Genomic DNA, 119,400 nt, shown 5'->3' with positions numbered 1-119,400 from the left:
GCCAAGAGCGTCGGGCGAGGCCTGCAAGGCGCCGGCGGGGTCCTCACACGCTCGGCCCTAGGTAGCCCAGACGACCGCTTTCCCTGAACTGAGCTGACGGGCTGAGTTCTCCGGAGCAACCGGAGCAAACACCGCGCCAGGATCCGCCAAGCTAGATTCCCGCCTCCCAGCCGGTTTGAGCCAGTTCAGGACCAGTCTTTCCCAAGCCAGGGACCTGACGTCAGCGAATGCACAAGGCCACGCCCCCACCCCGGGATGTCTGCGCCTGCGCGCCCCAGATAACCGGCGAGTTACAATTTTAGCTCCACCCTTTGGCCCCGGAAGTAATACCGAAGCCACACACCCCCCACCTCTTCGGCCGGCAGGGGCGCAGCCATTTTAATTCATATCTGAGTGGGCGGTGGCGATTCCTGCTGGCGGACTGGCTCCTCGGGGCCCGGGGTAACTTTACTGGTTTGGGGGTGGTTTTTAGTACAAGTTTTCCTTTGTAGCTTCGTGTCGCTGCCTGATTCCTGCGTCTTCGTCAGCTGAGGCCATGTCTGGTGACGCCGCCGCGGAACAGGTGAGGAAGGAGAGCGGTGGGGCCTCGTGGCGACCGCTTCTCTCCACGTCCGGGGGTCCAAGCGCCCCAGCTCTGCTCGGCCGAGGCAGGGAAGCGGGGCAGCGCCTCGTGAAGCCGGGGTACGCGGGCCAGGAGGCCAGCGGGCATGTGGAGCAGCATCTGACGGAGCCTGTTGAGCTGTGGTTCTGAGGCGTTAGCACGAAGCAGCGTTTGGTGCAGACAATAGCCGAGAGGTTGTCTCGTCCTGCTTAGACGTACAGGGACACGCGGGATGGGTCGCTTGCCTTCGAGACCGTTTTGCTATTTGGGGACTTAGTAGGGATGGATGATTTAAACGTGTTTGTGTCGTTTCCGAAACACTGGACGTTCCCAGCGCCACCCTGTAGCCAGTTACGGAGAGCTAGTTTGAGAAGGAATTAGGAGACCAAACTAAAGTGCAGAAATAGAGGCTTTGGGGAGCGCAGGACGCCGCTGGCGATGCCTGGGGTCTGGGGCATTGGGAGGCTGCCTCGCCGCCTGCCCCCTCTCGCCTCTAGCCACGTTTCCTTCAGCTACAAGTAAAAGGAAAACAAGACGCCTGTTTCGGTCACCGTGTACAGAAGCATCTGTTTCTACTAATAGAGAGGAGTGACGTTTCAGGCTTCTAGGAGAATGTCACGTTTCTGTTGTCTTTTGTTTCTGATCGAAACAGCAAACATTTTGTGGGAGAAGTCATTAAATTTGATTTTCGATCTACGTCCTGGTACGCTTAGATAAATACACTTTTAAAATGGAGGCTCGCTGGCCTGCAGGGTCTCCTACTGCCATAGCAACGAACGCACTTGGAGGTTTGTTTCTCAGTGTCTTGGAACACGGAAGCCGTTGTTGGAGGTCAGCAGAGATGAGGCAGAAGAGGAGCCTTCCCGGCGGATGGCTTGGCTGTGACCGAGCTGCAGGATGGAGAGAGCATTTGGCTTGGCTTGTGTTGGCTTCAGGGCTCATGTCAGGAAGTGTTGATAGTGTTTACAAGGGACAGGAATGCAAACAATATTATATCCAAACTGTATTTTAGTCAACATTTTCACGAGCCAGTACTTTGTCATCTGAACATGGAATGGTAGTGTTCAAAGGATCCAGTAAAATAAATGTTGCCATGATCTTGTGATTTTTAAAAAAGAAAAGATTTGTTTTTATTGAAAAGGCAGATTTTACAGAGGGAGAGCTCTTCTGTCCGCTGGTTCACTCCCCAAGTGGCTGTAATGAAGGTCTCCCATGTGGGTGCAGGCTCCCAAGGCTTTGGGCCGTCCTCCTCTGCTCTCCCAGGCCACCAGGTGGGAAGTGGAGCAGCCAGGACAGGAACCTGTGCCCAAATGGACTGCTGGGACTAGCAAGCGGAGGATTTGCTTGCTATGCCACTGTGTTGGTCCCTTGAATATTTTACAAGTGTAGTGCTTTTGAGGGGCAGGGATTATTTTATTTTATTTGAAAGGCAGAGTGAACACAGGAAAAGAGGAGAAGTCTTCTCTGCTGATAGGTGATAGCAGCAGCCAGGGCTCTGTCAGGTGGAAGTCAAGAGCTCCTGGTCATCCACTTGGGTGCAGTGAGTCACCCAACCATCCTGTGCTGCCTCCCCAGGTGGATTAGCAGGGTGCTGGATCAGCAGCCCACAGTGGCTTACCTGCTGCAGCAGGCTGGCCCTAGCCTGTTATCTCCACTCAGGTTTATTGGAAAGTAAATTGGAATTTCAATTCTTAAGTATTCCTAAATCTCGCTCATTCATATTCAGATTGCCCCAGTTGTCCCAAGAATAGAATCTAGGTTCACAAATTAAATCATTTGATTGTTGCTTGTTGAGTAGCCCCATTTCCTCTGCTTCTCCTGGGATAACATCTGCTTAAGAGTCTAGGACAGTTGTCTTGTAGAATTTATCATTTCTAGATGTCTTTTTCTTTGGCTTTTTTTTTTTTTTTTTTGGTGGTGGTGGTGTATGTCATTTAGCTTTTCTTCATTCATAGGTTCATAGAGCTTTGAAGGTTATTTAATATTTTCAGACAGAATACCTTCCTTGTTGTAGCAAAAGGCACTTCTGGAGTGATGGTTCAGTTTTCCCTTGATGAGGGTGAGGACTGCTGGGTCTCCTCATTGTGTAGTCTTTCCTCTTTGTGGTTGGTAATCTGTTAATGGATATCTTGCTCTTTCATATTTTCACCTGGTTACTTTACTATCAATTGAGAATCCTTTTCTTAAGTTGTTTATTATAGTAGAGTTGGCAAATTGTGTTTTTTTGAAAAAACTCTAGGGCCAGAATGGTGAGCATTGGTGTCCCATACAGGCAACAACTCGTGTCCTGGCTGCTGCATTTCCAGTTCAGCTCCCTGGGAAAGTAGGCCTGCACCCGCCTGGGGGTCAATAGAAAGCTCCTGGCTGCAGATTCACTCGGCTCTGGCTGTGGCATCCCTCTTGGGAGTGAAATTCTCTCCTTCCTCCCTCCTTCCATTTTCTCCCTCTGTAAGTCTGCCTTTCATATAAAAAAAAAACCTTAAAAATCTGTTCTATCCTTATGACTTATACTTTATAAAGGAAGATCATTTTATTTCAACCTTTGTAAAAAATTTTTATTTCTGTTTGAAAACAGAATTACAGAAAGAAGGAGAGAGAGATGTTACATCTGTTGGTTCACTCCCCAGGTGGCTCACTGGCCTGGGCTGGGCCAAACTGAACCCAGGAGTCGGGGGGTTTCTCCTAGGTCTCCCTTACCTTTTTTTTTCCTTCAATTTAAAAGACAGTTCAAATGATTGGCAGTTTCTCTTTTATTCTTTTAGTGGGTAGGCTTTATATGTATGTGTATATATTAAGTTTACTTATTTTCTCTGAAACATAAAGCCGAAGGCTGTTCTCTCATCTGCTGATTATTTTGGAAGTGACTGCTGCCGCCGAGGCTGGGGCAGTTGCTCAGAACCTCATCCAGGGCTCCCACGTGGGTGGCAGAGACACAAGGTGACCCAACTTTTGCAACCTTCCTAGGCACATTAGCAGGGAGCTGGATTGGAAGTGGAACATCCTGGATTTGAACTGTTACCCATATGTGATGCCAACATTATAGGCTGTGACTTAATCTGATAAGCCACAGTGTCAGCCCCCATAATTATTTTAAGTTATTGGCTTTTTTAAAAAATTAAGGTTTTATTTATGTAAAAAGCAGTTATACAGAGAAGGAGAAATAGTGATCTATGCGGGGGTTCACTCTTCTTCTCCAGGTTGAATCCAGGAACCTGGAACTGCATCCCAGTCTGTCACATGGATGGTAAGGATGCAGCCTTGCTAAGCACAGTAGCAGGGATCTGGACCAGGAGTAGAGCAGACCTTTGTGTCTAATACGGCATGTGGCTTTCCGGGGCGCAGCTTCACGTGCTGTGCTCTCACACTAGCTTCTGAGAGACATTTTACAAAACAAAGATTTATTTATTATTTTATTCATTTGAAAAAGAGAGACAGAGATTTGATCAGTGTGTGCCTCATGGGTGCAGGAGCCCAAGGAATCAGACCACCCTCCACCACTTTCCCAGGTGCATTAATGGGGAGCTGGACTGGAAGTAGAACAGCTGGGACTTGAACTGGTATCTGTAATGCCAGTGACACAAACTACATCTGCCTGCTACTCCACTGTGCTGTCCACAGAAGACATCTTTTGATATCAAACTACAGACAAGGAGTCCTTTCCATAACTTTTTAGTGATGCTTTTCAAACATGCAAGAAAAAGAGAATGATATAAGTATGTTGTAGATCTTCAGTTTATGGTCAGTGTTTTTTCCCTCAGGTCTTCACTTGCGAAGTGAAGCTGATCCAGAACATTGTATAACTCAAGTGAAGCAATGATTAAATGAAACCTTGAAGAGTGACATTTAAAATATGCACTTATTTTGCTTGATGTATAAAACACGTCAGTGAACATTTGGAGGAAAAGAGTGCTTGAGGTGGTTAGAAGTGATGAGAAAAAGATGAAAAACTACAGGCTAATCACAAAATGGAAAGTGCCCTGAGTCAGGATTTACTTTGGAGTGATGCCAAGGGCTGGGGTAGAGCAAATCCTGCAGCATACTAAGTGTAGGTCGCTTTAGCACAAAGCTCTCACAGGTAGGATAAACCTGATGATGTATTAGATTTGTTACCAAACAATGGATGGCCGTTTTTCTCTTAGTACTGTAGTCTTCTGAAAGAAGAAAGTGGTTGTAAACAAGAAAAATAACTGCTAAAACATTTTCATTCTCACGCACACATATACACACACATACACATAAGGAAGTTCAGTGTGCACTGAGCGTTGTTGGAAGTGTTTGATTAGGATTCAGGGATGTTGACACTCCTTGTTTAGTGCTTATGTTAATTTAATGGTGATGAGACTGCTAATATTTTCCCACCCACAGCAAACACATCTCTTTTTTTTTGTAGAATTATGGCTCTGGGCCCGATGCAGTAGCCTAATGGTTAAAGTCCTCACTTTGCATCTGCCAGGATCCCATGTTGGGCACTGGTTTGTATCCTGGCTCCTCTGCTTCCCTTCCAGCTCCCTGCTTATGGTCCCAAACCCTTGGGATCCTGTACCTGTGTGGGAGACCTGGAAGAGGCTCCTGGCTTCAGATCAGCTCAGCTCTGGCCATTGTGGCCACTTGGGGAGTGAATCATCAGACAAGGATATTTATGTTTCCTCTGTAGATTGGCCTTTTCAATAAAAAGAAAATTAAAAAAAAAATATGGCGATGCTGTGTGTGTTACGGCAGAAGCAAAGAGAAGAGAGACAAAGATTTGAGGAAAGGAGACAGAGAAAGATCTTTCATCTGCTGGTTCACTCCCCAGGTAGCCAAATTGGCTGGAGTGTAGTAGATGGAAAGCCAGAAGACAGGATCCCCCTCAGACCTCCCATGCGGGTGCAGGGTTCCAAGGCTTTGGGCCGTCCACCACTGCCAGAGCAGGAAGCCGACTGCGACCTGGAGGACCCAGGAGGTTGATAGGGGATGCAGGTGCCCGCAGGTGGAGGATTAGCCAGGTGAACCCCTGCGCAGGCCCCTGGCTGTGTTTTTATTTTGTATATATAGCTGTGCTGCCTGGTTCAGCCTTTGATCTTATTCTTTGTTCATCCCATTTCCCCTTCTGCCCTACCCCAGCAGTATTCCTCCATTAGGTTTTGAACTGCTTGCTTGGAAGAAATTGCTTTATTCAGCTTTGTGCCTTAAAAACCCAGAAACCACTATTTTGACACTACTGATATTTGGAGAATGAATGGATTAAGGTGGCATGTAGGCTACATGTAGTATAAGTTCTTTAAAAACATACACCAGGTACATAAGTAATTAACACTGTTGAATGTTTTCTGGGTAAGAGAAATATGATGTAAACCTTTATGCTCCTGAAATTTCATTTAATATACCGTTTTGTAATATTTCACTCATATAGAGAATATATAGCTTGTTCTAGAATTGGGAATGCTTAAAATATCAGAATAGCGATTTTCATTCTGAGTCCGGCATGGTAGCCTATGATCCTTGCACACGTCGGATGCCATATGGGTGTCAGTTCTAGTCCCAGTGGCCCTGCTTGTGGCCTGGGACAGCATTCAAGGACAGTCCTAAGCTTTGGGACCCTGCGCCCATGTGGGAGACCCAGAAGAAGCTCCTGGATTCTGGCTTCGGATTGGTTCGGCTCTGGCCATTGCGGTTACATGGAGAGAAAGTTATTTTCATTCTGAAAACCAAAATGAGTTCATAAAATCCAAAGAAGAGCAACTAGAGGCCCATGCTGTGGCATAGTAAGTTAAGCCTCCATCTGCAGTGCTTTTTCCCCATACGGACACCACTTTGAGTCACGACTGCTCCACTTGCAGTCCAGCTCTGTACTAGTGTGCCTGGAGAAGCAGCAGAGGTTGGCCCAAGTTCTTGTGCTTTTGTGTTCCCATGGGAGACATAGAAGAAGCTCCTGGCTTCAGACTGGCTGACCTTTGGGGCTGTTTGGGGAGTGAGCAGATGGAAGATCTCTGTTTGTTTTTCTCTGTGTAATTCTGCCTTTGAAATAAAAATAATTTTTTAGAAGTAAGAAATTTCAGTAGTTCTTAGCAAAAAGTGAAGCTCAGGGCTGTGAATCTGTTTTCTTTAAGCGAAAATGGATTTGGAAAGATAAAGTATGAAAAATATATATTCTATATTTGTCAGTGTTGGGTGCTGGGAGCAGGACAGCTCCAGACTGGCAGAGCCGGAGGGGACCACCCGTGGTGTTGGCCCTTGGGTGATTTGGTTGGGTAACTGCCAGTGAGTACAAGCGGTTCAGAGGTGACCACATTGCCACGCTTGCAGTCAGGGGGACGTGTGGAGGACTTGGCAAGGGAAGGAGACTCAGAAATAATACTATTTTCATTGGACAGGGAATTCCTTAATTCCAGTTATTTTATCTCTTTTTTAGCAAAATTGTTTTGTTAACCTTTCCTTCCCGTCCCTCATATTGCATTTTTTAGAAATTTATTTTTATTTGAAAGGCAGAGAGATCTTCCATCTGCTGGTTCACTCCCCAGGTGGCTGCAGTGGCTAGAGTTGGGCCAGACTGAAGTCAGGAGCCTGGAGTGGCTTTTGGGTTTCCCACATGGCTATGGGGTTCAAGGACTTGGGCCTCTTCTGCTTTTCCAGGCAGTTGGCAGGGAGCTGGCTTGGAAGTGGAGCAGCTGGGACTAGAACCAGTTCCCTGCATGGGATTACTGTTCCTTGGAACCAGCCACAATTTATTCTTTCTTTTTAATTTATTTCTCATTTTCCATTTTCATTTGCAGGCATAGGGCTTCCTCCATCCCTGATTTATTCTTAAGTTACTTCATTTATTTTATTTGGAAAGCAGAGATGATGTTGGTTCACTCCTCAGTTGCCCCTTTAGCCAGGGTTAGGCTGGGTACAAGCCAAAGCTTAGTCTGTGTTTCACGTGTTGTGACAAGGACTCAACTCCTCGAGCTGCTGCTGCTACCTCCAAAGGTAGCAGAATTGGAGTAGAGATCAAAGCCAGGACTTCCAATAAGAGATGTGTGAACTGATGTACCAAATTGTTTATCTCCCCCTCCCCTGTTTTTTTTAAGATTTATTTATTTTTATTGCAAAGTCATATATAGAGAGAGAAAGAGAGGAGGAGGAAACAGAGGGGAAGATCTTCCAACTGATGGTTCACTCCCCAAGTGACCACACTGGCCAGAGTTGTACCAGTCCTAAGCCAGGAGCTAGGCGCTTCTTCCAGGTTTCCCATGCGGGTGCAGAGTCCCAAGGCTTTTTGGGCCATCCTCGACTGCTCTGCCAGGCCACAAGCAGGGAGCTGGATGGGAAGCAGGTTGCCGGGATCAGAACTGGAACCCATATGGGATCCTGGTGCGTTCAAGGCGAGGACTTTAGCTGCTAGGCCAGTGCACCAGACCCTGACTTGATCTTTATTATTATTATTATTAAAGATATATTTGTTTTTTATTACAAAGTCAGATATACAGAGAGGAGGAGAGACAGAGAGGAAGATCTTCTGTCCACTGATTCACTCCCCAGGCAGCTGCAATGGCTGTTGCTGAGTTGATCCAAAGCAGGAACCAGGACCTTCTGGGTCTCCCACATGGTTGCAGGGTCCCAAGGCTTTGGGCTGTCCTTGACTGCTTTCCCATGCCACAAGCAGGGAGCTAGGATACGAATTAATGCCCATATGGGATTCTGGCACAAGCAAGGTAAGGACTTTAGGCAATAGTCTACCAGGCTGGGTCCTAGTATATCCTTTTTTTAATAAGAGATTTGTTTGAGGGCCCAGAGCAGTAGCCTAGTGGCTAATTCCTCACCTTGCACATCCCCATATGGTGCCAGTTCACATCTTGACTGCCCCACTTCCCTTCCCACTCCCTGCTTACAGCGTGGGAAAGCAGCAAAGGATGACCCAAAGCCTTAGGACCCTGCAGATGGTTTGGAATACCTGGAGGAAAAAGTACCTGCATGAGAGAGAGGTATTGATTTGGAAGGCAAACTGATAAAAGGAGAAACGAAGATCTTCATCTGTTGATTCAGTCGCCAACTGACCTCCGTGGATAGGGCTGGGCTTGAGCCAGGCCCAGCCAAGTACTTGAGCCATCTTCTCCTTTTCCAGACATATGAGCAGGGAGTGCCCAGAAGCCTGGGACTTAGTATGGGATACTTAATGTTGGAACTGCCAGCTTGTAATGTAGTACATGCCAGCCTCTGATTGTTTCTTGACCATAATGTGTTGAAATATACTGGAGTGAGACAGCTGTTCTTTTGCTTTGTCCAAAGAGAATCATAGTCTCAGGCCATTGCAGGTGGCCACTGCATGTTTGCACATAATATTATTTTTATAAAGTATCAGTGTTAATTGTAGTAACTTTATATTTTATTTACTTATTTGTTTGAAAGAGCTAGAGAGAAGATGAGGCAGAGAGATCTTCTGTCTGCTGGTCTGCACTCTAAATGCTACAACACCGGGGCTGGGACAAACCAGAGCCAGGAGCTTTTTCCAGATCTCCCATGTGGGAGACAGTGGCTCCAAATACTTAGACCATCTTCTGCTGCCATTCCCGGCTGTTAACTGGGGGGGGGGTTGGGTTGGAAGTGAAACATCAAGTACTCAAACTGGATCCAATATGGGGATTTGGCATTGCAGGGCAGGCCAGCACCATTTGGGCCAGTGTCATGGTGTAGTGGGTTGAGCTGCTACTCGTGGCCCCCAGTATCCCATGCTGTGTAGGTTCCAGTGCAGGTTGCTCCACTTCCAATCCCGCTCTCTGCTACTGTGCCTTAGAAAGCAGTGAAAGATCACCTAAGTGCTTGGGTCCCTTCCAGCCACATTGGGCACCCACATAGAATTCCAGGCTCCTGGCTGCTTTGCCTGTCTCTGCTTTTGCTGTTGGGTCCCCTGAGGAGTGAACCAGATGATGCAAGATATTGCTGTGTGCTCTGTGTCTGTCTTTGTGACATTTGGTTAATTTTTTTAAAAAATAAGTTTATTTTCATTTTATTTGAAAGGTAGAGAGAGATGGAGAGGTCTTCTGCTGGTTTGCTCCATAATTGCTTTCAAAAGCCAGAATTGGGCCAGACTGAACTCCACCCATCTGGGTGCTCCTGTCCCACTTGAATGACTGGAGACCAAGTACTTCAACTATCATGCTTGTTTCCAGGGTGTACATTAGTAGGAACCTGGGCCAGGCAATTGAACCAGCCTTCTCGCATAGGATTTGGGTGTCCCCATTGCTGTGCTGAATTCCTGCCCTACAGAGGTCCTTTCTTAAAGATGTCTCTCTTTATTTGAAAGGCCGAGTGAGTGTTTTCCATCTTTTGTTTCACTCTTCAGATGCAGTAGGCTAGGTTAGGCCAGCCTGAAACCAGGTCCCAGTGACTCCTTCTAGGGCACACAAGTGGTAGCAATCAAGGTAGTGAGGGAAAAAATCCTCTGTTTTTTTCATGTTATCTTTCCCTGGAGCCACATTATCAGGGAACTGGGTCAAAAGGGCAGTGTAGGGCCTGATGCGATAGTGCAGTGGTTAAGGTCCTCGCCTTGCACGCCCCAGGATCACATATGGTCGCTATTTCTAATCCTGGTGGCCCCGCTTCTCATGCAGCTTGCTGCTTGTGGCCTGGGAATGCAGTTGAGGACGACCCAAAGCTTAGGGCCCTGCACCCATGTGGGAGACCCAGAAGAGCTCCTGGCTCCTGACTTTAGATTGACTCAGCTCTGGCCATTGCAATCACTGGGGGAGTGAACCATCAGATGGAAGATCTCTCTGTCTCTCCTCCTTTCTGTATATCTTCCTTTCCAATAAAAATAATGAATAAGTCTTTTTTTTAAAAAGTGGGTCAGTGTAACCCAGACATTGGCCAGGCACTTAGAGTATCGGGGGTGGAAGGATTCAAGCAGCAGCTTAATGCACTGTGCCACGATGCCCACTCTCCAAAATTTTCTTACAATGACCTATGTTTCCTCTGTCAATAAGCTTAGGAAACAACAGCTCCACTTCTTAAGAGCTCCCAGTCTCTCTTGTGGATACTAGGAAATTCCATTTTGCCCCATAGCACTTTGATAACAGGTCAGAGACTAAAAAGCTGCACTCTTTGCCTTGGCTACCAAAGTGTTTCATAGCTTTGGTGATAGAAGGCTTATCAAGGAACCCATGTGGCTATAACTATCAGGGTATTCTCAGTAAGTTGATGGTTTTCATTGTTAATGTATCGGTTGAGAACTGCCTGTAAATATTGCTTTATAGTACTTCTAGTGCTATAAGTACCACTTTGCCCCTGGACAATATTTACATGTATTGCTGATAGTTTTGATGATGCCCCTTGTATATGTATGTGGGCTTTTGAGTTTTCATATTGGATAGAGGAAGAATAGTTCAATCCAACTGTGACTGAACTTTTTTTTATTACTGATGTCTAGTAACTGCAGTAGTAGTATTAACAAGCAGCAGCTGTGACTTTGACGTCAATGTTCAGAATATTGTTAATACTGCTGAATTGACTGCTAGAACTTGTTGTTTGATAAGTATGTATCTCCATAAAATGTTTTTGGAAATACTTTGATAATGCTATTTAGTAAAATTACATTTCTTTGGAATCTGTTTATCCTGTATATATTAATACATTATTTTGAGGAAGGACTTCCTTAGCAGAAGGTTTCTGTGGCACCAGAAAGAGCTTGCAATACTGACAGGCACAGTTGTTCCCAGCCTTCCAGGTTTAGTCGAAGTAAAGTGAAGCTTTGCGTGACCTCTGCTCCCAGGTTAGTGTTCTGCTGCACTGCCAGGGTTGAGAAGCAGTAAAGACACGTGGGATGACCTGTTTACTAAAGAGGCATTTTATCTGTTTGGCTGTGATTTTGCTTGGTCAGATCTTCTCAATTTTCCTGTTATTCTACACATAATTTGGTAAGCATTACCTAATCTGACAGATGCATTTTTAACAAGTAGGTCTTGAGTTCCAGAAGATACCCTTGACTTTGCAAAGCAGAATTATTTATTTTGAGAGACAGAGCCTTCCCATCTTCTGATCCACTACCCATATGTTCATAGCTCAGGCAGGTAGGGAGAACTGAAGCCCAGTGCTGAGAAACCAGTCTGCCTCAAGAGTTGGGGGACCCAGTTACTTGAGCCGTCTCTGCCCCGGCGGTGTCTGCCTTGGTGGGAAGCTGGAATTTAACTTAGGCATGCCAGTGTGGAATGCAGGTGTTGGAACTACTAGGCTAAGTATCTTCTCTATTCTTTAGTCCTCGCGTCAGTTTTAGTTCTTTTGGAAAGGCAGGTCAGATTTACTGAGTTAAGGAGAGACAGACCTTCCATTGCTGGTTCACTCCAAATGACTGCAGCAGGAGCTGAGCTGATCTGAAGCTAGGAGTCAGGACCTTCTTCCTGGTCTCCCACACCAGGTGCAGGGTCCCAAGGCTTTGGGACGTCCTCTACTGCTTTCCCAGGCCACAAGCAGGGAGCTGGAAGGAAAGTGGAGCAGTCAGGACATGAATCAGCAACCATATGGGATCTTTGTGTTTGCAATGTGAGAATTTAGCATTGAGCCATTGTGCCAGGGCCCAGTTTTACTGCCTTTTTTTTTTTTTTTAAGATTTATTTATTTATTGGAAAGTCAGATATACAGAGAGGAAGATCTTCTACCCGATGATTCCCTCCCTAAGTGAGCGCAACGGGCTGATGCTATGCCAATCTGAAGCCAGGAGCCAGGAACTTCTTCCAGGTCTCCCACGCGAGTGCAGGATCACAGGGCTTTGGGCCTTTCTCGACTGCTGCTTTCCCAGGCCACAAGCAGGGAGCTGGATGGGAAGTGGAGCTGCCGGGATTAGAACCGGTGCCCATATGGGATCCCAGGTCATCCAAGGCGAGGACTTTAGCCATTAGGCCACACCGCCTGGCCCAGTTTTACTTCTTAAATTGGCATTATTTTATAATTGGTATTTTCAGAATCTGAAGCTGTAGTTTACCTTAAAACTTTTTTTTCCCCCAAATATGCCCTTTGATGCTGGGTGTCATGTAGTGAACTAAGCTATCCCTTGAAATACCAAATCGTGTATTGGAAAAATGCTTCACATCCTGTTACCTCGCTTCTGACTCAGCTCCCTGTTTTTGTGCCTTGGGAACAGCACATTGGCAGCATACTCCAGCCCTGCCTCAGGTGGGAGACCAGGAAGGAGGTCCTGGCCCTTGGTTTGGGCATGACTGAGCCTCAGCTATTGCATACATTTAGGGAGTGAACCAAACAACAGACTTTTACCTATTTTTCTTTGTGTGTCTGCCTTCCAAATAAATACCTAAGTAGATTTTAAAAAAATACATGGGAATAAAAAGCCCTTTGAGTCAAGTTTTATCTTATAATAGTACAGGAACCCTTTAACAGTATCTGGTACATTGTAAACATTAAACAAATATTAAAAATTAAAACATTAGGTGAGTATACAGTGTAAAGTGAGTTGGTGGTTTGTGTGTCTCCTTCACTTTTTATATTTTTTTTAAAGATTTATTTATTTTTCTTTGAAAGACACACTTAGAAACAGGAGAGACAGATCGCCCATCCCTAGACTCACTCCCTGAAAGGCTACAGTGGTGAGAGCTGGCTGCTCTAAGGCAGGAGCCACTAGCTTCTTCTGGACCTGCCCTGTAGGTGGTGAGGCCCCGGGACTTGGGCAGTCTTGTGCTGCTTTCCAAGCACATTAACAGGGAGCTGCGTCAGAAGAGGAGCAGCCAGCACTAGGCAGGGGCTTAATGTGCTATGCCACGCAACTGGCCCCACCTTTACTTTTGTAACCTAAGATTAATGGAGTTTGTACCGTGTTGCTTCCTGTACTGCCTTATTTTTCTTGACTACAAATTCCATAATATGTGTAATTGTTCCTTTTATATGGCATTGTGGTGCAGCGGGGTAAGCTGCTAGTCCTGATCAGTGTGGTTGTCCCACTTGCTATCTAACCTCCCATCTAATGCCCCTAGGAAAACAACAGGTGATGGCAGAACTAGTTGGTCCCTGCTGTACTCCTGGGAGACCAGCTGTGGTCTTTCAAATCAATCAATAAATAAATCTTTAGAAAAGGTTTTCCAGTCTTGGAGCTGCAGTCTGGCTCCTTTCAGTTCATATCTTTGATCTCATGTGTAGGTTTTTTTTTTAAAGATTTATTTATTTTATTGGAAAGGCAGATTACAGAGAGGAGGAGGACAGAGAAGATGATCTTCCGTTCAATGATTCACTCCCCAAGTGGCCGCAACAGCTGGAGCTGTGCCGATCCGAAGCCAGGAGCCAGGAACTTCTTTCTGGGTCTCCCATGTGAGTGCAGGGTCCCAAGGCCTTGGGCCGTCTCAGCTGCCTTCCCAGGCCACAGGCAGGGAGCTGGAAGGGAAGTGGAGCTGCTGGGATTGGGATCAGAACTGGTGTGCTCAAGGCGAGGACTTTAACCATTACGCTACCATGCCGGACCCTTGTGTATTAAGTTTTGGTGGGTGCTACTGCTTACACCGAGCAACAGTTGAATACCAACCAACATACTCTTGTCAGTGCAATGTTGCAAACATTTCATCTCTATTTTACAGTTTATACTTTGTAAAGATTTATTTTTATTATTCAATTTGAAAGGCAGAGTTACAGAGAAAAAAGGACAGATCTTCTGTCAGCTAGTTCCCTCCCTCGTTGAGTTCAGCACCTGGAGCTGGGCTTGTCTGCTGCCAGGAGCAGGAGCTTCTTCCTGGTCTCCCACATGGGTGTAGGGGCCCAGACATTTGGGTAATCTTTTGCTTCCAGGTCATTAACAGGGAACTGGATCCAGAGTGGGACAACCAAGAATCAAACGGGCCTCCAGCAGTGGCATAACTTGCTATTTCTGCACTAGTGCCTGTGCACTTCTTTTCTTCTTCTTGTTTGTTTATTTTTTTTTTTTAATTTATTTTTGGGCCCAGTACACTAACCTAGTGGCTAAATCCTCACCTTGCATGCGCCAGGATCCCATATGGGTGCCAGTTCTTGACTTGGCTGCTCCACTTAACATCCAGCTCCCTCCTTGTGGCCTGGGAAAGCAGCAGAAGACGACCCAAAGCTGTGGGCGCCTAACACTAGTGTGGGAGACCTGGAGGAAGCTCCTGGCTTCAGCTCAGCTCAGCTCAGCTCAGCTCTGGCCGTTGCGGCTACTTGGGAAGTGAACCAGCAGATGGAAGATCTTTCTGTCTCTTTCTCTTTGTAAATCTGCCTTTCCAATGAAAGTTTAAAATTAATCTTTCCAAAAAAAGAGATTTCTTTCTTTTACTTCAAAGAGTCATAGAGAGAGGGTATGCCAGTGCTGCAGTTGGGAAAGGTTAGCCAGCTGTGCCACCATGCTAGCCCTACACTGTCCTTTGACTTTGATTTTCTCGTGTATTAATGTAAACTTACCTGTTTTTAAAGTTTACTCTTAAGACTTCTTTAATGTTTTTAGCATGTAAAGGCATTACATATTTTCCTCTAGTTCTTGTGTTTTTGTTTTTAATGTTTAAGTCTAATCTAAAATTTCTTTTGATAGAGTAAAATGGAAATTTCGTATCTTTGATAATGTTCAATTTTATAGTTACTCTAATATCCTTTGCACGGTCCACCGTGTTCTCATGTGCTATTAGTTGCTGGTTTTCTACATATCTGTATATTCAAGCCCTGTGAGTCTGATGATTGGTTTGCTACCTTTATCAAACCAGTTCTGTTGTAATATGTACTTAGAGCCAGTAGTCCTGTATAAACCTCTTTTCCCTTTGACATGATGCTCTTGTGTGTTAGTAAAATGGCATAATTTGGATTCAGATTACAGTTTTTGAATACTTTTACTTACTTGAAAGTGACACAGGGAGTTTCCTGTCTGGTTGTTCACTCCCCAGATGCCCACCATAGCTAGGAATGAGCCAGCTTGAAGCAGGGAGGCCTGAACTCTGGGCTCTGACGTGATGGCAAATACTTACCCCATCATTTGCTGAGCAATACCAGGAACTAAACAGGATGGGGGGACCCAGTGCTGCAGAGGATATGAGAGTCCCAACTAGCTGCATACCCACTGTACTGCAGCACTAGCCCCTATTGTAGTCTTAAGGCGTGTTTTTCCAACTCATAAGTATACATAAGTATACATATTCTTGGATACATATCAGTGGCCCAAGCTAATTTATTGTAAGGGAAAGAGTTTATTTCTTCTGGATAGTTTTGCTTCTCTTAGAAGACTTAAAATTCTTTTTATTCAAGATTACAGAGTGAAGGAGATAAAGAGCTTCCATCTCTCTCCAAATGGCTGCAACATCCAAAACTGAGCCTGTCTGAAGTCAGCAACCTGTAACTTCTGGATTTTCCACACAGGTGCAGGGGCCCAATGACTTAGATCATTTTTTGCTGCTATCACAGGCCATAAGCAGAACATTAAAAGAAGAAGTTAAAATAAAGAGCAATATTCCCTTCTCTGCCTCTGTGTCCTTGAATCTCATTAGTTCGTAAATTACACATAGATTACAAAGAGCTCTGAATGAATAGCAAAGCAAAACTATAAATTAACGCATATCTTTCTTACATGTTCATTACTTTCTTTTTGTGGTATAGCAAAGTATTCTGAACAAGTTTAGAAATAATACTTTTGCTTGTGGCTGAGGTACTAGCTACTGTTTTACACTTTTTTTTTTTTCAATTAAAGATGTGTTTATTGTAAAGTCAGATATACAGTGAAGAGGAGGGTCAGAAAGATCTTCTGTCTGCTGATTCACTCTCCAGTTGGCCATAATAACCAGAGCTGAGCCAATCTGAAGCCAGGAGCCTGGAGCTTCTTCTGGATTCTCTTGAGGGTACAGGGTCCCAAGGCTTTGGGTCATCCTCGACTGCTTTTCCAGACCACAAGCAGGGAGCTGAATGGGAAACGGGGCTTCTGGGATACGAGCCATCGCCCATGTGGGATCCTGGCACATGCATGGCTAGGACTGCTAAAGGCTTTTAGGCTGCCACACCAGGCCCCCACCACCTCACCCCTTTTAAGATTTATTTTTTATTGGGAAGGCGTATTTACTGAGAGAAACACCTTCCTTCCACTGGGTCATTCCCCATGTAGCTGCAATGGCTGTAGCTGAGCCAGTAGCTTCTGCGCCTCCTATTTTGGCACAGAATCCTGGTGGATTTAGGCCATCCTCTACAGCTTTCCCAGTCCACAGCAGGAAGGTGGATGGGAAGTAAAGCAGCTAGGACACAAGCCGACATCCATATGGGATCCTGGCAGTTGCAAGGCAAAGATTTAGCCACTAGGCTATTGTGCCAGGTCACTTTGCCCATTTTTTTTTAAATTTTTTCATTTTTTTAAGATCAAATTTGTACAATAAATAACACTGCTGTTTTACTACATAATTGAAAATACTGAAAGAGTGATCACTTTCACTTTCATTACTCATCACTAAAATGACCACTCTGACCATTTAAGTGTTTAAATCTCTTATTGCAGATTATATTTTCTACATATACAACTACTTGTGAATTATGGCTTAGAAATTTTTACATTAAAATGAATTTTATGCTTTTGTTTCTTATTTTTCTGGCTCACAGTCAGTGTGCTAACAGTAGCCTTCCTCAGAGTTAGTCCAGGATCCCTACGGATGTCTAGACTTAAAGGATTTTTGAGTTCACACATTGCATAATAAATGTTGTGTTTTTTGTGGTTTTTGCTTTTTAAAGATTATCTGGAAGGCAAAGTTACAAAGATTAAGAAAGATCTAGCTTCCATCTTTAGGTTCAGATGGCTGCAATGGAGCCAGAAGCTTCCTCCAGTCTCCTATGTGGGTGCAGGGACCCAAACACCTGGGCCTTCCTCTTCTGCTTTCCGAAGCAGGGAGTTGGGTCAGAAGGGAAGCTGCCGCAACTGGAACTGGCACCCATATGGGATTTTGATGTTGATAGGCGGTGAGGTAACCGTTTTGCCACAGCACCAGCTCTCCTTCTTTTTACTCGAGTTTATTCTCATGGATGTACAGAGTGATTTTTAGTATTTATTTTAAGATATTTTCAAGCAAATTGAATGCAAAAGTAGTTAGGAAAACCCAGCTGTTTTTAAGTTAGCTATTAATGTTGCAAAAAATGTAAAATAAAGTTGTCTTCACTTGGTTTGTATTTTATTTATTTTCATTGGGCATTTAGATTTACAGACAGACTGGTTCACTCTCCAAATGACTCAATTGGCTGTAATACCTGGAACTGAGCTGATGCTGAGCCAGGAGCCAAGAATTTCTTCCAGGTCTCCTACACATGTGCAGGTTCCCAAGACTTTTGTCAGTCCTCTACTGCTTCCCCAGGCCACAAGCAGGGAACTGGATGGGAAGTGAAGCAACTGGGACACTGTTGCCCATGTGGGATGTCTGCACTTGGTGGTGGAGGTTTAGCCATTTGAGCCATTATATCACCTCCTAAATTTTTGTCATAGTTAGAGAGAGAGAGGGAGAATGATCTTCCATCTCCTGGTTCACTCCCCGGATGGCTGCAATGGCCTGAGCTGAGGCAGGCCAAAGCTAGTCCCAAGAGCTTCTCCCAAGTTTCCAACATGGGTAAAGCGGCCCAAGCGTTTGAATTGCCCTGTGCTGCTTTCACAAGTGCATAGGCAGGGAGGTAATGGGAAGTGGAGCAGGCACTGAGTTAACCTGCTTTGCAACAGTGTTGACCCTTCTAACTGAATCTTTAATCTCATAAAAACTATTATTTGTGTTGATGTATAAAAAAGGCAATAGCAAACATTTGAGAACTGCTGGTAATTGTACGTATTTAGAAAAATTTTATATGAATGAAAATGTGGTAACATGGTTTTGCTTTTATAACAAGTGGCATCTGATGACAGCATTCATACTTAAAGGACATGTTCTATGTATTATGACATTGTATCCAGTTCCAATAGTTCTGCTCTTGAATTAATTTTTTAATCAGTGACTTCATTTTGTTGTTATTATTTTTTTTCTCTCTCCAGGCAGCTGAGTATGTCCCCGAGAAGGTGAAGAAAGCTGAAAAGAAATTAGAAGAGAATCCATATGACCTTGATGCTTGGAGCATTCTCATTCGAGAGGCACAGGTTTAGTGACATAGGATTACATTTCCTTCTCTATGGGTCCAATCACACTACTTGCTTCTACAGTCAGTAATATTTTTATAATCCTAACATTGTAAATGCTGTTTATTGGTTTTCAATTTTAGAATCAACCTATAGACAAAGCACGGAAGACTTATGAACGCCTTGTTGCCCAGTTCCCCAGTTCTGGCAGATTCTGGAAACTGTACATTGAAGCAGAGGTTAATATTTTATTTTATTTTTTCTTACATAGAATCTGATGGGAATTACAGCATACACTATAGTACTAGAAACCAATTTAGGAACATAGTACAAATAAGACAAGGAGGATTTAAATGTCTTGCCTTTATTTTTGTAAAATAGGTATGAAGGAATAATTAAAATGCATTTTTGAAATTTGGGTCTTTTAAAAGTTGATGATTGTTGCATTTTGCAGTTGCAACAACATTAAAACGGTTTCAATGGTATTGGAGTGCTTTAGCCTTTTATTTACTTGTCATGTGTCAATTTATTGCCTCCTGTGTCATTTATTTAGAACTAATTTTTCTTTTTGTTCCTACTTGCAAACTAATGTGAATGGGAGTATATGAAAATACAGAAATATTTCCTTAGTCTCATAGGGTAGTTTTTGAGTGTGGTGAAATGAAACTTTTTAAAGAGAATTATTTAAAAATTTTTAATTTGAAAATGTAAGGTTTGTCAATGTAAGCACTTCAGTAATTTAAAGATTTTTTTGTACGATAAGGTTTATACTATAGAGGAATAATGTTGTAAACCTGTTATAATTTACACAGTGGTTTTTTTTTTCTCTATATTTGTCTTTAATCTTAAAGTCAGGTAAGAACTCATGATTATATTTGGGATTTTTTTAAGACTGGAATTTTCAGGCAAAATGACAATAAATCTTTACTATGTCATTAACAGTTTGTACCACATGATCATTTTCAGGTTATAAATTTATGGGACGGAACAGGTGAGATAGAAATAATTGATATTCCATTACGAGAAAAGTATCAGCATTTTGTACCTTATAATACATGGTATACTCATTGTTAATGTTGATTTATAATATAGATTCTCAACATTATTAAGTACACTGCAGCTTCAACATAACATTTCCCTGTAGAGCTAAAATTTCATACTGTGGCTGGTTTTTGAATATGTTCAGAGGGTTTTAGTCACCAGCAGTACTAAAAAGAGCAGTGTACGACAGTGGACATCTGTGTGATTCTCCTGCCCAACAGCAGAGTGGGCTGGAGGCTACGGGGTACTCTATGTGTTTGTGTGATAGTTCCAGTTGTCTTCCTGTGTGGGGAGGAAGAGTACTTGCAGTAGGTCAGTAGGGACATGTGTGTTTTGTGCGTATGTGTGATTGTGCATATGGTCTGTGTGCTTGTGTGAGAGTTTGTGCCTTGTGTGGAGTCCAGTGGTTTAGCACATGACTGTGCCCTTCAGGTTTCACTGCCTGTCCTCTGAAACTGCGTCTCCTTCATACGCTTAAGTCCTCAGGGTAGCTTGGCACGGCGTTGGCAGGTGAGCCTGTCAGAAGTATGCTGACGCCAGTGCTGCTTCCTGTTACTCACTAAACCAAGGAGCCAGGAGCACCTGCATCTGATCTGCATTCTAGTTTGACTAAATGGACATAATAGTTGTTACATCACCAAATAGTATTTTCCAAGTTGTAAAACTTTCTGTTTCAAAATTTCAATATTTTCCGTGCATTTTAAGTTAAATAAATTTTCAGGTACTCATTAATTATAGATATGGTGAGCTCCAACTTCTTAGCTGTAAGATACAAACTGTTCTGAAAAGAATTCTGAGAAGGAACATATTTTTCCATGGAGCGGAAGGTTGTCTAAATAACAGGCTCATTTTGTACAGTGTTTCAGATCTGCTAGCATTTACCTGGTTTATTTAGCTGGTAATGTTTGCATGCATTTCTCCCACACATACACACAAATATCCACGCATACTCAACACATGCAAATACACATGTATGTGTAAAACAGCTTTGGAGAAAACGATGAAAGAACATGCATGTCTATAACATTTTATACTTTAAGAATTAAGATATTAAATTGAATGCTGCTGTCAGAAACACCTGAACTGTGTTTTTCTCTTTCTTGATTTGCTCTTTTCTCATTTTATGCTTCTTGTAGAATATGCAGGCTCAAGCTTTCTTTGATCATATCATTCAGTGTGGCCTCTAATATTTTTCAAGAAGATATATAACCTACTTAATACCTCTTAAGAATCTGAAGTGATGATAAGAATGTCTACATTGAAAATAACACTAACAATGTTTACATAACATCTTGTATGCACTCTCAAAATAAAGTTTTCTTAATATATTTGTTGTAACTCAGTACTTGATGGTGGGAAAATCGAAATGCTTCGTTTGTTTATATTCAGCAAAATCATTTTGTATGAATTAGATTTCTTTAATAGGAAACATTGTTAACGGCTGAGAGACTTCATATAAATCCTACTTCAGTACAAAGTTGTAAAAGAATAAAGTGGCTTTTAGAATTTTTTTGCTTTTTACTTTGGCATCAGAAAAAAGTCCTTTGAAACGAGAGCATATTAGAAATAAACACTTCAGAAATTTTGTGGAAAAATGGAATAAAATTGGTTAACTTTGCAAAGCTGATGCATGTGGTTTTTTTTAAAATTATACATATTTTCCATGAATTTTTTGAAGCTTTTGCATAATTATTTCAGAAATAAGTTAATAATACGATTTATGAATTCAGGACACATTAGTAGGGGTGTATTTTAGGAGATCTCGTTTTGCCTCAAAAGTTCCTGAACTGATTTGTTTTACTCTTGGATTGTAAAACCAGTGTTCACATAATCATCATAAGAATAAGCTTCTTGAAAGTGACCTAAATTTCAAGTTGCTAAACTTAAATACAGAGTTTAAGTTACAGGTTTTCAAACACTTTAAGGTGATTACCCCCACCAGAGCCTCAGCAGTTTTTTTTTGTTTTGTTTTGTTTTTTGGTTTTTTTGTTTTGTTTTGTTTTTGAGAAACACTCTTTAAATCTAATGTTGTATGACTGAATTGAGAAACACATTTCCCCAAATTCTTGTGTGGGAAATTTCCCCTTTTTTTCTGTGGTTTGATCAATGTAACAACATCATCAGCTACATTGTCTTACTGTTAGATGTGACTTAATATTTAATTAGTCCACACTCAGAAGATTTTGCACTAAATGATGTTCCTATTTATTAGTAGCTGAAGGAGAACTGACGTAAGCCTGATAATAGCAACAATGTGTCATGCTGTTTGTGAAAGTTGTGATTCTTTAATAAAGTATACAGTGAACCGATTGCTTTTATTTAAAAGTGCTTTTTCTTATACTTGTTTTACCTTTTCCTTATCCATAATAAGTTGTAAAGTTTACATTTCAGTTTTTCAAAACTATCTTGGGGGGAAAAAGTTTTTTAAAAAAGTTTCTTTTTGGGAAATGGAAGTGAGTTTTCATAATGAACATGAGTGACCTAAATTGGAATAAACTTCACTGCTGTTGATACTGTTTTAATGCCTCTATTTAGTAGTTAAATGACTGTTATAATGTCGTGTATATTGAGCAATGTGATTTTATTATACACATAAAATTACTGCATTATAGCTTATGATTTCTATACTTCAGCTTGAGCCTTAAAAGCAATCTGTACTCTTCCCTTATTGATCTGCACTCTTCCTGTTTGTAATAAATGTTGGTCCATGTCTGTGTGATTATTCAGATTTTTCTCTAGATTTCAGTATGCTTTTTAAAATCTTCTTGAATGCATATGTAAATGTAGAGCAGGATTGTGAAAGAAAATTGGAAGAACTTTCAGACACAACTGAGTGGTCACATATAAAAGTAATTCAAATAATTAAACTACTGTTTGATTACCAAAGGAAATATTTATGTGTTCAAGTATACTTTGTCAAGTATCTTATTCTGATTTTTTTCTTCTGTCCCTGTTTGTAGCAGGGATGCCTAAGTATTGTCACTTGTACTAACAATCTGTGTGTTTTCTCTCTGGTCAGTGCCTTTTCTCTTCACTGTAGGAATTTTTTACTGAAATTATTTGGAAGGGATGTAATCATTTAAATAACAATTTCTTTATATAAAATCTTGTTTCTTAATAACTATATCTTTTAGGTGGTTGTGAAATGTAGCCACAAAAATCAATCTAATTGCTTTGATACTCCTCTGTTTTTAGAGAGTAAAATTACAGGCTCTGCAGGTATCGGGAAACATTTTGAAAAAAAATCACTATTTTCTCCAAACACTTTTTAACCTGATTTATATTTTGTTCTTTGTGTAATGAAACCCAGGATCCATTCTGAAAATGCATTCTGGGAAGGGTCATCTTTAGTTAGGTACATGACATTAAAAATTGCGTTCTGTAATTGTGAAATTGAAAGGACTGTTGGAACAAACGTAGTCACCTCACTGTGTTGGAACATTAACACAATACTTCGGACTGTTTTGGTTCATGTTCTCTTACCTCTGTCTCATTATACGCAAACTCTTCCTAGCCCTGGTAATCACTATTCTAAATTCAGGTGACCTTTTTTCAAAAAAGGAAAGTTTAATTAATACTTAGTTTGAAAGAGAAATAATGGGCATTGTAGTCGGGAAGATCCATCATTGTTTGGAGGTATTAGCATTCATGAATGAACTCAAATTGGAATACCTGAACCCTTTGTCATATATAGAAATAGAAGCATCCATAAAGGTTTTTTGGGATGTATGGAAGTTTGGGTTCTAACTTGATCTTGGGGGAACCCACTGGCAGTTGATCTATCTGCACTTAAGGAAAAATAAAAAGGCAAAACCTCAAATGTTTGCTAATTACCTTAATTATTTTCAATTTGGTGTGTTGACTTAGAAATAGCCCTTCAGTGTGACTCTTGTTCAAGGCAATGCCAGGAAATGAAGGGGTCTTAAAATGTTACAGTGCTAGTTGTAAAAGTGACTGATAGATAAACTAGCGTTGAAAGAAACTCCTGTGAATTTTTAAACTTTATTATTATTACCAAACTTGCTCTTAGCAGTTTAATAGCAGGAAAGAAAAGTGTTGGTGGGTTGAAGTTTACGTGTTTTCCCTTTCAAGTACCTGAATTCCTAGCAGGTATTTGAGTAGAAGTTGTGAATATTTGCTTGAATACAACTTGAGAAATATCCTCTGCTTTTTTAATGTTCAGGCATAATAATGTGGGTAAGTTTTACCATTTTGTATGCCAAAGAGACTTCTAGAAAACATTTATTTGAAAATACTAATCCATTAAATCACAAAGTTCTCAATTCTGCAAATACTTCAACAACTTGTATTTATTTCAGAGTCACCATAAATTTTTTTCTCATGATAATGGGGCATAGTGGGTGTAATGAAAATACAAATATTAAATAAAAAGTTGGAATATAGTTTGAAAATAATACTTTGAAATGCCAGATTCATAGATCAAGATCTGACCTTTTCACTCTTGAAACAATGCAAAGTCCAGCGATGGGACATATGCAGTCACAACCCTTTAATTAAGTGAATTTCACATCTAATGTCAGTGACATTGGATTTTCCATTGCATAGGGAAATAGTCTTAAGGGTGCTAATGTCCACAGGTTTTCAGTGTTGATCAGTGACTGGAGTTGAGCAGATCTGAATCCAGGAGCCAGGAACTTCTCTTTGGGTCTCTCATATGGGTGCAGGGAGCCAAGGACTTGAACCATCTTTGACTGCTGTGAGCTGTAAGTAGAGCTGGACTGTTCCCCATATGGGATGCTGGCACTTACAGGTGTAGGTAGCTTGCTGTGTCACTGCACCAACTATTATTTCTTGTCTGACAATAGTATTTAACACTTGCCTGAATGATCTGTCAGTCTTTTAGCTTGTTCTTTGTAGGTAATCAAAATAATAATCATGAAGGTATTGGCTGTGTGATTGGCATATTGTGCTATTTCTTTGATCCATAGTTAGGATTAGGGTTGTCATATTCCTGAGTTTGAAACCAGATTTTCTTGTTCCATAATCTTTGAAAAAGAACAATCATATATAAATTAAACATTAAGGGTCAGGTGCGTCTCTGTAGAGTGTTAATGAGAGTGTCATAAGTAGGAGAACATGATTTTAATTAATTGCAGCTTGTTTTAGTGATTTTGCACCACCTTAAGAATGTAAACTATCATAATCTTAATGTTGAAAGTTTTTATTTTGGAGAGGAATGTTGTGGAGTGAGTACAAAGAACTAGATAATTTTTTTTAGAACTAGATAATTATAATGTGAATTAGATGTTAATCCATTTTAAGATTTGTCATTAAGTGTTTCTAAAAGCTTTTAAGTAAGACATGATAGCTAAAGATAGAGTATATCTTTAATGATGGCCTTGCCAGATACAGCTGATCCTGAGCAGTAGATGTTTTAAAAGTTTTGGGGGAGTGTTTTTGTTTCTTAGTCAAATCCTGCTGCAAGAATACAAGAAAGTACAGTGTCAGGAAATCAAAGTATTTTGGGGAAAAATCAGCAGAATAACACTATGTTGTACCATTTATTTCTCTCAATGGTAATTTTGTTTGAAGTTTTGGTTATTGTGTAGTTTTAGAAATTTTACAAGATGTGCTTTTCAATTGGGATATAGTAGGTGAGAAAATCTTTTGAATAATTATTTACATTTATAGGTAAATATGAAAACTCTAGGATAATTTTTTTTTAATTTTTTAAGTACTTATTTTGTTTGAAAGGCAGATTTACAGAGAAGGGAAGAGACAGAAAGTACTTCATCCACCTTTTCACACACCAAATGGCTACAACAGCTGAGCTCATCAAGAGCCATGAGCCTTTTGCGGGTCTCCCGCATGGTCACAGGGTCCAAATCACCTTGGCCATCCTCTTTTGCTTTCCCGTGCCACAGGCCCGAGGACCATGGGAAGAGAAACAGCTGGGAGGGACATTGTAGGAGATGCTGGCACCATTGGGTGGATGATTAGCTTGTTGAACTTTGGTACCACAGCCTTTATTTATTAAGATTTAGTTTATTTGGAAAGGCAGATTTACTCAAAAGGAGACACAGAAAGGTTAACCGTCTCCCTAAATGGCCTCAACGGCCAGAGCTGAGCTGTTCAGGAGCCAGGGGCTTCTTCCAAGTCTCCCACATAGGTGCAGAATTGCAAGGGGTTGTCAGGGTCTCAAGGCTTGGGGTCATCCTGCACTGCTTTTCCCAGGCCACAAGCAGGGAGCTGGTGGGAAGTGGAGCATCCAGGACATGAACTGGCACCCATACGGAACATGGAAGGTGAGGACTTTATTACGCTGGGCCCTAAACCCCATTTTGAACTGCCAGTTAATGTGCTGAAATACATTAAAGAACTCTTTTTTTTTTTTTGTATGGTATGGATCTGTTTTAACACTTTAGATACATGCTTTCCTAGTCTTTCTATGAGAGACTGGGTTGCATTCATCATGAGCTTTACATTGATGTAGTTGATATTTTTACATATAAAAGCACATTTAGAAAACCAATACTGATAGCATACTTTGCCTGCAGCCTTGTTTGTTTGGTTTGGTTTACTTTTTATTTATTTGCAGCTTTGTTTCTACTTTCATTATGATAATTTCTTTTACAGCCAATTCTACCTAATCAGTGATCCTTAGTATTATTCTTTGTTCCTTTAATGTAGAACAGTTGCTGAGACTTTAAATTGTTTGCTACCTCCTTGTTAGGTTTATATTATGTATTTTGGCCAAGAAGCTCCAGAAGTGGTTCAGTATTATTAGTTCCCTTCATGTAGGGACACATTGACACTCATTTCCCTTATAGAGGTAAAATTAATTTAGATGACTAGTTTATGGACTGGTTTCTCTAATATAAAAAGGTTTTTTGTTTTTTTAATTAGGAAAAAGTGGTGAGGAGACAGTTTTACATTTGAATTTATCAAGCCACTGCCTGTCCTGTTAATTATTACCTAAATCAGTTATGTTTTGGTATCAGGTTAATGCTTTTATTTGTTTACAGGTTCATGTAAATAGGTGCTTTGATAAGTTTGTTACTTTAGCTTGGAAAGTAGATTTGTCCCTTCCCACATTTTTCCTTGATAGCTGTTGTTTTAAAGTTACTACTGAGTGCAGCTAAAGATACTTCTGGATTTTAGTGGGTTTTGGTTGCAACAATTTCATCAAAACTATCATTCAGTCTGAGTAATGTGCCAATGTGTGAAAAATCGTAAAGAGAACTTCCTTTTGCATCAGAAGTGATAGAATTTTAAAGGAATTCCTGTGATTACAGGGAATAAATTATCTCCTAGATTAGTTTATGAAATGGAAAATTATTTCATAGAATTTACATGTCTTTTTAAAATTAGTGGTATTTTGACCTTAAAAATCAGAATGGAAATGAAGAAGGCTTAGCCACCTAGGATTCATGTTCTGCTCTTAACACTATGGATTATCTGATTAAATATAACTTACTGTTTTATGTGTGTGACCTCTCTCTCTCTTTTTTTTTTTTTTTTGCATGGTTTTTCTGATATTTAGTGGATTTAGCTTTCCCAAGATTACCCAAATTAAGTATAAACTACTGGGAGGTAACAGAAAGCCGAGAATTTAAGCCTGTTCGTTCTAGTTCTTTAATCTGGGCTTAGATCACCAGCCACTTAAAAGACACCAAACCTGTGGTTGTAGAAATAGTCGTTTCCAAGTTTATGACTGAATCCTAGCATTCCATGTCACTTTTGAATCTATCAGATTTCTGGCATGCACTGGAATAAATCATGTAGCTATTCACAACTACATAATTTGCTTTAGTGGGTTTTTCAACATAACTTTTTAGAATATGGTATGGTACAATAACTTACCATGCAATCTTTTTTTGCTTTTTAAATTGATGATGTTTATATAATTGATTAGGGTGGGAAGGTTTAAAGGGAACTGGGTGAGACCTTTATTTCCAAGTTTTCTTCCTGTATCTGGGGGAACAGGGGAGATAAGGAGAGAAGCCATGCAATCTGAAATTATGTATACATTCTTTAAAATTACTGTTGCTATTCTGTGTACTTTCACCTTTCACAATTTTTTCAAGTTTTGAACCGTTCTGTAAATAACAGCAAGTCTTTATGCTTTAAGAAATTTATATCTTATTTATTGTTAGTGCCAGAGCAGCTTTACCATTTATTTCTAGTTTTGTTTTTTTGGGTGGGGGAGCAGATTTCTTATTTGAGAGGCAGATTTATAGAGAAGGAGACTCAAGTCTTCCATCTGCTGGTTTGCTCCCCTGTGGCCAGAATGGTCAAAGCTGGGTTCATCTGAAGCCAAGAGCCTAGAAATTCTTTCAGGTTTTCCAAATGGGAGCAGAGATGCAAGCACTTGGGCCATTCTTTCACTGCTTTCGCAGGCCACATCAGCCTCGAGCTGGGTTGAAAGGGTAGTAGCTGGGGCCCAGCATGGTGGCCTAGAAGCTAAAGTCCTCGCCTTGAACGTGCTGGGATCCAATATGGGCACCGGTTCTAATCCCGGCAGCTGCACTTCCCATCCAGCTCCCTGCTTATGGTCTGGGAAAGCAGTTGAGGACGGCCCAAAGCTTTGGGACCTTGTACACACATGGGAGACCTGGAAGAAGTTCCTGGCTCCTGGCTCCTGGCTCTGGATTGGCATTGGCACAGCATCAGCTGTTGCACTCACTTGGGGAGTGAATCATCAGACGGAAGATCTTCCTCTCTGTATATCTGACTTTGCTATAAAAAGTAAATAAATCATTTAAAAAAAAGTGTAGTAGCTGGAAATTGCACTGGTGTTCATATGGGATGTTTGCACCAAAGATGCAGGCTTAACTTCTCATGCCGCAACACTGACCCTTCTAGTTTTTTTCTTAAGGCCAAAGTTGACAATCTGTATGCCTGTGTATCAGATTGGTGTCTTCATACATTTCTATGTAAAGTATAGAAATTTTAGAATGGGATGATCTATTAATTGTGATAGGATTTTCAGAATGAAGATGTACAAAATAATTGAAATTTTGGAAACACTACAGGAAAATGAAAAGTTGAAGTTCAGGGGACAGAACATCTAGTTCTTTTGAAATATGAAAGAATACCTTGACTGTTGTTAATGAGAAAATCTTATTTATTGAACCTGAACTAGCATTTCCAGGTACTTGTAATTTACTGCTTATCCGTTTTATTCAGCATAAACTTTGAATTCATCCCCGTATTTAACAGTAAAAAGTGGAAAATCATGCAACTGCTTGAGACTACCCAATTCTGAGTAAACAATATTTGCTCAAAAGTTGTATTGTATACCTATAAAATGTGCCACTTTAAATTTTCCCACACTTAAAAAACCATTGAATTTTACTTTAATGCTTAGTTATACTCAGTTTGAGTTAAGGGACATAAGTATACTCGAGTTTTTTACTTTCTGCAAGTTAAAAATAGATGACCATGAATCATTGTGTGTGTCACTAATAACTTTATTTTTGAGACTAGTGCTTAGCAGCTGCCTGAAATGATAGCTTGTGATAGAATGCATCTCCAAAGGATTGTTGGATTTGCTTCAGTGTGTTCACATAAAATGCCAAAAAAGGTCACATGGTGCCATTCATGCCAATGACCATGTCACGAGAGCAGGTTATTACTCTGTGTGTCAGTGGTGTGTTTTTTTGAAGATTTATTTTTATTATTTTTGTTTATTGGAAAGGCGGATATACAGAGAGGAGAGAGACAGAGAGGAAGATCTTCTGTCCGATGATTCACGCCCCAAGCAGCCGCAACGGCCGATGCTATGCCGATCCGAAGCCAGGGGCCTCTTCCGGGTCTCCCATGCGGGTGCAGGGTCCCAAAGCTTTGGACCGTCCTCGACTGCCTTCCCGGGCCACAGGCAGGGAGCTGGAAGGGAAGCGAGGCTGCCGGGATTAGAGCCGGCGCCCATCTGGGATCCCGGGCGTGCAAGGTGAGGACCCTAACCACTTGTGCCACCGTGCCGTGCCCAAATTTCACTGCTTTTCTAAGCGAACCAGCAAGGTTCTGGTTTGGAAGTGGGGCAGCTAAAACTCAACCTGGCTCCCACATGGACTTGGGCAAACAAGGTGGGGTTTCACCCGTGGCTGGCTCCTGGGGAGTAGGGTTTTTGATAGGGGAAAACATTGTCAAAAAGAAGCTGTGAAGATGGAAAAATTAAGTAACTTAACTAAGGTCTAAAGTAGATGTTGGAGACTTCTGGGGGTGGTGGGGGATGAGAACTCATGATTGATTTTATTTTGATAGTTTTAAGTTCAATTAACTGGATTTTGTTTCCAGTAGTTATTAGTATTTAAGCAGATGACTTAAGACTAAAATTTTAACTTAGAAAGCTACATTAGTCTAATGGTTAGTGATTAAGTTTAGAGCTGTAGCCAAGTTACAGTGAATAAAATTGCTGTAAAACCATGAACTTCTTCATTTTAGAGTAACTAAAATGAATGCAGTTTTGTTCTAAGAAAACCGATTGAAATTATAATGCAAAACATTTGTGTAATTGTGTGCCATTATGTCGTTCAGTTGCATGTGAAAGCTTGTTAAGTTACCTAGAATTTATATTTACTGATTTGAAAGGAAAAGAGCTTGCCTGCCAGTTAATAACCTAGTGCCCAAAACATTCAGCAATTGGTCATTCCAGAAACTGGGAACTGAATCCAGGTCTCCCATGAGAGTGGCAGAGCTTAAAACTGGAATCTGGAATCAAAGGCAGAGCCAGAAGGTGATTTCTGGCTCTTTGAGTGGGGATGCGAATATCCCAAGTGGTGTCTTAATGGCTGTGCCCCAAGTTTCATTTTAGTTTACTTTCGATCTTAATCTTAAGAAACAAATAGAGTCAAAATGTAAAACCAGGTTTCTTTTAGTGCTGTTCAGTCTCAGGTTAATGGTGTAATAATAGATAGAACTTGAATTTGTTTTAAAGATTTATTTATTTATTTTTATTGGAAAGTCAGATATGCAGAGGAGAGACAGGAAGATCCTCTGTCTGACGATTCACTCCACAAGTGGCTGCAACGGCCGGAACTGAGCCGATCCGAAGCCAGGAACTTCTTACGGGTCTCCTGTGGTTTAGGGGTCCCAAGGCTTTGGGCCATTCTTGACTGCTTTCCCATGTCACAAGCAGGCTGGATGAGAAGCAGGGCTACCAGGACCAAAACCTGCGTCCAGATGGGATCCCAACACGTTCAAGGCTAGGACTTTAGCTGCTAGGCTACCACACTGGGCCCAGAATTTGAATTTTTGAAAACAGTAAGAGAAGCCTTTACTAGGGAAGGAAAAAAAAACTTTTAACAGTTCACTCAAGCAGTAATTGCTGAGGTTTTTTTTGTTTCTTTTGTTGTTATTAATTTTTTAGTTTTATTTAACAGGCATAGTGATAGAGAGACAGATCTTCCATCTGCTGGCTGGAGGTATAATAACCCAAGAGCTCCTTTTGGTCTTCCACATGGGTGCACGAACCCAAAACTTTGACAAAACTTTGACCCATTATCCTCTGTGCTTTCACAGACCTTAGCAAGGAGCTGGATCAGGAATGGAAAGGCCTGGATATGAATCGGTTGCCATATGGAATAATGGCACTTGCAGGCGGAGCATTAGTCAAATGAGCCATCATGTGGCCCCGATATAGCAGGGATTATCTACTGTGGGCAACACGCTGGGAGGAAGGAAATACATCAGTGATCATGTAGGCTGATACTAAGAGAATGTTAATGTAATGAGTCAATCTGGCAAATAATCTGCACAATAGGTCCCTTGTCCAGTCCCTAAACACTTTGGTGTTCCTTTGACTCGCTCCAGGCACCCTCTCACCTGAAGGCTTTGCTTCACATTAGTTGTTTATCCGCTCTGTGCTTAACGGTCAGATGTTTACAGAAGTGGCCTCTACCATAACTGCCATCCTTACGCTCGGTACGCCAGAATCACGCATCTTGTGCTGTGTTGTCGTTTTCATGAAACTAAGCCCCATCTAATAATACACTAAACTTCCTATTATGCTCACAGCTTCTCTCCTTTATTGATACATCCATGCAACCTGGATCAGTACTTGGCACAAAACAACAGCACGAAGACTGGTTGGGGAAAATCCACATTGAAAATACTGTTTTTGACTTGATTTTTCACAATTAAATCTTTACAGCTAGCAGTTTTTAAAAGTATGTTTAAAGTTTTCCTTAATGTTTCCTAAATGTTGAAGTCTAAGTGTTAGTTTCTTTGGCATTTAGAATCACACTGATATACATGTGAGAGAAAGTTTTATTTCTTAAAAGATGACGCAGTTAAGGGGTACTGCTGATGTTTTGTTAAGATTTATTATTGGAAAGGAAGATAGAAAGATCTTCCGTCCACTGGTTGCTCCCCAAATGGCCACAACAGCTGGAGCTGAACTGACCTGAAGCCAGAAGCATCTTCCTGGTCTCCCACACAGGGAGACCAGGGTCCTAAGACTTTGGACCTGCTTCCCAGGCCATAGACAGGGAGCTGGACGAGAAGTGAATACGAACCAGTGCCCAGGCAAGGTGAGGATTCAGCAGCTGAACCATCACATTGAGCCTGGCTTATTGCTGATTTACCCAGCAATTTAAAATATCATTTTAGCAAGAATTAATTGCCTTTGGTCCTGAAACGCTTTCAGGTGGATTAACCTGGCAACACAACATGAATTGCTGGCTACATGTAATGAAATTTCACACATTTGCACTGGAGTAAAATTTCTGAAATATTTTTAAATTTACAAATGTGATAAGTTTTATAAATTGTTAAATTTCACAACTTCATTAGTAAAATGTGCACTTTGACAAATTTGAATACTATGTTTTTGTACATTTCTAACAAGTGGGAAGCTAGTAAAAATATAAATGCCTGGTTTAATAACCCAGAAGTTAGTCTCATCTTTAAAAATAATCCTGAGTTGACTATTATCAATCTACGTCTTTACCATCCTTGGGGTTTACTTTATCCAAACCTTTTAGTTACTTGGACAAAGCAAATATTAAAAGTAAATTCAAATTTGTGGGTATAGTGTAGTGATAGCGATAGCGTAGTGGTTAAAGTCTTCGCCTTGCACGCCCCAGGATCCAGGGCCGCAGGTTCTACTCCCGGCCGCCCTGCTTCCCATCCAGCTACCATCTAGCTCCGTGCTTGTGGCCTGGAAAAGCAGTTAAGGACGGCCCAAAGCCTCGGGACCCTGCCTCTGTGTCGGCAGAGCTCCTGGCTCCTGGCTTTGGATTGGCTCAGTTCCGGCTATTGCAGCTGCTTTGGGAGTGAACTATCGGATGAAATCTCTTCCCCTCTCTCTCCTCTTTGTATATCCGCCTTTCCAATTAGAAAAAAAAAAAAAACTGTTTGCAAATTCTCTTTAAAAATATTGGGTTATTTATATAACTTGAAAGATTGATTTGTTTTTGTTGGAAAGGCAGATTTACAAAACAAGGAGGAGAGACAGAAATGTCCTCCTTTACTGACTCACTCCCCAGAGCGCCACAATGGCCAGAGCTTAGTTGATCCAAAGGCAGGAGCCAGGAACATCTTGTGGGTCTCCCACACATGAACAGGGTCCCGGGACTAAGGGCCATCCTCTACTACTTACTGCTTTCCCAGGGTGTAACGGGCTTACAGCAGCTGAGATAAGAACTGGTACCATTTAGGATCCTGGTGCTTGCAATGGGAAATTTACCAATCATGCTGTCGTGCTGGGCCCTGATTACTCGTACTTTATTTTAAGTTTTCTAGAATTCAGTGTATGTTGAATTTTTAGTTTTTCGTTGCTGTTCAAGATAATTTGCATCCTTTTTTTTTCCATATTTCTGTGTCTCCATGTGAGCCTGTGAGCTTAATGGTAATAAAGTATGTTGATGGAGACCACTGAGCAATGGGATGAGCTAGGTTACTCAGGTGTGCTGTCTCGGGAACAGTTCAGGCAACTAGGCAAAATTATGACGTCTCCCAGGTGTGATGAACTGTCAGCGCTGTGAGGAATTATCAGTCAAAGCTGCATTGGGAGGCAAAGAAAGAAACTCTGAACATTAGAACTTGTTTTCACCATGAGGTGTTTTCCTAACTGGAAGAACATGAGCAGTTTTTGGAGTTTATATAGCTGAAGTCCACAATGGCATGGCCAGTGGATCATTTTTTTTGCGGTAAAATTGCATGCCCATGAAGCTACAGTGAAACAGAATGAACCAGCTGGAAGTAAATATGTACATCATCTGCCCTCTGTTTTGGCATCAAAGCTGGTTTTGTCTGAGTGAAATGATGAAGATCATGAGATGTTAGAACAACGTTCCTTGCATGGATCTGGGCTTAGGTATCACTTGAGTTGTTCAGAAGGCCTCACTCAGGCTGCAATTGACTTTGAAGTTGGCACCCTGAGTTACCCTGCAGGTGCCTTGTTATAGCCTAGTCATACCATTTCTCTGGAAAGCACTCCTACATAGCAAATCTGCACAAGTAGTGTTGCAAGAAAAGCCAGCTCAGTTGTTAACAGCTGAGGCATATTCAGACGGTACATAGCAAAAATAGCCCTGCAAAGACTTCAAAACAATATAATGAATTCTAGGGCATGTTACATTGTTGGCGAAGGAAAGAACTGGAAAATTGAACCAACTCACACTGGAGTATAAATTGAATGTGAAATTAAAAATAACACTGAAGATTTAGTGGAAAGATGTGTGATGGAAATTTTGGAAGTGGAGCTGTGATGATGAGAAGCAGAATTTGAAGAAAGAAAATATTTTCCAGATTGCAGAGTTGCTCTTTGAATCTTATGAATGATTTAATGAAATGATCTACACTTATGGGAATGAACTTGCTGATTTTTTTTTTAAAAAAAGCTGAATAAACAGAGGAATGGCTCTGGAAGGAAGGACACTCTGCAGCTCCTCAGGAACACCAAGGAAGGCTGGAAGATGGTGAATTTTTGGCCTCTTTATTTCTCCAAAGGAAAATAGCCTTTAACCTGAAGTTCCGTGCACAGGAGCAAAATGAAGGCACGCGGGCGATATTATGGAAATGCCGTTATAACTAATGAGCTCTTGAGGCTAAATTTAATGATCTTAAAGTAAGCTTGTTTCCTCATTCTGTTCCAGCAAAGGGTCTTGTGACTCATTTTACTGAAATTGTATTTTTTGTTTATTTTCTCATGGTAAGATGATTGTATTGTTGATTTACTTGTAAGTGAGCATATAGATCTTACTAGGTTAATCTGTACCAGAAATTTTTTCTGGCTTATTCATTTGAAAAGCACAAGGACAGAGAGAAGGAGGTGTAGAAAGCTTGTCCATCTGCTGGTGCACTCATGGCAGCTTACCGCAGGCCTTAGCTAGCTTGAAGTCAGCATAAAGCTGCATTCCTGTCACCCACAAACATAGCCAGGGGACAGAGACTTCCTGGCAGGGCATTTCTCCTAGGTGTTTACATACTTGGGAAGTAATACTTTACTTTAAAATCTGTTTTCAAAAAAAAAGTTTTCAAATAGTTCCACAATATTACACACATGATTTCTGTATAAAAAAATGCATATCAGTTTTATACATTGTTGGGAGCCTTGGGAAATTTGATCTGAGAATTGGGAGTGTAAAAACTTAGATATGTTTCAATATAAAGAAAAATCAGCTAAAAAGGATATATACACATAAGTTACAAAAGGGACCTGGACCCTATAGTGATGTCACCTACTATGTCTTTGAGGTACCAGTTTGCCAGTGATGATGTTCGTTTTCTTAAAATCTAGCAACACTTCATACATTTTATATTAAATACATCTGTATTTTACTCTGCTTTTACATTAATAAATGATGGCTATATTTTGTTTTGTACCTATTATTGATTTGCTTAACACTTAAAAATTTGGGACAAAAAAATTTCTCCTAAGTGCTTGACAGTTTCACGTTTCCTTTACCCACTTCCTGGACTGTTATGTCCTTTCCTGCACATCTGTGTTACAGATGTTACTGCAACGAGTGGTTGTGTGCATGTGGTCTCATTTGTGTGAAGGTGTCTATAAGTTGTATTTCTATAAGAATTTCTTTCAAAAGGGCTATGTGAGGTTTCTTTGAATTTCCTATTTCCAAATCACAGAGTTTGTTATAATTTTGAGTCCCATCAGGAATTCTTTGCATTTTCCCATATTCTGTCTACAGAATTTATTAACATAATTTTTAGTTGCTCACTATGGATCTTCATTCATCTTACCATATTGAGTGTAATTACCTACTTAAGAGACTTAGGTTTCTTTTCTCCAAACTTTTTAGTCCAATTTCCTCATTGTGTTTCTTTGGAGGCACACAGTAGGAATGGTAAGAAAAACAACTTGAGCATGATTTACTACTTAGAAGTCAAAGCCATTTTGATAGCATTTTAATAGTGTTTTATGGTCTTAATTGTGCTTGTTTGCTCAATGTCTTTGGAAAGAATGACAAGTATGTTTGACATGAAAGGCTAATATTTTCCTTTCTCTTGGTGTTCTGATTGACGTGCTTAAATATTTTTCATCCATTATGTGTTTTATGCTTAGGACATTAGACTTTTTCTGAAGATTTTTTTAATTTCTCTTTTTATGATAAGTTTAGTTTTTGGGTTTTGTTTTTTTTTTTTTACAATCTTTACATAGTTAATTAGGGTAAAAAGGTTCAAGGGCTACAGGAAAGTGGGTAATACTATTATTTTTTCCATATTGTTTCCTTCATGTTTAAAGGGGGGTATTAAGGGAGAAGGCCCACCCAATTGCCCACCCTCCCCAGGTCCCGGATGTAGGGTATGCTCTGAGGTTTTTGCTCAAGTGGTTTTGATATTTCAACAGTTATGAATCGCTGTCAGTCTTGCCACTCCAAGTACTATGAGGTCCTTGAAGAATTCACTGATTGACATAGTCCATCATAGAGTCTCCATTTGCCCTGTATTTCCCTGCCCAGATAGAGCTGAGATGGTTGGTTGACCTGTTCTGTCTTCTCTGTTTTCTTGGTTAGGGTTCTGAGTCCAGCATTTTGATTGGGAGATCTCCAAAGAAACTTTGTCTGAGGTGTGCTCAAACCAGATTCTTGTATGTGCTAGCAAGAACAGGGCCCAGCACAGTCCATTGCCCCGATCAGCTGGTGGTTGCAACTGCTGGGTTGGTTCTGTTTTCACTCCCTACTACCACTGGAACCAATGGGTGTTGCAGTCCAGCCTGGTGCTGCCCAGCACATACTCGGCCCCCGAAGGGAGCAGCCCCCGGAGCCCAGGCAAGCCCCCTGGGGACAGCTCACCACGTGCACATGGTGGCTGTTGTCTGGGATCAGATTTATTTATTTTACTTGAAAGAGTTACAGAGAGGGAGACATTAAAAAGAAAAGATCTCTGCCCAATGGTTCAAGCAGTCACAATGGCCAAGCTGGGAACAGGGGCCTCTTCTGTGTCTCCCATGTGGGTACAGGCCTTTAAAGCCTTGGACCATCCTCTGCTTTTTTCCCAAGCAAATAGCAGGGAGCTGGATTTGAAGTGGATCAGCTGGGACTCTGGCACTATCATGTGATGCTGGTACTACAGAGAATTAGCTCACTGTGCTAATGGCCCCATCGTGATGGCCCCAGTTGGTCAGACTGAATTTTTCACTTAAATTACCTCTCTGAAAATTTTTTTTCTTTTACCTTCTAAGGTTTCTATACTGTATTCCTCCAATTCAGTTTTGGATACAAGAAGGAACAGATATACTTATGTACTGAAAATACCTTTCAGATAGGTTGCTACTTGTAATTTTCACTTCAAATTGATTTGTCTAAGAATACTTGAAAAGTCTTTGTTCATACCACATTTTATTGAATTTTTCAATAAAGTCATTTTAGAGACAAAAATATACATCTGAATCGTGTTTCACAAATCAAAAATACTTTTGAAGTGTTCTTAATGTATAAGAATTATATTCTATTTATGTAACTTTAAACGATTTTTAAAGATTTATTTATTTTAGAAAGGCAGAGTTACATAGAGAAGGAGAGTCAGAGAGAAAGATCTTCTATCCATTAGCTCACTCATCCTGTGGCCACCACAGCCGGAGTTGAGCCTAGCCGGAGCCAGGAGCTTCTTCATCCTTGTACCTTTCCAGGCAATAAACAGGAGCTGGATTGGAAGAGGAGCAGCCGGATATGGGATGCCATCGCTTGGATGTGGAGGATTAGCTTGTTGAACCACTGTGCTGGCCCCAACTTTAAGCATTTTCTAAACAGTTTTGCCCTTGGTGAAATAATTTCATAGATTCTGATTTTCCAATGTGAAACTGCTCTCATTGCGTGTATTGCAGGGAAATAATGAATGTAAGGAAAGGAAAAGAGTAAGCAGTCTGCCTGCCCCTGTCTATGCCCAGAATTAAGTTGTAATTAGGAAAGGGATGCTAGGATCTCGGCTACCTCAAGAAACAGCACCAGGCTCTTAGTTTCCTCTGCTGTTTAATGAGTCATGGCTGTGGAGAATCTGATAGTTCCACTGTGTACCAACTGCAGTTACATTTTAGTGACATACTGATGGCATTCTTTATACGACAGGACTTCCAGCAGAATCTTTGTATTGTTGTATAGTAAAGCTTACTTGCCAGTGTTAATGAAATTCAAGTTCAGTGCTTTGCGTTTGATGACATCATTAAGGAAAATGGCATCACAAACACTGGATAAGGTAAAATATGAAATATGTTCCTTGGAAAACAGGATGATTTTGCTAAGACTTAAAAATCGGCCCTGTTTGAAATTCAATTCAGAAATTAGTGCAATAAGGAAATAATGTTTTACTTATTTTTATGGGGCTGTTACAATGGCTCAGTTGCTAAATCTTCACCCTATATTTGCCATTATCCCATACTGGTGGCAATTCATGTCCTGGCTGCTCCACTTTCCATCCACCTCCCTGGTTGAAGCTTGGGAGTGCAGTCGGGAATGGTCCAAAGGCTTAGGACCCTGTACCCACTTGGGAGACCCAGAAAAAATCCTGGCTTCTGATCAGCTCAGTAATAGTTGTGGCCATTTGGAGAGTGAACCAGTGGATGGAACATCATTCTGTCCTCTCTGTAAATCTGCCTTTCTCATAAAAACAAATAAATACTTGTTTATTTAAGTTAGAAAGATTTATTTTTACTTGAAGGTTTAGAGAGAGAGGTCTTCCGTCTGCTGATTTACTGAAATGTCTGCAATAGCTAGAGCTAAGCCAATGCAAAGCCTGGAGCAGAGATCTTGTGTGTCTCCAACGTGGGTGGAGGAGTTCGAGGACTTGAGCCATCCTTCCTGCTATCTAAGTCCATAACAGCTTTATTGGAGATTGAGCAGTGGACTGGTAGGCATATTGGATGCTAGCACCAGAGGCAGAGGATTAGTGTGCTACCAGAGATGGCCCTAGCAATAATTTTTTTTTAAGTGCCCAGCAATTGATTTGTGAATATTCTGGAGGTAGAATACTATGAATTTTAGAGCATGCCTGTTGCAAAAATGAAGAAAATTTTCATCATAACTCTTTTGGGTTTTCATTAATTTCACAAGAATGACAATTCAAATGAACTTTCTGTAAATGTCCATTTGTATTTTTAAATTCCCTGTGATATTGTAATACTAATTCTGCAGAATATTTTTGAATACTTCCTGAGTTAACAAACATGAACTAACATTTATGAGTGGAAGTGACTGACAGTTTTTATCCATATTTGGAGACTATTTCTTGAATGTCTAATATTTAGACACAGTTCTAAGTGCTGTGAATAAACAGTATTTTTGGAATTGAATAACTGATTTACTGTTCTCTCTCTTTTTTTAAAAGATTTATTTATTTTTATTGGAAAGGCAGGTTTACAGAGAGAAGGAAAGACAGAGGAAAGGATCTTACATCTGCTAGTTCACTCCCCAGGTGGCCTCAACAACCAGAGCTGAACTGATCCGAAGCCAGAACCAAGATCCACTTCTGGGTCTCTCACATGGTTGCAGAGTCGTAAGGTTTTTGGCTGCCCTCGGCTGCTTTCCCAGGCTACAAGCAGGGAGCTGAGTGGAAAGTGGAGTAGCTGAGACACAAACTGGCACCCTTAAGTGATCCTGATGCGTGCAAGGCGAGAAGTTAGCCACTAGGTTACAGACCTGGGCCCTGCTTTACTTTTTAACTTGAAAATTTGGGGGATAACTCAAGATTTTGTTTTTATTAGAAAGGCAGACTTACATCAGCTGGTGTACTCTGAGAATGACTGCAACAGCTGGTGCTGAGCCCATTTGAAGCCAGGCGCTCTGTATCTCCCATACAGGTGCAGGGTTCTAAGATTTGGGCCATCCACTACTTTCTCAGGTCTCATACGGGGAGCTGGATTTGTAGTCGAGTACAGGGACACAAACCAGTGCCCATATGGGCTGCCAGCGCTTGCAGAAATGAAGGGGGAAGAAAAGATGGAAGAAAAAAATAGGATTCAGATTACTTATTTTCAGAAAATTTATTACTTTTCTAAAAAGTATCTATTTTTACTTGAATGTCAGAGTTACAGGGAGCCAGACTAAAATCTTCCATCTTCTGGATCACTCCTCAAATGGTTGCAACCCAATGCTAGGAGCCAGGAACTTTCTCCTGGTCTTCATGGATGTGCAGAGAGAGGTTCAGGGACTTGAGCTATCCTCCACTGCTTTCCTAGGATGGAAGCGGGGTTACTCTGACTAGAACTGGTGCCCGTGTGGAATGTTGGCACTCTGACACATATTTTTGTACGTGATGCATACATTTTGGAAAATTACAAAGAAAAAATATTCTCCCACCTTGTGCCTTCAAACTAACAATTACTGCCAACTTTTCCTAATCCATTAAATCTGAAAACAATTTTGTGACTTTTTTTCATATGTAAGCCCTTTTTTTGTTGTTGATTACAGACCACTTTGAAAACCTTTATGTAGTTTATGTAGTTGAGGAAGTTACTCCACTATGCATAGGAGCTCGGGCTCTCAAGTCTTTCACTTGGGGTCACGGCCCCAATTACTTGAGCCATCATTGTGACCTGCCAAGTTTGGTGGTACCAGGTCATGGAATCCCACCGGCACCCTTTATGTGGGTGCTGGCATGGCTTCTGGGGCTGCTCTGTTTCCATTCCAACTCTTCTAATATTCTGGGAGGAGCAACAAAACATGGCACAAGTTCTTGGGCCTTGCCACCCAGATGGGAGACCTCAAGAAGCTCTTGGCTCCTGATTTTGCCCTGGACCTGCCCAAGCCATTGGGACCATCTGTGGAGTGTCCCAGGAAATGAATTCTTTCCATAACTCTGGTTTTGATGTAAATAAAAGAATTAAGAGCTGCAGTTAGGAATCAGAACCCCAGTAATCTGGTATGAGCTACAGGCATCTGTGCCTGGGTTCTTAGCTATTAGGCCAAATGTTCTCCATACAAATTATTTAATGGGGCCCCAGCAGGGTTTTTTGGACTTTTAGAATTGTATTTTACTATCGAAGGTTGCAGGTATGATCATTGAAATTGAACCACTTGCTGCATAATTTCAGTTAAGGTGCTAATACATAGTTTGTCCAAAACAATTTCGATGAAAATGATTAGATTATTTTCTAAGCATGTTTTTAACTCTGACTGCAAATTAGTTCATACAGTATTGAGAAAAGATATGGATTGTAATAAAAATGTATGTAGTAGTGAGTAACAACAAAATGGCAGGATAAAATTCAAATATTATAGTTCCTTATCTAAAACGTGTATGATTAGCAGTATTGATAAAAGCATGAAATCCTTAGTCTCAGGAAACTATTGTTTAGGTTTTGTATAAAGGAATGGTTATTTTCTTAAATATTAGTATGTTGATATGTTCAGGTTGATTAGAAAATGGGAAAATGTCAATATGTATCTACTTCATTGTACAGAAGTTAAATCCTGTGTTGGCAGGTATTTTAATTAAGGAATGCTAAATGAACTATTATGCTAAATATCTAGGGCAAATGTTATAGATTCTGCCATATAAAAATATCATTTGAATTTAGTCATAGGGAAATACAGAAAAAAAAATGTGAGTTTCTTATGATAGTCTAGGTAATGAAGTAAAATGGTATTCTAATAGAATGCTATTTAACTTGAGAGGAAATTAGTGAAACTAGAAAGGTCTGTGAAGTTAGTGAAACTTTATGCTTGCTGGTCATTCAGTTGCTAACATTTACTTATTTGAAACGCAGAGTGACAACTCTGGCGTTATTGGTTCACTCCCCATCTGCCCATAGAAATTAAGAGTTGGCCCACTCGCAGCTGGGAACACAGAACTCAGTCTTGGTCTCCCACAGGTGCTTGAGCCAGTATCTGCTGCTTGCCAGAGGCATTCTCAGGGAACTAGACGGGAAGTAGAGTAGGTGGGCTCAATTGGACACTCAGGTGTGGGACGTGAATATCCCAAATGATAGCTTGACCCTCTGCATTACAGCGTGTGCCCTGCTAATATTGTTCTAATTAACAATTTTTGGTTTGTATGCAGTGAGAAGTGTAGGTGAAAGAACTGACAAATTTAATTTTCTGTTTACTGAATATGTCTCCACACATTAAAATTATATAGGAAATTAACAGCAAATCAGTGTGGACAGATGTTTTCTGAGACTATATATAAAATTATGAAGAAATGAGATTTTTGAATAATATTTCTAAGTGCCTTGAGGACAGTATATAAAAGTTTTAAATTAACAGAATAAAAAAGGCTAAGGTAGAGGCTGGTGTACTATAGCTCAACTGACTAATTCTCTACTTGCAAGTGCCGGCATTCAAGATGGGCACCAGTTCGTGACCCAGCTGCTCCACTTCCCATCCAGCTCTCTGCCTGTGGCCTGGGAAAGCAGTCAAAGAAGGCCCAAAGCCCTGGGACTCTGCACCTGCGTGGGAGACCTGGAAGAAGCTCACTCCTGGCTTTGGATCAGCTCAGCTCCGGGCATTGCAGTCATTTCAGTCATTTGGGGAGTGAACCAGCGGATAGAAGATCTTTCTCTCTGTCTCTCCTCTGTAAATCTGCCTTTCTAATAAAAATAATTAAGTCTTTATAAAAAGATTAAATGTGCAATAAAACAATTTAGGGCTTTGAAGAAAGTGAATCAGAAGGTACTGACTGACACTTTTGCTGTGCAGTGTGGTAGATCACCTTAAAATGTGTTTGCCCTCCTTGATTGCTTAAGAATATCAATCACTTGTACACATTTCTCGTTCTTAGCTTTAGTATCTCAGAAAGATGTTATATGCCTGATGCTATTTCTGTGAGCATTAAGGAGAAGTCACCTATTGGGAGGTGACATGATTTTTTATATTTGTGACCAAAATACAAAGAGCAATATACCTTTCCCCAAATAATAATACACATCTGTGTTTCTCAATCTCAAAAGTTGCAGATTAATTAGTATTTGAAAGATTTGGTTTGTGTTGGTAAACTGTTTATGCAAAGATTTTAGTTATTAAGTAATGCAGCCCCAGTCTGTGTTAAGGTGTTTGTGAATGGGACAAGTTCAAACTCGGGTCAATGTTTTAACTTTAATAGTTTTAGTTGAGATAAATGTATTTTATTGAAGTTTTTCAATCTTGAGGCTGGCTGAGAATCTGAGAAAAATTAAAAATATTCAAAGTGGAGGGTGTTTAAATTCAGGTAAAAATACCAATGATTAGAGCAAAGAGAAATTCACTGTTCACAATTGGCTTTGATTGTCTTTCACATTAAAAACACCAGAAAGCCTCTATTATCGTGAACTTGCTATGAAAATTAGCAGACATTTAGTTGAGACAGAATTATCTCAATATCTTCTGTGATTGTATTTGATCAGCAGTGTGCCTTCCTAAGTTTTCCCTCTTAGGGGGGAAGGAGGCAGCAATAGGTACACCCACCAGATATGTTCAACTCCATGTATTTCAAATTCAGTTTTATACGTAAAGCTTTATGGATATATTTCTATTCAGCATTGTGACTATATTTCATTGCTTTTCAAGTCGTGTATGTGTATGTTTAAATACAGATTCACACTTTTTCTGTGACCATCCTTGGACATACACAAGCATGATGCTTTAGAGCATTTAGTACAGTGGTTAAGAGCTCAGTCTGAGCTTGAGCAAATAAATAATACACCTATGTTTCAGTTTTCTCATCTTTACAAGAGAATAATAACTTCCTGAGTATTATAAGGATTAAGCGAGTTAATACACATAAACTCATGGAGTGTTGCTTGTACACATTAAGTGTTCATGCATGTCACTAGAGTTAGTATTGTAATACGTTGGAGCTGCTAAGAAGTCTAAAAAAAGCAACTGAAAGTCCATACTAAAGCAGTCATGACTGTCCCTGGCAGAGCCACTGCTCTTTGCAGAGCCATGTACCAGGTCTCTCTCAGTTAAGGTGTTGTATTGACTTTTGTGTGACTTTACTCTGTCCTTTCATCTCAAATACTCTTTGGTTTTTCTATTTTCTCTGCCTGGGTGAGGTTATTTTCTGGAGGAAAATAGTCTTTGATTATAATGCCTTATGTTTTATATCCCATGTTGTATATGGGGGGGGGTCTTCAGAAAAGTTTCTAAAAATTGTTTTAGGAAAAAACAAAACAACATGATTTTAAAAATTTTTTACACCGACATAAACTTTCCTTTTAATTCTATTTCCATGAGGTTTTTGGTGTCCTCTTATAATTTTTTTTCATTACTCAACTACACATCCTTAGTTCCACTGTCTCATTTGAAATCATTCCCTTGTCTCCTAGCTTTAGATTTTAACCTGAGGTGTTTATAATTAACTTTTAATAAACTTAATAAACTGTTATACAACAATTCTTATATTATTATTTTTATTGTCCCATGGAAAAAAAATCACGGTTTTCCCTCTGTATATTACTGGACTTTTCCTCTCTGTTATGTATTTCCTGAGCTCAGGCCAGATTTGCTGCATTTATTGGTAACCAGAACAAAATCTTAACTGTTCTTACAGCCAGTGTCTGCTTGCCTGATTCCACAGCAATAAAAATCATGTCTTCCCACTGCCAGCACCTCCCGTCCTACTGATGAGCATTCCTGTCTACTCCGTGTTGACACCTGTGTTAAAGACCTCAGGGGTTACCAGTTGTTTGTGTATCAGATTTAACTTTGATGAAGTTTCTTGCTTTCTTTTTTTTAAAGACTTATTTATTTTACTTGGAATGAAAAACAGGGAGAGATGGAAAGATGTTCCATCCTCTGGTTAACTTTCTAAATGGCCTCAACAGCCAGAGCTTGGTCAATGCAAAGCCAGGAACTTCATCCAGGTCTCCCATGTGGGTGTAGGTGTCCAAGGACTTGACCCATCTTTTGTTGCTGCTTTCCCAGGCACTTTGGCAAACCGCTGGATCAGAAGTGGAACAGCCAGGCACTTGAATTGGTGCCAGGGGCGCAGTGCCAGCCTAGCTGATACTCTTATATATCCTGTATTAGACCTTCACCATAATTAGCCAACCTAAGTTTTCCCAGTACATATTACATATTCACTATTCCTACAGAAAACTTGAGAACCTTGGTTATTACACCAAATTGTTGAATTCTGTCTGCTCCGTGACATTTTCCTAAAGAATTCTAGCTTGTAAGAAGTTCCTTTTTTCTCTGAAACTTATAAAACATGGAGATATACTAAATAACTTACTTGCTATATTTTGCCACATAAACTTTGTGTCTAACTAGGTCACTGACTACCTTTGGTGGTTTCAGGTCTCTTTCACTATATCTATATTGTACACCCTAAAAACACACTCCAAATACTTATTAAATGCCTCAGCAAAGTGGAAGATGGAATGATAACTAATGGCCAGTACAAAAAAACAAAATGAAAATAAGTTTAACCTAGACCAGAAGTTGATCATTTTTTGGCACATTTTAATTTTTAACCATAATGAGATAGTAAATCAGAGTAACCTATAGTATTCACTCAGATGTAATAGTTTATTCAGTGATACATTATAATTCAAGGACAAAATTTATGGGGTAGCAATAGATTTTGTCTAACTTGTTAAATCTAAACTGGTATTTGTATTTAATGGGAAATGATAAATTGTTTATTTTTATTGGAAAGGCAGAGAAAGATCTTGTATCCGCTGGTTTGCTCCCCAGGTGGCCACAATAGTCGGAGCTGAGCCAATTCAGAGCCAGGAGTCTATAGCCTCCTTTGGAACTACCATGTGGGGACGGGGTCCCAAGGTTTTAGGCTATCCTCTGCTGTTTTCTCAGGCCACAAGCAGGGAGCTTTAAGGGAAGTGAAGCAGCCAAGACATGGACTTGTGTCATATTTTATCCTGGCAGTTACAAGGTGAGGATTTAGCCTCTAGGCCACTGCGCTGGGCTGGCTATGCCACTTGTAACCTTGCTCCCTGCTAATGGCCTGGGAAGGCATCCAAGGATGGCCCAAATCTTTGAAAGTTGAATATGAAGTGGAGCAGCTAGGATTCAAACTGTCACCAATGTGAGATCCTGGCATTTGAAGGGGAAAGATTAGCCCATGAGCACCTGTTCCAGGCCCTAAAATTCTGATTATAGGCACCTAAACGTGCAGCAGAACATTAGAATTATTCCTCCTATATAACTGTTTAGTATTTAATACTCAGCCTTCCGTTGTCCCTATCCCTTGTCTTTCCTAACATCTTCTGGCCACGACAGACCAAGCATGCAGTGTGTGTTTCTGTGTCTGTGTTAGCATCAGTAGCATCCTCCAGTTCTACCTGTATTGCCACTGGAGACAGTTTAACTCTATGGCTAAATAATTCGTCGTTGATGGACATGAGTTGAAGACTTAATCAACATGATTGTATCTCTAGTGCTAGAAAATAGCCTGCCACAGGAGTACATCATTTGTTGATTTTTGCAGACACTTCCGGATACCTTTAGCCTCCAAATTGTGAGTTGGCGATAGAAAAGAGAATGTTTGCAGCCACTAGCAGCAACTTTGAACACCTGTGCATGATCATTATTCATGATTTTACTAAATTCCTTGAAGTTTGTAATCTAAGACCCATTATATTTTTTAGGACATAGTAAATCAAAAATCGGCCAGAAATGTCGTGAGAGAAGTAAATGAACACAAGATAGTTTTTCTATTCAGAGCTTCATTTTCTTTGAGGTTCTAGGTTGGACCTGTGCCTTTTGGAATCCGATGCTTCTGTCTCTGAAACCTCATTCCTTGTCTCAAGTCCCACAGGGGGGCTTGTGCTGTACTTGGATGTTGAAAAAAGTGTGTCTGCGATTCATTGCTGCAGCACACTGTACTGGCTGCCCACGTGAACTCCAGTTAGGTGCTGTCTAACCTGACTGCTGTGTGCCTACTGCCTTCTATAAAACAAGCATTAACTTGTTCCAAATGGTTACTGGGCAAGGCCTAAAAAAAAGCATATAGGTTGTTTTTTCTTTATGTTTTCTGCTTGTTGATTCCCCACCACCACCCCGCCACAGGGTTAGATCAGTTGGTTTATTCATCATGTTTTCAACCCTTTCAACCTAATTATGCAGCTGTTTACTAATGCTTATTTTAACTAATGATTTTAATACAATGCATCCCAATAGATAAGGGAAAAAACTGAATTTCAGGAGGTTAGTGAAAATACTGTTGATAAAGAATTATATCTAGTGCAAAGAATGCTAGTTTTATGTTCATTTACATCAAGATTTCATAGAGTGTTTAATGAAACGTGAACAGTGTTTCTAACATTAATTACAAACAGCTAGTTTATTACTGAGCAGCTAAATACTTTGGCGTCTTTTTAGGTCTCCATATGGAATAGTCTAGGTAAACAGGTGGCTAATGTAAACTGGTAAAAGTGGGTATCATTCCAGTTAGATCCAGTATATTAGACCTTACGAGTTAAATAACCTACGGTACCTAAATAATGATTCCAGTATTTCCTCAGAAGACAGTTTTAGTTCTAAAAGACATCCTAGTAATGATTGAGAAATAACTGGAAGTTAACAAAGGACTAGAAACGGGAAGTATTGCTTAGTATCCAGAAGAGATGTGATAGTTTCTACTCATAATATTATACTAATTTTACTCTCCCAAAAACTTAGGCACTTACTTGACTCCAAACTAAAAAAGTTTGTTGTTATTTTTTTCAGTCATCCTAACATTTCTGTAAGTAAAAATGATCATTAGGAAAATGCTAATTTACAAAAATCTTTTTAAGACTTATTTAGTAATTTACAAAATTTTATTGCTATCCCCCTGGAAAAGTTTTTTCATATCTTAGTAAAGATGACTAACTATAAAGGCGATAATATAATTACATGGCACATTGAGAGTCAGTCACATAGAGAAGAGAGAGATCTCCTATTCACTGATTCACTTCCCAAATGGCCACAATGTTCAGAGCTGGGCTGGTCAGAAGCCAAGAGCCTGGGCTTCTCCAGGTCTCATATGGGTGTGGAGGCCCCAAAACTTGAGCTATCCTCAGCTGCTTTCTCAGTGGAACAGTAGGGACATGACCTGGTGCCCGTATGGGATACTGGTCCCACGGGTGGAGAATCAGGCTGGTATGCCACTGCACAGGCCCTCACAGGCCTCACTTTGAACACTCAGCCCCAGATGACTGCTTAGTGTTCAGGGTTTGAAATGTTTAAATTTTATTCTCATTTTATTTTAAAACCACACTTACATTTTCTATCGACTGATTCACACCCTAAATGCCCTCAGTAGCCAGGAGACTGTTTCCCACATGGACAGGCAAAGACCCAACTACTTGAGCCATCACTTGCTACCTTCCAGTGTGTGTTAGAACGAATGTGGACTGGGCCCTGTATGATAGACTAGCAGCTGAAGGTCTTACCTTGCACATGCCGTGATCCCAAATGGGCACCAAGTCTAATCCCACGAGCCCCGCTTCCCATCCTGCTCCCTGCTTGTGGCCTGGAAAAGCAGTCAAACGCAGCCCAAACCCTTGCCCACTCACATGAGAGACCCGGAAGAAGCTCCTGGCTCCTGGCTTCAGATCAGCACAGCTCTGACCATTGTGGCTGCTTGGGGAGTAGATCATTAGATGCAAGATCTTCCTCTCTGTCTCTACTCTTCTCTGTATATCTGACTTTCCAATAAAGATAAAATAAAATTTTATATAAAAAAAAAGAAGGAACCTGGACTGAAGACAACATGTTGGCAATCTGAGTATGGCATGCACCATGGTCCTTGCCAAATTATTTTTCGACTACTTGTTTTACATAGCTCTGTATAGGAAAGATAGGAGAAGTTCATGTTCTTGTGACTCATAGTTTTAATCTGTGTGATTTATAACACTTAAAATATCTGAGTGCTTGATCTTTTTAGTCCTTTGAGCAGCTTGTTAAAGTAAATGTTATTTTATAAGTGGGAATGTTGATGTTGGAAGATATTAGTTGACACAAGGCGATCAGATTATTTTAATTTTATCACTGCCAATTTTGTCTCCAAAGAAGATTGATAATGATCATTTAATTGAATGCTGTTCTTAAAATTAGGAGATTATACCTGTATTACGTATTTTTCTCCCTGCTTGTAAATATACCATACTTAACATAATATTTGTTTTGGTCACCGTTTCAAAAAGACATTTTTATTTCACTCAATAAGATTAAACTTCTCCAAGTTACCTGATTTAGCTCTCATTTTATCTGGATGCTTAATATTCTATGATCTGCCTGCATGTAAGACATTTACTGTGTTATGTTTTTGCAACTACAAAGTTAGTGGTAATTAGCCTTGCTTCTGGAGGTTTCTGTCCTGGTGCTTTTACTTCTAAAGAACAGACCCCAGGATTGAAATTGCTAGTCCAAAGCTGTACTTGCTTATTTTGCACTTGAAATGCTGCCAATGAGTTTGCATAAAGCTAAAATAGTGAATATTTCCTTCATCACTGTATAAAATATCTCTTCCTTACATAGCTTTAGTATTAATACCCATTTGAGTTTTTGCTATTCTGATGTATTATTTTCAATTTGTCTTTCTCATTTTAAAAAGCAGTACTTATTACCATATGGCCTTTAATCATTTGAACTATCCTGAGAAGTGTCTGCTTCTTAGCAATATTCTCCGATAGAGTAGTTTTGCTTTCCTGACCAGTTGTAAGAACAGCATACAGTTTCATTTGTACCTGGCCACTGGTGACTGGAACTCGTCCCACTTCACTCCGACCCTCAGCTCAGCCCAGCAGCCGGCTACCAGGAGGCCTCAGGTCAGATGAGAGACTTAAAGAATGTCTCTATTCCAGGTGAATGTTGACCCCATCCGGCCGCTAGGGCACGAAAAAAGACACAGCTGAGTCTGCCCTATGCTAAAACGTTGATTCTCTCTAGCTCCTTGACACAATAACTGGCAGCTGTCTGTCTGCTGCTGACACCTCCTACGTAGCTATAAGGGCAAACAAAGGGGATGAGTTATATTTCTATAGGGCATCAATAAGGGTAGAAAAAGTAACCACATGTAAGTGCCTGTCAGGAAAATATAAAGTTATACAAGACAGGTATCCAACAAAATAGAGCTGCGTGCAGAGGGAGGCAATAGCTGGAATAAAGTAATAGGAACATAAAATATTCTAAGTGTAATACTAAATAAGACCTGGGCTGAAACCATGAGCCATGCACAGCAATGGGCTACATGAAGAATGGTAAAAAAAAATTGTGGAAATTACACCTGAGTTGTTGTGTTCACAAACATGCTGAGTTCCAAGTAGAATTTGTAGTAACAGCAATGGCAGTTTCTCACTCTTCCAGACAATATTCTATGGCCTCAGGTTTATTGACACAGGGAATTCTCAGAACAACCCTGACACATAGGTGCTATTCACTGCCTTAGCTGAGAAAAAGTCTGACTCAATACCAAGAGATCTGTCTACAGATCTTGACTATATTACCCCAAAGAACCAAGACTTTGTTTGGGCAGACAGAATTTGTCAACTCAGAACAAGGCTGAAAACTTTTCAGGTCCAGAGAGAAGAGGTTACCAAAGGCAGGCCTCAGCACTCTCCGTACTATTTCAGGGAAAAGGGCCATGACCAGGAGATTTACTGCTCAGGGCAGGAACAAACACGGCACAACATTTGCCGAAACCGTATGATTGACAGGCTAACCTCACCTGGATGTGATGGGCCTATTCAAGTGGAAATCCAGTGCTGCTTAACCCTGGGTTTGCACACGGCTCTGTCTGATGTCTGAACAACTCCTTCCGTTTTTAAACCAACCTCCCGCCCTCCGACACACACACACATACCCTTAAGATCTTAATTTTTCTTGGCAACTTTCTGATTCTCCGAGTCTAGATTCTTCTGTTTTTCCTCGTTGCTCCCTTATATTCATTGCATTTTAGCTTCTCCTGATGTCTTAATGACCTGCCATTAGGGTGGAAACGGACCGTTCTGTTTTGTTTCTTTCTTTGCTGTGGGAGCACCAGTACCTATCACGGTGACTGAATGTGCATACAGAAAATTTGCAAATTTCTCCACTTTCTATTTGCTTTTTTTTTTTTTTTTTTTTTGCAGCTGATGGTTGTTCTAGTAATAGATATACAAGGAAAGTAAAGTTTGGCATTTAGGTAGGCTATTTATATATTTTTGAATTTTTTCATGACTTTTTAAAAAAGGTTTTATTTATTTACTTTTATTGAACATTAGATATACAGACAAGAAGAAAGACAAACAGGAAGATTTTCTGTGTGTTGATTCACTCCCCAAGCGGCCACAACAGCAGGTGCTGAGCCGATCTGAAGCCAGAAAGCAGGAGCTTGTACTGGGTCTCCCACACTTGAGAGTCCAAGGGTTTTGGGACATCCTCCACTACTTTTTCAGGCCACAGGCAGGGAGCTGAATGGGAAGTGGGGCTACCAGGATTAGAACTGGCACCATGGGCCTGCTGGCGTGGCCTAGTGACTAAAGTCCTTGCCTTGAACGCACCGGGATCCCATATGGGCACCGGTTCTAATCCCAGCAGCCCCACTTCCCATCTAGCTCCCTGCTTGTGACCTGGGAAAGCAGTGGGAGACTGCCCAAAGCCGTAGGAGCCTGCACCTGTGTGGGAGACCTGGAGAAAGTTCCTGGATCCTGGCTCTGGATCGGCACAGCACCGGCCATTGCGGTCACTTGGGGAGTGAATCATTTGACGGAAGATCTTTCTCTCTGTCTCTCCTCCTCTCTGTATATCTGACTTGGTAATAAAAATAAATAAATCTTAAAAAAGAAAAAAGAAGAACTGGCATCCATATGGGATCCCAGCGCATGCAAGGCAAGGACTTCAGCTGCTAGGCTATAGCGCTGGGCCCTTCATCACTATTTTATACAATTTATAATGTACAAAATTTCAGTGTAAATGAGTGTATGAATTTCTGTCCATATGGAATCAATATTTGTACAAGGCATCTTTAAAATGAACTAAATGTTGGATCTAAACTTTCATTGTTACTTTTGAAGGATAAAATTGTTAGTATGTATACAGAAAATTTGTAAGGCTGGCTGAAAGTTAGTTCAGTACTTTGGTCCAAAACAAAAATGTTAATTCTGTTTTTTTATCTGCTTCTCTTCAGATTAAGGCTAAAAACTATGACAAGGTTGAAAAGGTGAGTCTTTTAGAATTTGCTGTGAGTTTTATGTTGGTATGTGGGCACAGGGGCCCAAGCACATGAGCCATACTCCTCCAGTTTCCCAGGCCATAAGCAGGGAGCTGGATCAATAGTGGAACAGCTGGAACTTGAGTTGGCAGCCATATGAGATGCTAGTGCTGCCGGCAGCTTAGCTTGCTCAGCCATGGCACTGGCCCCTGGGGATCTCAACAGCTATGCCAAATGCCTACCTCCATGCTGAAGTTTAACTTAAGAATTAACACGTCTTTGCAAGACGAAATACATGTGAACAAGAGACGCCAAATAGCGATTAGACAGGAGTTCATCATACTTGCTCAACCTCATAACATACTTAAAATTGTTCGCAATAAAAACTCTGGTTGATTATAATTGGACCAAAATCACATGAATAACTCTAATTGTCCAAAGTGAAAACATGGAGGAGATTGTTCACTTGCCTTTTATTTCTAAGAAGACAGTTTTTTAATGTGCCATTTGATAAAATGGATCCATGCACATGTGAAAGTTATTAACTAGGTTCTGTAATGTTTTCTTCTATTTAAAGCTGTTTCAGAGATGCCTTATGAAGGTTTTGCACATTGACTTATGGAAGTGTTACCTTTCATATGTCCGAGAAACCAAGGGTAAACTACCAAGTTACAAGTAAGTGAAATCAGGATTTTAAAAATATGGTGCATGTTAATTCCACCTATGCTCACACTTTCTGTTAGCTCCCAGTGAGGAGAGACTTAACGATTCTGGAAGTTAGAATTTTCCAAAGAATCAGCTACCTGGGAAAAAGTGCTTCAGAGAAAGCCAGTGCCATGAGTCCTGGCCTGGAGAATTTAATCAGACACACCCTTCCAGATGGAAACACCGTATTTGCAGAAGTAGGTCACTTTGCGGACAGGCTTGTCAGACATTTTGTCAAAACGTCTTCTACCTCTGCCACGACTCTGGCAGGTTATGCTGCAGGGAGCTGTTTAATCTATTGTTGTATGGCTGAAACGTTGGATCTTCTCATGCGTCATGTTTGTCCTTGGTTCTATGAGTAGGGGTCTATATTATCCTTTGCTGCTTATCTTATATTGACTTATTTTGAAAAGGAAGTTCTTTATTCCTTTTTTCTATTAAAAATATTTATTTTTATTGAAAAGTCAGATTTACAGAAAGAAGGATAGACACAGAAAGATATTCCATCTGCTGGTTCATTTGCCAAATGGCTGCAATAGACAGAACTGAGCCAACTGAAGCCCAGGGACCAGGAGATTGTTCTGGGTGTCCCACATGGGTGTAGCATCCCAGGGCTTTGGGCCATCCTCTGCTGCTTTCCCAGGCCACAACAGGAAGGTGGACGGGAACTGGAGCAGCCAGGACATGGACTGGGACCTATATGGGATCCCAGATCTGGCAAGGTGTGGCTGCAGTGAGCTGTTATGTAGGGCCCAGTTCTTAAGTCTTACTTCAGAAACTATATTAAGACAACTTTCTTACTGAGGGAACAACATACTTGTGTTTAAAGTATATAAAGAAATGGCATTTGTTTTTGTTTTTAAGATTTACTTATTTAGCTTGAAAGTATTACAGAGAGAGGGACAGAAATAGAGCGCTTCTATCCTGTGGTTCACTCCCCAAATGGCCGCAGCAGCCAGAGCTAAGCTGATCCAAAGCCAGGAACCAGGAGCTTCTTCCGAATCTCCTATGTGGGTTCGGGGGTCCAGTTCTTGGACCATCCTCCACTGCTTTTCCAAAGCCACAAGCAGGGAGCTGAATGGGAAGTGGAGCAACTGGGACATGAACTGGCACCCATAAGGAATGCTGGCATCACAGGTGGAGGATTAGCTTGCTGTGCTACTGTGCCTTTGTCTTTGATTAGTCCATGAGCAGTAGATCAAGGAAACAAAAGTACATAAATAAATAAAATGAACAAACTTAACAGCTACTTTTCTATGTATTTAGAAATATACATAATTTTTCCTATAATATTCATATGCTATTCTGGGTCCGGCGCAATAGCATAGTGGTTAAATTCCTCGCCTTGCATGCCCCAGGATCCCATATGGTCGCCAGTTCTAATCCTAGCAGCCCTGCTCCCTGCTTGTGGCCTGGGAAAGCAGTCGAGGACAGCCCAAAGCCTTGGGACCCTACACCCAAGTGGCAGACCTGGAAGAGCTCCTGGCTCCTGGCTTCAGATTGGCTCAGCTCCAGCTGTTGCGCTCACTTGGGGAGTGAATCATTGGACGGAAGATCTTCCTCTCTGTCTCTCTTCCTCTCTGTATATTCACCTTTCCAATAAAAAGAAATAAACCTTTAAAATCCATATGCTATTCTGACCATTTAATTGAAAGTTACGTCTGGTTGTAGATTTAGTCCCAATTACAAAAAAAAAACAAAACACATTCTTCACATTTATTTTTTAGAGAAAAAATGGCTCAAGCTTATGACTTCGCACTGGATAAAATTGGAATGGAAATTATGTCCTATCAGGTATAGTTAAAATTTTAAACGAATATAAATAAAATAAATAACTTTGAAAATATTAAGAAATATACTAACATTGTATTCTATTTCTCAGATTTGGGTGGATTACATCAATTTCTTAAAAGGCGTGTAAGTATTTTTGTGGTGGCTCTTTTTTCTTATGTGCACAATTTAGCTGCAGTGTAACTGATGGTACCTTCTCCGCTCAGGGAAGCTGTTGGGTCTTATGCTGAGAACCAGAGGATAACAGCCGTGCGAAGAGTTTACCAACGAGGCTGTGTAAACCCGATGATCAACATCGAGCAGCTGTGGCGCGACTACAACAAGTACGAAGAGGTAACGCAGCACGAGGGGTTCCTGTTATAAAGCAAGGCGTTTGAACTTGCCTGCGTCGTGAACTCATCGATTCTAGCCTTTCCGGTGTCGGGCGCCTGGACATCAGTGTTGTACATTGTCTGTTTTTTGTATTGATTGGGATGGAAGGACTACCCCTAATGTATTTAAGATTTTGAGTCTCCATATCCTTATTTTTTTTTTTAGAATTATCACTACAGTTGCCATCTGCCTCTGTCATATAATGACAATAATGGGATTACTGGTCTGAATTTATGAGACGGGCTGCAAAACAGAATTTTGTGTTTATATACTTTTTTTAAAAAGGGATTTGTTTCGGTTTTTTTTATTGGAAAGACGGATATGCAATGAGGAGGCAGTACAGCGAGAAAGATTTTCCATGCATTAATTCCCTCCCCAAGTACCCCCAGTGGCCAGGCATTGCTGAGACAATCTAAAGCCAGGAGCCAGGTCTCCCATGCAGGTGCAGAGTCCCAAGGCTTTGAGCCATCCTCAACTGCTTTTTCAGGCCACAAGCAGAGAATTGAAAGGGAAATGGAGCAGCTGCAATATGAACTGGCACCCGTATGGAATCCCAGCATGTTTAAGGCGAGGATTTAGCCACTAGGCTATCGTATTGGGTCCCAGTCTTATATACCTTAACCTACTGACTTAATCAGCTTGTAACTAAGCATGCATTATAAGTTCCTCATATATTCCTTGTTATTGGAAAGAACTATATAGTATGGCGAAATTTTCCTTCATAAACCAGGAGCAATGACTCTCAAACTTGGTCTTCGGATTGTAAGAATTATTGGAGACTCCACAGAAGCTTTTGGCTTTTTCTTCTCCCCCAAATAATTGTTTTTATTCTGCTTTTTTTATTGGAAAGTCAGCTTTACAGAGAGGAGAGATAGAGAAAGATCCTCCACCTACTGGCTCATTCCCAGGTAACCACAATAGCTGGAGCTGAGCTGTTCTGAACCCAGGAGCCAGGAGCTTCTTCTGTTTCTCCTATGTGGTTGCAGGGCCTCAAATGCTTGAGCCAGCCTCTCCTGCTTTCCCAGGCACATTGGCAGCCAGCTGGATAGAAAGCAGAGAAGCCAGTTCTTGAACCAGCCCCCATATAGGACTCCTGTATCCCTGCTAGAGGCTTTACATGCTACGCCACTTTGCTGGCCTCCTCTTCTTCTTTTGTTGAAAAACAGGCAGACCTAGTTCACAAAGGGCTCTTAAAGTTCTGGCAAAAAAAAGAGTTGTAGCTGTTCATCAAGATGACTATTCATTCTGCATTTGTATAATTTCACATTAAATAATTGTCTCAACCCAACTGAATTTTCTTTTTCCAATTTTATTGGAAAGGCAGATTGAAAGAGAGAAGGGGAGACTGAAAGACAGATCGTCCATCCACTGATTCACTTCCCAAGCAGCTACAATGGCCAGAACTGAGCCAATCCAAAGCCAGGAGCCAGGAGCTTCTTTGTCTCCCACATGGGTGCAGGGTCCCAAGGCTTTGGACCATCCTCTGATGCTTTCCCAGACCGCAAGTAGGGAGCTGGATGGGAAGTGGAGCTGCCGGGACACGAACCTGCACCCATGTGGGATCCAGACAGATGCTTGTAAGGCGAGGATTTAGGCACTGAGCCATTGCACTTTTTTTTTTTTAATAAGTTCCTAATAGCTGGAAACCCAATACCTGTTCATCATAGATCCTGCTTCCTCTTGGTTGTGATTGAACCTTTATTTTGTTTGATAAAAATCTTAAAATAAATGTAAAGTTATATTGCTAATGAATTAATTGTATTTTTAAAAATAAATTATACTTAACTTTAAAATAATATGCCTCATTTTTCCTTAGGGTATCAATATTCATTTAGCTAAAAAGATGATTGAAGATCGGAGTCGAGATTACATGAATGCTAGGCGTGTAGCCAAGGTATGACATTCCATCAGTGTTTTATTTCATTTATTATTATGAGTACTTTGTTTATATAATTCTCCCTACTTTGCCTTGTTTTTATTTTAACTAAAAATATTCAGCTGCAGATGATATTTACGAAGAAATGCTTCCCTGCAGGTATGCTAAAGAAAACATGTGCTAATTAGGATTTGGAAGAGATTACTTGTTAAGATACTCAAGTGGCAGGCGTAGGGTCCAGGTTCCACGTAGATTTCATGAAGTAGTACTCAGCGTTCCCTCCTCATCGGAACACTGGACCTCTCTGAGGTCTATAGCATAGCTCTCGGGAGATACTCCAATGTTTTTGCAAAACTCTTACTCATTTTTCAAGTCTATGAACAAGCTGAGTTTCACGGATGGGATGGAAAAAATAGGCATTTTGAAAAAAATGATTCCAAACTTAGCAACTCCATCATAGATCTCTGAGTTGTTCCCAGCTCAACAAGGAATTCTAACTGCTTCTCGTCTAGGAATACGAGACTGTCATGAAAGGTCTGGACCGCAATGCTCCTTCAGTGCCTCCTCAGAACACCCCTCAAGAAGCTCAGCAGGTCGATATGTGGAAGAAATATATACAGTGGGAAAAAAGCAACCCTCTCCGCACGGAGGACCAGACCCTTATAACAAAGAGAGGTAACGACACGAACCCTCCTGGGCTTCCCATCCATGTTAGGCCACTTGGTGTTATCCCACAGGTTACTGGTACTCTATTTTTACTTCTAATCTTTTCTTAGCCTTTCAGTTTCAGCAATTTCTGTAGATCTATGTCCATGTTCATTGACCTTGTATTTTTTTCATCGTATCTAATCTATTAAATTCATCCAGAAAATTCTTCATTTAACATACTGTACTTTTTTTTCAATTTTTAAATTTCCTTTGGAGAAAATATCTTTTGCAATTTCCATTTCTCTGTTGATTGCATGTATGTTTGTTTATTACCATCTTTTTAATCTTTTAAAAATATATCTATGTACTTGAAAGGCAGGGGGATAGATCTTCCACTCGCTGGTTCCCTCCCCCGATGGCCATAAAAGCCAGGAGCCCAGTGGCAAGGGCTCGTGTGCCGTTCCTCACTGCTTCCCGTACCTGTTACCAGGACCCAGATCAACGGACTTGAACTTGCGCTCCAATATGGAATACCAGTGCCGCAAGTGGCAGCTCATCCCACTGTGTCACAATGCCAGCTGCTTTTTCTTTATATCCCTGTATATAATCATTTTAGGGATCAGCTGAGGATTTGAAGACCTTTGTGCTCACATTTTCAAATGCTGATCTCTCCTTTAAGAGGTCAAGTTCCATCTGCACCTATAACCAAGAGCTCTTGGTTACTTCAAGCCAGTGAGAAGGCAGCATTCGATTGAGTTCCCGTTATCCCAGCACTGCCCAGATATAGATGTGCTGTGTTTAAGGGCTGGGTGGGGGCAGCCTTGTAAGAGTGGGTCTAACGCAGTGTGGTCCTCTTTCCAGTAACTCAGTCTCTGATCTTTTTCTGGTTTTGGTCACTTCACAGTATACCTGGTAGTCATTGCCTTTTGTCTTTATTTCAGTTTGTAGTTTTTTCAGGAGCCTGTCTCTTACACACTGCCATTGATGGACCACAGTTTAGAACTTGGTTGAATTCTTCACTGTTGTCTTGTTCTGTCACCCATAAGCCTTTGTAAATACTGTTTTCTTTGGTTATATCATTTTTTAAAAAAGATTTGTTTATTTATATTGGAAAGTCAGATATACAGAGAGGAGGAGAGACAGAGAGGAAGATCTTTCATCCAATGATTCACTCCCCAAGCGGCCACAACAGACAGAGCTGAGCCGATCCAGAGCCAGGAGCCTCTTCCGGGCCTCCCACGCAGGTGCAGGATCCCAAGGCTTTGGGCCATCCTCAACTGCTTTCCTAGGCTACAAGTAGGGAGCTGAATGGGAAGTGGGGCTGCTGGGATTAGAAACAATGCCCATATGGGATCCCGGCGCATGCAAGGCAAGGACTTCAGTTGCTAGGCTACTGCATCAGGCCCCACTTACATCATTCTTTTGACCTACCCACTGACCTTCCTCCATTTCACTTTTGCCATCTGACCAGTTTCTGTCCCTTCTTCAGGCTTGACTTTAAATGTCATCTCCTTAATGAATCATGTTTGAGTCCCTGCTGCTATAAATTTCAAGAATAAACTCATCATCATAATGCTTTTCTTTTTTGTAAAAGATTTATTTGAAAGGCAGAGTTACAGAGTGGGACAGAGATCTTTTATCCTTTGGTTTGCTTCCCAAGTGCCCCAACAGCCGGCGCTGGGCCAGGCTGAAGCCAGGAGCTTCATCTGAGTTTCCCATGTGGGTGCAAGGGACAAGCACACAGAGCTAGATTAAAAGTGGAACACCAAGAGCTTGAGCCCATATGGATTATTTGCAGTGCCGTAGTGCCAGCCCAAGTACTTAAAAAAAAAAAAGTGGAGCTATTCCATCTGTTGGTTCACTCCCCAGATGGCCACCAGGACCAGGGATAGGACTTTCAAAGCCAACAGCCTTGAACTTTTAGGTCTCTCACATGGGAAGCAGTGGTCCAAGCAGTCGGACCATCTTTCACTGGTCTCCCAGGTGTATTAGCAGGAAGCTAGATCATAAGTGGAGTAGGCAGGACTAAAAAAGTCTAGCACTCATCTGGAGTGCAAATGTCCTGTGCTACAACTCCAATGTCCACACTGCAGGTATACCCTGCAGGTTCCTGGGGAGGAGTTGGGACTGAAACAAAATGGGGCAGGGGACAGTGCTCTCGGGCAACTGAGAAAGTTTATTTCCAGGGTTCCAGTTTATATACATTAAGCAAAGCATTAGTTCAAACATAGTTCAGCTTAGTCGTTGGTTATAATTATCAGGTTGATATATAACTCATGTCAGGGTATTCTAGGAGAGCTACCAAGACACCAGGATCACACCACCATTAGTGTGAGATATTGATAAGGAGCACTACTTTGACTTAGAATAACTGGCTAACTAGAGCACAGATGTTCACCAAGTATCAGGGTAGCGTGGAAGCGCGTCCAAGCACTCGCTGGGGGGAGGAGCGCACTTTGGGGAGTGGCCATCCTCCTCCTCTGTCCTGGAACCTCTTCTCAACAGGACCCCCCAGGCCTCCACTGGCCCAGCTATCCTGTTGGATGTATTCTGACATCATTGGGCATCTTTCACGGATCTCCCACGCATATTAGCAGGGAGCTAAATCATAAGTGGAATAGACAGGACTCAAAAATCTAGCACTCGGGGCCCGGCGCGATGGCGCAGTGGTTAAGGTCCTCCTCACCTTGCACGCCCGGGATCCCATATGGGTGCCGGTTCTTATTCCGGCAGCCCCGCTTCCCTTCCAGTTCCCTGCCTGTGGCCCGGGAAAGCAGTCGAGGACGGCCCAAAGCTTTGGGACCCTGCACCCGCGTGGGAGACCCGGAAGAGGCTCCTGGCTTCAGATCAGCATAGCATCGACCGTTGCAGTCACTTGGGGAGTGAATCATCGGATGGAAGATCTTCCTCTCTGTCTCTCCTCTCTGTATATCCGCCTTTCCAATAAAAAATAAAATAAATCTTTGAAAAAAAATCTAGCACTCATAGAATGCAAATGTGCTATGCTACAATGCCAGCACCCATGCTACTTTTATATTTGCATTCTTTGTATCTATCCTCCCTACATATTACAGATTTCTTGAATCTGTAGTCTTACTCGTTTATTTAAGATAGTGTTGGTCTAAATAAATATTAATTTACTACTACATGATGAGTAGACCAGAAATCGCTAAAGCTTCTGTCTCATGGTTTTAAAAAATAATATTGATGCTAAATTTTATAATTCATTATTATGGATGCTAATCTAGCTTAATAACTTAGTTATGGTTGTTCTACTGCTAGTTACAAATGGTAATATTTCACTGAATCTTATTTGTGAATATCTTCCCTTAGTTATGTTTGCTTATGAACAGTGCCTGCTTGTGCTGGGCCATCACCCTGATATTTGGTATGAAGCTGCCCAGTATCTTGAACAGTCAAGTAAACTGCTTGCAGAGAAGGGGGTGAGTATTCCTTTTCAAAAATATACTTGTATTTTTGTGGTTATGAGAGAATATGATTTTGGTAATAAAGTGTAAATGTTGAAATTTTAACCTTATGTCAGTCTAAATCTTAGTGTTAAGTCACATACTTAGACCACCTTAGCAGGATTGGAAGACAGTGATTATGACAGGGATGAATCCTTTAGAGCACCTGCATGGTTCTTCTGTAAATTAAAATATAGAGAGGAATTTTTTTGGCATCTAGAAATGCTTATGTGCATATGTGGGGATACGTGTTTTTATATATACATATATATAAGGACAGATTCACTTGGTTCTCTTTTTACTATATCAAATATATTGAGGATGAATTTTCATTTTCTCGTAGGATATGAATAATGCCAAATTATTTAGTGACGAAGCTGCTAATATATATGAAAGAGCCATAAGCACTTTATTAAAAAAGAACATGCTTCTGTATTTTGCATATGCAGATTATGAGGAGGTAAGTAAGAATGTTTAGAACTTTCTTATAGCTCAAATTATTTTTTGTAAGATGTTTCCCATGCATTATTTGGGCCATACTGTTTTTAAAAAGTAATTAATTTGAAAAGCAGAAAGAAGAAAGTTTCCATTCCTTGGTTTATTCCTTCGACATCTAACAACAGCTATGGTTAGACCAAGTCAAATTTAGGAGCCAGCAATTCCATCCAAGGCTTCCATGTAAGTGTTAGGAACTACAGTACCGTAGACAGGGCCTGTGTGACAGTGCAGCAAGCTAAGCTTCCACCTGCTGCATCAGCATCCCATACAGTCAACTGTTCAAGTCCTGGCTGTTGCACTTCTCACCCAGTTTCCTGCTTATGCCCTGGGAAATCAGTGGAGGCTGGCTTAGGTCCTTGGGTCTCTGAATCCACATGGGAGACCCAGAGGATCCCAACCATGACTATTGCAGCCATTTCAAGGGTGAACACAATGGATAGAAGATCCCTCTCTGTCTCTCCTCTCTGATAACGAATAAATAAATGTTAAAGTCCCTGGGTCAGTCCCAGCATAAAGGCTTGATTGGCTGCTGCTCTGTCTCTAAGCACTGGCATCCCATATGTCTGCTACTTCATGTCCCAGTTGTTCCACTTCCCATCCAGCTCCCTGCTTTAGCCTGGGAAAGCAGAAGATGATGCCATAAATCCATCACAGGCCTGAACTTTTTTCTGGCTGCTTCCTTGCCAGGCATACTGTTTTTGATAGACAGAGATGATATAAAATAATCCTTTTTTAGAAAGATTTCAAATAAAGATTTTTTTATTTGAAAATCAGAATTACAGGGAGGGGAGGGAGGAGAAAGAATGAGATCTTATATCCATCCATTGGTTCACTCCTCGGATGGCCACTGTGTTAGGAACTGAATTGAAGTCAGGGGCCTGGAGCTTCCTCCAGGTCTGCCACATAGATAGCAGGGGCCAAATCACCTGGGCCATATTCCACTACTTTCCCAGGCCACTGGCAGAAAGCTGGGTCAGAAGTGAAGCAGTTGGGACACAACCCCACACCCATATGCAATGCCTGCATTACAGAAAGTAGCTTTACCCACAACATCAGCCCTAATAATTCATTTTTATACTCAGCTTGTATTTACTCAAAGCATATGTCACTGTGGCTGAGGCAGTAGAGCCTTGTTTATGAGTATATGTTTATGTTCTTTTCTTCCCCACCACCTTAGAGTCGCATGAAGTATGAAAAAGTTCACAGTATATATAACAGACTTCTGGCAATTGAGGATATTGACCCAACCTTGGTAAGCAAACTTACAGAGCTCTGTTTTCCAACTTTATAATCTGATGTGACAAAATAATTATAAAGCTACATTCATAAAATTGTTTTTGTTGTATATCTTTGAGTCTTGACAAATAACATCAAATCATGAGTCCATCATCACCGTCAAGACACAGTGCCCCTTTTGGCCGTGTGACTGGGTCCAGGCAGCCCGTGCATCTGCTGTAAGCACTGACATTGTTGAGATGCTTTCTCTACCACTCTTGTGATCGTGGCCCCAACTCACTTTATCCCACATCATTCTTGTTTAATATTTCATTTTCAGTAAGTAGCGGCAGGAAAAACCAAAATTTTTGAGAAACTCCCTCTGTCCTGAATCCCACTACCGAAGAGTGGTTTTCAAATTCCTGAGTTTCTGAGAGTGCAGGGCAGCCCTCCAAGGAGCCAGGAAATGGACAAATTAATTACTCTGCTTTATTATTCATCATTTTAAAATTCATGTAGCAAATATATTCAGTCAAAATATTGCTGTATCTCAGATACATAAACAATATTAAAAAGAAAGAAATATTGCCATAGTCTATGCCTGGAGCTAGATCCAGCACTACAATGACAAACTAGCTAAAATTGCTTTTCTTGAGGATCTCATTCAGCCAGCCAGCCATTAACATTGCATATGCTAGGATTAAATCATGATGGTTGCACAACCCTATGATTATTTAAAAACCACTGAATTATGTACTTCAAAGGGAAGATGTGTATGTGAATTACATCTCAAAAATATTAATTTGCGTGTATGTATAATACTTGGTAAAGTTAGCTTTTGAATTTAACCAGAGTGTTATCTACAATCCTATTTTAATATTTCTTGGCTACTCGGGATTGGTTCCTTATACAGGAAACATTAGTATGATAATTAAATTAGGGGCCCGGCAGCATGGCCTAGCGGCTTAAGTCCTCACCTTAAACCCTTCGGGATCCCATATGGGTGCCGGTTCTAATCCCAGCAGCTCCACTTCCCATCCAGCTCCCTGCTTGTGGCCTGGGAAAGCAGTCAAGGACAGCCCAAGGCTTTGGGACCCTGCACCCGTGTGGGAGACCTGGAAGAAGTTCCTGGTTCCTGGCTTCGGATTGGCACAGCATTGGCCGTTGTGCTCACTTGGGGAGTGAATCATCCAACAGAAGATCTTCCTCTCTGTCTCTCCTCCTCTCTGTATATCTGACTTTATAATAAAATAAATAAATCTTTAAAAAATAATAATAATTAAATTAGCTGGTTTTAAATGCTACAAGGATCGCAATCTATAGATTATGAATTTTTTCACATAGGTATACATTCAATATATGAAATTTGCACGAAGAGCAGAAGGTATCAAATCTGGAAGAATGATATTTAAAAAAGCAAGAGAAGATACCAGAACTCGCCACCATGTCTATGTTACGGCTGCCCTCATGGAATATTACTGTAGTAAGGTAAAAAGTGAAGTCCGGATGTGAAGATGAAGGAGTTGCCTTCTTTCAAGATGCATTAATTAAAAGAGAAGTAGCCTGGGTCGGTACTGCAGTGCAGTGGGTTAAGCTGCAGCTCATGAGGCAGGTAGTTCCTGCAAATACTGCCTGTCTGCTTCCCATCCAGCTCCCTGCTAACGCACCTGGGAAGGCAACAGAGAATGGCCCAAGTCCTAAGGCCCTGGCCACCCTTGGGGGAGACCCGGATGTAAACCTTGGCTTCCCCTGTCTCTGGAGTAATCCAGCAAATAGCCAATGTTTTCCTCTCTAAGTTGCTGTGACTTTCAAATAAGTGGAAATAAATCTTTATGGCATAATGAAGTAAACTGCTGCCTGCAGTACTGGCATCTCATTACAGATGCCAGTTTGAATCCTGACTGCTGTACCTCCAATCCAGTTCCCTGCTAATGGCCTGGGAAAACCATGGAGATCAGCCACGTACTGGGGAGACCAGGAGGAAGCTCCTTGCCTTGGCCTCACCCAGCTCTAGCTGTTGAGACCATCTGGAGAGTGAACCAGCCAATGGATGATCTCTTTGTGTCTCTTTCTCTGTAACTCTGCTTTTGAAACAAACAAAACATCTTTAATAAGTTTATTTAAAAAAATCTTGATTTCCGGCATCCCACATTGATTGCTCCATTTCATGAAGGAAGTCTGCCTAAAGTTACAGGGCCGTCGTGCACATTTCTAACTGCTTGCTAGTTTATGTCTTATTAGCACCCTATTCTGAAACTACCTGAAACAGTTTTTCGCTCAGCAGTTTTTAGTTAATATGACTTTAATTTCATGTATCTTATCTTATTTAGGTATCATAGTTTTGAATATTCTTTTTGAGTGGCTTGTCTCATTTGATGGATGTCAGTGCCTTTTATTTTATTTACTTTTAGGACAAATCTGTTGCCTTTAAGATTTTTGAGTTGGGGCTAAAGAAATATGGAGACATTCCAGAGTATGTCCTGGCCTATATTGACTATCTCTCTCACCTCAATGGTAAGTTGATTGAGGAATTTGTAATGGTTACTTAATGTTAAACCACGTGAAGTTATGTAGATTGTCTTTATGCTTCCTGGACGTATTATAATTCTGACATCCCATCTGAATCAGGCGTTCGGGAGGCACTGAAGTAGCTGTCTGTGGCCAGTGAAGCATGTCTCTATGATTCTTGAATAGTAGTCGATGCCTTTTGATTTGCAGGGTTGCCTGCTCAGGGAAGGCTGTAGAGCCAGAGGAACACAGAACTGTCTGTAGTTCATCTCTGATGACTCTGGGTAAAGGAAACGTCAGTCACCAAAACTCTAAGTAGTAAAAGCGCTTTGAGGCTACTGGGGAAGAGAACTGAAAAAATATGCTGTTTATTGACATCTTTATTTTTATTTCCCTATTCTGTTGAGTCATCTGTTACTAAGTTTCCACTTTGTACCAAGCATTGTGATAGGTAATTCATATTTATATATATCTCATTTAGTCTAGTCACTTACAGCCCAGAATATACAATTGCTTAACAAAAAAAAATCTAGAGAAATAATCTAGAATAAATATGTAAGATTATGTCATATAAGTGATGTTAACATTAGATGGAACAAGTATTTACTGATAACTAATATTTCAGTAATGTAATAACTTTCTGTATACCTGAATAGCATAAAAGGGTAAAACTTATATAAATATGATTTTGTGTTTCAGTTTAGTGATTCTACACAATGGAAAAAGACAACTTCAAAAAGTGAGACAGGGGTCATTTCATCAATTTTTCATGTAAAATCGGTGTTCCTCATCAGCTTATTTTGCTTTATTATTAGTAGTATGTGTAATATTTGTATTATTTCTCAAGCGAGGATTAGCTGATGTCAATATTACTCTATTTCAAAATCAATATCTTGGTTCACTTATCTTTCTTTGCATGAAATATTTATTCACTACCTTCTGGTTGCTAAGAACGGGGGCTATAAGAGCAAAAAGGCCCATTGGTGCTTTCCTGGGGAATCCAGTGTGTGATGTACCTGCTTTATTATCTGGTGCCTCATAACAGTCTAGTCTTGAGGTCTTAATCCTAGATGTCAGTGTTCTCTGCAGAGTTGAGCAGGGGACTCCGCCAGGGGAGTGGCCGCGGTGCTGCACATCCGGATTGTACATGAAATGTCAGCTCTGATGCCTGTGGTGACCACAGTCACATGGGACACAGTATAACGGAGCACTTGAGAAGCAGAGAGGACAGCTGAGCTTCAGTTCTAGAGCTGCGCAGTACACTTAGGGTGGCCACCACGCTAAGGAGACCCTGAGATGTGGGCCTGCTGGAAGGATAAATGGCCTGTCTATAGAATACACACCAGATTTTCTTTCAGTTAGTAACCTAAAAGAATGGGAAGTGTTAGTTTTTCATATTATGTGTTGAAATGATAATTTGCTTGTTTTCACGTTTTGAAAATATGGCTACCAGGAAATTCAAGTTACACATACAGCTTGTGCTGCATTTCTGCTGGAGCAGCACTGTTCGAGAGGATGTGGCCGAGCAGAGCATGAGAGCTGGGTGTGGAAAGATGTGCAGTGGTCAGCTGGGTCAAGAAACAGGGGGCAGCGTTGTTCCTGGCAGAAAACAGCCCGTGACAAGGCAACAGCGTGGAAGTGCCTGGGACGGGAGAAAGTGTGGCTGGAGCAAAGCTGGGGAGAAGGAAAAAAGATGAAATAATGTTCCACATGTATTTTTTTTTTTAAGTACAATGTGTTAAATTGAAGGTAGAAGTCATAAATATGATATTCAATAAATGAAATCTTTGTATTTCGTATGTGGGACACATAATAAGTTAGACAGCTATCCTGAGGTAAAACCAATCATTCAAGTTCCTTCATCTTTCTGAATCTCATGTTTTCTCATCTGTAAATCAGATAGCAGTTGACTTTTGCATAGCTTCTTTGTGTGGACAGAGTAAAATAATGTTTGTGAAAACTAGAGTACTTCAAAAGTGTATGGACACAGAATTGAAAAAGCTTATTTTCAAAATACTATCAACAAAAAGTTTATTTTGGGAAAAAGCATTTGTGCTGCTAACAGGGACTGTGGGGGCAGCAAGCAGGTGGTGGATGGCCCAGGTATGTGGCAGAGTGAGTGCCAGCCTGCCGGCTTCAGCCTGGTCCAGTCACATTGCAGCCATGTAGAGAGCAGGGGACGGAAGGTTGAGCTTTTCTCTGTACTTCTCAAATAAGTAAAAAAGAAAAAAAGAATGGTGCTAAAACTTTTGAAATCTACACATCTTTTCATAACATATTTTCCATGAAGTTTTTGAAGACCACTCATGCATGGATTTCTAACTTTTTTTGCAGCAAAATAAGCTTTTAAATTCAGTTTTCCCACAAACTTTGAAGTACCCTTTACACATTGTTGAACTGTAAGACAAATTGTAATATTTAAAATCTTTTTAAACTTCCTAGAGGACAATAACACCCGAGTTTTGTTTGAACGCGTTTTAACATCGGGAAGCCTTCCTCCCGAGAAGTCTGGGTAAGTCGGGCTCCGCCGGCAGCTCAGGCACCTGATGCCGTCAGTGGGGTGAATGCTCTAGGGTTTGAGTTGTGGGAGGAATCAAGTTTTTTTGGTTTTTAAAACCCGTAATATTTCCATACCTGTTGGATTTTTTCTGCATAGTGACTAGAATTGAGAAATCTTTTCCAGTTTACTACTGAATATTATGTCTTGGCCTTTTCACAGAAATTGATGTGATCATTTACAGAGTTCTAAAATTCTTACCTCCCTTAGTCAAAAATGAAGACTTATTTACCTATTGAAGATTTGCTTTAGGGAACAAGCTAAGTGTGGCTTAACAAATAAGAGGCCCCATTCCAACTCTGAAGTGCCAGGGTTGGATTCCTGGCCGATTCTGGGAGGCAGCTTCCTGCCAGCGTGGCCTGGGAGCAGCAGTGACGCTGTTGGTAACCGGGCTCTGGTCACACACGTGGGAGAGACATGGCTTGGAATTTCTGGCTCCCGGCTTTGGCCAGGTACAGCCCAGCTGTCCATGGCAGGCATTGCGCAGGGAGGGGGGACCAACTTAGGAGACCTCTTTTTTTTTTTTCTTTTTTTCTTTTCTTTTTTTTTTTTTTATTATATTGCATCATGAGGCACAGTTTTACAGGCACTTGGATTCCTCCCTCCCCTCCCCAAAACCCGCTTCCCCCCCCCCCATTGTGGATTCTTCCATCTCGTTGCATTACCACAGATCAAATTCAGTTGAGATTTTTTTCCTTGCAAGCATCTACAAAACATAGAGTCCAGCATCTTATTGTGCAGATAAGTTCATCAGTTTCATGGGGAGACAGTCTCTGGTCTGAAGGTACAGCCGAAAGAGTATCATCCCAATCAATTGAAAGCCCCGACATTACATCAGTAACAATTTATAACGTACCAGAATTAGTTGATATGATATTGTGTAACCAGCATGTTCAAAGAGAGAGAGAGAAAACAACAACAACAACAACAAAAAAGAGTACAAGTTCTGAACCACATCCTATGACTTCTACATTGACATTACAATTATTAGTTTATATACAGCTGGGTTCTATACACCTTAAAATGGCTATAGATTACTATTCAGCTGTCTCATGTCTATTTTAATTTTAGTATTTAGCAGTTCATAGTGTTGAAGCCTGATTTTGCAGAACCTGGCTGTTTTTTGGGTAATCTAGCTCTATAACTGTAACAAGACATATGTCAACAGTTTAGGTGAACGGTTTTAGGAGGGGTGTGCAGAAAAATCCTCCATACCCTAGTGAGGAGCAACCAATCTTCGTGTCCCACCCAGTGAGTTATAAGTGCATCCCCCCTGCCCATTTCCTGTTTCTAAGCTTTCCTCGCTGTTCTCCATCTATTCTAGGTTTTTTTGTTGTTGTTTATTTGTTTATTTGTTAATTTGTTTTGAGGGGTTTCTGGAGCAATCCTGATGGTCATTATGAGAGAGAGTGGGGACCCAAAATTAGAACCAGGCAAGAACCAGAGAAAGCTCCTCTCCCTAGTCCCGAAGGAAGTTTACTGTTTTGTTTCTGCGGACCGCGCAGTGCTCCTGGTTGTTGTTCCGATGACCTTGGATCCTGCAAGGCGGGGTATGGGCTTCTTCCATCCCATGTGTGAGACCCAAATGGAAATGGGTGACCTCAGAGTTCTCGGCCTCCGAAGGCACTCCAATTCCCCGTGGTCTCCTTGGCAGTTGGGATGTAGTCCTCGGAGCTGGTACTGATAGTCCTTGGTGAGGATCTAGGAGTCTTCAGAGTTGGGATACAAGCTTCCTCCTGTCTGCCTGCTCCACTCTGGGGTCCCCCCCTGCTCTGTGCATATGATCTCCTGTTAAGAGGTTGTTGGGATTGCTCCTGATCCCCCCCATATGCCTTCATAGTTTTGCTATTGTCTAATGCTGATTTGAGTCTGTTGCCTATGAGTTACCAGTTATGATCCTGATAGGTTATACTTCCCGTCTTCCTCACCTTCTTGGGTGATGTAAGATTTCTCTGCTCTCCCTCCCCCTTTCCGAGTAGCATAGAGCCTTACAATTTTACAATTCTTTGATGTAGATCAGAAGCAGTCTTTTTTTTTAACCTCTGAAAAAATGAAAAATAATGCAAACATGCCAAAATATTACCAACAATTAAATCTAAGTAATGGTATAGCATTAATGAATGCTATTTCTGTGTAGTTTAGAAATCTTTGTACTAAATACTCTTTTTATAATTTAGAAAAAAGAGGAAGGGAACTTAATGCTTAATGGACTTCCTGCTCTAAACCCAAAATAATTAGGAATTGGTTCTAATTCTTTCATTGCAGAGAAATCTGGGCCCGGTTTCTCGCTTTTGAAAGTAACATTGGTGATCTAGCGAGTATACTCAAAGTGGAGAAAAGACGATTTACAGCTTTCAAAGAAGAGTACGAAGGCAAAGAAACGGCTTTATTGGTAGATAGATACAAGTTCATGGATTTATATCCTTGTTCTGCAAGTGAACTCAAAGCCCTGGGTTATAAGGTACGTACATGCGGTCACTGGGGGTGTCGTGTTCCTCCTTTTCCCGGGTTTTAGAAGACAGAGTTCATGGGTAACCTTGCTTCTAAATTCTGAAATATATGATAATCTAGCTTTGGTACAAATCTGCAGAAAAAAAGAACAAAATCAATGGTTTCCGCCTGTTTTATTAAAATACTAAGTATCAAAAGCGGCTAAAGGAGATAAGAATTAAAATTAACCTTAACAAATACTTTGATTATGTCCCTGATCGCATGGAAGAAAGAAAAACAAAAGAACATCTATTATCATTATACGGCTTTGATTTCTTTTGTTGTTCTAATAGCTTTCACCAAATTGATAGACTTGACAGCTGTTAAGCCAACGGCACTTCCTGCTGGGTGTCTGGTGACGCGTGAGGGAGTCAGGTTCCAGTGTCCGGGGGCGTCCTTACACACTGCGCCTTCAGCAGCTCCTGGGCCGGCTCATCTGCTGGGCACGCAGCTCTCCCACGCAGACTGCCAGATCACGAGGAAGCCTGCCTGGCCAAGGGAAAATGAGTCATGTTTAAGCAGCCCAGAAGTGATTTTGCCGGGGAAACCGTTATTCTGTCATCTCTGGATCCTTGTGTGCTGTGAGAATAAAGACCACAGACCACAGTAGAAATGTGAGGGGACGCTGTGTGGACAGGACTTGAGGGTCTTCCTGCAGTGCCCCTCCCCACCGTTCTTGTCCTCACTGCCTTCCCCGGGTCTGGCTCACGCTGCCTCTGAACCAAACGAACAACTGCACTGGGGCTGCTGACACTTTTTGTTAATGGAAGTTCTAGTCCTGTGCCAGTTCCAAATTCCTACCTTTTTTTTTCTTTTAATCATTAATCCAACTTAAATGTTATAATTTAGTTAGTTTGAATGTCTTTATTGAACTATGAATTTATAGTGATAAAAGAGAACAGAATAGTCGAACCTTGTAAAATATGCTTACTACAAGTTGTTTGGAATTTCCTAGAAATGTAGGCAGTTCTATTAAAAAGAAAATATGGATTTTAAGGTTCATTTTTCAAATAAAAGCAAATTCTCAGATTCCTATTTTGAACCAAGGAATAACAAATCAAAAATGAGTAGTTAGCACTTTGCTTTGTTCTCAGTAAACTGAATTAAAACTACTTTGTGGAAATGGTACAAAAGGCTATTTCAACTTTTCTAAGGTGAAATGGAAATTTAGCTCAAGAAAAGTAGATTTTACTGTTTCCAAGCAGATCTAGTTCTTGAAAATGAATTTTCCACGTTGTATTTGTTTCTGCTCTTCTGTTGGGGAACGTGTGCTGGCGAGTGGGCTGAGATCTGAGCAAGCAAAGCATTTCCAATGCGCAGTCACTCTATCCGGATTGTCTTAAGCACTAGTAGTTGTCCCCAATTGAGCAAATTTGGTGAAATTAAGCGCATCTGTTGGAGGAGAGGGGTTTCCTTCTGCCCCGAGCGACAAAGCCAGCGTACCCACGTTGGGTACCTGTCCCTTTTATAACGTGGAGGTGTTGCTGTGTCTCATCGGAGAGCTAAAATTGCCTCAAAAAACAGAAGTTGCACAGTGGTTCCCCTGTTAACAACACATTGGGAATAATTTTTTATTTCATTAGCAAAATCTTAGTAAATAACTAGTATGAATGGTGACACATTTTATTCTTTGTGAAGGAGGACCTTGCTTAATCCACCTTTTGTACTTAGAAATGGGTATAAATTCAACCATACTAGATGGGACAGATCAAAAGTCTTTAAATTCCCCCCGCCCCAGATGACCCTTCCCTTGAGGCCAGGCTTACAGCTGACCGCCCAGAGCTTGTGTGGTTCCTCCAGCTGTCCTCCAGGCCCCAGAATCTAGCGGTTCCTTCCTGGGGTGGGGGAAGGCAGACAGCACCACGTCACACAGCTTTCCCAGTTCCTAGCTGTTGCCCTTTTGCCCTGGTTATTCTCATCCTCACCTCAAGCTTGTAGAACTGCACGAGTGTACTCTGTCCCTTTGCCGGGTTTAGGATTGTTCTCTTCTGCATTTTCAGGATGTTTCCCGGGCTAAGCTAGCAGCTATAATTCCAGACCCAGTTGTAGCTCCTTCTATAGTGCCTGTCCTGAAAGATGAAGTGGACAGAAAACCAGAATACCCTAAGCCAGACACTCAGCAGATGATTCCATTTCAGCCACGGCATTTAGCACGTAAGCCATGACTTGAGATCCAGTACTGAGAGCTCGGTTGGTTGCTTGATTTAAATCCAAGGTGTGGGGGGAAAGTCACAGGGCCTTTCCTTTGATAACTCTGGACCTAGCGTCACTGTGACAAGTGACTTAGCAGGCAGCTTTGAACCAGCTGAACTAAGACTGTTCTGGAACAAAAAAACTTTTTTTAAATCTTTGGTGATCCAGATTCCAGCATTTCCACTTTTTGGAAATGCTGCTACATGCAGACTACCCGAGCAGCTGGAGACTTACCTCAGCAGGTACTTGGGAGTATTCAATGGGTCACAGCCCCTCTGGATGTATTTTGAACAAGGACTTTATGATTAAACATGTTAATTTTTTTTTAATTGAGACATGGAGACGAGTTCCCACCTGCTTGTTCATTCTCCACGTGCCTGTAATGGCTGGGCCCGAGGTGAGCCAGGCCAGGGCAGTAAAGCCAAGATCTCAATCCCGGTCTCCATGTGGGTGGCAGCGTCACCACCTGTTGCCTGCCAGGGTGCACAGTTGCAGGCAGCTGGACGTAAGAATACAGCCAGGACAGGGACCAGGCCCCTCACGCAGGTTGCGGGTGTCCCAACCACTGGTTTTAGCACCTTGCCAAAGGCCTGTGCCCAAATGACTGGCAACAGGACTGCTCAGGAAATGGCCTGTGGGGCTCACAAATAGTCCTTAACTGGGCTGTCTTACACCAAGTTATCTACCGGGCCTCCTAGTGGAGGGGGACTGCTTTTCCTATTTTACCTGTGTGAATCTGGTCACATGTGTACAGCACTGAAAGCATTGTGAAATGTCCAGAGCAGAGCCAGAGAGCCAGAGGGAAACTTCATGAACAAATTACTTCGGTTGTTAACCGGGCCAGAGTTCTTCCAGCTCACTGTGCGTCTCCCTTCTCTCTCCCCCAGCTCCCGGCTTGCACCCCGTCCCTGGCGGAGTGTTCCCCGTGCCCCCGGCAGCCGTCGTGCTCATGAAGCTTCTCCCTCCGCCCATCTGTTTCCAGGTGCGTTCACTCTTTCCACTGTAGATGCTCTCCAGGGGTCATGGCATTGTGTGCCTTTTCTCCTGAATTGTAGGAAATTTATAAAATACTGCTTTTCTAGCCTGTCACAATGCTGAGAATTAAAATTTGTGTCAAAATAGGGTCCTTTTGTACAAGTGGATGAACTGATGGAGATTTTCCGAAGATGCAAGATACCCAACAGTGAGTACCGACAGCTCCGTTCCAGACTGTGAGTCACGTGATGTCTCCTAAGCCAGAGAGAGGATGCTGCTGTGAGAGCGAGCCCAGCCGCTTTAGCTGAGACAGGCTGACTCCGATTCTGCCTCTACTACATAAAATGTCCTGCATTTCTAGTCACATGAACGCGCACCCCCAGGCCTCAGCTGTGAAAAGAGCTTTTCTTTTTTTTAATTCACTTGCAAGGTAGACTGACAGAGGGAAGACACGGAGGTGTGTCTTCTGGTTCACCCCTAAAAGGCTGCAACAGCCAGGTCTGGCCTGGGCTGGGCTGAAGCCGGAAACTGGGGACTCCCATGCTGGGCTTCCCTGTGGGTGGCGGAGAATCGAGATGTTGGCCCACCTTCTGCCGCCTTCCAGGTGCATTTTGGGGGATCTGGATTGGATGTGGAGCAAGCGGGACTTGATTGGACACTCTAATATGGGATTCCAGCACTGCAAAGGGTGGCTTACTGTGACTCTAAATGAGATTCTGCTGAGCCAGTGTTGTGCTCATCAAGTTAAGGTGCCATCTTGTGAGCACTCAATCCAGCAGCCCCCTAGTGTGCCCGAGAAGCGGATGGCTCTGCACCCAGTGGGAGACCTGGACGGAGATCCTGACTCCTGGCTGGGACCTGGCCCAGCCCCAGCTGCTGTGGCCATTTGGGGAGGGGACTAATAAATGAAAGCTCTCCCTCTCTCTCTCTCTCTCTCTCTCTCTCTTTGTGCCAGAAATAAATTCATTTCAAGTAAATGAATTTTTTAAATGACCAAGATAAACTAGAACACATAATGTCTCATGGTAGCTTAATATGAACTGCTGTGCAATAGCCCTTCTCACTCTGTCCGCACAGCTGTGGAGGAAGCGGTGCGGATCATCACCGGCGGGGCCCCCGAGCTGGCGGTGGAGGGCAACGGCCCGGTGGAAAGCACCGCGGTGCTCACCAAGGCCGTCAAAAGGCCCAACGAGGATTCGGATGACGATGAGGAAAAGGGGGCGGTCGTCCCTCCGGTGCACGACATCTACAGAGCGCGGCAGCAGAAGCGCATCCGGTGAGGCAGGCTCGGGACCTGCCCTCCAGAAAACTGATCGGGGGCTCCATTCTTTGCCTCTTAAGTCATATGTTTAAAAGAGACAAGGCTTTGTTACAATGTTCTTAGAAACAAAGTGTTGTCATTGGTGCCTCTATCATATGGTTCTTGAGAAAAAAAAAATCAACCAACCCACCTGTGTGAAGTTTAGAATATGGAACAGACCTATGCTCTAAACAAACTCAGTTTCAAAAATGTGAGAACAGTACAACATGGCAGAGCCACGCCTCGCTCCCTCGTCCAGGGTGTCCTCTATGTGCCGCTCGAAGATCTGTGAGTGCTCAACAGTTTTATTTTAAAAACTGGATGGCTTATGATTGTAAAGCATTTTATCACATTTTCTGAAACTCTTGTTCTTGGTTTGCTTATGTAGAGTCCTGCCTTATTGTTTGTTTTTATTTATGGCAGAATGTATGCAGTCTGTTTTGTAGTTGAAAATTTTAAAAGAATCCTTTAAAAAAAATAAAAGGACCTCAAAAACACACAGCCTCCTGCCTCTTCCTTCAGGTTTACAATAGCCACTGATTGGATATTATCCAGCCCTTACCACGTACAAGATAATCCAAGGATGGCGTAGTAGCAGTCTGCCAGTGTCATGGGTGATTCTGCCCCTGCACAAACACAGCCTGTTCTTAGACCAACCTGGCACACCCGAGTATGTGGCTTATTCATTCTATTGAGATGTTCCGTGGCACCTCAGCATATACACAGTTGATCACACTTGCATTCCAGCTTCCTGCTAATGTGCCTAGGAAAGCAGCAGATGGACTAAGTGCGTGGGCCCCTGCACGCACTCGGGAGACCCCGACAGAGTTCCAGTCCCCTGACGTCAGTCTTGCCCAACCCCAGCCACTGCAGCGTTCGGGGAGTGGACCAGCTAATGCAAGAGCTCTCTATCTCTTAACTCTGCTTGTCAATATCAATAAAACCAAGTCTTTTTTTTTTGGTTGATTACAAGTTGTTTCCTGGTCTTTTGTTATTCTGGCTGAATGCATTTTTCACAGGCAAATTAAACACTTCACAAATTTCCAATATGAATGCATCTTCTCCCGACCCAATGTGAGGCAGACTGAGAAGATTTTGTTTTCATTGCTCTAAACAGCAGCACCAGTGTGGGAATCCTTTAACCACCAACTGTGTTCCCAAATATTTATATAAATGGCACCCTGTGCTCAAGAACACTTTCTTTTTTAAATGAGCTAAATCTAAATAGCATTGAAGAAAATGTGAACCCACTGAATTCAGGTTAGAATAAACAAAAACTCTATACAATTTTAGTACAAAAAACTAGGTTTTGCTGTGTGATATAAACATTAACTCCTATAAATTAAGTCTTTAGAAAACTTGCTAGACAGAAAACTAAGCCTAGATAACTGTGATTCAAAGTGAAAACCAAATACCAAGAAGGAAACAAAACAGTAGGGTTTTGAGCAAACTGTACCTACAGGGAACATAATTTAGAATTTCGATTTAAATGTGATTAAATAATACTACATTTAAAAATCAGCTTCAAGTTTTCATTAAAACTTCTAGCTGGGCCCAGTGCAGTAGCCTAGTGGCTAAAATCCTTGCCTCGCAACTGCCAGGTCCCATATGGGCGCCCGTTCGGGTCCCAGGTGTTCCACTTTCCATCCAGCTCCCTGCCTGTGGCCTGGGAAAGCAGTCGAGGACGGCCCAAAGCCTTGGGACCCTGCACCCTCATAGGAGATTCACAAGTGACTCCTGGTTTCAGATCAGTTCCAGCCATTATGGCCATTTGGGGAGTGAGCCAGCAGATGGAAGATCTCCGTCTCTCCTCCTCTCTAAATCTCACTTTCCAATAAGAACAAATCTTAGAAAATAACTAGCTGTAAGGGGCGAGCACTGTGGCACAGTGGCTTAAGCTGCTGCCTATGATGTCAGCATTAACTTTTTTTTTTTAAAGATTTATTTTCATTATTTTTTTATTGGAAAGGAAGAAATACAGAGAGGAGAGACAGAGAGGAAGATCTTCCATCCGATGATTCACTCCCCAAGTGAGCACCACAGCCGATGCTATGCCAATCCGAAGCCAGGAGCCTCTTCCGGGTCTCCCACACGGGTGCAGGGTCCCAAAGCTTTGGGCCGTCCTCGACTGCTTTCCCGGGCCACAGGCAGGGAGCTGGAAGGGAAGCGGGGCTGCTGGGATAGAACCGGCGCCCATATGGGATCCCGGGCATGCAAGGCGAGGACCTTAACCACTGTGCCACCGTGCCGGGCCCCAGCATTAACTTCTGAACAGCTCCCAGCTAACGGACCTGGGCAGTCAGCATCAGATGGTCCAAGCCCTCGGGCTCCTGAACACATGTGAGAGATCTAGAATTCCTGGCTTTGGCCTCGCCCGGCCCTGGCCCCTCTGGCCATGTGGGGAGTGAACCGGCAATGGAAGATCTTCCCTCTCCCTCCCTTTCTCTCAACTTTGTTACTTGGCATTTCAAATATGTTTTTTAAAATCCTCATTTGTAATACGAAAAGGATATATTGAATTTTTTCACATTTATAACTAGCAGGGTTAGTCTCCCATATTTTCCTTTTAAAGCTTAAATTGCCTCTAAACAGGAAGGCTGCCTCTGCCTTAATTATCCTTATACTATCAATTTCGGGTTGTATGGGTTTCTAAGAGATATGTTATAGCTCTGAACAAATCTTTTAAAATTATTACTTCCACTTACTTGTAAGTGGGTGACACAGCTCTTCCATCCACTAGTTCACTCATCAAATGCTCCTAACAGTGGAGGTCAGGCCAGGATGAAGCCAGCACCCTGGGAAGTTCAATGTGCACGCCTGAGGTGTTGTAGAGACCCAACTACTTGAGCCATCGCTGCTGCCCTGCAGGTGCACACCAGCAGGAGGCGGTGGGGGGACACAGCAGGCAGTCTCGGAGACAAGGGGTGCACAACTGCCTCTCCCAGCAAGGCAATCTTGAAGCCACACCCAGGAGCCTATGGCAGTTTTTTTTTTTTAATAGACTTATTAATGGAAAGTCAGATTTACAGAGTAAAGGAGAAATGAAGAGAAAGATCTTCCATCCACTGGTTTACTCCCCAAGTAGCCACAACAGTCTGTGCTGAGCAGAACTGAAGCCTGAAGCCAGGAGCCAGGAACCTCTTCCAGGTCTCCCGCAAAGGTACAGGGTCCCAAGGCTTTGGGACATCCTTGACTTCTTTCCCAGGCCACAAGCAGGGAGCTGGATGGGAAGTGGAGCTGCCGGGATACGAACTGGTGCCTATGTGGGATTCCAGGCGTGCAAGGACAGGACTTCAGCCACTAGGCTATTGTGCCAGGTCTGAGATTTTTTTTTTTTTTTTAAGATTATTTTTATTGGAGAGGCAGGATCTACAGAGAGGAGAGAAAGAATCTTCCATCTGCTGGTTCACTCCCCAAGTGACCATAACAGCTGGAATTGAGCCAATCAGGAGCCAGGAGTTTCTTCCAAGTCTCCCATGTGGGTGTAGGGTCCCAAGGCTTTGGGCCATCCTCGACTGCTTTCCCAGCCCATAAGCAGGGAGCTGGATGGGAAGTGGAGCAACTGGGACTAGAACCATGGCCCATATGGGATCCCTGTGCTTGAAGGGAAGGATTAGCCAATTGAGCCATTGTGCTGCATGCAGCAGAGATCTTAAAATCTAGAGACACAGACACCCCTGAAGTTCCATCTTTGCTGGTTAAAGCTTAGGAGACCCCACAGCTCCAAATACCTGTGTGTCATCTGTAACAATATTCAATGATGATTAAACCTACATGGAAAATGATGCTTTTTTAGCAACACAATGAAGAGATGCAGCGTGCACGTGTGTGCACATGTTAGAAATCTGAGTTTGGGGAAGCTAACGTGCAGACTCCCATGTATAGCGCATGCTCTATCCCAAATGCCATACACAGGGCTAGACAAAAGGAAGTTGACAAATGCTACTCTTATCTTTCCTTTTTATGAAAGCAATGACAGCGTCTCCCCAGCACGATTCTCAAGGACAAGATATCCATCTTTTCTAAACAAAGGTCTGGCCTTCATCACTACCCTGCAAACGAGATTCCCTCCATGTTCACACATCTAACACCAAGTGAGAGGTGGCAGAAGCTGACAGCGATGTAAAACTCAACAAGCAAACTATACAACCAAAACAAAAATGAAAAAAAAAATGCCGTTTTTGTTAGATTATTCACCTTGCTCAATAATTATGAATTTATTTGGTAATTTTATAATCCTCTGTTGGCTTACAGCTAATATGCATATGTTGAATTCATTCACAGATTCTGTTTTCTTAACATTTCCATTCCCAAAGCAAACTTCATTACAATGGCAATTCATCAGGTAAGAAGAGTCAGGTCCGTGTTACTGCTTGAAGTAAATCTTCAACCTTCAACACAAGTGTCAGCTTACCAAACTTCAGGAGATGAGAAAAGAGCCGAGCTATTTCCTAAACTTTCTTCCCTGTCTAACTGTGTCCCAAGTTTTGCTTTGGGCATTGAGGAAGACAGTGCTTGAAAAGGCAGAAGCAACATGACTAAGAAATAAGAGTGCTAGTGTCATTTACATGTCACGCTTACACCTGCATTACATGTTGCAGTTCAAGGTCCTTCATGTCTGGTTCAGATAAAGCAAGCTTCAACCCTGCAGGGAAGTGAAGTTGAGCCAGTGTTGCTAACATGGATAACGGATTCTAACCTGCGCATGCGTCCCTTGGGCATGCCGGGCTGACAGCGAGGCCTGCTGCTTAGGAGTGCAGGCGGCAGGGCAGTGATCCCTGTGCTGGGCGGTTTTAAGGAAAATCCTGCCGGTCCTAGGACTCGGGTTAGTTCTAAAAGTACCAGTCAACATTTGATAGATTAATAAGCACAGCTGATTGGGCGTCATAAATAAAGCTGATCACCACCGTGAGGTTGCTCATGAATAAAAAGGGTATCCATTAAAATAATTATATAATACAAAAACCCATTATAATTACAGTTGCAAAGATCACTGTAATTATTCACAGATTTTGAAAAATGAGATCATGCCTTTAAACAGGAGTTTCAGAGCCCACATCCATTGCCACTCATCTGTTCCTTGGTGCATTCATGTGTTTAGTTCCGTAGGACTTGAGCTAAATAATAATAATAATTGCACATGAGGGAGATGGGGAGAAAGCTCTGGGTAGAAGTGAATGCCGGAAGGCAAGAAACAGTGAGCCTGCAGACATGGACAATGATAAACAAACCTGCACGATGCATCTGGCTGAGGGCAGGGGGACACCAACCCTGGAGGCCATCCTACAGTGGACGGTGCCTCAACAAGCAGAGGGGCTGTACTCTCCTCCACTGCTAGTAAAGCAACAAAGAAACAAAGAAGTCTAGTGTTCAGTAGCAAATGCAATCCCATAGTAAGAGTATAAAGGAACAGTGTTTCCATTTTATAGGGAGAAGGTCTATTCCAATATCACAGAGCCAGTGGCAAGGCAACAGGGCAGGGCGCGGAATGAGGTGGCGGGGGTCGGGGCAGTCTTGAAGCCAGCAGTGGGCCCCTGGACAGGCAGGTGCTGCAGACAGACCCTGCTTGCCACAGCCACTGAGCACTGTGGCCGAGATCGGCACCCCCTGGCCTCTTGACTGCCCCCAGCTCTTCCTCTGTACCCCTTCACCTCAAAGGTTACACAGAAACCAGGACACATTACAGGGTGGCCTTTACCAGGTCCCTTGGGAACTCAGCAGGGGAGCAAGCCTTTTTCTATTCCCAGGAATATTAAGGCTTTGGAGCAAAGGCAAAAGCACCTCCGTGATGACCTCCGAGTGATCCATCCAGAGGCACTGGCCAGTACGGGCAAAGTATATGCCTACTAAGTCAAACTTGTCTAACTTTTCTTCATAGAGAAATCCGTTCTCCCACACCTACTGCATTCCATCAGTAAGACAGCCTCCCCGCGTGCCTCTCACCAGAATCTACCTGTATTAGACTGTGACATAAATCACATCTTGAAGAGTTATAAACAAACAAAAGCCACTTAGGCTAGGAATCCAGCCACCTAACCAAGGGCCAACCAGGCAGCAGTTGCTGCTCTAGACATTGACTGGTTCCTTCATGAAAACAAAGTCTATGAGGCCTGGCGACCCCAACTTACTCTCAAGGGCTCAGTCCTAGACACAGGCACTGAGCTGCTGCCTACCACCCAGGACACCTAGCAACTGCACGCGCAAACGCCATCCCCGCGAGCCTACCAGGAATCAAGGCAGTCCAGTCAATTCCACAGTCCACAGAACCAGCTCATTCTGAAGGAGCAGGCATACTCCAAAGCACACTCTCTTGGAGGGAGAGCTGCAATGGAGAAGGAAGTGATGTTCGGTAAGGTTTCCTGACCGCCACAGCAACGGCGGTGGGGTCTTCCTTGGCAGCAGGGACATTCTCTGGGACCCAAGGAAGCACCTGAGTGCCCTGTTCTCAGCAGGGGGCTAGGAAGTGGTCCCCTACACCCTTGGCCTTGCCAGGTGCAGAACATGCATAATGGATGCTGGGGTTGGGGAGGCGGGGACTAAAGCAGCCTGGGAAGCCTCTCAGGAGGCTGGCACAGGGCAGCCAAGCCCCTCTCCTCTGGCTTGCAGGGAGAGGAAAAGGCCTCCAAGGCCCTGGTGGCCAAGGCAGGCAGCGTGCTGAGCCGGAGGGCTGCGCACTCCTGGGCCAGGGATCCAGTCCTCACCCAGTGGTAGTCACAGAGGCCATGGTGCGACCTTCAGCTCAAAGGGTCAACTCTACAGCTCAGTCCCTCCACAACCCTCAGGTGACTGCTCGTGAGAACAGCCATGTGGATTGGGGCCCGTCTGCCAGGTTTCAGAGAGCCCAGCCTCTCCACAGTCCCTGCCAGGAACCTAGACACTCTGAGTCTACTTGGCTATTCTTTCAGTGTATTCCATCACGGCAGGCCAGAGCCTCGCTCGGCACTGAGGTGCTCACACAGAATTCCTACCCAGGTACCTGCAAAAATGAGATGCAAGTCCTCTGACCAGACACCGGGGCCAGCAGCCTCTCGCCCAAAGCCCCTGTGAGGTCTACTCTGCAACTCGCACAGTGGCCCAGTGCTGCAAGGATGCCCCCATCAAGGGCAAGTGCCAGTGGTACCCCAGTGGTACCCCAGAGGCTGCACCCCAGTCTCACTTCTCTGTCCTTGGATGAGCTGGGCTGGGATTTCTTTGACAAGCAACTCTGAGAAGTCAGGCGTCGCCCACATTGCCTGCCAGCCTACCTGGTACACATGACCCACAGCCCACCTGCCAGCCATGAGTGTTATATGTAACCTATGACATGACTGGAGGGTCCTGAGAGAGCAACATGCCTTCTAGCCAATTGCCATGTTGGCTTGGAGGCCTGTTGGGGACCACCCTTCTGCCTTCCCCTTTCTTAGTCTATGTAAGATTGTGCTGGCTTTACAATAAACGAACAGGCTCAATCAGACTGTCTCCAGTGGGTCTTGCTGCTGCTGAATATGGCCGCCTCACCCCCTTGGTGGTTTCGGGGGCCTGCCGGTCAGGAAACCCCTGAAACCAGAGGCCTGCTATGGCTTCTTCATCCAGGAGATCAAGGAGACGTAGGCTGGCTGTTGAACCTGAGGGTACTGTCATGCCAGGGTTCCAACTCAACCAACACACCTGTGTCTGGTATCAGACTGAATTTTCAGCACAATGCCCATTTTTTCGCTTTCACATTCATACAAATACATACGCACATACCATGTATTTAAAAGATCTCCTTGAAAAAAGTCAAGGAAGCGCCTTTCTTTAGATCCTGCAAGTCCTAGCTGCTATCCTTCAAGCTCATAAGGAACTGTACAAAAGAAAGGGCTTTCCAAAAACATGTAACTGTTCTAGAACAAAAGGGCTCTGGGGAGCTGGCTGGGCCAGGCAGGGAGCATATGGTCACTGGGGACCAGGAAGGAAGACCATGTGAGCACCAGCCCTTCCAATACACAATCCCTGGGCTGTGGAGGGGCCAGGGCAGAGGGGAGCCCTGGCTTGGCAAGGGGCTCCAAGAGAACTACCCAAGTCACAGGATAGAGAGGGAGAAAGGGAGAGAGGCAGGCTGCTACTGCTCCAAGCTAAGCAGTGTCGCAGGTCTTCCACTGCGCACAGCCCAGCACTACCCGTAAAATTCAGGGGACCAGGAAGCTTCCCCAATGTGGAAACTTGCACTCATGAATCCAATCTCCCAGTGTAAAATTCAGTGGCTTTTTCGGCATCCTTTTCACCAGGGATATCACTAGTCTTCCTTTGGGCATCAGAGCTAGTAAACAGAACTGTACTACATAGCCGTTTTCCAAAGCAACGTTATAGTTGAGGACAGGTGTTCAGAGGCGAGTGGGTGACACTGCTGCCGCCCGGGCTGTGCATGTTAGGATCAGCTGAGGATCTTACTGAGGATCCTATCGTAGTAGGGGCAGAAGACCATCTTGTTATAGTTGACCAGGCGAACAAATTTAATAGCCACTTCCTCCAGCTCCTTCTGCACGGGCCCCAGCCCTCCAGGGACCTCGGGCAACTGCTTCTGATGACCCCAGGCCAGACAGGTCTCCAGGAAGGCCTGGATGCGGGACTCTGCAATGGGAAAGAGAACATGTTAGACCTTGCTTGCTCAGGGAGACCTCTGGGACTCCTGACCAGCTTCACGGACCCTTCTTCCATGGCCACCTGCCACACCCTGCGATTCAGAATACCCATCCGGATCCTGCTGTTTCCTTCCCCGCCCCCTCACTAATCTTGTTCCTCCTTTGTCCTTGCTCCCTGCACGATGCTGGCCAAGGACGCTCAGGACACGCTGGTCTGCAGGGCTGCTTGGGGATGGAAGAAGGGAGGCCGAGAAGCTCTGCCCCTAGAGGCGGCAAAACAACGCAGGGACTTGTCACCTTGCTGCCTGTGAGCCACCTCCCAAACTGAACTGCTAGGGCCTGCACCCCTGGCCCTCTCCCAGAAAGTCTCTCGGTGAACATTTCTTGGGCTTCCCCCACAATGCTCGTCTCAAGAGCCAAATAAGTTGTGCCATACTTCCTGCAGATTTTATTATGAAAACAGTAGGGACTTTTCAAACTCCATCCCCCGCCCTGGAGTTCCATCTCAGGGGGCAGGCAATTCATTCCCTGACGAACCCCAAGAGACACACTGTTGATACTGCCAGCAGGATGGGCGATCCATCCCCGCTCTTCTCCAGAGCTAGTTCGGTTCTCAGGTTCCCAGAGCCGGAAGCCCCAGCCTCTGCTATCCCTGGGCTTTACCCAAGGGCTGTCCTAGATATTACAGAGTCACCAGCATCAGGACAAGGAACAGCCTCTCCCCTTCCTGCCTGGCTACCAACGCCTAGGGTGCAGCCATGACGACCCCAGGCCTGCAAGATCTGCGTCAGCACCACCTGCCTGAGACCCCCAGTTGGGCCCTGTGCCCGGCTAGAAGCAAAAACACAGCAATCTTTGACCATTTTTTTTTTCATGAATAAAAATTAAGGACAAAAATGTGTACCATTAGAGGCAGCCTTGTGTCAACTCCCAGCCTTTTTCTTTTTTTAAGATTTATTCTTATTACAAAGTCAGATATACAGAGAAGATCTCCCATCTGATGATTCACTCCCTAAATGAGTCCAACAGCCAGTGCTGTGTGGATCTGGAGCTAGGAGCCAGGAACTTCCTCCAGGTCTCCCACATGGGTACAGGATTCCAAGGCTTTGGGCCATCAGCTACTTTCCCAGGCCACAAGCAGGGAGCTGGATGGGAAGTGGAGCTGCCGGGATTAGAACCAGCGCCCATATGAGATCCTGGCGCATTCAAGGTGAGGACTTTAGCTGCTAGGCCACAGCACCGGGCCCATCCCCCATTCTTTTTCAAGCTAAATACAACCACTGACCCTTCAGGCTGACTGAAGCCTGCTAATTAACTTCTCACCATTTATTATTACATTACCGCACTATCATATTGTGTTTATTAAACTTACCTGCTTTCAAAGAATCTGGAGGAAGGTTTCATTATTAAATCAGGGCCACTGTTGTGGTATAGTGCATTAAGCTGCTACCTGGGACACCAGCATCCATATGAGTGTCTATTCAAGTCCTGGCTGCTCCACTTCTGATGCAGTTCCCTACTAATGTGCTCAGGAAGATGGCCCAGTGTTAGGACCACTGCACCTTTACGGGAGACCTGCAGGGAGTTCCTTGCTTCTGGCTTCAGCCTGGCCCAGCCCCTACCATTCACTCATTTGTGAAGGAGTCAGCTGATGGAAGATCTGTTTCCTCTGTGTGTCTCTCCCTCTCTGTTTTTACAACCTTTAGTTATGTAAGGTGCAATTTCACCCTCTCTGCCGCAGCACCAGATGGTCTTCCTCTAACTTTTCTTTCAGATAAGCAAACAGTAAATCTTTATAAGCATTTTAATTAAATCAGGCTAAAAATTCTAATTTGAATCTTAAAAAGTGAACACTGGGCCTGGCACGGTAACATAATGGCTAAAGTCTTCACCTTGCATGTGCCGGGATCCCATATGGGTACTGGTTCGTGTCCCAGCTGTTCCTCTTCTCTACCAGATCGCTGCCTGGGAAAGCAGTTGAGGACGGCCCAAAGCCTTGGGACCCTGCACTGGTGCGGGAGACCTGGAAGAAGCTCCTGGCTCCTGATCAACTCAGCTTCGGCCCTTGCGGCCAGTCGGGGAGTGAATCATTGGACAGAAGATCTTCCTCTCTGTATATCTGACTTTGCAATAAAATAATTCTTTAAAAAATTAAAAAGTAAACCCTGCATTCCTTGGTCATCCATAGAACAGAATTGCCCCTAAGCTTTATGATGGTGTAACTGACCGATAAAACTGCATATACTTACAGGGTAAAAGTTGTCGATATATGCGTATATTATGCTAAGGTTGTCAGGCTAAAAGCTAATTAATGGAAATACATCCCCAGTGTCACTACTATAAAGATTAAAAGTAGCAACTAATATAGAATTAAATAAACATTCTTGGGGGCCCAGCGTAGTGGTGTAGCAAGCTAACCCTCCACTTATGGTACTGACAAGTGCCAGTTCAACTCTCAGATACTCCACTCCCGATCCAGCTCCCTTCTTGTGGCCTGGTTAAGTGCCACTGCACTCACATGGGAGGCCCACAAGAGACTCCTGGCTCCCAGCTTCAGACCAGCCCAGTCCTGACCACTGTGGCCATTTGGGGAGTGAACGAGCAGACAGAAGATCTTTCTGTCTCTCCTCTCTAACTTTACCTTTCCAATAAAAATAAAATTTTTAATATTTATTATATTATATATTACTGGAAAGGCAGATTTACAGAAAGAAGGAGATACAGAGAAAAAGATCCTCCATATGCTGGTTCACTCATCAACTGGCTACAATGGTTGGGGCTGAGCCAATCTGAAGCCAGGAGCCAGGAGCTTCATCTGGGTTTCCCACAGTGGTGCAGGGGCCCAAGGCTTTGGGTTTAGACACTGACCCATTATGCCAGGCCCCAAAATAATAAATCTTAAAAAAAAAATTGGGGGCCCGGCGCGGTGGCACAAGTGGCTAAGGTCCTCACCTTGCATGCCCAGGATTCCATATGGGCGCCAGTTCTATCCCAGCGGCCCTGCTTCCCTTCCAGCTCCCTGCCTGTGGCCCGGGAAAGCAGTCGAGGACAGCCCAAAGCTTTGGGAACCTGCACCCACGTGGGAGACCCGGAAGAGGCTCCTGGCTTCGGATCGGCATAGCACCGGCCGTTGCGCTCACTTGGGGAGTGGATCGTTGGATGGAAGATCTTCCTCTCTGTCTCTCCTCTCTGTATATCTGCCTTTCCAATAAAAAAAATAATAAAATCTTTAAAAAAAAATTGGGCCTTTCACAATAGCCTTGGGCTCCAATCCTAATCCCAGCTGCTCCACTTCCCATCCAGCTCCCTGCTTGTGGTCTGCAAAAGCAGTAAGAGATGGCCCAAAGCCTTGGGACCCTGCACCTGTATGTGAAACCTGGAAGGAGCTCCTGGTTTCTGGCTTCAGACCGGCTCAGCTCCGTCCACTGCAGCCACTTGGGGAGTAAACCAGTGGATGGAAGGTCTTGGTCTCTGTCTCTCTGTAAATCTAACTTTTCAAAAAATAAATACATAAATCTTAAGGGAAAATTATTGAGACTAATATTGTGATATAGTAAGTAAAGCTGCTGCCTACTAGCATCCCATATGGGTGCCAGTTTGTGTCCTGGCAGTCTGTGAGGTCTGGCTCTTTGCTAACAGCTTGGGAAAAGCAGAGGAAGATGGTCCAAGTCCTTGAGTCACTGCCACCCACTTGGGAAGACTTGGATGAAGCTCCTAGCTCCTGGCTTTGGTCTGGACCAGCTATGGCCATTGTGGCCATCTAGAAAGTGACCCATGGGTAGATCTCTTGTTCTTTCTCTTTCTCCCTCCCTCCTTTTCTATGTAACCTTCCAAATAAATAAATCTTTAAAAAAAAATACTTATTTGAGGGCCTGGCATGGTGGCCTAGTAGCTAAAGTCCTTGCCTTGAATGTACCAGGATCCCATATGGGCACCAGTTCTAAGTCTGGCAGCCCCACTTCCCATCCAGCTCCCTGCCTGTGGTCTGGGAAAGCAGTCAAGGACGGCCCAAGGCCTTGGGTTCCTGCACCCGTGTGGGAGACCTGGAGGAGGTTCCTGGCTCCTGGCTCCAGATTGGCACAGCACTTGGGGAGGATCTTCTTCTCTGTCTCTCCTCTTCTCTGTATATCTGACTTTTGCAATAAAAATAAGTCTTCAAAAAAAGTATTCTTATTTGAGAGACAGAAAAAGAGTAAGAGCTCCCAAGTGCTGTTTTGCTTTCCAAATGATGGCAATAGCTGGAGTTGGACCAGGCTGAAACTAGGAGACAAACTCAGTGCAGGTCTGTCACATGGGAGGCAGGAACTTCACCTGCACCAGCACCTGCTGCCTCCTCAGGTGCACCTGAGCAGGATGCTGGACCGGGCAGCAGAGTCAGGACTCAGACCTGGCACTCCAGCATGAGACGCAAGCATCTGCCTCCTTCAGATTTGACAGACTGTTTATTGTAACATTGCTTGAACAGTTTTGTAGCTGATTTAATAGCATTTTAATTGATAACATTAGCAATCAATATTTCAAGAGCAGTTTTGCTTTAAGGCCACACTTCAGTGCTGAGCTGTCACAGTAACAGCTGCCAGCAGCGAGTCCCTCCTGTGCAGTGCCAGGCACTTGGGCAGTCTCCCCAGGGCTCCTCTCAGCAACCCGGGTGGCTGCCTGCCCAGACAGCACCTTTGTGAGGGGAGGAGCCCCAATCGTCAATTCCTTGGCCTGAGCCCTACAGCAGGCACTGGAGCAGGGCTCTGGGAACCCCACCTCAGCACCCTCAGAATGCCCCGCTCCTGTGGTGATCAGCCCCCTCATCACAGGCATGAACAATCTCATCCAAAGCCTCTTGGCTTCCCTGGGCTGCGGGCGAGGAGGCCCACCACCTGCTTGCCCTCACACGTACCCATGAGCCTGTGGATGGGGTTGTCGGAACTGCCCAGAGCCTGGATCTGACCCCTGAGCGCCGTCTCCTTGCCCGGGGAGCAGGGGGCAGCCCCGCATAGCGCCAGGCAGCGGCTCACCTCCAGGCTGACCTTCTCTCCGATGGTGGTGAGGACATCCCTCAGGTGGAAGGACCTTGAGCAGAAAAGAGAGAGGAGAAGTCAGGGCAAGAGAAGTCCATGGTTGATGCACTCAGAGAAGCAGCCGGGCGCTCGGGCCCGAGTGAATGCCACCCTGGGCCCGGTCCCCCTCGACCTCCACAGTGATGCCCGAAGCCTCTGTCCTTCCTCCAGCAAGGGCAGAGGGGAGCCAGAGCCCCAACGTATTCAGCATCTCTGAGGGGAAATAACCCCAGAACCAATTCAGTGGATTGTGACACACTCCTGGGAATACAAAAGAGGCCCTGAGACTGGTGTCTGTGAGAGACGGATCTCATCTGGTTCTCTTCTAGTCCTTTTCATTTCTTGAAACATTTCGATATTTTGACAGTTTTTAAAGAAATAAATGAAACTAAACCCCAAAAATTTATAAGCAAAAACTTGGCACCTTGAGCCCCTGGGGCCCAAGTACCTTCGAGTCCCTGGCTGAGGAGGTCACCACCTCTGTCCTGAGTCTAGCTTCTCTGTACAGGACTCATGGTCATGAGTGTGCCAGGGTGCAGGTAGGCATGCAGGGACAGGCCCCTGGTGAAACACTGCACATGGCCCCCATCACCAGTCACTTAGTAGCCTTGACCAGGCGCTTCTAGAAGCAGGGGACACAGGGATCACAGCCTATGAGGAGGGATTAGAACAACCCATCTTCGACCCTGCTGCCCCTTCCCCACAGCTCGCAAAATTCGCGCCTTTCAGGTTATCCACCAATCAGATGTAACCTGGCTCTTCACCGGAGAATCCCACCTCCCAGTCGCTGGCCCCTCCCCGGGTCTCCACCCACCTACCTGTGGCTCAGATCATCTGTCAACAGTCCAGGAGCCAGCACACAGCACACACAGCCCCTCCCTTCTCCTTCCCCCTCTCTCTTCCCTTTTGGCTCTCCCCTACCCTAGTCCATCCTGCCACCATGGCAGGAGATGTTTCCCTTCTTGTCCCACCCACCCCCACCAACCCCAGCTCCCATCCCTACCCTCTCGGAATAAAAGGACTTCCTAGTATCTCATCGTAGGTGGTGTTTCCACTCGCAGAAGACTTGGCTGCGGGAATTAGCTGCAGTAACAATGTAAGAACTTTAGGAACTTTAAGTACATTTTAAAACCTAGCACAGCCCAGGGCTGCACCTGTGCAAGGGCTTCAGGCTATGTGTCAGCAGAGCATATAGCCTCTGGCCCCGCATAAACCCGCACAAGGGGCTCCACCAAGCCAGGGGCAAGGGGCTCCACCAAGCCAGCACAGTTAGACTGCAAGCTTTCTTCTCGGCTCCTGCAGACAACCGGCCAGGGCTTGCTGCCTGCCACCCGGCCGCCTCCCATCTGACCATCAAGAGCCCACTCCACCGCTCTCAGTCACTTACGGCAAATGCATATCTGTGAGCAAGATCTTCACGATCATCTTGAGTTTCTTTGCAAAATCGGCATGGCTGGACAGCCCTGGGGTCGCCATGCTGAACGTGACCAGCATCACGGCTCCCAGCACGGTCAGGTGCTCAAGCTGAAGCTGCAGCTCTTGAAAGCGGGACTGGTCCATCAACACTGTCTACAACAAACACAGAGCTTCGGCTGAGCGAGGGCGAGGCTAGCCAGCAGAGGGCGCTGAGCCGCAGCCCCACGAGGGCCACAGCAGCTTCCCTTTCCCAGAGTCCTTTCTTAGCTCCCGGGGAGACTCAAGGGCATCACCTGGCTGGTCCTTCTTCCTCAGAGTAAAGGATTCATGCGCACTGAGCGCATGCGGCAGCCCTGGGAAGAGACCCCAGCTCTGAGCGCCTGCAGCAGGCCCTGCCCCCCGCTCCTCAGCTTCCCAAAACCAGTGCCCAAAAGGGACCCCTACTCTGCAGAGCTGTGAAGGTGTGCAGTGGCCAGTAGAGCTGGTCTTCAGTGATTGAGGCTTGCAGCATGAGGGGGAAAGAGGAATAAGGCGTAGGGCCAACTCACCCCGGATTGTCTGCCTCAAGAGCTGGGACAAAGCCCCCTGGGGTCCCCAGCAAAGTGGATGGCAGGTACACCGTTCTGGTGTGGGGTCAGGGGCCAGCGCCAGCTAACGAAGAGTCTCAGGACATTCTAAGGAAAAGGGAAGATAGATGATTGATAAGTGGCAACCCAAAGCCACCTGGGGCTTCCAGGGCCCAAAGCCCCCACGTGCAAGAGAGAGGTGTCAGAGTGAAGCAGGTCTCTTGATCTGAATTGTCATCAATTCGCCAAGTCTCCTTCAGGGTCAGTCCTGCACTGAGAGACCACGGCGCACCACATCAGGACAGCGACAACTGGGCTCCCCACCTAGGCCTGTTCTCAAGCAGCCCAGAGCACCCTGCTGGTGGACGGATGGGCCTCCCGACTCCCACCGCTGCTCTTCCACTTCCTGTAGCTCCCACTGCAACTGAGCAGAAGCTCCCCAGGATCAATTCCAAGGGCAGACCGCAGGGCCCCAGGGAGGGCCTCCATCTTTGCCCCAGTTTTAAGGGAAGCATCATTTGGAAAGGCATCCTGCCAGTGTGCAGGTCACACACCTGCACATCCTCATCCCACACTACGCAGGAACCCGGGCGCAAGCGACGGAACCTAAGCTAACAGCATATTGAAAGGAAAAATAAGGAACTTATGAAAAAGATATTTAGAGAAGTTGCAGGATCTGTGGCTAGAGATAAGCAGCTCAAGTGCCCGCAGAAAGTTGGGAGGGGAGGGGTAGTCTGCACACCCCCAACAGCTATTTATAGCCAAAACGGGGAGCCCCTTGGCAGGCCAGCTCTGAAAGGAGTCTGCAGTGACAAGTTCTCACTGGGAAAATATCAAAATACCAAAGTATTGCCCAGAAAGGAAGTTGCTCTAGATAAAGTTATAAAGTAACACCACTGTTGAGCTTCTGACCAAGTTAGGATACAAAGTCAGTGGCACAACCTGGAAGCATCACTGCGTGTGGGACTGCAAAACGCAACTGCTTCAGAAAACATCGGCCCTTCCTCAAGAGGTTAAACTTAAGAGTTATCACCTGGGCAGAGCGCAGTGGCCTAGCGGCTAAAGTCCTCACCTTGCACACACCGGGATTCCACATGGGTGTCCAGGCGGCCCCGCTTCCCATCCAGCTCCCTGCTTGGGGCCTGGGAAAGCAGTCGAGGATGGCCCAAAGCCTTGGGAGACCTGGAAGAGGTTCCTATCTCCTGGCTTCAGATTGGCTCAGCTCTGGGGACAGAAGATCTTCCTTCTCTGTCTCTCCTCCTCTTCGTATATCTGACTTGCCAATAAAAAATAAATACACCTTTAAAATCACCACCTAAGCCTGTAGTTCTTATCCTGTGTCCACATAAAAACTAGCACAGGTTTGTCCAGAGGCGTAAGTCACAGCAGCCAAGGGCAGAAGGCGGAAGCAATCCACATGTTCACCAAGTGACGAATAAACAAACAAACCATGGCCTGTCCACCCAGTGGGATGCAATACTCAGCCATAAAAACTAAGAAAACCCTGACACCTCATACACCATGGATGAAGCTAGATGATACAATGCTAACTGCAGGAAGCCAGACAGACACCAAAGGACAGCACACAATTCCCCTCAATGAGGGAACTTGCAGAAGTCAGGTTTGCAGAGCCAGAAAGGAGAATGGGGGTGCTAGGGGTGCAGGTGGAGGGAATCAGAGGCCATTGTCTGACGGGTCAAGAGTTTCCATTTGGGAAGACAGCAATGTTCTGCAGATGGAGAGGGCGATGACTTCGCAGCACCATGAAGCTGCCTCCCACCACTGCATGGCACATGTAACACGATCGAGATGCTAAGGGCTATTTTCTGTGTATTTTGCAACTACCAGATATAGAATACAAAAGAAATAAAATACAGGTACCTATGATCACATGGATAAATACTATGCCTGGTGAATAAGCCAGACACCAAGGGCCCATGTCATCAGATGGCATTTCTATAAAATGTTCGCAAGTGGCCAATCCACAGAGACAGACAGCAGCCCAGTGGCTGCCAGGACTGGGGAGAGGAGAGAGGGGGGCAGTGATAGCTAACGGTATAATGGGTATAGGGGTTCTTTCTGGGGTGATGAAATGGTGAGGACGGCTGCATCAGACAGAAATACTAAAAACTACAAAGCTGCCCGCTTTAAAAAAGAACTCTGTGAGGTGAGTGTTATCAGGACAAAGGTTACTCCTGTCAAGCCGGGGTGGGCACCTACTTCAGGGAATGGTCTCCGGAGGTGGTCCCACTTCAGAAGCCTCAGGTAGGCGTGGTTCTGGACGGCAGCAGGGCTCAGTGCGGGGGGTTCCCTGGAGCCAGCCACTCCTTCCGGGGCTGGCAGGGCAGGCTGGCACTTCTGAGTCACCAGGTCATCTGCGGCTTCTTCCAGCCACTGGGTGACAAAGTCCAGGGAATCTGAGGAAAACAAAGCCGTGACCCTGGGGCAAGATCAGGACAGGGCATGAACTTCCAATCAAAAAGTACTTAGTTCAAATCCCAGCACTGCCAGTTGCTAGCTGAGTCATCTCCTGCAAGCCCTTGCCTGTCTGCCTAGCAGATTCCGGAGGGAAAGGCATTTACGGCACCCACCTCCCAGGCCACTGTGAGGATTACACATCAGGAACATGGGGACACGGCACCTCACCAGGCCTGACCACCTTCACTCCCGTCTCCTCTCCCACTCTGACCACTGCAGTAGACTCCAAGACCCCAGCCCAGTGCAATGGCTGAAGGGCCTGTCCTGAGACAGGCAGGAGGAGACAGCGCCTGCAATCTCTGTGTGGCAAGTCTCATCTGTGCTCAGCACGAGGTCCCTGCCCAGACCTCTGTGGTCAGTCTCACACGCTCTGGCCTCGTGGGACCTGGCATGCCACTCAGTGTTTACAAGTGGCTTTCACCAACCCTCACACTCCTTCTCCTTCTCTGAGCAGTACAGCAGGCATACAAGATCTTGTCCAAGTTAACCAAGCAAACTGCTCTGATGGGTCCTGGCAGGTGCCCTGGCTCTGTCAGGGAAGGCCTCCTTAAAAACAAGTGGGCAGGGCCCGGCATGATAACCTAGTGGCTAAATCCTTGCTTTTGTAGTCACGGTTAAGGCCACAGACAGCTCTTCCTTGAAGCGAGAGCATGCATGCAGCTTGGTCTACGCAGGACTGCTGGCTTCCCTCCAGCTCCAGGCTTCTGCAGACAGCACTGGCTACAGCCCAGCAGCTGTGATGTTGCAGAGACGCACTGGACTCTGCCTGCCCAGGGAGTCCAGCTGGGCTGCCGCTTGGGCAGTGAGCCCTTCAGTGGTCCCCGGCTTTCCACCCTAACATGAAGGCTCTTCCCGTGCCCCCTGAGAGCCTCAACCTCTACAATTCTGGTTCAGGGTGTGCTCAATCAATTCTGGTCAAAGATCTCTCAAAACCTGTTTCTTGCAGCCGCTGAACAGCGTTTAAAGCACGCAGACACATACACACAGCACTTTGCTCACAGGCTCACCATGCCAGGCTCATCAATGACAAGCCACACATGGCCCCTAGTGCATGCCTGGAATTGAAATGCCTGCCAGTCTTCTTGTGCTGGCACTGCTTCACTTCAGCTCATTGTAGGCTCCTCCTAGGCCTACTGCAGACTGCTCTGTCTGGGGCTCAGTGGGTCAACTCCCGTGGACACAGAAGTCATAAATCTACCTGGGCATAGGAGCCTGAAATTTACCCAGAACATCAGCTGCCAATGCAGGGACTGAAAACAGCACCCGAGAAACGTAGCAGAGCTTCAGATCCCAGTCATCATCTGTTCTCCTGCAACCCTCTGAGAAGTTCATAAAATGAGATTTGTCCTGGGAGTGAAAGAAGGACCACGTATATCCAGTAGCAGCAAAGTGAAATTTCCTACTCTGTCCCACAGGCAGAAGAAGAGTAATTAACATGCGGTGTGTCACACTTCTAAGACTGTGGTGCAATAGGTTAAATTGTCACTTCTATCACCAGCATCCGATACCAGAGTGCTGGTTCGAGTCCTGAGACTGCTCCAATTCCAATCCAGCTTCCTGCTACTGGGCCTGGGAATGGAGGAAAAGAATGACCCAACACCTTGGGCCATCGCACCCACACGAGAGACCAGGTTGGAGTTCCTGGCTTTCAGCTTCAACCTGCCCCAGACCTGGCTATCATGCTTATGAGGGATAAAACCAGTGGATGGAAAATATCTGTCTCTGACATCTGCCTTTCAAACAAATAAACAAATCTTTTACAAAACAAAAAGTACGAGGATAAAGTTTACGGCAAATCAGTGTTTGCCCCATTTGCAAACCATCTCACTTAGCACGTCCGTCTTCTGTAATTTCTAGTGTCATGATCTTGCCTCTTAGTCTTTTAAAGGCTTCACAGCTCTGGATGTAGCCCTAACAGGCTGTACTTTTCCTTTTCCAAATCAGACAATTCTCATGCTGAATTTTAGTATTCTTTTAAAAATGCTACCATCAACAAACGACAGAAACTTAACTGGGAAAAAAAAAAAAAAAAAACCCCACAAAGGGAGAGCATCGCAGAGCACTGAACGCACTTGGCTGCCTCTCCAGAAGCTCCTGAAACTTCTTCCTCTCATACTCCACCGACTGCCGCATGAGATGCGGCCGGATACTGCTGACTGCAAAGTTGGCCATGTCCACTTTCATCAGGTCCAACACAGAAAAGATTGCCCTGAAAGAAAGAATTTGGAATTTTAAAAATTATTTTTATTTATAAGGCAGAATTACAGAGAAGGAGAAACAGAGAGAATGGTCTTCCATCTGCTGGTTCACTTCCCAGATGGCTGTACCGGCCGGAGCTGGGCCATTCCGAAGCCTGGACACAAGCACCAGGGACTTCTTCCAGGTCTCCCGCACGGATGCAGGGTCCCAAGGCTTTGGGCCGTCCTCCACTGCCTTCCCAGGCCACAGGCAGGGAGCTGGTTGGGAAGTGGATCATCTAGGACACAACGCAGTGCCATATGGGATTTTGGTGCTTGAAGTGGGAGGAATGCCATATTGAGCCACAACTGTCCCCAAGAAAGAATTTAGAATTAGGTACTTTCCAGCAATGTGGTTTAAAAACAAAAACACACACACAGGTGAGCTGCTTTGAGACTATCTTTTCAGCTTGGAAGGGACCACCAGAAGTTTGAAAACTTGAAAGATTCAGAAACTTGAACTTAGAAAACACCAACTGAGAACCCTGAAGCTATCTTCTATCCCCACACCCCGCTTGCCTCTGAAGCAACATAGCTACATCTGTAGTGGTGCAGAAGGTGGGTGATACAGAGTTCAAATAAATTAGAATAAAAGTTAAATATACATACATCCAAATGAGTACAAGCCAAAGAGGAAATCCAGTATCAGCAGCTTGTATCAGCGTCGGCATGCTGTGATGTTACAGCAGTCTCCCCCAGCTCATGGGGAATGTTCCAAGACCATCAGAGAGATGTCTGACCCTAGGGATAGTCCCATGTCCTAATTACTCACATTAACATATACTCCATATTAACTTCTTTCAGGCTTCTAAATATTTTTAAATGTTGGGCCTGGTGTGGTGGCCGAGCAGCTAAAGCCCTCGCCTTGAACACGCCAGAATCCCATATGGGTGCCAGTTCTAATCCTGACAGCTCCACTTCCCATCCAGCTCCCTGCTTGTGGCTTGGGAAAGCAGTCCAGAACGGCCCAATGCTTTGGGACCCTGCACCCATGTGGGAGACCTGGAAGAAGTTCCTGGATCCTGGTTCCGGATCGGCACAGCACCGGCTGGTGCGCTCACCTGGGGAGTGAATCATCGGACAAAAGATCTTCCTCTCTGTCTCTTCTCCTCTTTGTATATCTGACTTTGTAATAAAAATAAATAAATCTTTAAAAAAAGTATATAGTTATCATGTTTCCATAATTTTTATACGGATGGCATAAGAGAAGATTATGCCTGAGGATTTGACTTCTGGTTAATATCCTAGCTCTGCTTTCCTGTGATATAAGCTTTTGTGATCCCAGGGTGGTGTGGCCTAGTGGCTAAAGTCCTTGCCTTGCACGTGCCAGGATCCCATATGGGCGCCAGCTAATGTCCCAGCCGTACCACTTCCCATCCAGCTCCCTGCTGGTGGCCTAGGAAAGCAGTTGAGGATGGCCCAAAGCCTTGGGACCCTGCACTTGTATGAGAGACCCAGGAGAAGCTCCTGGCTCCTAGCTCCGGATGAGCACAGCTTTGGTCATTGAGGTCATTTGGGGGAGTGAATCAGCAGACGGAAGATCCTTCTCTCTCCTCTCTGTATATCTGATTTTCTAATTAAAAAAAAAATCTTTAAAAAAATGTGCATACATCAGAATGGTCCTGAGCAACATCCTTTATGGGGAAAGAGACCTCTGACCCACAAACTGCACCTGGAATGAAAGAAGTGATCATGAACTGCAAGCACTGGCTGGGATGCCTTCCCTGAGTGTGGTGACTTGTGTGTTTATGTCCCTTCTGGGAACCCTGGGAGCCAGGTTACAGAATTGTGATAAAGTAGCTCCACTCCTTCAGGACATGAGATGCTGGACCAGGTAAGCCTGTATGTACCCTCTCGGTTGGACTCCCCTGGTCCTGGGTGCTCTGGACCGCTCTGCTGGCCAATGTGGAGGAGCGATGCAGCCAAACGTGTGGCCCCGGCAGTCCTAGGAGTCCGAACGTTGGGCTGAACCTCAGAACCACCCCGGGGGGCCCTGCAGACCCGACTCTTCTCGTGAGCACTAAGGGTCTCTACTCTTTTCATTTACTTTTGTATTGAAAACTTTATTGAAATAACTGTACAAATATATTTACATGCAGATGTAAGAACGGATACTGTACACTTCATTCAGTTTCTCCTAATGTTCTGCGAATATATTTCATGGTGTATAGTAATTTATTCCCACAGACTCAGGAATTCAGTTCTTCAGGTGCCATGCTACGAGTACCAAGAAGGTGGAAACGAATCCAACGAACATGTTTACCTTGGGAAGTGATCAAACTGGATTCAGTTGTTAAGGTGGAGCCTTGTGATTAAAGCCTGTGGCTTACCATGAAACCGCACGCAGGCAGACAGACATGCTGCCTGGATCCTGCCTGCCAAGCCTGTCATCTCACGACTGCCCACAGAAGACCATCGCCAGGTGAGGCCTCTGGACCGGGAGCCAACATGATCCTCTCTGCTCTATAAAGTTAGGATGCCATGGGTATTTTCTATGATTAAAAGTTGACTCAAACACTTTCCCCCCTTATGCAATTTTGCATCCTAAGACTTCAGTTACCATGGGTCTCAGCACAGAAAATTCCAGAGACAGGAAGACAGTAAGAGATTACACTCACATCATATTCATTACAGCATACTGTTACGCTTCATTAGTTACCGTTGACTTCTTTCTGAGATTTATTATTAACTATGTATGTAGAAAATAACACAGTATACAAGTATACATATATTCAAAGATAAAGCAAATACGACAAAATGTGGAAAATTGGTGAATTTACATCAAGAATATATAAGATAGCCTAGCAGTTAAAGTCCTCTCCTTGAACATGCTGGGATCCCATCTGAGCACCAGTTCTAATCTTGGTGGCCCCACTTCCCATCCAGCTCCCTGCTGGTGGCCTGGGAAAGCAGTCAAGGACAGCCCAAAGCCTTGGCACCCTGCACCAGTATGGGAGACCCAGCAGAAGCTCCAGGCTCCTGGCTTCAGATCAGCACAGCTTTGGTCATTGAGGTCACTTGGGGAGTAAACCATTGAACAGAAGAGTTTTCTCTGTGTCTCTCCTCCTCTCTAAATATCTGCCTTTCCAATAAAACAAATCTTAAAAACATACATAAATATTGATTGTACTGTTTTTGCAATTTTTCTGTAAGCTTAGAATCTTTTCAAATAGAGTGCTAACATACTCTGATGTATTAAAAATTAAATCTTGAAATGGAATCAAGTATTTGGGTCTCTGCCACTCATGCGGGAGAACGGAATTGCGTCCTGAGCTCCTGGCTTTGGAATGCCCAACCTCAATTGTTGTGGGTGTTTAGAGCAAACCAGTATATAGAAGAGCGATTTGTGTGTGCACGTGTGTGTATGTGTGTGTGTGTGTGTGTGTGTGTGTGTGTGTGCCTTTTAAACAAATGAATTTAAAATACACATAAAAATGGAATTTTAGTGCATTAAAAAATTTCTAATTTTCTGTATTTTAGAAAATGTTTCAAAATTGTTTTCAAATACATAAATGCTTAGATCTCAGGAAATGTGATTCTGAAAATAGACTTCATTGTAAGTATACTGGTGGTAATTAGCCATTTTCCTACCTGAAAAGGGGCACTATTTCCTTAATGTCCTTTAGTTTCTTAACTTCTTCATCTCGAGCAGGTGCACACAGTGTCCCCATCATTCCAATAATGAACTCTGCCAGCTTGGAAATGTCTAGCGCCCCATTCTCTGCTTCCTGTTTTATCAGGTCCAGATCCAAGACTTCCGTTATCTGGTTTCTCAGTCTGGTGTGACCAGGCAGCAAGAAAGATAAAAGAGTCTACAAGAGAGCACAGCTGTGTTTCACTCCGTTTTGTTGGACATGTTTTGTTACACATTAAAGAATTTAGAACTATCCAATGAAGGCTTACCAATTGCAACGCTACACACATTTGAAGCTCATATTCACAAATGTACAGAAAAACACACTTATTACTTAGAAAGGATACTTAAGTTTCCATTTACACTCTAGATAGACATCGCCTGATGAAAGAAAATTGTTCACGGTGAAGAGAAAACACGCTGGTTAAAGTGAGCCTGGAAGCCAAGGACAGTTTCCACAGATACAGTTCTTTGATCTGCTAAACAAAGGTATTAGAAAACCAGTCCTTGGGCCCAGCGCGGTGGTGCAAGCGGCTAAAGGTCCTCGCCTTGCACGCCCGGGATCCCATATGGGCGCCGGTTCTAATCCCGGCAGCCCCGCTTCCCTTCCAGCTCCCTGCCTGTGGCCCGGGAAAGCAGTCGAGGACAGCCCAAAGCTTTGGGAACCTGCACCCGCGTGGGAGACCCGGAAGAGGCTCCTGGCTTCGGATTGGCATAGTATCGGCCCGTTGCGCTCACTTGGGGAGTGAATCATCGGACGGAAGATCTTCCTCTCTGTCTCTCCTCTCTGTATATCCGCCTTTCCAATAAAAAAAAATAATAATAAAAATAAATCTTTTTAAAAAAAAAGAAAACCAGTCCTTCCACCTCTTGTCTTCTCTATTCCAAAGACCAGCTCACTGGTTTGCCATTATAAACAGAATGCATCCTCAGGTATTAAGAATGCAGAGGGCCCAACACTGAGGCACAGTGAGTACAGCTGCCATTTCGGACATCTGTAGCCCAAGCGGGACTGCCAGCGACACTCTTGTCCACTGTGAGCCAGTTCCCTGCCGCTGCGCCCAGGAGGCGGCCAGTGATGACCATGTTCCCACATGGGAGATTCTGACCTTGGCGTGGCTCAGCCCCAGCCGCTGTGGGCATCTGGGGAGTGACCCAGCAGATGGGAGAACTTGCTGTCACTCTTTCAAACAATCTTAAAAAGTCTTCTAAACAATCCAATACCTTATAAAATAACGTTATGTTGTCTTTAAATAATTGTTTAAAACAACTTTGAACACTTGAAAAACTGGCAAAAGCCAGGAACAGGGGAACCCATGTCTCGGGAACCTTCTCGCACAGCCTCGTCCATCTGCAGGCACTATTATCGGAGACCTGCTGGCTGGCTCAAAGGCCCAGCACTTCAGAGCCCAGTAACGACTGCAGGGAGACTACGCTGTGTTTCTGCTCAATTCCAGGTTGCAGCTGGAGCTATGAGGAAAGAACAAGGTCTAGATAAATGGAATCCAAGTGTTGACGGGTGTCATAAGGGCATTTTCAAGTCCTGGACAACTGAACTATTCATGTTAGCCTACTATCATTTCAATCTTCCAAACAAAACAGCTTTTATTTTGGGAAAATAATTACAAATTTTTTCTCAGGTTATGATGGCTTGCTTGACATTTTTCAAATAGGACTTCAGGCCCAAAGCACTCCTAGTCCACAGTTGAGCAAGGCACTTGCCTTCCTGATCCCTCAGTCTCTCTCAACTCTCCGGCACAGTCACACCCAGCAGAGCAGCAAAGGCTCCTGACAAGTCTGGCAAGTTGCTCCTCCCCTCACCTCTTTGATCTCTCCGACAAGCTTGATGGCGTGGTCATATGTCGGGGGGTCTTCACCTAGCTGGGCACTCAAGCAATCCCAAAAAGCTTTATGTACAATCTCCTTGACTCTCTTCTCCAAGCTGAAGGCAAGACAAAAAGGGAAAATATATATTTTATATGTGTATATATATGTATAGTAGACACACATACACATACATATATATGAGAGCATCAAAAATCTTTGAAAATCACAAATTCTATCAATTAGGTTAAAAAAAATCTCAAAAAAATAATTTGGATAAAGAAAAGCTTCCCAGGCTTGTTTAAAACCAATGACATAGTTTATTTTAGTTCATTTCTCTCCACTCTCCCTAAATTAATCTCTCACTGGGAAGAATAACTTCCAACTTAATGGCTGGCCATTATCAGTCCACTTCATAGTTTGTCATGATATCACATGATAAAAATAACACTGGAAAGATCAGAGGTGTTAAGTCTTAGTTCCCTGATACTAGTAAATTTCTTACGATATTTATAATTGAGACGCACAACATAACTGGGCCGGTGCTGTGGCACGGCACGTGAAGCTATGGTCTATGAATATGGATTGCATATCAGAGCATTGGTTCAAGTCCTAGTTGCTCCTTGTTGATGCAGCTGGGGAGAGCGGCAGCCAAACACCTTTCACCTGCATGGGGTACCAGACGGGGCTCTGAGTTTCCAGCTCCTGGCTTCAGCCCTGCTCCTGACTACCACAACCGTCTGGGGAGTGAACCGAAGGATGGAAGATTTCTTTCTGTCTCTGCCACCTTGTCTTTCATTAAAATAAATCGGTAAAGATGACTCTAGTTCCTGAGAAGATCCCATGAGATAATAATATGGGACAATTATTTAAATATACAAAGCTCAAATTAAATATAGGTGTAACATCCCATTAAAAGCAATCTTACGTCTTGAGAGCAAAACAAATATTTCTTCATTATTGTCAGAAAGTAATATAACAATGGTCAGTGAAGTTCCATTTAGAAGGCTCCCATACAGACGGCACAGCCTGCCAAGCCATCAGGCATGTATCCTTTGGTGATAGAAACAAGTGGTTTTCAGGGCAGCAACAGACTCTGTGAAACTAAATTATGACTGATCTAATAAGCCCATTGTGACAGTTCCACTCTCCATTGCCAGAGTCAAGCTTCTCCAGGCTCACTTAGTAGCTGGGATTGTACATGACCAAATGCTGCCTGACAAGACATTAGGGCACGTCTGCTTCACGACTCCCAGAAATGGTATTCTTCCCTACCAAAAGACAGCCCTGATCTGCCTGACCATGTCCACCTTGAGGGGCATGCTGGGCAAGGGAGGGGTCTGACATCTATCTGGCATGAGGAACAGGCCAAGAGAATCAAGAGGCCTTCTAGTCCAGAGTTTCATTGCTGTTCTGTGTGTGTAACTTATTTGAAAGCCATGGTAACAGGCAGAGAGCGAGCAAGCTATCTTCAATCCACTGAGTCATCCCTCCAAATGGCTACAAATACCAGGGCTGTTCCAGGCTGAGGCCAGGAGTCAAGAACCCCTTCTGGGTCTCCCACATGGGTGACAAGGTCCCACTACTTGGGCCATCTTCTGTTGCTTTCCCAAGCACAGTAGCAGCAGCTGGATCACAGGCGGAACAGCTGGGACTCAAACTGGTACTCATGTGACAGAATTTCACCAACTTCCAGATCTCCACCTGCATCAGAAGGATAAATGGCCCACCTTCAAACATGAGTGATTCCTGGTATAGCAAAATGTTTTAGCAATCACATTCACAAAGAAAAACTTACGTGAACACATGGGTATGGACCGAAGGAAACATTTGCAGAACCGCATGATCTCTGCACATGGCAACTCAGCAGCCGCTTACCTGTCTTCTGGCAGTTCTACCGGTTGAATGCGAAAGTTGCCATTCACGACAATTTCATGGGCCAGAGCCATGTTAGTGACTTCCTTTGCTGTCTCCAGAAGTTCTTCCGCAGTCACAAATCGAGCAGGACTGGCTGTAACAAAAACCCAGTGAGAGATTTGCTTCTATAGATCAAGGGAGATGGCAGCAGTTCTGGTACCAGAAAGTAATCTCAGGTACGCCTTCAGCTAAAATCTTTCAGCATTTTCAAACAGTAACAATCTTTGCAAATTTCATTTTCATTTTAAAGTTAGAAGTCTAAAAGCAGAGATCATCTGGGACTGGCCAGTGGCTTGGTAGCCTGCTGGCAACACTGCCATCCCCTTAGGGGTGCCAGCTCATTTCCCAGCTGCTTCACTTCAGATCCAGCTCCCTGCTTATGACCTGGGAAAGCAGTCTCCTGTCTGCCTTGAAAGAAAAATAAACACAGAAACATCCAGTTTAAGATCTCTGTTGTGGGGCTGTCACCATGACTCTACTGGCTAATTCTCCAATGCCAAGGACCAGCATCCTATATGGGCATTGGTTTGTGACTGGCTGCTCCACTTTCCATCCAGCTCCCTGTTTGTGGCCTGGGAAAGCAGTGGACAGCCCAAAGCCTTGCAACCCTGCATCCATGTGGGGAGACCTGGCTCCTGACTTTAGATTGGCTCAGCTCTGGTCATTGTGGTCATTTGGGGAGTGAACTAGTAGATGGAAGATCTTTCCCTTTGCCTCTCCTTCTCTCTGTAAATCTGCCTTTCCGATTAAAATAAACCTTAAAAAAACAAAATCTCCATTGCATCCACCAGGAATTTCCCCTTATACTGCCACTACTACTACCACTGTGTCATGAATGCATCTCCTCAAAGTAAAATAACATCAAGGAGCCAGTGCTGTGGTGTAGCAAGTAAAGCTACTTCCTGCAGTACCAGCATCTTACTCAAGTTCTTGCTGTTGTGCTTCAGATCTAGCTCCCTGCTAATGTGCCTGGGAATGCAGCAGAGGATGGCCCCAAGTACCTGGGCCCTTGTCATTCACGTGGGAAACCCAGGTGGAGCTCTGGGCCTCCGACTGACTTATTCAGCCTCAGACACTGTGGTCATCTGCTGAGTGAGTCAGCAGAATGAATGAATGAATAAACGAATATACAAGCAGGAACTGGTGCCATGGTACTGTAAGCTAAGCTTCTGCTGATGGCAACCCCTATGGACCCCAGTTTGAGTCCTGCCTGCTCCATTTCCGATCCAGCCCCCTGTTAATGGGATTGGCACATAGCCCAAATGCTTGGGTCCTTGTACCAACTTAGGAGACCAGGAAGAAGCTCCTGGCTGTTGGCCTAGCTCTGGCCAATGCAGCCATTTAAGGAGTGAACCAGGGCACAGCTAGGTTCTTAAGATCACGCAGCCTAGTATCCTAATTGCTAAATAATATTGCATTTGTTTTTATATGTTATATGTTATATATGTAAATGTTATATGCATTTGTTTTTTCTTTTCAATAAAGTTCATATTCCACAATAAAAAAAGACCCTGTCTTTCCTTATCTATAACTCTGCCTTTCAAATAATAAATGAATCTTCAAAAAATGAATTTTTAAAAAAGAAACAAAATGTTTAAAGTGATTATCTTGTTAGGATACCAAGACCATGAGAGCTGTGAGGGTGATGGCTGAGTAGCTTAGGGGGCATGTCACAAGACTTTTGTAGACAGCAAGCCTGCTGACTCAACCACTTTGCAAGAGAATCCCAGATTTGTTCCTCTCCCACTGCCTTTCTAAGGAAGTCCTGGAGGCTTCACTTCTGCACAGCATCTGCTGCAATGGCACCACTGGCTGCCTGACTTCTGTTTTAACAAAGCTCAAGATTTAACTTCCAGGAAGAAAGTTCTCATCCAATTCTTAGGTGCTCCAAGGCAAGAAACAAAGACAATTCTTATTCTTTAAAAAAAAGCTGGTGGTAACAGTTCTCAACTTTCAAGTCTGTTCTCAGAATCTGAGTGAGGGATGGTGAGAGCAGATGACGGGCATGGTCCCCAGTCGGCACTGCATACAAAGCTCCAGCTGATGCACCCAGAAATCAGTGTTTGAGAAGTACTGGCCTAGAAGATAAGTATGTTAATCCTATGTGATGGCAATAAGAGCTGAGCTTAAAATGATATAAGTTATATCAAAGGACTACACAGGATTTAATAGTTACAGTATCTCCTTGGGGGTTGGCCTTATAGCATAATATGTAAGCCCACTGCCTGTGATGGCGGCATTCCATTTGGGGACCGATTGGTGTCCTGGCTGCTCCATTTCCAATCCAGCTCTCTGCTATTGGCCTGGGAAAGCAGCAGAGGAGAGCCAAGTGTTTGGCCCAGTCTTGGTTAAATCAGCAATCTGGGGAGTGAACCAGTGGATGGAAGAGCTCTTGGACCTTCTCTGCAACTATGCTTTTCAAATAAAATAAACATTTTAAAAATAAAAAAAAAAATCTTCTTGGATTAGTGACACATTACTTTCCTTTTTCTTGTGCTCAATACACACAGCAAAATAGGAACCAAATCTAAGAGCTGGTCATATCCTGTCTAGTGAAAATCTTTATTTGGTACCGTAAGGGGAAGTTAGGAAAACTCTCAAAATTCCTCTTCAAAAAATTCTCAATATTTCTAGAGAATAACAATAAAATACATAATGAACTCACAATGATATTGGCTTCATGGGTATTGGTAAAATAAACATTCAAAATGAAAGACCTTCTCAAGTCTTATTATTAAGACGCTAAAATTTCACAACTCAATCTCCAGACGAAGCACAATCTCAATTAAAATCTCAGCAGTTGAGGTGGGCATTGTGGTACAGTGGGTGAGGCCACTCGTACAGAGAACCTGCGTTGCAGTAAGAGCTCTGAACAACAGCATGGTTACATATATCTTAACAAGTGAGTTTGCTTCATGATTCAATATGGATCTAAAGCCCTTGTAATGCTGTTACATTGTGCATGCCTTGTTGGAGAAACTGGAAACCAGGAATGTTAAACACAGCCTTGAGGAGGTGGGCAGTCAGATCCCATGATGAAACAAATGATGCTATCTACCTTTCCTTTCTAACGTGTCCTAGGCCTGTGTGTGTTTACACACACACATAAGACACTGGGTTAGGGGCCTGGCGCGATGGCCTAGTGGTTAAAGTTCTCACCTTGAACACGCCAGCATTCCATATGGGTACCAGTTCTAATCCCGGCAGCCCTACTTCCCATCCAGCTCCCTGCTTGTGGCCTGGGAAAGCAACAGTCAAGAACGGCCCAAAGCCTTGGGACCCTGCACCAGCGTGGGAGACCCGGAAGAGCTCCTGGCTCCCGGCTTCAGATCAGCGCAGCACCAGCCGTTGCAGTCACTTGGGGAATGAATCATTGAGACGGAAGATCTTCCTCTCTGTCTCTCCTCCTCTCTGTGTATCTGACTTTGTAATAAAAATAAATAAATCTTAAAAAAAAAAAGACAAAAAAACACTTGTTGGGGCTGTAGCACAGTGAGCCAGGTCTCAGCCTGCCGCATCAGCATCCCATGTGGGCACTGGTTCATGTCCCAGTTGCTCCACTTCCAATCCAGCTCCCTGCTATTGTGCCTGCAAGGGCAGTAGACAATAACCTAAGTGCTTGAACTGCTTGGACCCTGCACCCACATGGGAGACCAAGAGGAAGCCCCCGGCTCTAGGCTACTAGCCTCGGACTGGCCCAGCTCTGGCCACTGCAGCTACCTGGGGAGTGAACCAGCAGGTGAAGCTCTCTCTGCCTCTCTTCTCTCTGTAACTCTGCCTTTCAAATGACAATAAGATGGATCTTTATATTATGTATTCACACGTATACATATACACATATATATTACTACTACAATTTGTAAGAAATAAATACTATCTCTTTTTGCCATTTATATTTTCAGCTTGTAGACTTCCACCTATGATTTTAAAAATACTTTCACCACTATCCAGATCCACCATTCATGTTTTATAAGTTTTCCATTATGACCTTTGTGGGCATTGATGCTTCCTTACAAATGACAAGTCTGAGGTCACAACCCAGTACCCACTTCTTTACTCAAAAGAGGAAAAGCAAATGAGCCAAAAGGAACATCTGAAGACATTATTTTAAACATGATTTTGATGTGGGACTGCATTGCTTAGACCATGCACCTGAGGCTGGAAATCTGACAAAGCAGAGGCCAGGGCCAGAAGCCAATGTGCCCTAATGAGGGCTTCAGCGAAGATGGTGTCACGCTGGTCAGAGGTAAGGGAGGTCACACGATGAGACAGGAAGGCAGAGATTCGGGGGCCAGGCCTGCTCTTTCATAATCCATACCTGCAGGACCTACTGAGGTTCCACATAAGCATTGGTGCCTTCTGAATGCACTCTCCCCAGTGACCGAGGCACCTTCCACTGAGCTCCACTTCTTGTGGGTTCCACCACCTCCACACCACCACACTGGTCAAGCCACATCTAGACCATAGCAGATCCTTATGCAAAAGTGAAGAAAGCATCTATAACTACCTTCCCAGAAAAGGTGCATTACACACAAATGTGGATGTACTTTTCTGCAACTCCAGGATCTGTTAAAACTTCGTCATTTTTCCCTCAAGGCATAACTACACATAGTTTCAGAAAACATAGCCTAGGACAAGTTGGACACTAAGTTGGAGTCATGCTTTCAATGAACTCAAGACCTAAACCAAAGGATCGCTTTCATCAGGAATGGAAAGTAAGAAAACTATCGGGCCAGCCATTCACATCACAGCAAATGACCCTGACATCTGAAAATGCAACAGATGACAACAGTAGGAGTAATAACAATTAATGTTCACTTACTAGGCACTGTCCTAAGGGTGAAACATGAATTCATTTAACTCTTAAAACAAGAAAGCAGACTATGTGTGAAAAGGGCTGAAGGAAGAGATAAGAAGTTCATGTGGAAAGAAAAGTAGCAATCTCATACTTAGGAGACAGCCCAGTATTTACACACCAGACATCATACCCATGTCCAAAAATCTTGTAGAGGGGTTCAGGCCCTCTGCTCCAGAGACACCCCAGACCCAGCAGCAAGGGGATCGTTTGCTCTGACAGCACTGTGAAACAAAAGGAATTTCCTGTCCCCAAAGCCCTTGCCCCAGCAATATCCCAGAAGCAGAGAAGGGGGAAGAGAAAGGCCTCCCTACCGACACGCGGCTCAACACAGTCTGGGCACTCAGCTCCAAGCTGCCCAGTGAACCTGCCTGGTGTGGTCTTCAGTGCATTTGCAAGCTTGCCTACCACAAATATGTGGCTCATGTCTGAAATTCTTTCTTTTTATGAGGGAGATAAGAACCTCTGTCCCAGCCATCTCTGGTAACACAACCACCTTAAGAAACAAATGCATTTTCCTTGCTTTAAAGATGAGAAAACATATGATTTCCAACTCTGTATATTGGAGAAAAGGCCTAACAAATGCATGATGTGCTACTAGCACATTTCCCAAGATACAATTTGATCTATTAGTTTCTCAAAATCTATGGGACAATTTAGACGCGATCTAGTGGAGTCCGCTCATGTTTGTTGTACAAATAAGCTGACTAACACATTAACTGGAAAGGGCTTTCATCATTTTGGTAGGATCACGCCTCAAACCCCCAAATCTTGGCCCTTTTTCCGAATATGTAAGAATGATTGATTATCCACATTTTGAAAAGATAGCATCGACACTGACATTCTTAGACTATGGCACTCCTTCTTAAAAAACTCTTGTTTGGACTCATTTCAAAAAGCATTCTCAATAAAAGACGTGGATGAGCTGGGGCATTGCTGGGAATATGTGCAGAACTGCCACTCTTCTCATCCACTAACTTGTTCCCTGCCAGGGCTCTGAAATGACCTCACCAAACACAGGCAAGGAGCTGAATCCACTCACTCGCATGGGAACTCAGCCCTCAGGCAGTGAAGTTAGGGCGTGGCGAACTCCTTCATTTTGCTTTTAACCTGCACAAGCACAACCCTGGCTGGAATCAGCTTTATACTTCTCAGATACTCTTAGTTAAACCTGCAATTTACATTCCAGCCTCCTGTTTCTTAGGACTTGGGAGAAACAGGAATGCCACAATGGCTGGAGCAAGGAAGGTTCTGGATATTATTCTAAAATTTCAATTTCTAATACAACTGAAAAATCACCAGTAACTATGCTGCCAGTTGAGCAACTGCTGCTGTTCTCTTTCTTTCTCTTCCTTCTTGAGATTTTCCTACTTGAAAGGCAGATCAACAGAGAAGAGCCAAGGAGATGGTTCATCAGTTGGTTCATTCCCCAAATGACCGCGGCAGTTAGGTCTGGGCCAGGCTGAAGCTGGCAGGCAAGAACTTCATCTGCGATTCCTTTCTGGGTGGCAGGTGTGTTAGCTTTTTGCTACAAACCCAAGATACCAGACACAGTAAGCAAGTCACACTGAGCTCTTTATTTCCATGGGGGAATTAGTGTGGATCAGTGAGGGCAGAGAGCAAAGAGACAGAGAGACAAAGAGCAGAGGACGAGGAGAAGAGCAGAGAGCAGGAGGAAAAGAGACAGAGAGAGAACAAAGGGAAGAGGGATCTTTGTAGCCTCGAGCTGGGCACGGAGAGCACAAGCTGAAGCACTGGCAGATGTGGCTGTAACTGGATGCCAGGGAAAAATGCCTCAGAGGATTGGTGGAGCACACGGTTTGAACCTGAAGGTCACTAAACTTGCTTAAGCAAGTGGGCCTTAAGAGGGCTGAGACCTGGCAGATTTAAGGCAGTCCTGGGACTTCAAGGTATCCCTGAGTCCAGGATGGTGGTCAGTCTCAGGGCTGCTGTTCAAAGTCACTCCTTACAAGGTGTCCAGATACTTGGGCCAGCATCTGCAGCTTCCAAGGCTCAGCAGAAGGAAGATGGATGGGAAGTAGAGAAGCCAAGACTTAAACCAGCTCAGTATCAAGCAAGCCAAGGTTTAGCATGCTGCGCCACCGTGCAAGGCTCATTACTGACAATGTCATCACCCAAGTATTGTGAAAACCTAGCTCAGGGCCAGATGCATGAGAAAGGCCGATAAAATACCACCTCAAAGACAGGACAGTGTGGCTTCTAATCAAAGTCAAGTTTGCTTACAGTGAGGTCTTCGCACTTTGTGGCGACTGGGAGACTCCAACTTGACCTGGTTCTGTGGAGCTTCATCAGAACATTCCACAGCCTCTTCAAGGCCTTGCTGAGAATCTTTCGATTTTCCTGCTTCTTTTACACTGGACTTGCCAAGGTTTTCAGACATTCTCAATTAAGTTTGAACCCTAAGAAAGAAAAAAAAAATGAAACCAAGAGTTCTAGCTCTGTTACGAGCAGTACGATTCTGGGAAAATCATTAATCTATTCGGATTTCAGTTTCATTGTCTATAAAATAAATGGGCTTTCTAAGATACTATCCAACTTTTATATTCTACTTCAATGATTAAACAGACACTTGAAACAAAGGACACCGGGCCCGGCGGTGTGGCCTAGCAACTAAAGTCCTCGCCTTGAACGCACCAGGATCTCATATGGGCGCCGGTTCTAATCCCAGCAGCTCCCTGACAGCCCAAAGCCTTGGGACCCTGCACCCATGTGGGATATCCGGAAGAAGTTTCTGAATCCTGGCTTCGGATTGGCATAGCATCGGCCATTGTGCTCACTTGGGGAGTGAATCATCGGATGGAAGATCTTCCTCTCTGTCTCTCCTCCTCTCTGTATATCTGACTTTCCAATAAATAAATAAATCTTAAAAAAAAAAGGACATTTATCAAATTTATGGAGCTCAAATAGAGGGCTAACTTTAGGTATTTCTCACCCATGCCTGAGTATCATATCACAAGAACACGGGACCTCAAGCTGCTTAAAAGAGAACACTACAAACCACTTGTTTTTAATTTAATTGATGGAAGGAATTTAGCCTTTTTTTTCCAAAGATTATTTTCTATTGGAAAGGCAGGTATATAGAGGGAAGGAGAGACATATCTTCCATCTGCTGGTTCACCTCCCAAGCGGCTGCAATGGCTGGAACTGAGCCGATCTGAAGCCAGGTTTTCTTCCAGGTCTCTCACGCGGGTGCAGGGTTCCAAAGCTTTGAGCCAACCTCTACTGCTTTGCCAGACCACAAGCACGGAGCTGGATGGGAAGTGAAGCAGCTGGGATACGAACTGGTGCCCATATGGGATCCTGGCAGATGCAAGGCGAGGATTTAGCCACCAGCCTATCGTGCCAGGCCCAGGGATTCAATCTTAAGCCTCTTTTATTCCTGAGAGCTGATATGCAAACTCATTGCAAAACAATTTTTCCATTTTTTGACAATCTTTACATAGTTAATAAGGGTAAAAAGGTGGGTGAGACTATTATTTCCACATTGCTTCCTTCGTGTATCTGAGGTAAAGGGGGATTTTAAGGAAGAAGCCCCACCCAGTCCCCACCCACCCCAGGAAAAACAATGCTTTTAATTAGGCTTCTAAGTGAATACAGCAGGCAGTGGGGTTCATTTCCTGACCCTATCATGTGGATAAGATACCTGCGGGTCACAATTAGAACTACAGATCCCCAAGAAGCCTTTCGGAGAAATGTTTGGGGCGAATAATTTTATTAACTCTTTGCCGTAAGTAGAAAAAGATGTTAAATGAACAAGTTGCAAGCAACTATATTATTTGTGACTGGGTAGGATTTTCATTGTTTTAGGTACTGATTTGTATAGAACCGACACCTAACACCAGTAAACCTAACACCAGAGCTGGGCCAGGCCAAAGCCACAACCTGAGTACTTAGGCCGGCATGTGTTGCCTCCTGGGTACACCAGCAGGAAGCAGGGTCAGAAGCAGAGGTGCCACTTGATTGCAGGCACTCTGACTTGGGATGGGGCCAGTCACTCAACAGGCTGTGCCCAGACATCTGTCCTAATCAAAAAGCTTTCATCAAGTAACCCCCTTTGCAGAAATTTATATTCCTAGGGTGTTTCTGATCCAGAAAGACACCATGTTTCTACTTTAACAATACTGAAAAGAATTAACATTTGTACCGTCAGCATCTGAAATCATAAAACATTTCCATAAACACCAGTTACACACAAATTGGACAACATTACACACAAAGAAAGCAGTCACAGGTTCAAAACAAACGTGGAGTGCTTCAGGGAGGTTGGCAGACTCCTCTGCACGGGAGAGAACTGTCTAAGTCTGAAATGTTAGCGATCTCCTGAATTATTAACATCAAGGTTGTCTTTAACTTACTTATTGTTTTTATTGGGAAGGCATATTTACAAAGAGGAGAGACAAAGAGAAAGATCTTCCATCTGCAGGTTCACTCCCCAAGCAGCCACACATCGGGAGCTGAGCCCATCCAAAGCCAGGAGTTTCTTGCGGGTCTCAAGGCTTTGGGTCATCCTCGACTGCTTTCCCAGGCCACAAGCAGAGAGCTGGATGAGAAGTGGGGCAGCTGGGACACATACCAGCACCCATATGGGATCCTATGTGTGCCACTGGGCCACTGTGTCAGGGCTGACCCTCCTCCTAGACCCTCTTCACCTTCCGACACCCTTCTCTGCCCTAAACCGTACGGAGGGTTTGGAAACGCACTAAGACCTAACAGATACCATTACCCATCACATCCTATGAGAAAGGACAAACACAGGCACTTCCAATTTTATCCTCCTCATGTGTTGAGAGGGAGTCCAGAAAAGATGAAGTCATTCATTCTGTGCAGTGAGGCGGCAAGGCAAGATTCCCAGAATCCACAAACAAACCCGATTGGTGGAGATTCCAGAGTCCTTTCTCCTGCCGGCAAGCTCGCCCCTTCCACCCACCGTGCTAGCAACAACTCTCCCGGTTACTAGAGACCCGGCATTGTCACTGCTGTGAATCCAACTCAAAACCTGCGCATCAAGAGGAAAGCACGCAGCCGGGAGGGGAAGGCGCCGGTGCAGCTCACAAGGCACCTCGAGGGGGGCATTTTGAAACCGCTATGATGTACAGCAGAGAAACTGATTCAGCCGGGAAGGAGGCTGGGAAAACCTTCCCGGAAAAAGCTGACATTTGGGCTGATCTTTGAATGGTGTAGGATTTCACTCAAAAAGCAAACAAAAAAACCTGTATGGAGCAGGGGAGAGGCATTTCACGAAGACTGGACAGTGAGCGCAGGGTAAGTGAGAGAAGACGAAAACAGAAATGGGTTGGGACCAGACAGCAAATGTGCTTTTTCTTTCCACTCGTCACCTGGGTTTTTAACTTCTTCCAAGCCAGCACCAATCACAGTCCCCACACCTGCTCCAGACATACAAGTGGATTTCCCCCAAGTAGATCCCCACTTAGCTTCGTTGTCGCGATGCATCCATGGGGCACCTGTGAGCTCAGTGCACGAGGGAGGTCCGGACGCTGGTCACGGGCAGCCCTGGCCGTCCAATTCTGGCCCCGAGCTAGCTGTCTCATTTCAGAGCTCTCATCTGTAACATGGAGCCAGCGACTTAGCTCCTCGGCTCGGGGAAACTTGAAGCGAGGGACGGGGGGCCTCACAGATAGCTTTTCTCCAACGCTAACCGTGATTACGGAACGATGAGAACCAATTATTCGCTCGCACCGCGCTCACTCATTCACTCATCACCCCTCGCGGGGAGGCCCGGCACGCCGGCCCGCTCCAAGGGGGACCCGAGAGGACCCCGGCAGCACGGGGATCGTTTCCTCCGGCCCTCAGAGCCACGCAGCCCCGCGTCCAGATGCCGTTGTAAACAAGTGTTTAGGGCAGCGAGGGAGTGGCCCGGCCGGGAGCGAGTGAGGGAAGCGGGGCGCGCCCAGAGGAAGCGGCCTCCGGGGATGGGAGCCCCCCACCGCTCGGCGTCCCTGCCTCTCGCTCGCCTCCACCCGACATCGCCAGGCACAAAGTAAAAACAAAACCGACAGTGGCTGCGCCCCTCGCCCCTCGTGCGGCCCCGCCAGCCTCGGTGCCCGCTCCCCTCACCTGCCGCAGGGAATGAGGTCGGAGGCGAGAGCGATGCGCGGCGGGCAGAGGCGGTTCAGTCCCGGCCCCTCCGAGGGCGCATCTCCCGCCGCGCTGCGGGCGGTCCTCCCTGCCCGGCTCCGGTGGGCAGTAGCCAAAGCGGCCGCTCCGGAGCGTCGGGAAGTCGGGTGGGTAGCGCATCTCTCGGCGGCGCCTGCTCCGTGCGGGGAGATGCCATGCTTTTGTACGGAAAAGCGGGAGTCTCGCAGGCGGGTGATGCCATCTTTCTGTACGGAAGGGCGAGCAGCGCGGCGGGAGCCTGCGACCTGAGAGGAACGCGAGCGTTGGTGACAGGCCAGTGAGTCAAGCTCAGGGAAAGGGAAAAACTCCTGAGGGAACGACCGCACTCAAAAGCTTCCCCTCCTGGGGTTGGAAATTTAAGTATCCCGTTATTTCTGTTTTACGCTAGGATTATTTCCGTGCCTTTGTTTTGGTGGTTGAAGCGATACCCAATCCGGGCAGTCTAGTCACCATGGCAGACTCGGTTGCAATCTTGAGTCATTTTTTCAGCTGCTGACCGTTGCCTGTGTGACTTGAGCTCCAACGGGCAGGGGCTCTGCGTTCCCTGGAGGTTGTGGACGTTTCCCATGCGTGAGCGCGCGAGGCGTTCCAGAAAGGACCCAGCTCTCTTCTGGTGGGCCAAGTCCAGACAGGCCAGCTTGGGAACTTCATGTCCCTCGGTCCCGGTGGAGCCCGTGCCGCCCTGCCCCGAGAAAACGAGGCGTTTTTCAGGCTACACTGATAGTTTATAACCGGGTGATTCTTATTAGTGGTGCATTTGTGATTATGCCTTAAAATGATGGCAGTACCTCCTACCTGTAGCCTCTCAAACAATTAGCACAAAATGTCGGGGTAGAGCTGGGGCTTGCAAATACGGCTTCTCAGTAGACCACGTGTAAGTAGTTAATTCCTAAAGTATTATAGGCTGAGAGCAATACAGCAGCCTCAATGACCATTTACCAAAGTAATATTTCAGAATGCCCTTAAACACACACACATACTCTCTCTCACTTGAAGGTCCAAGATCCTCAAAGCAGTTTCAAGTTCCGAATAATGCCGTATGGAGTCTCCAGTGTTTGAGGACATCTTAGAATTTAGAGTACAGTAGTTCTGTGTCCATCCCAAACTCAGGTGCAGCAGTAGGTGATGCGTGACAAGACGCTGTAAGAGCTCACCAGGTGTCCAGTGTGCAACCAGGCCTCAGTGTAAGAGCCCCCTGCTTTCCTTTAAGGATTAGCATCACCATATTTTACTCGTGAGGGCCAAGTGAATTAATAAATCCAACTTTCACCTGGAGAGGATGCTGTAACAATACCAAAACCACTGACAGCATTTGGAGTGGTTAACCTGTAAAATTTTTTTTTAAAGATTTATTTATTTTTATTGGAAAGACAGATATATAGAGAGGAGGAGAGACAGAGAGAAAGATCTTCCGTCCGATGATTCACTCCCCAAGTGAGCACAATGGTCGATGCTGTGCCGATCCGGAGCCAGGAGCCAGGAACTTCCTCCAGGTTTCTCACAAGGGTGCAAGGTCCCAAGGCATTGGGCCGTCCTCGACTGCTTTCCCAAAGGCACAGGAAGGGAGCTGCATGGGAGCGGGGCTGCTGGGATTAGAACAGGCACCCATATGGGATCCTGGTGCGTCCAAGATGAGGACGTTAGCCGCTAGGCCATGGCGCCAGGCCCAAGTTTTTGTTATTTGGAAACCATTTCCTTTAAATATTAAAAGCATTGACATGTGTTCCTTTGATCTTAGGCTGAAGGGGCTGGAAATTCCAAAGTGGCTCAAGGTGAGAGAAGGTCACTGCAAGCAAGCTGCGCAGGACCTGGAGGACGACAGGTGCCTGTTGTTCTGGATTGGCTTGGTCTGTTACCTTCCTGGAACGCAAGGATTTCCTCTCGTCACATCCCCATGTCTCCCTGTGGTCTAGTCCATTCTTTCTACAGGTTGGATTTTCCTAGTTGCTACTTAGACTTCACTGGACAGAATTCAATTGGCCAAATCCAGTTTTGCAGTCTCAGTAGCCTACTGGGAGGCTGGCCTGGGACTGGTATTCACTCTTACTTGGTCTGTTAGGGTGGCAGACTGAGTCACCCCAGGCACCAGGTATACAAGTATACACAGGGATGGGTCCCCAAGAGAGCATCACAATGAATGAGGGCACACAGCAGTTGCTAGCTGACAGCTGTACTGATCCAGGGCAGCACTGGGCCAAGTTTCAAACCTTCATGATGTCTGCAGTAAACATGTTCATTTTTTATTCTAATGAAGCTAAGGAATGGCTAGCATATTCTCCAGGAAACTGATAAGAATGTTGCTGTTAGTTCTAGAGACATGGACCTAACTAACCAGTTAGTTCTGCCTTCCCCTGAAGGTGGTAGTTTTGGTTGTGAAATAATTATGCTCTTCAATTAAGTGCCGAACAAAGATTGCAAATCAGATAGCATATAGTTGCTGTGCCAACTTTGCTGCTGTTAGCAGTTTCAACAGCCTGTTTCTGAAAATTTCCTTTCACACTGACATGAATTCTATTCTACTACCTTATTGTAGAGAGGTGCTTTCCTTTCTTACCTGTGCACAAAACCCGTTACTTCTTGCTTTATTATGAAAATTGATATCATCATAAATACATTATAGATGTTAGTCCTCAATTTCCATATAAAGATTGCATCAGTTCTATCCAAGAAAAAAATCATTGATATGCAAGTATTTAAATGTGTTACTTACGCCTTCCCTATCTGTCATTAAGGATCCATGATAAAATGGGTAACCGTCAGTCTGCCAGCAGCCATCAGAGGTAAGCCAGGCGGGGTGCATGCAAGTACCATCAGGAGTTGGAGAAAGGCACAGTCCAATGTGACACATTTTCTCCTAAGGACCCATTGCTAACAGTAACGCCAGCTGTCTGTACTCTAAGGTTAATTGTCATTTCAACCTTGGGGAAATAAACCAGTTGGTAGGAAGATCTCTAACACTGCCTTTCCAATAAATGATTTTTCTTAAAGCTATCAGAAGAAATCCTGACACTGAGGATATCCCCAAGCAGTCCACAAGCTCAGTGAGATGTCTCAGCTGACCTCTGCCGGTAATGAGTCATATACTTGCGGCAGGCACTATAGCACAGTGCATTAAGCAGCCATCTGCAAAGCCAACATTTCATATGGGCAGCACTTCTGATCCACTTCCATGCTAATGTGCCAAGGGCCAAGTTTGGGGCCCTTGCATGCATGTGTAAGACCTTTGACCTGGCTCAACCCTAGTTGAAGCAGCCTTTAGGGGAATGAACCAGAAGATGAAAACAATCTGTCTCTTCCTCTCTGTAGTTCTTTGAAATAAAAAGAGAAAGACAGACTTGGAAAGGGCCACAAGTTCAACCTCCATTGCTAGTTCTCACCAGGCAAAGGTGTGATAACCCTTCAGCTTCACTGTTACAATACATGTAGTGATTGGAAAATTCCTACCTAGTCAACAATTTAGGGCAGCCATGCCTACTTAAAGGTGCCACTCTGGGGTTGGCATTATAGCCAGTTAAGCCAAAGCCTGTGATACCAGCATCCCATGTGGATGCCAGTTCTAGTCCTGGCTACTCCACTTCTAATCCAGATCTCTACTGATGCACTAAATAAAAGCACTTGGGCACCTGCAACCCACATGGCAGTCCATGATGGAGTTCCAGGGTTCCAGCTTCAGCTTGGTCTAAATCTGGCATTACAGCCATGTAGGGAGCCAGGAGGTGAACTGTCAAATCCTTCTCTCCCCATGTCTCCCTGTCCCTCTGCCTTTCAAATACATAAATAAATCTTCTGATAGATATTTATTATTTTACTTCAAAGAATTAAAGAGAGGTATCTTCCATCCACTGGTTCACTCCCCAAATGGCTTGTGTGAAGCTGGAAGCTGAGAGCCCCTTCTGGTTCTGCCACATGGTGCAGGGGCCCAGTGCCTTCAGCCATCCTCCACTGCTTTTCCAGGTCCTAAGCAGGAAGCTGGATGGGAAGTAGAGCAGCCAGGACTCCAACTAGCGCCCATATGGGATGCCATTAGACTGTTATGCCATCATGCCAGCCCTTTAGAAAAGGATAAAATTCTACAGGGTGTGGGCCATGCCCACTGGGCTAGACTATAACACCCAAAAGTGAGAGGTGAGACTGCAGGTGGACTAAGTCAGGTTAGGTTGAAGTACTCATCAGCATGTGCAAGATCCAGGACTGGGAATGAACCTGATGGGAGAATTTAGGGGATCCCCTGCTAGGCTGCAGCTCCCGCTGGAGAGCATAAGGGCTGGGGGGGCAAGGGGCAGGTCAGGCCAAGCTGGGATGCAGCACTCATCAACATGTGTGAGCCAGGTCTAGAGATGGGCTGGGATGGGCCTGTCCACAGTACATAATGGCGTGAATGACAGCCAGGACAGGGCACAGGTCACACCAATTGGACTGTAACACCCACCAGTTCGCATGAGACTTGGGGGATGGGCCAGTTGGGCTAGACTGCTACACCTGCCAGCTAGAGCTGGGAATGCAAATGGGCCAGGCTGTAACCTGCCGACTAATGCCAAGACTGGTGGCCAGCCACCTCAGACTAGGCAGTAACACCTGCTGGCATGTACAAGACCTAGGGTTAGGAGTGGGCCTGTTAGGGTAACTTCAGGGACCCCCTTGCTGGGCCCCTGCTTCCACTAGTGAGTATGAGAACTGGGACTGGGGGCAGGCTGGTTTGGGAGCAGGTTAGGCTGGGCTAAGCTGCCACATCTGCAGCTAGAATGGATATGGGCCAGCTGAATTAAGCCACAACACCAGATGGCAAGTGCCAGGATTGGGTGCAAGTCATGTCAGTCTGGACTATGGTACCTCTGGCAGGCCCAAGATCTAGAGCTGGGAAGGGGCGTGGCCCACTGGACTAAAACCATTGCCATAGGGAAAAAAATCACAAGACATGTGGCTTGGCCTTGGAGTGCATCTGTCAGGACTGGGCCTCGTCAGTTGCTGTTACCTATGCTGTGGACAGCATGCCCAGATGCATCCAGGCAGACATGCCAGCCAGCTGATCTAGGCCAGTAGGGGACAGTAGTGAAAAGCAAAAGAGGTTGGACCACTATTCTGACCAAGCTCTTCAACATGTCCCTGGGTCTGTAGATGCACTAAGGTGGACTTGGTTGGCAAATAAACCTTGGAAAGGTTCTTTGGACCTGGTGCAACAAAACCAACAATGTCTCAGGGCTATCAAAACTACTCAGGTTAACACCCTTAGACCACTCTTCTCCACACAGGGAAGGGCATCATGAAATGAGCATCCCCCATCTCCAGGTGATGATGTAGTTTGACAGCAAGGAGTGGCCCCTTCCCTTCCCTCACTGTGGTCACAGGAGAAAAAACTCTATCTTCCTACTCCACACCTTGACCCTCCACACCCTAAGTGGAGACCCACATGGGTGTGCATCCCTCTCAACTATGTAAGCAATGTTAAAAACAAAATTTTTAAAAAGTTTAAATTAAAAGGATAAACTTCAATCTCATCTTGTTACTGTAAGTTTGAACAGTTTCAAGCTATATTATATTGCTTGTTTGTTTACCAAATATACCTTGATTGCGTACTCATTCCTTAATAATCACTAACTTGGTTTAAAAATGTGTGTCTGTGTGTGGGGGGGTATCTGTTGTAGTGAGTAAAGCTGCATTCCATCCCACAGTGCCTGGGTTCAAGTTCAAGCTCATTCCCAGGGTTAAGTTCCTGATAATGTGCACACAGGGAAGCAACAGGTATGTCTCATGAATCTACCAGCCACACAGGAGACTCAGGTTGAGTTCCAGGCTCCAAGCTTCAGCCTAACCCCCAACTCCAGCTGTTTATGTGCATTTGGCGGGTGAACCAACAGATGAAAAATCTTTCAAATAAATTTTTTAAAATTTTCTAACTCTAATGGCCCATTTATAAACATAAGGCACAGTGGCATACAATAAAGAA

General features: G+C 43.9%; 2 protein-coding genes across 2 annotated transcripts; one reads left to right on the top strand and one right to left on the bottom strand.

Annotated features, from left to right (window-relative positions):
* Window positions 1-357: 357 nt before the first annotated feature.
* CSTF3 (cleavage stimulation factor subunit 3) lies at window positions 358-75,208 on the top strand. Its single transcript, XM_040980061.1, has 21 exons — window positions 358-562; window positions 18,531-18,632; window positions 18,755-18,850; window positions 52,104-52,136; window positions 52,705-52,802; window positions 54,560-54,626; window positions 54,715-54,749; window positions 54,830-54,956; window positions 56,812-56,889; window positions 57,384-57,546; window positions 60,853-60,962; window positions 61,330-61,446; window positions 62,662-62,736; window positions 64,044-64,187; window positions 65,111-65,213; window positions 67,650-67,719; window positions 70,030-70,225; window positions 72,255-72,408; window positions 73,335-73,429; window positions 73,570-73,630; window positions 74,500-75,208. Exons 1-21 carry the CDS (start codon window positions 536-538, stop codon window positions 74,700-74,702), a joined length of 2,154 nt encoding a protein of 717 aa, XP_040835995.1. The 5' UTR covers window positions 358-535; the 3' UTR covers window positions 74,703-75,208.
* A 7,891-nt stretch (window positions 75,209-83,099) lies between these two features.
* On the bottom strand, window positions 83,100-109,762 carry TCP11L1 (t-complex 11 like 1). Its single transcript, XM_040980310.1, has 9 exons — window positions 109,545-109,762; window positions 102,407-102,539; window positions 100,526-100,646; window positions 98,662-98,882; window positions 94,906-95,042; window positions 92,576-92,772; window positions 89,761-89,942; window positions 88,214-88,386; window positions 83,100-83,311 (listed from the first exon to the last, which is right to left on the bottom strand). Exons 1-9 carry the CDS (start codon window positions 109,699-109,701, stop codon window positions 83,115-83,117), a joined length of 1,518 nt encoding a protein of 505 aa, XP_040836244.1. The 5' UTR covers window positions 109,702-109,762; the 3' UTR covers window positions 83,100-83,114.
* Between the last annotated feature and the right edge of the window lie 9,638 nt (window positions 109,763-119,400).

This window comes from Ochotona curzoniae, unplaced genomic scaffold (genome assembly GCF_017591425.1).
Source record: "Ochotona curzoniae isolate NIBS_2020 unplaced genomic scaffold, NIBS_Ocur_1.0 contig_3432, whole genome shotgun sequence".
In the NCBI taxonomy this organism is placed as follows: Eukaryota; Metazoa; Chordata; class Mammalia; order Lagomorpha; family Ochotonidae; genus Ochotona; species Ochotona curzoniae.
Note: the sequence above shows the minus strand (reverse complement) of the source record. Positions and strands in the feature narration are given on the sequence as shown.

Bases quoted from the DNA above. Each gene is read 5' to 3' on its own strand.
- CSTF3 (XM_040980061.1), top strand. From the start codon at position 536: ATGTCTGGTGACGCCGCCGCGGAACAG. The intron at 18,851-52,103 runs GTTAATATTTTA...GCTTCTCTTCAG, and splicing joins AACTGTACATTGAAGCAGAG to ATTAAGGCTAAAAACTATGA. The intron at 54,627-54,714 runs GTATAGTTAAAA...TCTATTTCTCAG, and splicing joins TGGAAATTATGTCCTATCAG to ATTTGGGTGGATTACATCAA.
- TCP11L1 (XM_040980310.1), bottom strand. From the start codon at position 109,701: ATGTCTGAAAACCTTGGCAAGTCCAGTGTAAAAGAAGCAGGAAAATCG. The intron at 98,883-100,525 runs GTGAGGGGAGGA...GCTCTCTTGTAG, and splicing joins TTGTCGGAGAGATCAAAGAG to ACTCTTTTATCTTTCTTGCT. The intron at 92,773-94,905 runs GTGCGTTCAGTG...TGTTTTCCTCAG, and splicing joins GCTTCTGGAGAGGCAGCCAA to ATTCCCTGGACTTTGTCACC.